The sequence below is a fragment of the Myxocyprinus asiaticus genome, chromosome 24, assembly GCF_019703515.2.
Source record: "Myxocyprinus asiaticus isolate MX2 ecotype Aquarium Trade chromosome 24, UBuf_Myxa_2, whole genome shotgun sequence".
Taxonomy (NCBI): domain Eukaryota; kingdom Metazoa; phylum Chordata; class Actinopteri; order Cypriniformes; family Catostomidae; genus Myxocyprinus; species Myxocyprinus asiaticus.
In genome coordinates, this window is record NC_059367.1 from 85,098 (window position 1) to 194,477 (window position 109,380).

The 109,380-nt window shown below is 40.2% G+C and overlaps 5 protein-coding genes across 19 annotated transcripts in view; 2 read left to right on the forward strand and 3 right to left on the reverse strand.

Moving 5' to 3' along the window:
* LOC127415162 (transmembrane protein 198-like) overlaps positions 1–6,008 on the forward strand; it is a 14,600-nt gene extending 8,592 nt beyond the window's left edge. The window contains exons 4-5 of one of the 2 annotated variants that reach the window (XM_051653777.1): positions 2,716–2,849; positions 3,402–6,008. In XM_051653777.1, coding sequence (XP_051509737.1) covers positions 2,716–2,849; positions 3,402–3,554 — 287 coding nt within the window. In that variant the 3' untranslated portion in view covers positions 3,555–6,008. Of the gene's footprint in view, positions 1–2,715 lie in introns of both variants that reach the window. The other variant, XM_051653776.1, reaches the window with a different exon arrangement.
* A 6,508-nt stretch (positions 6,009–12,516) lies between these two features.
* Positions 12,517–14,205, reverse strand: LOC127415163 (partner of Y14 and mago B-like). Of its 2 annotated transcripts, none has more exons than XM_051653778.1 (3): positions 14,140–14,205; positions 13,565–13,658; positions 12,517–13,414 (listed from the first exon to the last, which is right to left on the reverse strand). In XM_051653778.1, exons 1-3 carry the CDS (start codon positions 14,168–14,170, stop codon positions 12,910–12,912), a joined length of 630 nt encoding a protein of 209 aa, XP_051509738.1. In that variant the 5' UTR covers positions 14,171–14,205; the 3' UTR covers positions 12,517–12,909. The 2 variants fall into 2 exon arrangements, with proteins under 2 accessions (XP_051509738.1, XP_051509739.1); XM_051653779.1 differs by having other exon boundaries at positions 13,573–13,658; positions 14,140–14,189.
* A 6,098-nt stretch (positions 14,206–20,303) lies between these two features.
* Positions 20,304–44,022, forward strand: LOC127414798 (spermatogenesis-associated serine-rich protein 2-like). 10 transcript variants are annotated; one of them, XM_051653110.1, is made up of 20 exons: positions 20,304–20,454; positions 21,185–21,254; positions 21,297–21,478; positions 21,565–21,738; positions 21,781–22,646; positions 22,690–23,287; positions 23,331–23,416; positions 23,460–24,457; positions 25,105–25,153; positions 27,633–27,712; positions 27,852–27,960; positions 28,077–28,126; positions 28,291–28,525; positions 28,612–28,794; positions 30,234–30,369; positions 31,380–31,438; positions 31,636–31,745; positions 31,991–32,093; positions 32,181–32,335; positions 42,605–44,022. In XM_051653110.1, exons 9-20 carry the CDS (start codon positions 25,129–25,131, stop codon positions 42,878–42,880), a joined length of 1,521 nt encoding a protein of 506 aa, XP_051509070.1. In that variant the 5' UTR covers positions 20,304–20,454; positions 21,185–21,254; positions 21,297–21,478; positions 21,565–21,738; positions 21,781–22,646; positions 22,690–23,287; positions 23,331–23,416; positions 23,460–24,457; positions 25,105–25,128; the 3' UTR covers positions 42,881–44,022. The 10 variants fall into 10 exon arrangements, with proteins under 10 accessions (XP_051509070.1, XP_051509071.1, XP_051509073.1 ...); XM_051653111.1 differs by lacking the exon at positions 23,331–23,416 and adding an exon at positions 23,288–23,330 and having other exon boundaries at positions 22,690–23,244; XM_051653113.1 differs by lacking the exon at positions 23,331–23,416 and adding an exon at positions 23,288–23,330 and having other exon boundaries at positions 22,690–23,201.
* A 10,146-nt stretch (positions 44,023–54,168) lies between these two features.
* On the reverse strand, positions 54,169–79,141 carry LOC127414553 (E3 ubiquitin-protein ligase TRIM36-like). Of its 4 annotated transcripts, none has more exons than XM_051652659.1 (11): positions 79,003–79,141; positions 77,474–77,714; positions 73,626–73,688; positions 69,313–69,656; positions 68,870–69,016; positions 68,415–68,510; positions 66,913–67,166; positions 66,403–66,524; positions 58,652–58,951; positions 56,668–56,965; positions 54,169–56,018 (listed from the first exon to the last, which is right to left on the reverse strand). In XM_051652659.1, exons 1-11 carry the CDS (start codon positions 79,063–79,065, stop codon positions 55,667–55,669), a joined length of 2,280 nt encoding a protein of 759 aa, XP_051508619.1. In that variant the 5' UTR covers positions 79,066–79,141; the 3' UTR covers positions 54,169–55,666. The 4 variants fall into 4 exon arrangements, with proteins under 4 accessions (XP_051508619.1, XP_051508620.1, XP_051508621.1 ...); XM_051652660.1 differs by lacking the exon at positions 79,003–79,141 and adding an exon at positions 78,333–78,432; XM_051652661.1 differs by lacking the exon at positions 73,626–73,688.
* A 1,093-nt stretch (positions 79,142–80,234) lies between these two features.
* LOC127414573 (geranylgeranyl transferase type-1 subunit beta-like) lies at positions 80,235–98,361 on the reverse strand. The gene is made up of 9 exons (XM_051652702.1): positions 98,205–98,361; positions 88,543–88,661; positions 86,642–86,709; positions 86,296–86,447; positions 85,950–86,082; positions 83,609–83,654; positions 82,059–82,243; positions 81,618–81,726; positions 80,235–81,048 (listed from the first exon to the last, which is right to left on the reverse strand). The coding sequence occupies exons 1-9, from the start codon at positions 98,321–98,323 to the stop codon at positions 80,900–80,902; spliced, it is 1,080 nt and encodes a 359-aa protein (XP_051508662.1). The 5' UTR covers positions 98,324–98,361; the 3' UTR covers positions 80,235–80,899.
* Between the last annotated feature and the right edge of the window lie 11,019 nt (positions 98,362–109,380).

Sequence of the window (109,380 nt, forward strand, 5' to 3'; positions counted from 1 at the left end):
CATTAATCACACACCCAAACACTGCTCAAAGTCCTCACTATGATACATGTGGTGAATAAATATTAAACTCAAGCCTGTGAAATCCTTTTCAGATTGAGCATAAAGCAGCCTGTGAAGGCCTTCTACAAGTAAAATCAGATACATCACATTTAGAAAATAAATGAACCAGAAACATACAATGAACACAAGAAAATAAAATAATGCTTACTTTAGATTGAGCATTAAATACAAGGTTTCCCAATCAGGACAGCAGTTCAGCGTTTGGAGCAATAAGCCATGCTTACATTCTCAATTACAAACTGAGTTCTTCTACTACCCACACCTGTCTTATACCTGAGAGTACTGCTCTCTAGCACCCTCTCAGGGTGAGTAGTAGAATTAAAATAGCAAAAAAACATGTAATCAGGTGTGTGACTGTTACAACATTTACCCCCCAAATTCTCAATACCGTAATGCATCCGAACATTTTACAAGAAATAATTGCAATGCACTTTTTTATTTAAGGGTGCTTTCACACTAGCACTTTTGGTGCACACCCGGGTCCGAATGACGTCAAAGTTCAGTTCGTTTGGATGATGTGAATGCTGTTTTCCGAACTCTGGTGTGCACCCAAGTGTACTTGAAAAGGTGGTCTGGGTTATGGTTCATGTGAACTCCAGTATGGTTCACTGCTGAAATGAACGCAGTCGTACTAACTCGTGAATGTGAACTGCTTGTGATGATGTATAATTTCCGTCTTTGCAGGCTGCCAGTCGTAATGGTATAATGCATTTCTCATACCCGCTTGTCTCCAAATAAATCCCCTTTAGAGAGCAGCTCACATTCTTCACATCTCTTGCAATGCATCTGCGGGCTCAAGGAAGACAAACACTAATATTCTTCACATCATTGCACATTAGATGCATCCGCGGCAGACAAACACAAGTGTCTTTCTGTTTATGTAAAGTTTTGGTGGTAAATCCAAAGAGACTAATACTTTAATAACACAGTGAAGTTGACATCTTCTCAAGATGTTACCTAGTTACAGTGATAAACAGCTGCCGCTTGTACTGACGTTGATGACGCGATCGGACCGCAGTATGGACCCAAATAATATGATATGAACAGAGATCAGCGGGGGAGGGGGGGATGAAATGAACTCTGATTCAGTCTAAACAATCGAACCAAGTGTGAAAGCACCCTGAATCAGCATTGATAAAGGCAGTACCAAAAATACTACTATGATGTATTGTACATGTATTTACAATTTAAATGCATCATTATTTGTTTGCATTGTGGTAATGACAATTTATGGGGACATTTTGTTAAACTGTAATGAAACTAATAGTGTAACAAAATCTTCATGCTCCTGAAAATAGGCTTTATTTCCTTAAAGCTGCTCTACGTAACTTTGTGCTCTCTAGCGACATCTGTGGTTGAAAATTAAAATTGCAAGCAATTTGCAGAAGAACACTTTACGTCAGTCGTGTTTCGGCACTGCTCTTCTGGCGAATGAATCTCATGATTTGAGCTTTCCTGGACATCACCTGTGTGTGATCATGACTGGAGATATTCAGAGCCGGAGTCATAACGTGCTATTTTCATGTTGATATTATGTTTTACAATCAAACATTTAAAACTGAAGTATTACTTGCTTTGATGAAGATAAAAACACTCTTATTTACATATTTTGAAAGAATGAATTTTACACTTTTCTGACACTACACTCAAAGTGCTTTTACACAGAGAACAGGAGACTATCACCTCAATCAATATCAGTATAATTTAATATGATTATTCAAGTGTTGTATCTACTATTAATGTTTGAATTGTACTACAATTTGAAGAGGTTAAACTCATGATATGGCTGATACTAGTTCAATAGAAGACTTTATTATTGTTATATTATATTGTACAGCCTCAGTTGATAATGCAAGTGAACAGTAATACTACAATAGTACGTTTATGCAATGCACACAATTACACGTAAACTAAAAACATAAAACGAGGATTCAATAATGATGGGGATAAAATATACTTTATTAAACGTAAAAATAACGTGCTTAAATATGCAATATAACAATTACAAGAAGTCAATTTCAGAAGTCATAAATATTAGATTTCACCCCAAATCTGACCCGGCAGCTCAAAATACAAATCATTTTTATAGGTTTACCATAGTGAATAAGGTAAAAACATTGTTTTAAACACTGATTGTTTAAGTACTCAATCAATAATGGCAATTTGTTCGTTTTTAACCAAAAAAAAAATAATAATAAAAAAAAATCTTAAACAGTGCAGCTTTAAAGCAAAATATAATGTATTTGTTTTTCCTTTTGATTTTGAGTTGAAATATGACGTGGGCATATTCTTGACAAGTTTCATGAGAACTCTGGTTTAGCTAAATGAAAAACATCCCTATTACCTGTTAGCTATTACTGAAATAGAAGCCATGAAATATCACACCTGTCTCTGTAATGGCACTAGAATCGGTAAATAGCGGTGAAAAAGATGACCGGGTCCTCTCCTCCATCTGCTCCTTCTCTGATTACAACACACTTCTTTGGAGGGCAGTGTTTTGAAAGAGGGGGCATGGCTAATTCAATGGATAAGTCTGGTGGAAGTTTCACAATATCTAAAATAGCTTACAGCACCTTTGTAATAAATTGTATTTTCTTGTTTTGTGTGTGCATGCGTGCGCGCGTGTGTGTGTGCGTGTGCGTGTGTGTGTTTTAGTGGCTGTGTGTGGAAAACGGAAGCAGCTCAACTTAATGAGAATCAGACAGACAGATGAGCGGAGACAGACAGATGGAACGTATCGCCGCAGACCGCCACCCCTCAAACGCTACGCAGGAGATGTGCTGGCCCCCGTACGCTTCAATATTACCATTACAAACAACACTTCAAGTTATTTATTGTCATGTACACTCAATGTTTATATAAAGTCATTGTGCTGGATATTTACAGATAAAAAAAGATACAAATGTACACAAGAAATATATATTAGAATATCTGTGTATGTATGTATGTGTGTGTGTGTATATATATATATATTCAAATACAGATTAAGAGGTAGTGTACGATATGCAAAAATGTGCCGCGTGCAACGATATGCATAGTTCTTATAGTGCAACAATCATTTATTCTGGATTGAAAGGAAAAGTAACATTAACTGTGTTCAGAAGCTGTGACTGCATCATTTCTAACCTTAATCCTGACTGTGCATTTTCTATTTGGCCTCATTCTTTAAATGAGGCTTTACTTTTAATTATCTTAAATGTAGCACAATAACTGCCAGTTGAGACAAAAATGAGGTTGTCCAGATAAACTTTTTTAAACATCCTATTTCATCAAATGGCCTCAATTCTCATTTTATATATTTTTGTATTTTCTCTATCTCAATGTTTTTTTATTTTGTTTAGAGTTATCTGGCGAGTTTGCGAGAGCGGCAGATGAACACGGGCTCGTCATTGAGCAGTTTGAGTTCTGTTCATCACACCGTGATCGACTTTGATTATGAAACTGGATCATTGGTGCCTCTTACGGCTTCGGCGTCTGCAGTTCTGCGTTTGTGAGTGCTTGAGGGACGTCTGCACAACAGTCCCACACCACTAAAGCACTGAGAGACCATGAACTCATGGATCACACGTGTCTGAATCATTAATCTGAATTTAGAAGGATCTGATCAGCTTTCGATTGTCATTCAGTATAAAGATATTTCTGTGTCTGAAGTGGTTGACATTTAAACTGAACATTCTCTCTTCATTTGCTGTGAAGTGCCATTAAATGTTTACCTTCAGTCGATAAAGTTTTGAAAATAATTAAAAATCCATTTCAATGTGTGGACATGAAATGAATGACAGAAATGAAAACTTGCTGTCATTTGGGTTATTATCTCCAATACTAGAGCTACTGGACTGCTGTTTGTTTGGCTTTGTTGTTCATTTAAAGGTGCAGTGTGTAAATTCTGGAACCAAATGGAACTGCAAAAATAATGACTGTTTTCAAACTGTTTTCCACAACACTTTTACCACCCTTTTCACCCTGCTTCCCATCTGTCAGACAAACAGAGAAAGTCCTGCTTCAAACTTACACCATTGTTTGAGTCAGAAGTTGATAAGTCTGGCCGCTCAAACAAACAGATCAATGTTTACAAGTCATCACAATGTTTCCACTCTTCAGGTCATTGACGGACTGATTGTCAGAAACTGCGTTGAGTTTAATCCAGTGCATTTCTTTCTTTTTTCTCCCCTTTTCTTCCCAATTTGGAATGTCCAATTCCCAATGCGCTCCAAGTCCTCGTGGTGGCGTAGTGACTCGCCTCAATCCAGGTGGTGGAGGACGAATCTCAGTTGCCTCCGCGTCTGAGACGTCAATCCGCGCATCTTATCACGTGGCTTGTTGAGCGAGTTACCGCAGAGACCTAGCGCGTGTGGAGGCTTCACGCTATTCTCTACGGCATCCACACACAACTCACCACACGCCCCACCGAGAGCGAGAACCACATTATAGTGACCATGAGGAGGTTACCCCATGTGACTCTATCCACCCTAGCAACCGGGCCAATTTGGTTGTTAAGAGACCTGGCTGGAGTCACTCAGCACACCCTGGATTCAAACTCATAACTCCAGGTGTGATAGTCAGCGTCTTTACTCGTCTTTAATCCAGTGCATTTCTGAGAAAAAGCACGAGAGTAAACGTTCAGATTTCTGGTTTTCATATTGTGGACTGGGACTGCTGAGCTCAGAAAATGGCAAATAAGCACCAGAAAAGTTCCATACGACCTGTGCCCTACATTTTAAGTGTTTTGAAGCTTTGCTAAGGAAAAGACCAAAATCTAAATTGTTGTTTGCTGAAAACATTCCTCTCTGGCACAGCTCTCAAGTCTCATTGCATGACGAGATGAATTATGCAGGTTTGAGTTCACATTAAAACCAATGCCGATAGACATTATAATATCATGTTAAGTTGTTTTGTTTATCATTAGCACAGCTTACTCTGAGTGTATGGGGTATTAAAATGCTAAAGATGAGAATCAGATTGCAGCACATCGACAATGTAGACAACTGTGTGAAACAAGACTGTAAACACAAAGCTAGTAATATAAAAGTAATACAAATCTTCTGTATGTAAAAAGAAAGTAAAGAGTTTAAAGTAAAATCTCTATGTAAAACTAGAAGAGTAATGGGAAAGAAGCGCTGAGGTAGAAGTTGCTGTACCTTCATTACACGTCTAAAGCGATGTGCTATGATTGAATTGAATGTGAGCATAAATAGGATTAGAGAACTGCAGTAAACTTTTATGGTCTCCATTTATTTTCATTGAAAAATAAAAAGAATTCTGCACATTTGGCAATATTGCTCCTGTGAGCGCTTTGATCAATATATTGATAAATGTTTTATTACTTTGCGATCATTCCATGCATTGACCTTTTCATGACATTCTCTGTGTGTGTTTGCCTGAGACAAGTGAGGTGTGGAAACTTGTGTTTCTGCAAGAAGTGCTGATGTGTGACAAATCACCGAACTTTGAGTGTGTATGTGTACATGCAAACAAACATATCTCATGACTTGTGTGGTCACACCCGTGACCCCTTTAGAGGGTATAAAAAACAAGTACAGCTGTTGTTTTGCAGATCTCTCTTCATATGTATATCAACCGGTGCTTGTTTGAGCTCTAATAAAAGCCATTCTTTGGAGCCCTTCATCCTCGGTGTCCTGTGTCTCTTTCTGGCTTAAGAGAGAAACATCACTGCTCCAGCAGCTCCTTTGGTGTTCCACAGAAGAAATTCAAACAGGTCTGGTCTGATGTGATGTGTAATGAGTAAATGATGACAGAATTTCCCCAAAATGAAACATTTACTAGCCAATCATTTTAGTGTTTAAACACTGTGGCTTAAAGCAAATAATGGCTTCAGTTTCAAACTATTTTATTAACAAATACTTAATGAGGGTTCTCAGGTAATCACTGCTGGATAAACATATGTTTATAATTTATGTGGATACAAATGAGAGAGAGATTACTACTAAACTGTAGAGATCATAATTATATGACATGTCTCAACAATAGGATGCTGCACTACTGGCGACTCGGACTCGTGCAACAGTAGCTGGTTTTTGTTGTTTGTTTGTTTGTTTGTTGCAATGTCTACTGTATCGCATTAAGGGTTAGTAACTTCAGTAAAATGATGACGATTTTGGCACAGTTATTGCTGCTGGTGCTGATAGGCAGAGAGATTTTTGCCCTGGATCTTGTGATTCTAGCACACGTGGGCGGAGTGTTACCCCTTTCATATAGCAGAGAAGAGCTACTATTGTTGAAATCCGCAGATGCCATGGGTCAGGTTAACCCTAACCCTAACCCTTTTGTGATCGAATCACAAAAACACATACGGAAGTAGTCAAAAACACATTTGAAACGCTGTAAACACCATCTGGGATGCAGCGAAGCGCCACTCCTTATCTGTCAATCAACCACTGTGCTAAACTAAGAGTTTCAACTGTTCATGACTCTGATGACACATGGCTTTAAAAGGAAATAACTGTCCAATCGGAAAAATAGCTTACATGTACAAGATCTTTACGGATCTTCTTCAGTGTCTTTGTGTGCACTTACAGTATTTTAAATTTCAGCGGTACCCTGGTACACCATTTTTCCAAGCTTCTTTGTCTTTTGTGACATTTTTCTGGTTTATTAATTTATGATGTAGTGATGCTATATGTCACAAGTGCTCACAGGAGATGCATTTGTGCGCCCAACAGCGATGTGTCTCATCTGACGTGATCAGATCTCCTGAGATACATCTTAATACTGTGATGATGTGCATTAATACAATACCTGTTGTTCTTCAAGAATGCAGTAGATGACACTGTGTTACAGCAAATGTTACAAATGGTTTGAGAAACAGACGAACAAGACCAACATGTAATGTGCGATCAGTCAATAAACAGAGACATGTTGAGATGTGAGTCATTTTATTTTGAATCATTGAACAGAACAAATACCAGCTATAAACAAGGTCTTAGTGAGTATTGTGTTATGTTCTGCTCAAGTCGTTTCAGCTAAACACGTTACGATGTCCTTGCAGAGCTCAGGGATAACATGTGCAGTTCGCGGCTCTACATACATCCTGAGGGCACTTTAAATCGTCCTCCCAAACATCTATTAAACATGGAACGGCTATCCGTATACTGTCCTTATTAAGCTCCATCAGGCTGTGCTCACACATCTAGAAGTATGAATGAATGATCAACACCACAATTAAAAAATTAATTAATGTATGATGCAACTACAACTGTGTTTACTTCTTAACGGAAGTACCTCCCACATTTCGTGCAAAGCATCACGGGGTGTAGGAATAAGGTGTATATCGTACCGCTTGTATAGATAATCATAAAACCCTGCAGATACAGTGCAGACATTAGAAAATGTTCAGTTTAGACAAGTTTTTCCCCCATTTAGATCGGGAAATGAACTTGAGTTACGGATGTAATAAAGACTGCTCTCTATAAAAACTCTGTTATTAATGCACAATGCAGAAATAATACTAACCTCACGATGAAGAGGGGTCGGCACTCATAAGAACATGTAATATTACATTTTTATTCATTGTCATTTTCATATTAATGTGTAAAAACCAGCGTGATGGATGGGAAAACCCATCCAAAACTCTATAAAACTGCAAACGTTGACCTCTGAGACAATGGTATGATATCCATTAATGCAGCATTATGGAATTAATTAAGGTTGAAATCGCGATGTATCGGCATTATAAACAGCCTGCGTTGACATCTTCATTTAGTACTGTACGACCTAATGATGCCATCTAGCCGCCGAGTGCGGGAAACACTGAGACAGCATCATTATGAGACGATCCAACGTTAATCATATTACAATCCAAAGCAGGAAGCCTGTCTAAATGATCTCTTCTCAGATGTTGGCTGTAGATTTCCTAACTGCGTACTGTTTGGGTGATTTTGTGCTGAACAGCTAATTCAATTCATTAACATTAGTTATCGTGAACTAACAATTAATGATTTCTTTTTTTTTTACAGCATGTAATAATCTTTGTTAATGTTGGTTAATAAAAATATATATTTCAGTGTTAGTTCACATTAGTTCCTAGTACATTAACTAATGTTAACATACAGGTGCATCTCAATAAATTAGAATGTCGTGGAAAAGTTCATTTATTTCAGTAATTCAACTCAAATTGTGAAACTCGTATATTAAATAAATTCAGTGCACACAGACTGAAGTAGTTTAAGTCTTTGGTTCTTTTAATTGTGATGATTTTGGCTCACATTTAACAAAAACCCACCAATTCACTATCTCAACAAATTAGAATACATCATAAGACCAATAAAAAAAACATTTGTAGTGAATTGTTGGCCTTCTGGAAAGTATGTTCATTTACTGTATATGTACTCAATACTTGGTAGGGGCTCCTTTTGCTTTAATTACTGCCTCAATTCGGCGTGGCATGGAGGTGATCAGTTTGTGGCACTGCTGAGGTGGTATGGAAGCCCAGGTTTCTTTGACAGTGGCCTTCAGCTCATCTGCATTTTTTGGTCTCTTGTTTCTCATTTTCCTCTTGACAATACCCCATAGATTCTCTATGGGGTTCAGGTCTGGTGAGTTTGCTGGCCAGTCAAGCACACCAACACCATGGTCATTTAACCAACTTTTGGTGCTTTTGGCAGTGTGGGCAGGTGCCAAATCCTGCTGGAAAATGAAATCAGCATCTTTAAAAAGCTGGTCAGCAGAAGGAAGCATGAAGTGCTCCAAAATGTCTTGGTAAACGGGTGCAGTGACTTTGGTTTTCAAAAAACACAATGGACCAACACCAGCAGATGACATTGCACCCCAAATCATCACAGACTGTGGAAACTTAACACTGGACTTCAAGCAACTTGGGCTATGAGCTTCTCCACCCTTCCTCCAGACTCTAGGACCTTGGTTTCCAAATGAAATACAAAACTTGCTCTCATCTGAAAAGAGGACTTTGGACCACTGGGCAACAGTCCAGTTCTTCTTCTCCTTAGCCCAGGTAAGACGCCTCTGATGTTGTCTGTGGTTCAGGAGTGGCTTAACAAGAGGAATACGACAACTGTAGCCAAATTCCTTGACACGTCTGTGTGTGGTGGCTCTTGATGCCTTGACCCCAGCCTCAGTCCATTCCTTGTAAAGTTCACCCAAATTCTTGAATCGATTTTGCTTGACAATCCTCATAAGGCTGCGGTTCTCTCGGTTGGTTGTGCATCTTTTTCTTCCACACTTTTTCCTTCCACTCAACTTTCTGTTAACATGCTTGGATACAGCACTCTGTGAACAGCCAGCTTCTTTGGCAATGAATGTTTGTGGCTTACCCTCCTTGTGAAGGGTGTCAATGATTGTCTTCTGGACAACTGTCAGATCAGCAGTCTTCCCCATGATTGTGTAGCCTAGTGAACCAAACTGAGAGACCATTTTGAAGGCTCAGGAAACCTTTACAGGTGTTTTGAGCTGATTAGCTGATTGGCATGTCACCATATTCTAATTTTTTGAGATAGTGAATTGGTGGGTTTTTGTTAAATGTGAGCCAAAATCATCACAATTAAAAGAACCAAAGACTTAAACTACTTCAGTCTGTGTGCACTGAATTTATTTAATATACGAGTTTCACAATTTGAGTTGAATTACTGAAATAAATGAACTTTTCCACGACATTCTAATTTATTGAGATGCACCTGTATACAACATTTGATTTAAAAGTTTTATATATATGGGGGGTGGGGGGATGTTCGCTGTCCTCCTCTTTGCTCTGTACATTTTCCTGCTTTTTGTGCTTAGCCGATCACATGCCTGCATTATTTATTATGCATGATGTGTACTGAACACAATATTTTTTCTCAACTGACAGACATTTCACTGAATTAAGTTCAATACTGTCAAGTGAGTCACATATTTTAACATTGCTGCACAGCACCATATTGTTGTTAGTCAACTTTAAATGATCTGGCTCCATTTTTGAAGACTTTGGGGTAAATTAGAGGGCAGTGAAGATGACGATGATCTTCCACCATGATCCAAAAAAAAAAATGTATTAAATGTAATGGAATAGCCCTTATATGAATGGTGACCTTTCAAACATTCTTCATATCATCTGATGTTTTCAGAAATACTCTAAATGATTACATGCTTATGTAATTTTATATTAAATGTATTTTTGTAAACTACACTTTCAACAGTTTCATGAATTTAATCACATTTCAATTCAAATTGCATACATCCTGATCGCTACCTCAATTTAAATTCAAACTGGAATTTTAAAAAACGTGTCAATGAAATTCTGAATGGCACACAAACCTGTTATAACCTTTAATGTTCTTTCAGTTTTCACAGTCTTACCCGGTCCATCGTAAGGAACCGCACAGTCCTGGTCTTTCCTGTGGAAGGAGATCTGAAAGTCTGCGTGACATCTGCTGATCTCGTGGAAGTGAAGAGGTGTGTGAAGGCGGCTTGAATCGCCACGTGTATTTTAGTGAAACCTTCTTACGCCAGTGACCTGATGAAGTTTGTGACACGATGAGTCAATGGTGATTAATTGTCATGTAGTGTCTGAACAACTAATTATATATTTAGTGACAAACTATCTTCAGTAAACTGCTACATATCATGCCAGTGTAAGAATTGTATTTTATTCTTATTGATGAATAATTTATTGATGTTTATGTGGCTCACCCAGTTTAGATATTTCAGGATCCTGTTGAAGACGTCTGTCAGACTGCAGCGGGGGGTTTTCATCATAGTCAGTGCGAGGTTGTCCAGGTAACGTGGTGACCTTCTGGAACATTCTGAAAGCGACAGTGACACGTTTGTGTCTATTGATTCATGTGTGATCAAGTCTTAATACGAACCTCAGAAAAAACAGAAATGATATCACCAACAGGTATTAATAATGTGTGTGTGATACCGAAGTGCCTCATTAATTATTATTTTATTTTTTGTAGATCAGCGCTGAGAGGATAAATAACCGTATCGCTTTAGATAAATCTGAGACACACATTCATAATAATCACATGAAATCTGCTTGAAATCTTTTCAGTTAAAAGCCTTTTTAAATGTTATTATACGTATATAAATGAGTGATAACTGATAAAAGAGAGATTTTATTCTTCATGATGATCTCATTCTATTACTCTGTGTCTTTGTAACCCTTGTTACAGTGTAATTTTTGTCATGTCACTAAAACACATTTGAATTGAATTGAGATTGTTCTTACTGTGGCCTCTTGAAGTGCAGCTGTATCCAGAGTTTCACACATGGATGTAAACATCATCATCATCATCATCATCAGCGGTAAACTCATCATGTCCTCTTCTCTACTCACTTGATTCTGTTATTTAGAGCTAAAGTTGAAATTCTTAATCAGAGCAAATATGAACACATTCACACACGAAGAGCAAGATTAAAACAATCAGTCAGCGACTCAAACGACTGTCAGTGTGTTTATTTATTCATATTTTAACTGGGTCTAAATCTGACTCCGATGTTTGTCACTCCTCTTCTCTGGGTGTGTGTTTGTCTGGAGTTTCATTTGGTGGTTCTGCATGGAACAAACAAGTTTCTGCCCACACACACACACATTCTCGAGCAGAATCACTCTCAATATTCTGAATGAAGGGTGTCATTGCAGTGTATTTAAACAGGAGGAAATGACATCACATAGAACGAAAAGGTGAACTTGTGCTTTAACATCTGTGAAAGCAGCTAGTTAGTGTTCACACATGAAGACTCGATTATAACTGTAAATGAACAGACAGTTTAAAATGAAATCTGATCAGAACTATAAATGAAAGTTATTTGACATCAGCAGATTTTTGTGTGCTATATGAATGTGGGAACATTATTCTGGAAAACTGAAGAAAAAAATCACTTTAATGAAAGCAATTAACTGGGAGAAAATGTTTTCATTACTGTCATCTGTCATAAAACAGATCAAATAAAGTCAAATAAATATCTGTTTGGACTGTTCAGAGTTTCCGTCAACACACTGATCTGAATTTGAGCTTTTGTGAGGCGTTTGTTGTCTATCATTTCTATAAACTGCATAAACAAGTTGGTTCTCATGAGAGGGTTAGGATTGACAAACAGGAAGTTAACTGTCTTAAATTACCACTAAACAACAAGCAGATGTGAATGAGCAGAAGAATTGATGTTTGTGTTTTTCAGTTGGTTTTAAAAGCTTTTACTGCAAAGTCCTGCAGATAATGAGCCTCGTTTCTTCTTATTTCTCAAAAATCTTCCATCGTTTCATTGCAGCCAGCTACTTTGATAGATTTTTAACCACAGGGATGTACAGTGAAATCCCTGAAAGATTCATTCACCCCAGTGTGACATTAGAACATGCAGCAGCTCTTTAATAATAAATGGACTAAACAGAATTTGACCCTGTGACCCTTGTGTTCCTGGAGGTTTGAACACCTTCACTGACTGCACTCACTGTTACTAAACACAAACGTTAGCTGTGTAACAGACAGGAATATGAAACAGGAAGATTTTTATGCTATGTTTAATAACACAATTCTACAGATTCATGTTTCATACCATTATTCACTACGGTGGTAAAAAAATGACAATAGGGAGTTTTAGTCCATACGTCTCTACAGCACAGATTCATTCATAACTAACATTCACTCTTAACTACTGTTTGGATGAAAGAGTGGAAACTATCTGCACTCAAACAGGTTCTGCAAATGACCTGCATCAAGAGTCCGGAGTGCAAGATGTCGCCACGTCTTCATTACATATAAAACACAAGTATGAAGCGGTTACAGCTGCTAACAGCTTTATTGTACATATAAATGCACCTTGATGTGATGATGATGGAAACAGACACTGCTGTTGAAATCCAAAACACGCCCCCACTGACTCGATTGACAGTTCACCTCACAAATGCCCTTCCAGCTGCTGAAGCTCCGCCCGTAACGCCTCGCCCCGCCCCAGTTTGTCCAGCTGTTCTTTGCTGGGGCTTTTCAGCTCTCCACAATCCACCTTCTGCTGGAGGTCCTCCACCTGACGCAGCTTCTTCCGCAGGTTCTTGATCTTCTTGGCTTTCTCTACGGCAGCTGCGGCCAGATCTGTGTCGTCAGGGTCAGGTTTAGGGTCAGGATTAACCCTCGCCTCTTCTGCAGCAATTTTCATGCCATCCATGTCTTGACTCAAGCTCTCCACTTCCACACTGGGTTCTTGCTGAAGCTGGTTTTGCTGTTTGCGTTTCTCTTTGCGCTTCATGTTGCGTTTGGCTGTTTTGGAGAGTCCAGCACTGTCGCTCTGTTTATCTGTTCCACCTGAAACCTGCTGCTGCTGTCGGGCCAAAGCGGCATCATCAGGGTTCATGCCCGGCGGCAGGTCTGGTTTACTCTTAAAGAACTTCACATACTTGTTCTCATAGCTGTTGACAAAGAGACAAAATACTTTGGTTTTAAAAGATCACACAAAAACGGTTTTACTCCAGAATGACAAGAGAATTCTCCTGGAGTGAGCGTTTTTTTCCTTTCACGTTAAAGCCACATAGAGAATAAGTCACTGGAGGAGCGCTTACACCGGTACCTCCTCCTGCGGGACGTATCCATCCTTCACCCGCCGCGGTTTCCTCCACGTCCCGTCCGGTCGCTGGGTGGCGGCGATATATTTCCCTACAAACACACATACAGACACACTTTCCTCAAAGACATTTCAAACATGGTCTGTGTGCTGAGAAAGCAAAACACTTCTATTATTATCACACCGCACGCTAACCAGGAACATTTTGAGAATATTCTTCTGACACACAGAACACTTTGACTTTATTTTGCTGCTTCTTGAGAGTCTTCTTACTCAAAGTAAATAACATCATTAATATAATTTATTTTGCTGTTGTTAAGCTGTGAATAACACCACTCCGTCTTCTGTATCTCAGCGGAATTAAAAGAGTTCGAGTGAATGAAACACAAATAAAAAGAAATAAACAATGAAGATGTAAACAATCAGATGCGGATCATTCACGTGAGAATGTGTCGCGATCAGCACGAATACAGTTTAATCTGTCACACACCTGCCGCCTGTCATTATCATTAATACACTCAGTGTAAATGTTTAAATACATCTTTATATTTGTAAATGTATGAAATATTTTACCAGATTCATCTGTCACATAGGGGGTCGCCATCTTCAGCAATCACCAACTTCCGTTTCCGTTTCTTTTCGCTCTCGCGAGACTTCGTGAGTTTACAAACGTGTTCATGATAATCGGAAGATGTGCAATAATCTCCGATAATGCGCGAGACTGCGTGAGTTTACAAATGTGTTCATGATAATCGGAAGATGTGCAATAATCTCCGATAATGCGCGAGACTGCGTGAGTTTACAAATGTGTTCATGATAATCGGAAGATGTGCAATAATCTCCGATAATGCGCGAGACTGCGTGAGTTTACAAATGTGTTCATGATAATCGGAAAATGTGCAATAATCTCCGGTAATGCGCGAGACTGCGTGAGTTTACAAATGTGTTAATGATAATCGGAAGATGTGCCATAATCTCCGGTAATGCGCGAGACTGCGTGAGTTTACAAATGTGTTCATGATAATCGGAAGATGTGCCATAATCTCCGGTAATGCGCGAGACTGCGTGAGTTTACAAATGTGTTAATGATAATCGGAAGATGTGCCATAATCTCCGGTAATGCGCGAGACTGCGTGAGTTTACAAATGTGTTCATGATAATCGGAAGATGTGCCATAATCTCCTGTAATGCGCGAGACTGCGTGAGTTTACAAATGTGTTCATGATAATCGGAAGATGTGCAATAATCTCCGATAATGCGCGAGACTGCGTGAGTTTACAAATGTGTTCATGATAATCGGAAAATGTGCAATAATCTCCGGTAATGCGCGAGACTGCGTGAGTTTACAAATGTGTTAATGATAATCGGAAGATGTGCCATAATCTCCGGTAATGCGCGAGACTGCGTGAGTTTACAAATGTGTTCATGATAATCGGAAGATGTGCCATAATCTCCGGTAATGCGCGAGACTGCGTGAGTTTACAAATGTGTTAATGATAATCGGAAGATGTGCCATAATCTCCGGTAATGCGCGAGACTGCGTGAGTTTACAAATGTGTTCATGATAATCGGAAGATGTGCCATAATCTCCTGTAATGCGCGAGACTGCGTGAGTTTACAAATGTGTTCATGATAAACGGAACGTGCCATAACCTCCGGTAATGCGCGAGACTGCGTGAGTTTACAAATGTGTTCATGATAATCGGAAGATGTGCAATAATCTCCGAAAATGCGCGAGACTGCGTGAGTTTACAAATGTGTTCATGATAATCGGAAGATGTGCAATAATCTCCGATAATGCGCGAGACTGCGTGAGTTTACAAATGTGTTCATGATAATCGGAAGATGTGCCATAATCTCCGGTAATGCGCGAGACTGCGTGAGTTTACAAATGTGTTCATGATAATCGGAAGATGGGCCATAATCTCCGGTAATGCGTGAGACTGCGTGAGTTTACAAATGTGTTAATGATAATCGGAAGATGTGCCATAATCTCCGGTAATGCGCGAGACTGCGTGAGTTTACAAATGTGTTCATGATAATCGGAAGATGTGCAATAATCTCCGGTAATGCGCGAGACTGCGTGAGTTTACAAATGTGTTCATGATAATCGGAAGATGTGCCATAATCTCCGGTAATGCGCGAGACTGCGTGAGTTTACAAATGTGTTCATGATAATCGGAAGATGTGCCATAATCTCCGGTAATGCGCGAGACTGCGTGAGTTTACAAATGTGTTAATGATAATCGGAAGATGTGCCATAATCTCCGGTAATGCGCGAGACTGCGTGAGTTTACAAATGTGTTCATGATAATCGGAAGATGTGCCATAATCTCCTGTAATGCGCGAGACTGCGTGAGTTTACAAATGTGTTCATGATAAACGGAACGTGCCATAACCTCCGGTAATGCGCGAGACTGCGTGAGTTTACAAATGTGTTCATGATAATCGGAAGATGTGCAATAATCTCCGAAAATGCGCGAGACTGCGTGAGTTTACAAATGTGTTCATGATAATCGGAAGATGTGCAATAATCTCCGGTAATGCGCGAGACTGCGTGAGTTTACAAATGTGTTCATGATAATCGGAAGATGTGCCATAATCTCCGGTAATGCGCGAGACTGCGTGAGTTTACAAATGTGTTCATGATAATCGGAAGATGTGCCATAATCTCCGGTAATGCGCGAGACTGCGTGAGTTTACAAATGTGTTCATGATAATCGGAAGATGTGCCATAATCTCCGGTAATGCGCGAGACTGCGTGAGTTTACAAATGTGTTAATGATAATCGGAAGATGTGCCATAATCTCCGGTAATGCGCGAGACTGCGTGAGTTTACAAATGTGTTCATGATAATCGGAAGATGTGCCATAATCTCCTGTAATGCGCGAGACTGCGTGAGTTTACAAATGTGTTCATGATAAACGGAACGTGCCATAACCTCCGGTAATGCGCGAGACTGCGTGAGTTTACAAATGTGTTCATGATAATCGGAAGATGTGCAATAATCTCCGAAAATGCGCGAGACTGCGTGAGTTTACAAATGTGTTCATGATAATCGGAAGATGTGCAATAATCTCCGATAATGCGCGAGACTGCGTGAGTTTACAAATGTGTTCATGATAATCGGAAGATGTGCCATAATCTCCGGTAATGCGCGAGACTGCGTGAGTTTACAAATGTGTTCATGATAATCGGAAGATGTGCCATAATCTCCGGTAATGCGCGAGACTGCGTGAGTTTACAAATGTGTTCATGATAATCGGAAGATGTGCAATAATCTCCGATAATGCGCGAGACTGCGTGAGTTTACAAATGTGTTCATGATAATCGGAAGATGTGCCATAATCTCCGGTAATGCGCGAGACTGCGTGAGTTTACAAATGTGTTCATGATAATCGGAAGATGTGCCATAATCTCCGGTAATGCGCGAGACTGCGTGAGTTTACAAATGTGTTCATGATAATCGGAAGATGTGCCATAATCTCCGGTAATGCGCGAGACTGCGTGAGTTTACAAATGTGTTCATGATAATCGGAAGATGTGCAATAATCTCCGGTAATGCGCGAGACTGCGTGAGTTTACAAATGTGTTCATGATAATCGGAAGATGTGCCATAATCTCCGGTAATGCGCGAGACTGCGTGAGTTTACAAATGTGTTCATGATAATCGGAAGATGTGCCATAATCTCCGGTAATGCGCGAGACTGCGTGAGTTTACAAATGTGTTCATGATAATCGGAAGATGTGCCATAATCTCCGGTAATGCGCGAGACTGCGTGAGTTTACAAATGTGTTAATGATAATCGGAAGATGTGCCATAATCTCCGGTAATGCGCGAGACTGCGTGAGTTTACAAATGTGTTCATGATAATCGGAAGATGTGCCATAATCTCCTGTAATGCGCGAGACTGCGTGAGTTTACAAATGTGTTAATGATAATCGGAAGATGTGCCATAATCTCCGGTAATGCGCGAGACTGCGTGAGTTTACAAATGTGTTCATGATAATCGGAAGATGTGCCATAATCTCCGGTAATGCGCGAGACTGCGTGAGTTTACAAATGTGTTTATTATAAATCGGAAGATGCGCCATAATCTCCGGTAATGCGCGAGACTGCGTGAGTTTACAAATGTGTTCATGATAAACGGAACGTGCCATAACCTCCGGTAATGCGCGAGACTTCGTGAGTTTACAAATGTGTTCATGATAATCGGAAGATGTGCAATAATCTCCGGTAATGCGCGAGACTGCGTGAGTTTACAAATGTGTTCATGATAATCGGAAGATGTGCAATAATCTCCAGTAATGCGCGAGACTGCGTGAGTTTACAAATGTGTTCATGGTAATCGGAAGTTGTGCAATAATCTCCGGAAATGCGCGAGACTGCGTGAGTTTACAAATGTGTTCATGATAATCGGAAGATGTGCAATAATCTCCGAAAATGCGCGAGACTGCGTGAGTTTACAAATGTGTTCATGATAATCGGAAGATGTGCAATAATCTCCGGTAATGCGCGAGACTGCGTGAGTTTACAAATGTGTTCATGGTAATCGGAAGTTGTGCAATAATCTCCGGAAATGCGCGAGACTGCGTGAGTTTACAAATGTGTTCATGATAATCGGAAGATGTGCAATAATCTCCGAAAATGCGCGAGACTGCGTGAGTTTACAAAGTGTTCATGATAATCGGAAGATGTGCAATAATCTCCGGTAATGCGTGAGACTGCGTGAGTTTACAAATGTGTTCATGATAATCGGAAAATGTGCAATAATCTCCGGTAATACGCGAGACTGCGTGAGTTTACAAATGTGTTCATGATAATCGGAAAATGTGCAATAATCTCCTGTAATGCGCGAGACTGCGTGAGTTTACAAATGTGTTCATGATAATCGGAAAATGTGCAATAATCTCCGGTAATACGCGAGACTGCGTGAGTTTACAAATGTGTTCATGATAATCTTTAAATATCTTTGGATAAAAAGAGATTTGATGAACAAATGAAAAAACATAAAAAATTTATATGAAATGAAATATTTTGTATTACATCACAATCACATGGATGGGGATTATTGTTGTTTGTTATTTCTATTTTATAAATAACAGCTCTCTAAAGTGTGACATCATATAATGTTGCTTAAATTCGTCACTGGGTCTGAAATAAATGTGGCTGCTCCGTAAAACGAGCTTTTCAAACTTTATGAGGCCAAGGACCCCCAAATATGAAAATGCCTTTGTGATGGACCCCCTTCCTGAAATATAAAGACAGCTATATATTTACATATACACTGTATAAATACCCATTAATACTGTGTGAGAAAAACATTAAGCATTATATTATAAAGACGACGTGTTATTTCCAATATTTAATAATTGCTGTTTATATAATCATTGTACTAAAGCCAAAGCAAATTAATTAAATATTATCTGGAAAATATTAACTTTGTATCACGTTAACAGTGTATCTTTTTTTCTACTCGCTATTGGAATACTGACGTAGAAACCCTAAAATTGAATGTTTTATTTTATTTGTGTAGCGTTTTTCACAATTAATATTCTTCCAAAGCAGTTTGTCAATAATTTCAAATTCGGTAATGTGTTAAAAATATGTTGTTAAACACTTAATTAATAATTCACATAATAACTTTGACAACCCTAAACATTACTTTCTCTCTCTCTCTCTCTCTGTCTATCACTTAAATTTTTCCTGGACCCCCTAAAACCCCTTTTCGGACCCCGGTTTGAAAAGCTCTGCCCCTGACTCTCTATAATGGTCCAGTTCTTAATATTCACTTCCTGCTGTTTTACATGCATTTTAATTATCCACATGCTCTGCATCTAACAAGAAAGTGATGAAAACATCTTTTATTGAAAAGATTGATGGTAGTAACTTGAGTGTGTTATCTGCAGGTATTGTTTTTTTATGTACACTAGGTGACTGGGAGATTATTTGTAAATTGAAGATAAACTGCAGCCCCTGTGGCACTATAATGGTGTGGTGAATAACAACAGTGTGAATGTGCTTCTTTTTGTGCGGATTCGCTTTGTTCTAATCCACCTTTTGTCCCACTTTTTCCCATCCTGTCTCCACTTTTAATATTTCCTAAATGAATATGAAGGTTGATTTCCCCCAGTCATTTGGTCATGTTGAAGGTCGGGGAGTTGAGAGAAAGGTTTGATCCAGGTAGAATTAACCATGTTTTTACTATAGTAACCATGTTTAATTTTGTGGTTACTATACTATACTGACTTAACTACAAAATACTATGTTGATACTTGGTAAAAAAAACAATTCTTTTAGGGGTTGGTTAGGGTGTGTGTGGGACTCTTGATAAACACACTGTAGTGAAGCCCCTGCTGTATGTTAGTGTTTCATTAGGGGTGCAAATAACATATAACACTAGGGCAAAGAAGATGCTTTTTGTTGCTATTCACTGCTATTTAGGCAAATAGCCTCTGCCTTTTTTATTCATGTGTTTGTTATTTGTGTTTATATCTGTTTTAATATTGTAAATTAAAAAGTATTAATTTAACTTGTTGTATTAGACTTATCCTCTGTACTGTCAAAATAAAAAATGCATTTTAATTATCAACAGAAACCATTTGTAACGCAGGTTTTTCATAAATTAATACTGAACTCTTAAATTAATTTGGATTGCGCTTTCTGATTGGCTCAGATTACACTCCGCCCACTCCAGCCGCGCGCGCGGATAAAACAGGGCGGCGGATGTTGTGCACGCGCGTGTAACGGAAGTGACGCGTGAGCCGGTTGAAAGAAAAGGGAGAATAAGCGAATATAACGACATAAACGATCGAACTGAAGACAAATAAACGGACATACACATATATGTGCATGTACATGTGGCGCAGATTTGCGAGGTTATTAAGGTAAGACATATTTGGCATCAGTCTCTTATTAGCTGTAAATGCGGCGCGTCATGCGAGTGCGAACAAAAAAACAACGTCGTTTTCACGCCTTCAAAATGAAATAACAGCAAAACTCATATTTTAAAACTTTTATTTTGGATTTTCTTCTATTAGTTTAATGTTCGTGTCATTTATGTGTTTCTTTCAGCTAGCATACATTAGCTCGTTGCTAAGAGACATAATCATCCAGAATATTAATAATAAACGACAACTCATTTTAGTCATATTATAAACACTTTACATATTTACATGGATAATTCTATACAAATGAGTCCACAGTGTAGAAATAATGACTGAATAAATATGAAGAAACTACAGGATCATTTCATGCATTAAAACACAAAACTGAACAATATTCTACAGATATTAGTATCAATAGTTTTAATGTTAGAATACACCTAGTCATATATTTACATTTGAAGAGTTATCTGAATGTCAAGTGAATTAGTGTTCGTGTTTATTAATTTAACACATTTAAAACCTCATTTTACTCTTATGTATTTCTGTATAAATGGTTTTAATATAGTCATGGTGTTTGTTGCAATCTTCAGGTATGATTTGTGTCGATTCATGGTGTTCGTTGCAATCGTGTCGATTCATGGTGTTTGTTGCAATCGTGTCGATTCATAGTGTTTGTTGTGATCTTCAGGTATGATTTGTGTCGATTCATGGTGTTTGTTGCAATCTTCAGGTATGATTTGTGTCGATTCATGGTGTTTGTTGCAATCGTGTCGATTCATGGTGTTTGTTGCGATCTTCAGGTATGATTTGTGTCGATTCATGGTGTTTGTTGTGATCTTCAGGTATGATTTGTGTCGATTCATGGTGTTTGTTGCGATCTTCAGGTATGATTTGTGTCGATTCATGGTGTTTGTTGCGATCGTGTTGATTCATAGTGTTTGTTGTGATCTTCAGGTATGATTTGTGTCGATTCATGGTGTTTGTTGTGATCGTGTCGATTCATGGTGTTTGTTGCGATCTTCAGGTATGATTTGTGTCGGATTCATGGTGTTTGTTGCGATCTTCAGGTATGATTTGTGTCGGATTCATGGTGTTTGTTGCGATCTTCAGGTATGATTTGTGTCGGATTCATGGTGTTTATTGTGATCTACAGGTATGATTTGTCAATTCATGGTGTTTGTTGTGATCTACAGATATGATTTGTCAATTTGTGGTGTTTGTTGCGATCGATTCATGGTGTTTGTTGCAATCGTGTCGATTCATGATGTTTGTTGCGATCTTCAGGTATGATTTGTGTCGATTCATGGCGTTTGTTGCGATCTTCAGGTATGATTTGTGTCAATTCATGGTGTTTGTTGCGATCTTCAGGTATGATTTGTGTCAATTCATGGTGTTTGTTGCGATCTACAGGTATGATTTGTCGATTCGTGGTGTTTGTTGCGATCGATTCATGGTGTTTGTTGCAATCGTGTCGATTCATGGCGTTTGTTGCGATCTTCAGGTATGATTTGTGTCAATTCATGGTGTTTGTTGCGATCTTCAGGTATGATTTGTGTCAATTCATGGTGTTTGTTGCGATCTACAGGTATGATTTGTCGATTCGTGGTGTTTGTTGCAATTGTGTCGATTCATGATGTTTGTTGCGATCTTCAGGTATGATTTGTGTCGGATTCATGGTGTTTGTTGCGATCTTCAGGTATGATTTGTGTCAATTCATGGTGTTTGTTGTGATCTTCAGGTATGATTTGTGTCAATTCATGGTGTTTGTTGCGATCTACAGGTATGATTTGTCGATTCGTGGTGTTTGTTGCGATCGATTCATGGTGTTTGTTGCAATTGTGTCGATTCATGATGTTTGTTGCGATCTTCAGGTATGATTTGTGTCGGATTCATGGTGTTTGTTGCGATCTTCAGGTATGATTTGTCGATTCATGATGTTTGTTGCGATCTTCAGGTGTGATTTGTGTCAATTCATGGTGTTTGTTGTGATCTTCAGGTATGATTTGTGTCAATTCATGGTGTTTGTTGCGATCTTCAGGTATGATTTGTGTCAATTCATGGTGTTTGTTGCAATCGTGTTGATTCATGGTGTTTGTTGCGATCTTTAGGTATGATTTGTGTCAATTCGTGGTGTTTGTTGCAATCTTCAGGTATGATTTGTGTCAATTCGTGGTGTTTGTTGCAATCTTCAGGTATGATTTGTGTCGAATTCGTGGTGTTTGTTGCAATCTTCAGGTATGATTTGTGTCGAATTCGTGGTGTTTGTTGCAATCGTGTTGATTCATGGTGTTTGTGATCTTCAGGTATGATTTGTGTCAATTCATGGTGTTTGTTGCGATCTTTAGGTATGATTTGTGTCAATTCGTGGTGTTTGTTGCAATCTTCAGGTATGATTTGTGTCAATTCGTGGTGTTTGTTGCAATCTTCAGGTATGATTTGTGTCGAATTCATGGTGTTTGTTGCAATCTTCAGGTATGATTTGTGTCGGGTTCATGGTGTTTGTTGCAATCGTGTTGATTCATGGTGTTTGTTGTGATCTTCAGGTATGATTTGTGTCAATTCATGGTGTTGCGATCTTCAGGTATGATTTGTGTCAATTCATGGTGTTGCGATCTACAGGTATGATTTGTGTCGGATTCATGGTGTTTGTTGCGATCTTTAGGTATGATTTGTGTCAATTCGTGGTGTTTGTTGTGATCTTCAGGTATGATTTGTGTCGGGTTCATGGTGTTTGTTGCGATCTTCAGGTATGATTTGTGTCGGGTTCATGGTGTTTGTTGCGATCTTCAGGTATGATTTGTGTCGGATTCATGGTGTTTGTTGCAATCTTCAGGTATGATTTGTGTCGGATTCATGGTGTTTGTTGCGATCTTCAGGTATGATTTGTGTCGGGTTCATGGTGTTTGTTGCGATCTTCAGGTATGATTTGTGTCGGATTCATGGTGTTTGTTGCGATCTTCAGGTATGATTTGTGTCGGGTTCATGGTGTTTGTTGCGATCTTCAGGTATGATTTGTGTCGGATTCATGGTGTTTGTTGCGATCTTCAGGTATGATTTGTGTCGGATTCATGGTGTTTGTTGCGATCTTCAGGTATGATTTGTGTCGGATTCATGGTGTTTATTGTGATCTACAGGTATGATTTGTCAATTCATGGTGTTTGTTGTGATCTACAGGTATGATTTGTCGATTCGTGGTGTTTGTTGCGATCGATTCATGGTGTTTGTTGCAATCGTGTCGATTCATGGTGTTTGTTGCGATCTTCAGGTCTGATTTGTCGATTCATGGTGTTTGTTGCGATCTTCAGGTATGATTTGTCGATTCATGGTCTTTGTGATCTTCAGGTATGATTTGTGTCGGATTCATGGTGTTTGTTGCGATCTTCAGGTATGATTTGTGTCGGGTTCATGGTGTTTGTTGCAATCTTCAGGTATGATTTGTGTCGATTCATGGTGTTTGTTGCGATCTTCAGGTGTGATTTGTGCCACATCACAGTGGGTGTGTCTTCCTAACCCACAGTGTTGCTTTTGTGTGTGTTTATAATTCACTCATTTATTTTATTCTCAATCTCATTTCTCTGCTGTTTAATCAATGGTACAGGCTGAGCAGGATCTCGGAGCTCAAATAGATCCTGTTATTATGTGAAATAGTGATTCTCTCTGTCAATGCGAGAATATTCTGATTAAATAACTGATCTAACAGCTGTTCGCCTCTTTAGTAAATAGCTGTTTAATTTTCTTGTGGGTGTAAATATAACCAGTGAATGTGGCTTCACCTGTTTGACTGCACACAGTTGTGTGTTTGAGTGACGTGCTTCTGATTGTGTGACGTCCTGTCAGGAATAAACGGGTGTGAACGTACATGTTTGCATAGATTTAGGTTTCAGTTTCCTGAGACAGTGGAAGGTTATTGGAGTTATAAAAGTGTCTCTGGCTACAGCTGGTTTACTCTGTGTGTTTTGTGTGTGTGAACTACAGTCACAGATCACGGCAGAACTACTCTGAGGTACAGCTTTAATTCACTGTCAATCAATGAATTACTTATTACTACAAAATGGGCTTTTAAGATTTCATGTGTAGCCTCATTCAGCACAGAGAGAGTGAGACAGTGAGAGAGACAGACAGCTCTCAGCTGCTACAGATTCTTCACATATGACAGAAAGAGTTATTCATCCAGATGTGTTTTCCATTATGGCTTTTAGAAGGCCAGGAAATGGACTTTAAAATGCCAATGGGATACAGTTGGCTAGTGCTGTATTCTAAAGCCCTTTTTCTTTCTTTTATAATTGCCAATTCATTTAAATTTGCTTATACCAGTTCATCTTTTGTGATGGGACATTCTTTGAAGTAATTGGGATCTACACTGAGTTGTCTTCAGTAGAGATAGTTGTGTAGATGTGTGAGACGGAGAGTTGTGCGGTTTGAGAAGGATTGAGTCCAAGTGTGGATGTGGAACTTGTCCTTGTTTGACCCTGTGCAGCTCTCTCTCCTTCACTAATACTCCAAGATGCAGAAAAAAAGTGAATTAAAAAAACAAATCTCTTTCTCAGTCATACAGATGGTGGTATCAGTGTAATGGATCTTGACTGTTAAAGCACGATTTAAATGTTTGTTCCCAAATTGTACATTTACCAGGTTTTTCTCTTCCTGTAGAGTTGAAACTGACTGAGGAAGAAGATGGCGAGGAAGAGCAGTTATAAAGGTGAGTGATTTCTCTAAAATCTGATAATATTCTGCCTTCATATAGGTAGGATTGGGGTTGGTTATGGTTAGGTGAAGGTTTGCAGGGTTTAAGGCTGACATGTATTGAGTGCTAATGCGTCCAGTTGTAGTCCAAATCAGATGACATGAATTAATGCAGCTCATTTCAATTGAATATTAGCGAGTTAGCTGTGAATGACCCATTTTTTTCTAGCGTCAGTAAACTTGGAAATGAACTTTTGCATTAGTGAGGTCTTGTGTGCAGTGACCCTCAATAGATCCGGTGTGCATATCTTCATTTCACTTAATTTGCCTGTTCAGTTTGAACACATTCACTCCAGACTCTGTGTGCTGCCGTTGCTATTTCCTGAACTTTGATTCTTTTGAGCAAATGCAGGTACATGAGGAGAAATGTGTCATGAGATCTGCTGATTCATTCTCATTACTGTTGTTCAGTCAAACACTCTTGATGATTTAATGTCTTTCAGAAAGTCATCTGGATTCTTGCACAGAAATTACTACATCAAGGCTTTATGAAACATTTGATGAACGCTGTGCACTTTTTCCAGAGTTGTAGTGGCTCTGTCGCCGGTCACTCGTTTTGTTTGGCAAATTAAAATGTTTGCGTTTGTGGCTTTGCAAATTCCTGAACTCTGATCTGGTGGGGTGGTGGGGGTATGTGTTGTAACTCCTGAATGGTGAAAAACATACTGTAAACGGCCAGTATCTTTAAACACCCTTTGGCCAGATGAAACCACACGTCACTCAGTACAGCTGGTTTATGACTGAATTTTGTAGCCAAGTTTGTTTTATCAGTTTTACAGGTGAAAATCTTCAGAAACATTCCTTAAAGGAATTCCACATGCACTTACACACTGCTAGGATGTCACATCTGTTTTCATGACTAGTGTGTGATAAAGTGACTGAACTTTAATGGCTGTATACATTTATGAAACACTTTTTTTTAAATGTGACTCTAAGGGTTAGTACCAGGACTACAATATTATACTACAATACCAGTCTTTTTGCAGTACCGGTTCTGTAGTGCTCAGTTGTGCAGCACTTTATTTGACAAAGTCAAAGTCTGGCTTTTTTATGGTGGTTTTGGAGCAGTGGCTTCTTCCTTACTGAGCAGCCTTATGTCGATATAGGACTTGTTTTACTGTGGATATAGATACTTGTCTACCTGTTTCCTCCAACATCTTCACAAGGTCCTTTGCTGTTGTTCTGGGATTGATTTGCACTTTTCGCACCAAACTACGTTCATCTCTAGGAGACAGAATGAGTCTCATTCCTTGAGCGGTATGATGGCTGTGTGGTCTCATGGTGTTTATACTTGCGTACTATTGTTTGTACAGATAAACGTGGTACCTTCAGGTGTTTGGAAATTGCTCCCAAGGATGAACCAGACTTGTGGAGGTCCACAATTATTTATTTATTTATTTATTTTTTCTGAGGGTGTGCAGCTCAAAAATGAATTTAGCTGCAACTGATGCATGATTGTCCTCCCCCAGTAACACCTGCATTTGATCTGTTTCTGCTGAACTGGAGAACTGTGGCATGAGAGTTCAGTTTCTCCCAGTGAAGGAGAAAGTGTGTCTCTGTCACAGTGAGCACAGACTCGTTCATGTTTGTTTTCTATGGCCAGACTGTGATCAGTGAGTGTATTTGGTGAAGATCCGTCTCTGTTTTGGATCTCTTACAGTGTGGAGATATTCTGCTAGATTATACGTTCTGTTTAGGGTCCGATAACATTCCAGTTTGCTTTGGTTTTTACTTTCATTTTCCCAATGGTCCAAATTTGTGCTTTCTTTTATGATTTGGTTTATTGTGATTTGGTTTTGTTCAGCAGTGCTGGTCTGAAACTGGTGTTTGTTAGTTGTTAGTGTGTTTGTGAGTTTCAGAGTCAGCTGATAAAGGGGACTGGTTTTAGGCTTCAACTCTTGGGTTTTAAGGGCTTCATGTTGCAGTGTGTTAGGGGAACTTGAATTTAGGTGTGTCCAGAATTTAAGGGATCGTTTTTCAATATGTATAATTAGGGGGTATCTGCCTAGTTCGGCCCGGCATGCATTAGTAGGTGTTCTTCTCTGAACTCTTCGAATGTTTCTACAGAATTCTGCATGCAGGGGTTCTATGGGGTGTTTGTCCCATCTAGAGTAATCTGTCAGACAGAGTGGACCCCAAACCTCACATCCGTACAGAGCAATAGTCATAATAATACTATCAAAGATTTTACTCCAAATTGTTACAGGAATGTCTATTTGGGTAAATTTGCCCTTAATAGCATAGAATGATCTTCTAGCTTTCTCTTTTAGTGCATTCACTGCCAGACCAAACCCCACTGAAGCTTCTCTCTCTCTGGCTTTTCTCTTGACCTACATACCTCTGGTTTAAAGTCTGACAGCGTTTTTAGAAGCTCTTACAGTTTGAAGTCCTGCCTTTTTAATTTGAGCTTTCCCTTTTTTCCCTCTTATTGCCAGATGTGTCTGGAGTCGTGTTCGACACGCACTCTAAAATGGTGATGTCTCAAGGAGGTAGTTTTGAGAGAATGAAGGAAAAGGTATGAATCGCTTCTTTTGTTTGTATAATGTCTGAATGCAGCTTTTCCTCTCCAAATTGAAAGTGGCTTTTGTGTTGTGCACTTAATTATTTCAATATGTGTTCCCACAGTTTGAGTTTGTCTCTCTGTCTGTCGTCAGATTAATGCCGTGCGAGCCGTTGTGCCCAATAAGAGTAATAATGAGATCGCACTGGTGCTGCAACACTTTGAGAACTGTGTGGATCGAGCGGTGCAGGCGTTTGTAGAAGGTACAAACACACAATCAGTGTTACTGCAATTAACAGTCACTTTTAGCTCTTCAAGAGTTTGTTTCCCTGCTCGAGATCTGGCAGTAATGTTTTGTTGTGCTGGTTTGTTATTTCAGGTAGTGCTGTGGAGATCCTGAAGGAATGGAATGTAACTGGGAAAAAAAAGGTGAGCGAGGCATCACTCTGAATGTGCTGAACGTCAAAAACGTCAAGTCATACATGTATTTAATGGAAAGTAGAATGAAGAAATCATTAAATGTCATAAAAGCACAAATGTGAGCTGCTGTTTATCTTGTGCTGCAATATGTGGTGATTATGTTTGATTGACAGCCGAAGAAGAAAAAGAAGCCTAAGCCACAAACTGATGCACCTGTAGACGCCACACCTACTGAATCGAACACAAACATTGAATGTCCGGATGCTGTTAATGGTTTCCATGCCAACGGTACAGCAGGCGCAGATGGCGATTCACTGGATTCTCTGAGCGAGCAGCTGGACTCCGCCTCCCTGGACGCGGCAGAATTTGACTCCGAAAGTGCCGCCCCTGATCTCTTGGACGCTGCAGGTAATGACTGGTTTGGGCTTCTGTCTGAGGCTCAGATGTTTGTAGCTCGTGATTGTGCTCATCTCAGTGTTTCTCTTCTGCGGAAGGTGGAGACGTGGCATCAACGCCGAGCCCCGCCCCTCAGCTTGGCACCAGTGATGGAGCGCGACAGAACCATCACGGCTCCCGTGGTAACAAGTTTCGACCCAAGCCTGTTTCCAGCTCCCAGAATTCCTCTGTGCTCTCTCTTTCTGACGACCCACAGCAAGGTTCTGCTGCCAAGAAGATCGGTAAGACTCGTCTTTGGTTCTCTCTGGAGATAACAAGGTTTGGTTTAACTGTGTAGGACATGATACAGTTGCTGATGTGAGTCCTGCTGTATCTGAAGACTTCATGAATCCACAGAAGTACTGGAGATATCTGCTGAACAGCTTGTGTGCTTGTGTGACAGCAAATTACTTTTACAGGTCCACATTCACTTGTTTTGGGATGGTAATGCACCAGATATACAGTCTGTGTGACATTCATTTGTGTTTTGAAACAGTGCTGTTACAGGGACACAGACAGGGTGAATTCAGGTAAATTGTGACTTTTTGTCACTGAGGTGATTTTGGATGGAGTAAAATTGAAGCATTTGGCAGCTGTGTTTCTTTGAAGATGTGGAAACTTAACACTACTGCAACAGAATGAGCAGGTGTGTGTAATCGATGATAGAATTTTGTTGCATCATGAGACCATCCCATCAATTATTTGCTCAATGATTCAGATTTTGTACACCCAATGCTAAATGTAATTTTCAATGTTGACTGTACAACTTGTAATTGATAAATACCCAAAAGCTTCTATGATTTCCTAATTTATTTATTTTTCTCCCAATTTGGAATGCCCAATTCCCACTACTTAGTAGGTCCTCGTGGTGGCGCGGTTACTCACCTCAATCCGGGTGGTGGAGGACAAGTCTCAGTTTCCTTCCGCTTCTGAGACCGTCAATCCGTGCATCTTATCACGTGACTCGTTGTGCATGACACCGCGGAGACTCACAGCATGTGGAGGCTCATGCTACTCTCCACGATCCACACACAACTTACCACACGCCCCATTGAGAGCGAGAACCACTAATCATGACCATGAGGAGGTTACCCCATGTGACTCTACCCTCCCTAGCAACCGGGCCAATTTGGTTGCTTAGGAGACCTGGCTGGAGTCACTCAGCACACCCTGGATTCGAACTTGCGACTCCAGGTGTGATAGTCAGCGTCAATACTCGCTGAGTTACCCAGACCCCCAATTTATTAACTTGTTAATTTTTCCACTGTAATTACCACATTGTGGTGGCTTTTGACGCATAAACAAATTCATTATAACTTTTTGGCAGTAGATATTCAGTGCTCATCCACTAACATTAATGCCGTTTTTTTTTAGTTGCCACAGTCTCTTTTGCCTTGTTCACTGGGAGCTTAAAGATACTACAGATATTAAGGCTGCTTTGAAACAATGTGTCCTGTGAGAAGTGCCATACAGATAAAATTGACTTGAGTGCACTATGGTACTGACCATCCTAAATATTAATACATGAGTTTAGACCACTGACCAGATTCACATTCTGAGTGTCATGATTGATTACAGGTGATTAATCACGAGATTGAGGTCTGGACTCTAGACCTCAATGTCACTCATGTTGTGTCCTGTGGTGCTCTGACTGTGTTGGTTTGTATTTGTTGTTTGTCAGGGTCTAATGTGGATCGCTCTGTAAAAGACCTGCAGCGCTGTGCGGCATCACTCTCTCGCTACAGAGTTGTGGTGCGAGACGAGATGGATTCATCGATCAAGAACATAAAGCAGACGTTTTCTGAGCTGCAGAGCTGGTATCACACACACAAACCATGATCAGAACACTGTTGAATATCAAAATAAACAGCCACATTGAAAAAAAAATTAGGGATGCACTGAAATTTCAACACGTACGGCAAAAATTCTAATGCAATTGTACATTTAGTTCCCATTTGTGTTTCCTAGTTGATAATTAAAGTCCTCATCCCTAGAAGTGCAGTGATTTGCTTTCTTGAATATTAGCACATTAATAAAGAGCATTTTCTCGTGCTTGTACAGAGTCTGGGCATTATGAGACACAACTAAACACCGCGGTCAAATATCCTCATCTACTGTTCAAGTTGTGCACTACATCAGTGGTATCAAACACACAGTAAAGTCCAAACAGACTCTCTCGGCGTCTGGTACTTGTGGTCTCACGCACACACACACAATTTGAGCTTTCGTGTGAATCTGTGAGTGACACTGTCACAGAGAAGCCCAGTTCATTTTCTTCACTCACGGCAAGAATGGCAACAGGGATGATGGACAGATACAAAAAAAAAAACTTGGAATGGAAAATGTAATTGTCTTTTTGTCCTGTATGACTTTGTATATTAAGCACTTTTATTAACTTTGTGGGGTAAAGATGTGCTTTATACATGTAAAAAAATGACATCTGGCTTATATAAAGTTGTGCAATATTTAAAAAATATCCACTTTTTAAAAAAGATGTTCCAAGCCCAAATGCTATGGTAGTAATTTGTTTTTTCCTTGTGTAATCATTTAGAAACATTATATACTGTATATTATATAAGTATTCCAAACAAAGTCTTATTTAAAATAATGTGTTTTGGTCCAGTGTTTCCAGAATTTTTGGTTTCTTCCCTAGAATTTTCATTTTGGTGCATCACTAATAACAATCAAATGTGTACATCGTTATTTAGAAAGTGAAAATGAGCTGATAGACCAAATAATGCAAACCAATGGATTCAAAGCACACGTTCCAGTCTTAATTCAGCATGCATGCGTGTGTGTGTAACTTGTGTTCTTGTTGTATTTTCAGTCTCATGGATCGAGAGGTGACACTGCTCACGGAGATGGACAAAGTCAAAGCAGAAGCCAGTGAGTAGAGAGACAACACTAATATACCCGTGTGTGTGTGTGTGTGTGTGTGTGTGTGTGTGTGTGTGTGTGTGTGCACGCGCGCAGCTGAAGTCTTCACTCACACAGTGATGTCATGTTCCACTTGGATGCACTGAAAATCACTTTAGGGGTGTCTGGTGTTCAGTGACACTGATCAGGTGTGTGTTTGTGTTCAGTGGCGATTCTGGACGGCCGTCAGAAGAGAGCAGAAGAGCTGAAGAGACTCACTGATAAATCAGCTACACTGTCAGAGGAACAACTCACTGAACTACGAGCTGACATCAAGGTACACAGTTATTACTATCATAATGTGGACTTTCTATTGACTTGATTAACCTAACAGTGTTTTCTAACCCTCGTACAAACCTGTTTGCATTTTTAGATTCCAATGAGATCATTATTTGTTTAATGAGCCGTTTGAATTTGGTGATTTCAAAAAATTTTTCTATAGAGGAAAAAGATTTGAGATTTTAGTGGGGATGGAAACACCTCACTATCTGTTCCAGCATTATAATCTGTGTGTGTCTTCAGCACTTTGTCAGTGAGCGCAAGTATGATGAAGATCTTGGTAAAGCTGTGAAGTTCTCGTATGATCTGGAGCCGCTCAAGTGCAGCATCATGTCTTTTGGATCAGGTGAGACGGGTCAATATCAATGTGTTTTTGTTTGTTTGTTTGTTTGTTGTATATGAATTAATGCATGACTGTCTGTGTTTTGTGTAGTGTATCATCCTCAGACGAGCTACTCAAGTCGTTCTCGCTGTAGTTCCACCTCTTCCTCTGTCACAGGCTCCGCCCCTGCTCAAGCTCCGCCCCCCTCTGAGCTGCAGCATCAGGCCTCTGTGTACACAAGCCGCCCCAACGTGCCCCACAAGCAGGTGAAGATGTTCAGAATAACATCACTAATTACACACATCACATCTGAACTGAGACGCAGCTGTGATAAACACGCATGTATGAACTGGTGTCGTTAACAGTAGGGATGTCCCGATAATTTTTTATTTTTTTTTATTTTATAGGAGTACAGTTACTTTTTAGTTAACGATACCGGTTTTATTTTTTCTGAATTCCATATCAACAGTATTTCAATGTTATCAAAATGGTGTTTAAATAAATGAATTCTTTAAAACTTTAATCAAGAGAAAATATAACAATTAATTTTCAACATGATATTGTATTATTTTTATCAAATGAAGTGATTTTATACAGAATCTTACAGCACAATCCAAAATACAACATTGAAGTTATTTTTGTCAAATAAAGTGTTCGTAACGGCGCATTACAGATGTGAGAGATTGCTTAAATATTATAATAATAAATCAATATTCATTGTATGTGTAGTATAGTATTACAGTGAATATTATATAAATATATAGTTGTGATATTCCTATTTTTTTTTTCATTACACGTTTCTGTGTGTGTTTGATGGTACGTGTCCATCGCTACGTGTCTCAAAGTGATTATTAAACCACAAACGGCTGCTGTTTAATTAAATAATTTAATTAAAAAGTGAATTAGCTCTCTGCTCACTGTTATCTGCTACAAACAGAGCGTGCAGTGCTCATGATGGTGTTTTCTGTGTATGAATCAAGGATCTCTAAAAGGCACGGGCACTTTGTGTCTTTATGTCAACACAACACCGACTCTACACATTCATAAGCGCTCACATTTAAAGCGCAGCACATACAAAATATATATTTATCTTAAATCACAGCCTTTGTGGTTTAATAATCTCACTAGGACATGATGTGATTTTTGCACTGGATGCTTACAGAACGACATTCATACATCAGATGGTATTGGCATAAGTACACGGTACCAGTATCATATCGGGACATCTCTAGGTGTGTGTGTATGTTAGGGTTAGGTGTGTGGGGGTGTGTGTGTTAGGGTTAGGTGTGTGGGGGTGTATGTTAGGGTTAGGTGTGTGGTGGTGTATGTTAGGGTTAGGTGTATGTTAGGGTTAGGTGTGTGTTAGGGTTAGGTGTGTGGGGGTGTATGTTAGGTGTGTGTGTATGTTAGGGTTAGGTGTGTGGCGGTGTATGTTAGGGTTAGGTGTGTGGCGGTGTATGTTAGGGTTAGGTGTGTGTGTGTGTGGGTGTGTATGTTAGGGTTTGGTGTGTGGGGGTGTATGTTAGGGTTAGGTGTGTGGTGGTGTATGTTAGGGTTAGGTGTGTGGGGGTGTATGTTAGGGTTAGGTGTGTGGTGGTGTATGTTAGGGTTAGGTGTGTGTTAGGGTTAGGTGTGTGGGGGTGTATGTTAGGTGTGTGTGTATGTTAGGGTTAGGTGTGTGGCGGTGTATGTTAGGGTTAGGTGTGTGGCGGTGTATGTTAGGGTTAGGTGTGTGGCGGTGTATGTTAGGGTTAGGTGTGTGTGTGTGGGGGTGTATGTTAGGGTTTGGTGTGTGGGGGTGTATGTTAGGGTTTGGTGTGTGGGGGTGTATGTTAGGGTTAGGTGTGTGGTGGTGTATGTTAGGGTTAGGTGTGTGTTAGGGTTAGGTGTGTGGGGGTGTATGTTAGGTGTGTGTGTATGTTAGGGTTAGGTGTGTGGCGGTGTATGTTAGGGTTAGGTGTGTGGCGGTGTATGTTAGGGTTAGGTGTGTGGCGGTGTATGTTAGGGTTAGGTGTGTGTGTGTGGGGGTGTATGTTAGGGTTAGGTGTGTGTGTGTGTGTATGTTAGGGTTAGGTGTGTGTTAGGGTTAGGTGTGTGGGTGTGTGTGTTAGGGTTAGGTGTGTGTTAGGGTTAGGTGTGTGGGTGTGTGTGTTAGGGTTAGGTGTGTGGGGGTGTATGTTAGGTGTGTGGGGGTGTGTGTATTAGGGTTAGGTGTGTGTGTTACGGTTAGGTGTGTGGGGGTGTGTGTTAGGTGTGTGGGGGTGTATGTTAGGTGTGTGTGTTAGGGTTAGGTGTGTGGGGGTGTGTGGGTTAGGTGTGTGGGGGTGTGTGTTAGGTGTATGTTAGGTGTGTGTGTTAGGGTTAGGTGTGTGGGGGTGTGTGTGTTAGGGTTAGGTGTGTGGGGGTGTGTGTGTTAGGTGTGTGGGGGTGTGTGTGTTAGGTGTGTGGGGGTGTGTGTGTTAGGGTTAGGTGTGTGGGGGTGTATGTTAGGTGTGTGTTTTAGGGTTAGGTGTGTGGGGGTGTATGTTAGGTGTGTGGGGGTGTGCGTTAGGGTTAGGTGTGTGGGGGTGGGTGTGTGTTAGGGTTAGGTGTGGGGGGGTGTGTGTTTGTTAGGTGTGGGGGGGTGTGTGTGTTAGGGTTAGGTGTGTGGGGGTGTGTGTTAGGTGTGTGGGGGTGTATGTTAGGTGTGTGTGTTAGGGTTAGGTGTGTGGGGGTGTGTGGGTTAGGTGTGTGGGGGTGTGTGTTAGGTGTATGTTAGGGTGTGTGTGTTAGGGTTAGGTGTGTGGGGGTGTGTGTGTGTTAGGTGTGTGGGGGTGTGTGTGTTAGGGTTAGGTGTGTGTGTTATGGTTAGGTGTGTGGGGGTGTATGTTAGGGTGTGTGTGTGTAGGGTTAGGTGTGTGGGGGTGTATGTTAGGTGTGTGTGTTAGGGTTAGGTGTGTGGGGGTGTGTGTTAGGGTTAGGTGTGTGGGGGTGGGTGTGTGTTAGGGTTAGGTGTGTGGGGGTGTGTGTTAGGGTTAGGTGTGTGGGGGTGGGTGTGTGTTAGGGTTAGGTGTGCGGGGGTGTGTGTATGTTAGGTGTGGGGGGGTGTGTGTTTGTTAGGTGTGGGGGGGTGTGTGTTTGTTAGGTGTGGGGGGGTGTATGTTAGGTGTGTGTTTTAGGGTTAGGTGTGTGGGGGTGTATGTTAGGTGTTTGGGGGTGTGTGTGTTAGGGTTAGGTGTGTGGGGGTGTGTGTTAGGTGTGTGGGGGTGTGTGTGTTAGGGTTAGGTGTGTGTGTTACGGTTAGGTGTGTGGGGGTGTATGTTAGGTGTGTGTGTTAGGGTTAGGTGTGTGGGGGTGTGTGGGTTAGGTGTGTGGGGGTGTGTGGGTTAGGTGTGTGGGTTAGGGTTAGGTGTGTGGGGGTGTATGTTAGGTGTGTGGGGGTGTGTGGGTTAGGTGTGTGGGTTAGGGTTAGGTGTGTGGGGGTGTATGTTATGTGTGTGGGGGTGTGTGTGTTAGGGTTAGGTGTGTGGGGGTGTGTGTTAGGGTTAGGTGTGTGGGGGTGTGTGTGTTAGGGTTAGGTGTGTTGGGGTGTATGTTAGGTGTGTGTGTTAGGGTTAGGTGTGTATGTTAGGGTTAGGTGTGTGTGTGTGTGTGTGTGTGTGTGTGTTAGGGTTACGTGTGTGGGGGTGTATGTTAGGTGTGTGTGTTAGGGTTAGGTGTGTGGGGGTGTATGTTAGGGTTAGGTGTGTGGTGGTGTATGTTAGGTGTGTGTGTGTTTAGGGTTAGGTGTGTGGGGGTGTATGTTAGGGTTAGGTGTGTGGGGGTGTATGTTAGGGTTAGGTGTGTGTAGGGTGTGTATGTTAGGGTTAGGGTGTGTGTGTTAGTGGTTAGGTGTGTGGGGGTGTATGTTAGGTGTGTGTGTGTTAGGGTTAGGTGTGTGGGGGTGTATGTTAGGTGTGTGTGTTAGGGTTAGGTGTGTGGGGGTGTGTGTTAGGGTTAGGGTGTGTGGGGGTGGTGTGTGTGTTAGGGTTAGGTGTGCGGGGGTGTGTGTATGTTAGGTGTGTGGGGGTGTGTGTTTGTTAGGTGTGTGGGGGTGTGTGTTAGGGTTAGGTGTGTGGGGGTGTATGTTAGGTGTGTGTGTTAGGGTTAGGTGTGTGGGGGTGTATGTTAGGTGTTTGGGGGTGTGTGTGTTAGGGTTAGGTGTGTGGGGGGTGTGTGTTAGGTGTGTGGGGGTGTGTGTGTTAGGGTTAGGTGTGTGTGTTACGGTTAGGTGTGTGGGGGTGTGTATGTTAGTGTGTGTGTGTTAGGGTTAGGTGTGTGGGGGTGTGTGGGTTAGGTGTGTGGGTTAGGGTTAGGTGTGTGGGGGTGTGTGTGGTTAGGGTTAGGTGTGTGTGTTACGGTTAGGTGTGTGGGGGTGTGTATGTTAGGTGTGTGTGTTAGGGTTAGGTGTGTGGGGGTGTGTGTGGTTAGGTGTGTGTGGGTTAGGGTTAGGTGTGTGTGGGGGTGTATGGGTTAGGTGTGTGGGGGTGTATGTTAGGTGTGTGGGGGTGTGTGGGTTAGGTGTGTGGGGGTGTGTGGGTTAGGTGTGTGGGTTAGGGTTAGGTGTGTGTGTTACGGTTAGGTGTGTGGGGGTGTATGTTAGGTGTGTGGGGGTGTGTGGGTTAGGTGTGTGGGGGTGTGTGGGTTAGGTGTGTGGGTTAGGGTTAGGTGTGTGGGGGTGTATGTTAGGTGTGTGGGGGTGTGTGTGTTAGGGTTAGGTGTGTGGGGGTGTGTGTGTTAGGGTTAGGTGTGTGGGGGTGTGTGTTAGGGTTAGGTGTGTGGGGGTGTGTGTGTTAGGTGTGTGTGGGGTGTATGTTAGGTGTGTGTGTTAGGGTTAGGTGTGTATGTTAGGGTTAGGTGTGTGTGTGTGTGAGTGTGTGTTAGGGTTACGTGTGTGGGGGTGTATGTTAGGTGTGTGTGTTAGGGTTAGGTGTGTGGGGGTGTATGTTAGGGTTAGGTGTGTGGGGGTGTGTGTTAGGTGTGTGGGGGTGTATGTTAGGTGTGTGTGTTAGGGTTAGGTGTGTGTGTTACGGTTAGGTGTGTGGGGGTGTATGTTAGGTGTGTGTGTTAGGGTTAGGTGTGTGGGGGTGTGTGGGTTAGGTGTGTGGGTTAGGGTTAGGTGTGTGGGGGTGTGTGGGTTAGGGTTAGGTGTGTGTGTTACGGTTAGGTGTGTGGGGGTGTATGTTAGGTGTGTGTGTTAGGGTTAGGTGTGTGGGGGTGTGTGGGTTAGGTTTGTGGGTTAGGGTTAGGTGTGTGGGGGTGTATGTTAGGTGTGTGGGGGTGTATGTTAGGTGTGTGGGTTAGGTGTGTGGGGGTGTGTGGGTTAGGTGTGGGGGTGTGTGGGTTAGGTGTGTGGGTTAGGGTTAGGTGTGTGGGGGTGTATGTTAGGTGTGTGGGGGTGTGTGGGTTAGGTGTGTGGGGGTGTGTGGGTTAGGTGTGTGGGTTAGGGTTAGGTGTGTGGGGGTGTATGTTAGGTGTGTGGGGGTGTGTGTGTTAGGGTTAGGTGTGTGGGGGTGTGTGTGTTAGGGTTAGGTGTGTGGGGGTGTGTGTTAGGGTTAGGTGTGTGGGGGTGTGTGTGTTAGGTGTGTTGGGGTGTATGTTAGGTGTGTGTGTTAGGGTTAGGTGTGTATGTTAGGGTTAGGTGTGTGTGTGTGAGTGTGTGTTAGGGTTACGTGTGTGGGGGTGTATGTTAGGTGTGTGTGTTAGGGTTAGGTGTGTGGGGGTGTATGTTAGGGTTAGGTGTGTGGGGGTGTGTGTTAGGTGTGTGGGGGTGTATGTTAGGTGTGTGTGTTAGGGTTAGGTGTGTGGGGGTGTATGTTAGGGTTAGGTGTGTGTTAGGGTTAGGTGTGTGGGGGTGTATGTTAGGTGTGTGTGTTTAGGGTTAGGTGTGTGGGGGTGTATGTTAGGGTTAGGTGTGTGGGGGTGTATGTTAGGTGTGTGTGTGTTTAGGGTTAGGTGTGTGGGGGTATATGTTAGGGTTAGGTGTGTGGGGGTGTATGTTAGGGTTAGTGTTGTGTGTGTGTGTGTGTGTGGGGGTGTATGTTAGGGTTAGGGATGTGTGTGTGTGTGTGGGGGTGTATGTTAGGGTTAGGTCTGTGTTAGGGTATGTGGTGTGGGGGTGTATGTTAGGTGTGTGGGGGTGTGTGTATTAGGGTTAGGTGTGTGTGTTACGGTTAGGTGTGTGGGGGTGTGTGTTAGGTGTGTGGGGGTGTATGTTAGGTGTGTGTGTGTTAGGGTTAGGTGTGTGGGGGTGTGTGGGTTAGGTGTGTGGGGGTGTGTGTTAGGTGTATGTTAGGTGTGTGTGTTAGGGTTAGGTGTGTGGGGGTGTGTGTGTGTTAGGTGTGTGGGGGTGTGTGTGTTAGGTGTGTGGGGGTGTGTGTGTTAGGGTTAGGTGTGTGTGTTGTGGTTAGGTGTGTGGGGGTGTATGTTAGGTGTGTGTGTTAGGGTTAGGTGTGTGGGGGTGTATGTTAGGTGTGTGTGTTAGGGTTAGGTGTGTGGGGGTGTGTGTTAGGGTTAGGTGTGTGGGGGTGGGTGTGTGTTAGGGTTAGGTGTGCGGGGGTGTGTGTATGTTAGGTGTGGGGGGGTGTGTGTTTGTTAGGTGTGGGGGGTGTGTGTTTGTTAGGTGTGGGGGGTGTGTGTTTGTTAGGTGTGTAGGGGTGTATGTTAGGTGTGTGTGTTAGGGTTAGGTGTGTGGGGGTGTATGTTAGGTGTTTGGGGGTGTGTGTGTTAGGGTTAGGTGTGTGGGGGTGTGTGTTAGGTGTGTGGGGGTGTGTGTGTTAGGGTTAGGTGTGTGTGTTACGGTTAGGTGTGTGGGGGTGTATGTTAGGTGTGTGTGTTAGGGTTAGGTGTGTGGGGGTGTGTGGGTTAGGTGTGTGGGTTAGGGTTAGGTGTGTGGGGGTGTGTGGGTTAGGTGTGTGGGTTAGGGTTAGGTGTGTGGGGGTGTATGTTAGGTGTGTGGGGGTGTGTGTGTTAGGGTTAGGTGTGTGGGGGTGTGTGTTAGGGTTAGGTGTGTGGGGGTGTGTGTGTTAGGGTTAGGTGTGTTGGGGTGTATGTTAGGTGTGTGTGTTAGGGTTAGGTGTGTGGGGGTGTGTGGGTTAGGGTTAGGTGTGTGGGGGTGTATGTTAGGTGTGTGGGGGTGTGTGTGTTAGGGTTAGGTGTGTGTGTTACGGTTAGGTGTGTGGGGGTGTATGTTAGGTGTGTGTGTTAGGGTTAGGTGTGTGGGGGTGTGTGGGTTAGGTGTGTGGGGGTGTGTGGGTTAGGTGTGTGGGTTAGGGTTAGGTGTGTGGGGGTGTATGTTAGGTGTGTGGGGGTGTGTGTGTTAGGGTTAGGTGTGTGGGGGTGTGTGTTAGGGTTAGGTGTGTGGGGGTGTGTGTGTTAGGGTTAGGTGTGTTGGGGTGTATGTTAGGTGTGTGTGTTAGGGTTAGGTGTGTATGTTAGGGTTAGGTGTGTGTGTGTGTGTGTGTGTGTGTGTGTGTTAGGGTTACGTGTGTGGGGGTGTATGTTAGGTGTGTGTGTTAGGGTTAGGTGTGTGGGGGTGTATGTTAGGGTTAGGTGTTTGTTGGTGTATGTTAGGTGTGTGTGTGTTTAGGGTTAGGTGTGTGGGGGTGTATGTTAGGGTTAGGTGTGTAGGGGTGTATGTTAGGGTTAGTGTTGTGTGTGTGTGTGTGTGTGGGGGGGTATATGTTAGGGTTAGGTGTGTGGGGGTGTATGTTAGGGTTAGGGATGTGTGTGTGTGTGTGTGTGTGGGGGTGTATGTTAGGGTTAGGGATGTGTGTGTGTGTGTGTGTGGGGGTGTATGTTAGGGTTAGGTCTGTGTTAGGGTATGTGGTGTGGGGGTGTATGTTAGGTGTGTGGGGGTGTGTGTATTAGGGTTAGGTGTGTGTGTTACGGTTAGGTGTGTGGGGGTGTGTGTTAGGTGTGTGGGGGTGTATGTTTGGTGTGTGTGTTAGGGTTAGGTGTGTGGGGGTGTGTGGGTTAGGTGTGTGGGGGTGTGTGTTAGGTGTATGTTAGGTGTGTGTGTTAGGGTTAGGTGTGTGGGGGTGTGTGTGTGTTAGGTGTGTGGGGGTGTGTGTGTTAGGTGTGTGGGGGTGTGTGTGTTAGGTGTGTGGGGGTGTGTGTGTTAGGGTTAGGTGTGTGGGGGTGTGTGTGTTAGGGTTAGGTGTGTGTGTTATGGTTAGGTGTGTGGGGGTGTATGTTAGGTGTGTGTGTTAGGGTTAGGTGTGTGGGGGTGTATGTTAGGTGTGTGGGGTGTGTGTTAGGTGTGTGTTAGGTTAGGTGTGGGGGTGTGTGTTTGTTAGGTGTGTGGGGGTGTGTGTGTTAGGGTTAGGTGTGTGGGGGTGTGTGTTAGGTGTGTGGGGGTGTATGTTAGGTGTGTGTGTTAGGGTTAGGTGTGTGGGGGTGTATGTTAGGTGTGTGGGGGTGTGTGTGTTAGGGTTAGGTGTGTGGGGGTGTGTGTTAGGTGTGTGGGGGTGTATGTTAGGTGTGTGTGTTAGGGTTAGGTGTGTGGGGGTGTATGTTAGGTGTTTGGGGGTGTGTGTGTTAGGGTTAGGTGTGTGGGGGTGTATGTTAGGTGTGTGGGGGTGTGTGTGTTAGGGTTAGGTGTGTGGGGGTGTATGTTAGGTGTGTGGGGGTGTGTGTGTTACGGTTAGGTGTGTGGGGGTGTATGTTAGGTGTGTGTGTTAGGGTTAGGTGTGTGGGGGTGTGTGGGTTAGGTGTGTGGGGGTGTGTGTGTTAGGGTTAGGTGTGTGGGGGTGTGTGTTAGGGTTAGGTGTGTTGGGGTGTATGTTAGGTGTGTGTGTTAGGGTTAGGTGTGTATGTTAGGGTTAGGTGTGTGTGTGTGTGTGTGTGTGTGTTAGGGTTACGTGTGTGGGGGTGTATGTTAGGTGTGTATGTTAGGGTTAGGTGTGTGTTAGGGTTAGGTGTGTGGGGGTGTATGTTAGGTGTGTGTGTTTAGGGTTAGGTGTGTGGGGGTGTATGTTAGGGTTAGGTGTGTGGGGGTGTATGTTAGGGTTAGGTGTGTGGGGGTGTATGTTAGGGTTAGTGTTGTGTGTGTGTGTGGGGGTATATGTTAGGGTTAGGTGTGTGGGGGTGTATGTTAGGGTTAGGGATGTGTGTGTGTGTGTGTGTTAGGGTTAGGGATGTGTGTGTGTGTGTGTGTGGGGGGTGTATGTTAGGGTTAGGGATGTGTGTGTGTGTGTGTGGGGGTGTATGTTAGGGTTAGGTCTGTGTTAGGGTATGTGGTGTGGGGGTGTATGTTAGGTGTGTGTATGTTAGGGTTAGGTGTGTGGGGGTGTATGTTAGGGTTAGGGGTGTGTGTGTGTGGGGGTGTATGTTAGGGTTAGGGGTGTGTGTGTGGGGGTGTGTTGGGTGGGGGGGGGTGTATGTTAGGGTTAGGGGTGTGTGTGTGTGTGTGTGTGTGGGGGTGTATGTTAGGGTTAGGGGTGTGTGTGTGTGTGGGGGTGTATGTTAGGGTTAGGGGTGTGTGTGTGTGTGTGGGGGTGTATGTTAGGGTTAGGGTGTGTGTGTGTGTGTGTGTGGGGGTGTATGTTAGGGTTAGTTCTGTGTTAGGGTTAGAGGTGTGGGTTTGGTTGGAACTATTTGTGATATCTGAAAAAAAAAAATCAAATAACTGTCCATAGGTGTGAAACTGCTCATGTTTTCATTATTCTTATTACTTTATAGACACATGCAAAACAGTTTGTTTCCATAAAAATGTAGCTAAAAGTACTGTTCTTAAAAGTGTTAAATGATCGATCAGAGATGTGCTGGGACTAAAAAACAACACTGAACAGGGCAATGGTGACAAATGGAAATATTAGCTAATAATTCTGCTCGCTGAAAATACAGAATTATGTTAAATAGGTATTTTCTCCTTACACACTGTCACTGATTATATTCATTATTTTTCTAAAATAAATGTATCTCTGGTTTTATCTAAATATTCTTAAAAATACACATTTAATGGACATGCATGCTTATCCAGTTAAATGATAATTTACTGATGAAATCAAATCAGTCATGACATTTGACAACAGGATTATATTCCCCATAGCATTATTATACATAATACACAGCATTATATATAGTAGATTATTATGGCATTATCGTTAACCCTTTGTAAATGTTCATTTTCTCTTGCGCTGTCTCACTCCTTGTACAACACCTGTGGCTGCTAGTGTGCAATCATAGTTTAGAGCTCCTTGTGTCCAATGAAGTGATTTCATGTGTATGCCTGTGTTACGTAGGCATATAGCGTTGTGCGTATTGGATAGAATAGACGCTACAATTTAAATAAAAAAATGTAAAAACGCTCCATCTCCACGATGCGTATAGTCATTTTTTAACCATGACGCATCGTGCCATGATAAACCGTTACACCCCTAACCGACCATATTGTGTTTAAAATGTAAGATACTTGATATTAACTTTGTTTGTAGAACTGTTATATAATATCAATATTACACACAGATGATGTGAGCTGCTGTCACTGAGTTAACGTGTTTCTCTCTGCCGTTCAGATTTTCCAGGGCAACAGGCGCATCATTCACGGTTACCAGGGAAATCAACGGTATAACGGAAACGCCCATTATGACCGCAACCCCGGTCGGACCAACTACCGCTACCAGGGAGATCGTAACCACGGAGACCAGAGTCACCAGAGTGACCACAGTGATGGTCTGAATTCTCAGCTGACCAATAGCGCAAGAGGCCCCTCCTATTCCTCAGCCGATCGCCCAGATCGCTCCGCCCACAACGGCCTTCCACAGAGACAACCACGGACACACTGCCCATAACACACACACACACACAGAGTCCTTTTGCCCATCTAGTCTGATCTCATACACTTCACATTAAAAGAAAAATGAAGTTTACACCTGAGCTGTCGAGCTGTGGCCCGTCTCTTTATCCTGTCTCACTCTCTCTTTTACACTGTCTGTCTGTCTGTCTTTCTCATGATGGGTCTGTGTTTGAGTGTGATGTGTGTTTTTGTCTTCCTGTAGCTTTAAATTGTGAAAGGAAAGTAAGATCTGCAGCATCTGTGTTTTGTGTCTCTGATTCACATGATCAACACTAAAGATGAAGGACAGAGTTTATAGTGTGTGTGTGTGTGTGTGTTCTCCATGTTTTCACATAAACACTCCATTTTCCTTCAGTTGTGATGTCACTGAAGCTCCAGTGTTTCTCTGCAGCAGCTCGGTAAGTCTCGTGTTCTCAATCGGTGCTGAAGCACAACCGCTCGTCTCATGACTGAACAAACTCATCATGATATACCTCATACTCGCGTTCATAAATCTGTTCCTCACATCTTCATGTCTCAAGCTGATCTCATCTCGTTCTCACTCTGGTGCTTTGTCGCTTTCAGAGCTCTTCAGTTGCTCTTCCTGAAAGACTCATCATGAGGAAAAACGTTCTTTCAATACTGTTTAAAGAAACGTGTGCTTGTGTTTTGCATGAATTTAAGCGATTCAGCAGGTCTTGACTGAGTTTAATTTTGACACTCGCTCGTCCCAGCTGGTGGGTTTCATTGTTCATTGGATGGTTCATGTCATGTGATCAGCACTTTCACAGTTTATTACTCTGTCCAGCTCAATCTGTATATATGTAACTAAATGTATAATGTTTTGTAGCCAGCAGCCGTGTATGTAGAGACACATTAGGCTGATTGATCTCCCAGTTAAACAAGTTAAGTTCTTCCTCATGTATAGTGTGTCTTTCTTTTGTTTGTTTTCAAATGATCTGAGATCGCTGTAAAATCAAGTGCCTTCAGTCATGTGATCTGTTCTTTTTCTCCATGTTTTTTCTCTGGACCAAAGACTTTGAACCCCTCCAGATCCGCCCTCACTAAACAACACCTGCTCCTGTTGTGCTAACCATAGTCCTCTTGCTGATTGACCTACTTCCTTTATCATGAATAAAGAAGGATTGGTAGAAAATGCTCCGTACTGTTTGTGTTTCTAAATCTACATCATGATTTTGCAGTTTGTTTGTTTTTTACAGTGATTTCCAAACTTTCCATTTAATTTGGGTGACATCAGTTCTCCAGGCAATAGTAACAGTCTTGATGAAATAATGTCTGTTATTAAAGATTAAAAACACTGTAAAATCCTCACCACAAATGACCTTATAAAATTCAGTGTCTGCTTGGGTACCATAATACTGAATTATTTTCATCAGTAACTGCAGCAGATAAAATCCCTCGTTCTTCTCAGTCATGCGTACAGATGATGGCGTTTGATCTCTTGAGTTATGATTGGATGGACAGCACACACGTACATCAGCTGATCCTGAGTTTCTTCACATAATTCATGAAGGAAAGCTTCCATCCAATCAGAGCACTGCTTCATGCATGAGCGGAGAATTTAAAATCACACGTGTCGTGACAGTGGTTCTAGGCTGGCATGTGTGTGTGAAACAGCACACACTGAACTTTTCCACTAAACACTGTGATGAGATCTAAATCGCTCATCAGAACGGACCGCAGTGGATAATTGGTGCAAGTGTTTTGTTGCTGCAGAATTGAAGCAGCTGATTATGAGGGGAGGCTGTTGTTTCGGACACTGACTCCATCACGTCTTCTCCATGTGTTATTTAAAGGATATCATGACAGGCTTGTTTAACAACAGAAGACAATGACGAAAACTCATTTATATCATTTTCTTTTTTTTTTTTTTTTTTTTTTTACATTATGCATTGTGCGACAGTTTTCAAGATTAAAGGTCCGGGTATAATTTTGTTTTTCTGCATTTCTGGTTGGATAGCGCCCGGTCAACAGCGTTGCCTTTCAAAGTATACTCCTTTGACCGTGAGCGAATACGAACGTATTCAACGCATGCGCACTACGACTGCTTTGTGATTCTCTTTTAGTACAGTCAACGGCTGGCACATGCGCCGAAGATTGGCACAGATGAGGAATGTGCATATGTCAAGAAAGTCTGCGCACAGCCCAGATTGTGCTGATGACTAAATCACACATACTGTGCAAGATCGATCAGCAATGCAGACAACCGAAAGTATATACAGTGCATTTAGAAAGTATTCAGACCCCTTCAGTTTTTTCACATTATATTTTAAAGTCTTATGCAAAAATGCTTTAAATATTTTCTTTTCACATCAGTCTACACTCCATACCTCATGATAAAGCAAAAACCAGATTTTTCTTAATGTATTAAAAATAAAAACTGGAATATCACATTGACAGTATTCAGACTCTTAACTCAGTACTTAGTTGAAGCACCTTTGGCAGCGATTACAGCCTCAAGTCTTTTTGGGTATGATGCGACAAACTTTGCACACCTGGATTTGGGGATTTTCTGCCATTCTTCTCTGCAGATCCTCTCAAGCTCTGTCAGGTTGGATGGGGACCATCGGTGGACAGTCATTTTCAGGTCTCTCCAGAGATGTTCGATTGGGTTCAAGTCCGGGCTCTGGCTGGGCCACTCAAGGACATTCACAGAGTTGTTCCTAAACCACTCTTGTGTTGTCTTGTCTGTGTGCTTAGGGTCATTGTCCTGTTGGAAGGTGAACCTTCGGCCGAGTCTGAGGTCCTGAGTGTTCTGGACCAGGTTTTGATTAATGATATCTCTGTATTTTGCTGCGTTCAGCTTTCCTTCAACCCTGACCAGTCCCCCAGTCCCTTCCGCTGAAAAACACCCCCACAGCATGATGCTACCACCACCATGCTTCACTGTTGGGATGGTATACTGAAGGTGATGAGCGGTGCCTGGTTTACTACAGACATGACGCTTGGAATTGAGGCCAAACAGTTCAATCTTCATTTCATCAGACCAGAGAATCTTGTTTCTCACCGTCTGAGAGTCCTTTAGGTGCTTTTTTATGTGTCTTGCACTGAGGAGAGGCTTCCGTCTGGCCCCTCTGCCATAAAGCCCAGATTGGTGGAGTGTTGCAGTGATGGTCGTCCTTCTGCAAGTTTCTCCCATCTCCACACATGATCTCTGGAGCTCAACCAGAGTGATCATCAGGTTCTTGGTCACCTCTCTTACCAAGGCTCTTCTCCCCCGATTGCTCAGTTTGGCCAGGTGCTCCCAGCTCTAGGAAGAGTCCTGGTTGTCCAAACTTCTTCCATTTAAGAATTATGGAGGCCACTGTGCTCATTGGGACCTTCAATGCTGCAGAAATGTTTTGTAGCCTTCCCCAGATCTGTGCCTCGACACAATCCTGTCTCTGAACTCTGCAGGCAGTTCCTTTGACCTCATGGCTTGGTTTTTGCTCTGATATGCATTTTCAGCTGTAAGACCTTATATAGACAGGTGTGTGCCTTTCCAAATCATGTCCGATCAATTGAATTTGCCACAGGTGGACTCCAATCAAAGTGTAGAAACATCTCAAAGATGATCCAGAGAAATGGGATGCACCTGAGCTCAATTTCAAAGGGTCTGAATACTTATGTCAATGTGATATTTCATTTTTAATACATCTCCAAATTTATCCAAAAAATCTGGTTTTATAGATAATTTAACCTTTTTTAGCATAAGGCTGCAACATAACAGAATGTGTAAACTGAAGGGGTCTGAATACTTCCTGAATGCGCTGTATAGGCTTTATGCGTACATGGTTATTGTCATGATGATGTAATGCCAATAGAGTTGAAATACTGGATAACTTTACACAAAGTTAGTAAATGATTTTATCACACTAGAGTCATGTTAACACGTATTATGCTTAAATATTGTGGCTACACTTTTGAAACAGTGTGTATTTAATGTTTTGTGTATTTGGGCCGGTTTCCTTTTGTATGTGTCTTACTGCACACAATTATTTTTTCTTTTCTTTAGAAAAAGGGATTCATCTAAATTATTTTCTGTGGTAATCAGTATTATGCCTCAAATGCTGACAATAGCATTTGTATTAAACCTAAATTACTCGTAATATCTATAAACTATTGTAAAGTGTTAAAGCAGTGCTGGTTTTGATGGTAATGTCTGCTCAAAGTGCTGTTCTCACTTCATTCTCTAAAGTTTTAACCAAATATTTTTGTAGATTTGCAGTGTTCTATCATTTTCACTTTACACTTTTGTCCCATGATATATATACAGCCCCAAAAGGGTTTTTTTTTTGTTGGTTTTTTTCCCATCTCCACTCAATGTGATATTCATCCCTCTCGTCCCACCCACATTTTTACATATTTTCCCGCCCATTTACAGTCTTGAGGTGTACTAGGGGGTTTCATGACACTTTAAAGACAAATGGCAGTCTTTATGTTCTTTACCTTTAGTAAAGAATTATACTCGAGGTTTATATTATAAATATAAAGTGCTTATTAAAAGCATTCACCTCATAAGTTAGTATGTTTTATTGTTTTACACCATTGAATTGTGTGTGTGTGAAAACAGAATCAGATAAAACAACAACGATCAGAAATATTCCCTCGACGTGTCTGTTTGTTCTGAAGCTGTAGAGCCTGTCAGGCACAACTCGAGGCACCTCTCAGCAGTGTTATTAAAGTTCAAAATGAAAACTTGCTAAAACAATTATTAACTAACTCAAATTAACAAAAAAAAAAATCTCATTCGTTCTATTTTTTGATGTACTAGGATGAATATGGGCAAACTAGGACACTTTTGGAAATTGTACATTTCTTGGCACTTTGAATTATGATCCAAACGCCACATAACCTAACATTATACCTTTATATAAAGCTTACGATGTCTTCTACCTTAGACAAAAACACAAATGAAGAAATTCTTAATACTGAGGAGTGGAACCTTTGAAGACCCTCTTTTGATCAAATCCCAGAGGAAAAATGATTCTCTAGAAAATATCTACATAGTATTTAGAATAATTTTGTAACACTTTTACATCATAAATCATTACTGACAAACATTACACCTTAAATTCTTCTGTTATTTTCTTTAGCATTGCTTTTCCCACCGGTGGTCATGAAATGAGCTCTGCCACACATCCCGATGTAAAAATCATCCATTTAAAACCTCAAAAAGGTAAAAAATGTAAATAATAATAATAAAAAAAGAAAATTCTCTCATCATTTACTCACCCTCATGCCATCCCAGATGTGTATGACTTTCTTTCTTCTGCAGAACACAAATGAAGATTTTTAGAAGAATATTTCAGCTCTGTAGGTTCATACAATGCAAGTGAATGGTGACCAGAACTTTGAAGCTCCAAAAAGCACATAAACGCAGCATAAAAGTAACCCATGAGACTCCAGTGGTTTAATCCATGTCTTCAGAAGTGATATGATAGGTGTGGGTGAGAGACAGATCAATATTTAAGTCAGTAAATCTTGAATTCAGGAGTCTCTTTGGTAATCATGATTTCAATGGGGTAAAGTTTTGGAGGGTTTAAAGAAAAGAAAGGACAAGTCGAAATACATTTTTGTGATAATCAACATTATGCCACAAATACTGTCGATTGAGCTTCACTTGTACTGAACCTGGAATATTCCTTTAAAACATGATTTGTAGTTATAAGTGACTATTATTGAAATGTCTTTGTGGTGTTTATCAGAGATGTTGTTTTTCTCTGTTTGTCTCTGTTGGGTTCATCTTTGGTCTCCAGCGTCACTAAAGAGTCTCTGATGTTTTTCACACAAACAAACTGATGTGATCATCATCAAATACTGTAATGTACTTCACATACAATATTTAACGTGTTTCAAATGGTCTGAATACAGAAGGATGGGGTACATTTTATTTGTTTCTTCAATCTCTCTTTATTTTATAAAGATCTTAATGTTGTTTGTGTAAAATGAGCGAATCCCTGAGGAACAAATGAAGCACTTTTACACTGAAGTGGCTTGTTTCTTGGTGACGCTTCAGTGTAAATCCTCTCGAGATGTTCCCGGATGTGAGCCGAGTACAGTTTAAACACTTTCTGATGCGAGTGAAACTTTGTATTGCAGCACTTTTCATACTATTGTCTCCTAAAGATTAATCACTTATGATGTATTATTCCTCTTCTGTAAGTCACTGGGCATCTGCCAAATGAATAAATGTAAACGCTTTTTGCTGTACTGCACAAATAGAGCAGAATAAACATGCCATTTTTCACATGAGATACCTTTATCTGTCTACTAACAAAATAAATGCCAAAAACCTGCATACATTGTTCCTGTTTTCTACAATTAGTGTTTGAAGACAAGGAGCGCTTGTTACAACTGTCCTCATATCAGGTAAAGTTGTCATGTGCTAAAAAGGCATTAGGCTCAACTTAAGTGAAATATACTGACACATAATTGTTAAAAGTTATTTCCATGTATTCTTGTGTAGTTTAAATTTGTATATGGAATCAATAAAAAATTAACAAAAAAGGGAAAAAGAAGAAGTTGTGTCTCCATCTTCTGATTGGCATTACCAGCAGGTGGGTGTGTCTTTAAGAGCAAGCCTGAACAATCTAGAGGGGGTCCAATAGAATCGATGTATAATCTTGAATTGCATAAGGCACACTTTATTTTTTTTGTGAAGAAAATAAAACTTATGTTTTTTTATCTGTGAAATTTTAGATTTTTGACATCTTTTTTGATGATGTCTTCGCTGCAAAAAATAAATTCTTAATTAGTATTTTTGTCTTATTCTCCAGTAAAAATATATAAAAAAATTTTTTTGTGATTAACATTTTTATTGATTCCCACAGAAGACACAAAAAACAAAATATATATACATGGAATCAACACTTAACATATAATCCCCACCACTACCCCTCCCAATCCCCGACCCCCAACAAACACTCCCGTGGTCACATGAGCATATTCACCAAATAAATAAATAATAAATAAATAAATATCAAATAAACACACACATCTACATCTAAACCTCTCCGCTACCTTTCCCCGAGAGGCCTCCAAGAACACAAACCACTTGCCCCATTTCCTAAAAAACAAATCCAAATGACCCAGTCTACTAAATACCATTTCTTCATACCCCGCCACCCTCCCAATCTCCGTGCTCCACTCCTGAACTGGGGGCGCTCCAGCCGAATTCCATCCCCTCTAAACAATCTGTCTGGCAACCATCACACTGGTCAGGACCCAATTCTTTATGTTTTTATTCCCCACATCGATGACCTCCCTATCACTCAAAACACATAGTCTGGGGCAAAATGAAATCCGAGTGCCCAACACGTCACACACAAAACTCTGAACCTTCATTCAAAACCCCTGGATCTCAACACACCACCAAAAAACATGGGTCATGTCTCCATCCTCCGATTGGCATCGCCAGCAGATGGGTGTGCCTTTAAGACCTGGATCAGGGAAATTGGATGATAACTCTTGCACTCACTTGGATCTTTGTCCTTTTTAAGAATCAGACTGATCAAAATCGTGACAAAATAGTATTATATCTATATTTCAATCGGGTCAATTCTCTGAGGCCATCAGATGACATTCAGCGCTTCAGCTCTGCCTCAGCACTTTTAATATTCCCTTCCAACTCCACAAGTTCTCGTGCTTTGGACTTTTTGGTGAATGATCATACTGTATGATCCGACCCCTAAGAACCTCCTTAAGTGCCTCCCAAGCCACGCCCACAGAGGATACTGAGGACCAGTTGGTCTCCATATAAACACTGCTTTCAGTCTTTAACATTTGTTGGAAATCAGGATTTTGCAGAAGGGATACATTAAAGCGCCAACTATATGATTTGTTTTTCTCCATATGTGGCAACACCTCTAAACTCACCAGGGTGTGATCTGAGACTAAGATGTTTCCAATTGAGCAATCAACAACAGATGAAATGAGGGATTTGGATTATATATAAAATCTATTCTAGAATAAATCTTATGGACTGATGAAAGAAATGTATAGTCCCTACCAGATGGATTCAAAAGTCTCCAGATATCTGTAAGACCAAGATTTTTACACATCCTGTGAAGCATCAGTGTTGCTCTAGGGGGCTTACACACTTTTGCTTCACTATGATCAAGGACTGAATCCATCAATTGATTAAAGTCTCCTCCCAATATTATATCATAAGGGGTGCCAGCGGCTTGCAGCATCCCTTCAAGATCTATAAAAAAGCCCCGATCATCAGCGTTAGGTGCGTAAATCAACCTTTGCCCCTGAATTTCTGCTAAAACAATAATGACTCTTCCTAATTTATCTTTAATCTGTTTGAGACATTTGAATTGTAGATGTTTACTTAATCAGTGTAATGACTCCCCTGCTCTTACTTGAGCCAACACTAAAGAAAACATGTCCACCCCATATCTTCCCACATTTTTCAGCTTCCTGCAGGGAAAGATGTGTTTCTTGAAGAAACACTATATCATATTTCTTACACTTAAGAAAATAAATAACCTTCCTTCTTTTTATGGAGTGCCCCAAACCATTCACATTCCACGTGGAGAGAGATAGAACACTCATATTAACATTTTGACATATTAGAAAAATAGATTGTGTCAAAAACTAAATTATAAAGACCACATTCCAACATTAAATGCAACAATCAAGCAAACAGAAAAATGTACGCATTAACCCCGCCCACAACGGCGCCAACTGGCGTCCATCCCTCTAAACTCACAGTCCATGTATGAGAGCCCCCACGACAACTTTGCCATCGGATTGCTCAAGTCTGGTGATTCTATACAAATTTTGTAAGACAGAATTACACAACAGAAGATAATCTATAAAACAAACTCCAGCCAATAAGAGACATAAGCACCAAGAGCGTGTAGATTCATCGACATAACTGTCTCGAAGGCGTGTTCCTCCACAAAACAAACTCCAGATGCTAGCGGAACCAGCACACACACAAAAAATAAAAATAATAAATAAATAAATAAATAATAAATAATTAATATATATATATTAAATAATAAAAAAAAATATATATATATATATATATATATATATATATATATATATATATATATATATATATAAATATAAAAAGGCGCTCCGTTTCCTCGGACAGTCAAACAAATGTTCAGTGAGCCGGCCCATTCCACGGTTACCTGAGTGCAACAAATGACCCAATCACTTCAATGACTTGGAAGAAATACTCCACAAAACAAACTCCAACCAATAGGAGGCATAAGCACAGAGAACAAGCAGATTCATCCACAAAAAAAAAAAAAAAAAAAAAAACTCCAGCCACTAGACGGAAGCAGTACAAGAAGAAACAAGGTGCCCAGTTTCCTCGGACGGTCAAGTGAATGTTCAGTGAGTCGGGTCCACTCAGCTGCAACATGAGAACCACAAAATAACTTACTCAGTCATTGACTTTATGAAGGACAATACTTGCTGTGGGCATGTAAATATTTTGCAGCCATCCTTAGCATCTATTCTCAATTTGGCCGGGAACATCAGTGCAAAAGTGACCTTCCGTTGATGTAAGAGTTTCTTGCATTCCTTGAATCGATCACGCTTCTCTCGTCGAATTCGCAAAGTCTGGGAACAAGAAAATGTTGTGGTTCTTCCAAGAAAGCCTTCCTTTACTCCTCATCTCATGTAACACGAGATCTTTATTGGATGATCGCAGAAATTTGGCCGGAATTGATCGGGGCCTGTCTCCCTCCACGGATCTCCACGCTGGAACTCTGTGAACTTGTTCGATTTCCAGCTTATGGCCTGTTATGTCGAGCAGACTTGGAAGGAGCCTGTCTAGGAATTTCACCATATCTCTGTCTTCCTCATGCTCAGGAATTCCAACAATTCAGATGTTGTTTCACTGGTTATGATCCTCCAAGTCTTCCAACTTTTCCCAGAGATGCTCCAAATCTACCTTGGTCACTAGCGGGTTAGCAGCTAACTCCCTCTCCATTGACTCCAGAAATCTGTTTCTCGACATCGCCACTCTTGTAACCACCTCAGTGAATTTCCTGTCCATGGCAGTGATCGATCAACATATTACAGCAAGATCCTCCAAGTCAGCAACGAACTTCGTCAGCACTGTCGACACGTTCATCAATTGATGCCGAATTTCCTTCACTTCCAAATTGACTCCTGGGCTTGCGGCCTGCTGCTGAGGGGCGTCACTTGAGCACGTAAGTGTCTTTTAATATCTCCAGAGCCCGAGGATTCTGAATTCTTTGACATATTGCCTTCCTAGAACAGTTAAAAATCAGGGTGTATCAAAATTATGACAAATAGTTTTAAAACTAGCAATGCGCATAGAGCTCGCCGTTCACATGTCCAAACCTCGCATGGCGCCCAAGGACTTCAACCAGAATCTTTTACTCATTAAAAGTTTCACATAAAAAAGTACTTTAGGCAAATCTGATTTTAATGCTGTTGAATCTCTTTAATTGCTCACTGTTACATCATCAGACTGCTGGATTGAACGCTTCTTAGGAAGAACTTTAAACACGATATATGCTTCAGTAAATGCCACAAGTGTGATTTCACCTTTATGTTTTAAAATCATGTTTAGTGCTGAATTTCCAGTGAAGAACTACACTACCCACAATCCTAAAGCAAGAGCCACCAGACAGAGAAGTTGCTGTTACCAAGGAAACGGGAATACCAGGATGAAACGAGGCTGGAACAAAATAACTGAGATTGGTCTGTCTGATGACCCCTTAAAAGCGAATTGGTTGTTTGAAAAAGCTGCAAAGACATTAAAGGAACAGTTCACCCAAAATAGAAATCCGGTCATTGAGCATTTTATTTCTCTTTTTCTGTGAAACACAAAAATAGTTTAGTGAAATATCTGATAATAAGAGAAGATGATCACCAAAAAAGAATCATTTATTACTATTGTCCAGATGATGAAATATATAAATTAATCTGACAGCTTTGTGTGAGAAACAGACCTCAATTTAAGTCACTATTTGCTGCAAATAACTGAAATCTGAAGTACTACAACAGTGAATGATATCATTCTTGAAGATTTTACAGCCGCTGATCAATACTATTTATAGAAAAGAGCAGCTGATTACAGAATGTTCAGTTTTAGATCATCGATTATAAAAATTAAACTAATAATAAAGTGCTGCTCTATCATGAGACATGAAGACTTTTTGCTTCACAAATCAACTCATTCAGAAGTGTATTTTCTTTGCAGAAATGATGTCAATGATATTTTTTGTAATAAGTCACTCACAGGTTTTGCTTATTGTGTCATTCAAAACTTTGTTTTGGAGGAAAGGAAACTTCCATGTTAGATTCAGCTAAAATTACATTCCTTTATTTTATACAGAAGGCCAAACAGTACATTAAAACTCAAAGCAGATAGATACAGGTGACAGACAGCTGATTATTTCCATTAAAGCATCACACTCACAGCGACACCTGTCTTCTACATCATATTGCACCTGCTGACATGCTTTAAAGTGCTTGACAACTCAAGTGGTTTATTTATCAGTACGTGATCAAGAACTTTTAGTTCAGTAATATACATTACAACCCGCAAAAATCCACTGAAGAACCGCTTTAACATTTACAAGAAACAAGACATTTAGTGACATGAAACACTCATAACACACTTACCCTTACAACATCAAAAACGTCCTCTAATAATGACCATGTGACAATAAAAGTGAAAATAAACCTGTAATCAGACAAAATAATGGAGAAATGGTGACACTTCTAATGCTCATTTACACACACACTTTCTGTTGTATATTTAGAGACATCACTAATACGATACATGAACACATAAAATGATCACAAACATGTCAAACCTAATCGACTAAAACATCATGAGAAACTAAAATAAAAATTCTACAAGAAACAGTGTGACCATTTTCCTTTTCCTCTTATGCGGTTACATCTCTTAATATTTTATTAGTCAAAATTATTTGTATCGGCTTTTGAAGAAATAAACAACAAAATAACACTAATATCCCTAAAATGCTAAAATCAAACATCTGAAACTTGCCGAATCAGAAGATCCCAATCGATGCCACCTCCTCTAACGCAGAGAAATCAACACGACTAACGCAGCACAATTACAAATGAAAGTTTCAGAGACTGAAATAAGAGGTAGGAAACTTCAAACCCACCGAATCACCAAAAAACCCTTTTAATCTAGTCTTCAATCAAGCAACAAGCCTGCGATTATTCAATAAGGCCATATGAATTATTCCAGTTACTTCAGTAACACATTTGCCGTGTTAATAATGGTGCATATGTATATTTAAGGTGTTACGGTGCGCCTCGTAGAAATCATATTTTGGTTGCGATTGAGCAGCACTTCACAGGCTACATTTCAACTAACAAGAAATGTTTTTAATGTGGAGGAAATGAATAATGTGCAGTTCTTATTACGAAACTCTAGAGCACACAATCATTTACAGAAATGTCCCGGGACAGACGGTCTTCGTATTTGATTGTTTTCTTTTTAAACATCTCTTTGTACTGCAGGTGCTAAAGCTATTAAATATTACATATTAGTGCACAAATGATTGTGTTCAGTAGTGAATTCTTGTATACAGTGTTTACATCATTTAATATGTGTAAATTATGACAGAATATCATCAACAGTATTAGTGCACATTGACATTACGGTGTAACCCTGATGTTCAGCTGATGTCATTAAAGGCACTAAAGATCGAACACTTGCCTCTTTAACCAGATTCAGACAGAACGTCACGGGCCGATCCGACTAATAATCTGCCGTTATTCAGGGACAAGAGAGAAACAAACAGAACAACAATCTCTCTCACATGTATGACAGTCGTTTGGCCGTGATGAATTCTTCCAGGTGAACCGCCCCGCCGCCCAACAGTGCAAATGCCGGGAACATGGTACCGGAACACTCCACCTGCCTCTCGTACAGGCAGCGCATGGTGTCGCCATCATAGAAAAACACTCGACCGGCGTCATAGTCCAGACACACTCCGATTCTCTGCGGCATGGGCAGGATACGGTTGCCGTGGTCACCTGAGGCTGCAGTGATGGAAGCTTTCGGGATGAAGAGTCGACCCATACCGACAGTGACGAGTGTGAAGGGCTGTGACGTCTCAAAACAAGCGTCTTCACTCCCGCTGTCATGACCGCTGTCATGATCATACCTGCAGAAAAAAAATAAAATACATGACACTGTAGTGACGGACAGAATTAATGTGAAATTAAAATCATGTAATACTTACACTGTTTCTCAAGAGCAACTCTTGTGTGTGTCACGAGTGCATGTTATGTGTGTGTTGTGAGTGTATGTTGTGTGTGCGTGTGTGTTGTGAGTATGTGTGTTGTTAGTGTATGTTGTGTGTGTGTGTGTTGTGAGTATCACAAGTGCATGTTATGTGTGTGTTGTTAGTGTATGTTGTGAGTGCATGTGTGTTGCGAGTGTGTGTGTCATAAGTGCATGTTATGTGTGTGTTGTTAGTGTATGTTGTGTGTTGTTAGTGTATGTTGTGTGTGTGTGTTGTGAGTATCACGAGTGCATGTTATGTGTGTGTTGTTAGTGTATGTTGTGTGTTGTTAGTGTATGTTGTGTGTGTGTGTTGTGAGTATCACAAGTGCATGTTATGTGTGTGTTGTTAGTGTATGTTGTGAGTGCATGTGTGTTGCGAGTGTGTGTGTCATAAGTGCATGTTATGTGTGTGTTGTTAGTGTATGTTGTGTGTTGTTAGTGTATGTTGTGTGTGTGTGTTGTGTTTGTGAGTATCACGAGTGCATGTTATGTGTGTGTGTTGTTCGTGTATGTTGTGTGTGTGTTACCTGGGGCTGCTTGTATCTCGTGGATTATGAAACCACTCAGTCAGTTTGGAGTCCGAGGCCACGCCCACTTTAACCATATATGAACTTGGCTCCACACGGAATGCCCAGTAATGGCGGCCATACGAGATGCCCGTGTCACCGATGATGTAATCAAGACAAATGTAACTCCCCGTCTGGACGCGTTCAGCAGACAACAGGAAACTCATTCCCGCGACGCTCTCCACAGAATCCCGCCGTTTGCTGAGCTGCAGTCGCTCGGCGCTGAATCCACACTTCTCATTAAACAGGAAGTTGAACACTGACGAACAGACAAATGATTCCATCACAATCAGCTGCTTCTGAATTCATTCAGTGTTTCATATAAGAGATATCAACTATTTCAACAGATTTGTAACAGTTTCCTTGTTCTTTTAAGTTGACAGACCCGTATTCATTTTCAGATCAAACGCAAGCGTCAGTTTAAGAGATTAACCCTACATTACCCACAATTCCACCTCATTCATATTCACTTCATCTTGCACAGTTAATCTAGTCAACGAAATTACTGATGAAAATGTGTTTGTTAATGAAGGGTTTTATGATTTCGTCAACGATACCGAAGACGAGACAAAAAATGCATCATGATGATGATAAAGCGGTTTTAATTAAGAACTGTTGAAAAAACTGCAAGATATTAACAACAATTAACTGTTTTTAATCGATTTTAAAGAATGAAAATGTGAGAGTTAATACTTCACTATATTCATATATGCTATATTATTTCAGATTACTCATGTTGTGTAATCTTACATATTAAACTTTCATCTTTAATATGTTTGATTCATTTGAATGTTTTTATTATTTGGTCGTGTTTGGTATTTTACAGTTTCATACATGTTTTTGTCATTTTGCAAATGATCTTCACCTAAAACATTTATATTGAAAAAATATTTTTTGGTCAAAAAAAATTATATGCGAGAAAAACGTATTAAAATGAACGAACATGACATGATAAAATATGGAATTAAAGAGGACATTTGTCAAAAGATAACTTGTGAATAAAATATAAAAAAATGAAATTAAATACTGTACATGATTCACAGAAAAGTTTTCTGTAAAAAGTGGCGAAACTCAAATGTACAGTGGCCGTACATTACTCATTACTATTATAGTTTAGCTAACTATATTAACAATTAACAATAATTTACTCTAGGTGAGATTTACCCAGGATGTGGAATTATACAGATTCCATTTTCATAAATAATAATAATAATAATAATAATAAAACAATGTTGGTCATTCACACCACTGGCAGCCTGCTACAACCTTTGTAATGTAAAAAGCTTTATAAAATAATTGAATACTGTATCCATATAATTGAATATACTTGGAAAATCTGTCCACTGGCAGCAACAGGAACCTTTATTTATTTATTTATTTATTAAACAAACAGTGTTTAAGTTAGAACATGCAAATTCAACGAACGCTTGGACGTCACCAACATTTTAGCACAGTTTGTGGACTTTTAGACGGTCCCTTACGCACTAGATGAACCATGAGACCAAAGATGAACATCAGTCCTAAAACTAACTCACTGTTTTACTGAGAGACAAAACACTCCAAATAATTTAGTTTTTCAGTCAGTGACATTTTGGCATGAATTTTGATATAATCAGTGAACCAATCCTGAAGAAACATCTCATTCACACAGCCGATCAGATGAGAAGATGTGGTACCTGCCCTTTCCATTTCCACTGAATTGCTGTTGTGTTTTCTGATTTGCTCTCTTTTTTTTGGGATTTGCCGTTGTGCTTTATGATTTGTTGTTTTGTTTTGCACTTCACGGCCACCGTACATTTGAGGAAGAATGAATATACTACAAGACACTGTATGAACTCACCACCTACTGATGGACAAACCAACAATAAATCAATGATGACTCTGGTGATCATGTGACCTCACCGAGTGCTGATAATCGAACATATGGCGGTCGGCGAGCGTTTACCTGCTGCTGGAGGGGTGTTGAGGGTCACCTCAGGACTGCAGGGACTGAACATGTTGTTTCGGCAGCTTTTCACTCTGAACGCGTAACACGAGTCGCTGTCGAGATCAGACACCACCGTACTGCAGCCGTACACACGCTCCGTCGACTGCCAGTGTGACTCCTCGTCATCCTCCCCACCAAACTTCCTGAACTCCACCATATGATGATCAGTGGGCAGAGAGTCTTCAGACAGACACCAGTGGATCAAACCTTCGTTATAAATGCGACAGCGTGACAGGTCGATCACAGGAGGGTCGGGAACTGATGAAAAAAAAAAAAGAAAAATTTATTTTATTTCTATGAAGATAATAAAATGTTCACTAACATCTAGACTGATTTTCCAATACTCAAAACACATTTGTCAGTAGTGTTTAGGGTTAAAGGTTAAATTGTGACGCTGCTATAGATTTATTCAGACTGATTTGAATCAACTGGTATATTATTATTCTGCAGCTCTCAATCTGTCTGATCACATAAAATCCACACACACACAGAACTCCAAAGATGAAATACAAATGTTTTTCAGAAGCGCTGCAGATTCAGATCTGTTGCAGCATCGCAGGAAAAACTGCAGCAGATTATTTTCATTTGTTTCAGTTATCAAACGTGGACTCACTTTAGAAGTTCTTCTAGAATCACCAGATGAAACATCTGCTGTGAATCATTTGAAATCGTTCATTGTCTAAACGTCCCATAAATCTGCTGTTCGTTCACAGAGTCTCTTTTATTGTTTCTCTTAGAATGACTTTTAAACCTGTCAAACACAGTGAGAAACACATGACCTCATGGATGAGGATGAAGCCGGGCTCATCACCGTGGCAACAGGGCCCGTCACGGCCAGCTAGTCTGCCAGGATCCCGGGCACAGCGCCTGGAACACGGCACTGTGAATAACAAGCTATTGATCTGAACGAGGACACGGAGCAACAGAAAATATGGCAGAAGAAAAAGAATCTGTTGTACTGAAACATTTAAAGTTCAGCAGAATTAAAGCCGATTATGATAATAATGATGGAAATGGAGGAAATGGAGTTTCTCTTCAATTCAGCCAAATCCATTAGAGATGAAGATTCAGTTATCAGAAGCATTAGTATCGATCAATAACCTTCCCAGCAGTATTCATCCATTCTGTTTACAGTGCAGTTTTGTTCATCATGAAAACTTAGAGACATTAAACATCTACATGTACATCAAGAGGAAAGTCTGAATCTCTAAGTTAAAAGTATCCAGGTGGATCGTTCTCATCAGATATGTGCAACACTGATCTGTTCAAGATAATACCACACTGACTAACTGCACACACACACACACACACACACACACACACACACACACACACACACACACACACACACACACACACACACACACACACACACACACACACACACACACACACACACACACACACACACACACACACACACACACACACACACACACACACACACACACACACACACACACACACACACACACACACACACACACAGATTAGGGATGCTCCGATTGATCGGCCACCGATAGGGATCGGCCCATATTCACATCCTATGACTCGATCAGTAATTTAGCCGATCGCATAAACCCATCGCTCATGTTGCAAAAGATGCACAGCTCCTTTAACGGTGGTTTCACATATCCTCCATGAGCAGCATGTTTTTGTTTCGCCACCCATGTTAACAGATTACACCCTTCACGTTGCAAGCGTGAGTCACGAGGTGACGTGTCCCAAATGCGGCAGTGAGCGGATAGTTTCGGCGTTCAGCCTATTTTTGCCACACGGTTCACGCTGAGCTCAGCAGCTCTGGGTTCAGTACAACACTAAAATAATCAGGAGATTATAGAAGACACAAAAGCAAATAATCAATATTTAAACCAAACCTACTATACTACAATGTACAATGCAGTATATGTCTGCATAAAAATAAACTAGCAAAATAACTCAAATGGAATTAATAAATAACACTGGACTTTTGACCGTGTTGTGTATATATACAGAGACAGTTTAGAAGAGACAGACCACTGGTTTTAAAATGAATGGAAGAAATTAGAAAGCCCGTCTTACAGGTAAAAGAGCCAATCAACTTTTAGATAAAGACCTCGCCTGTCAAACAACTCAAGAACACACATGTGCATTAGCTGATCCAGCCTGAAAAAAAGCATTTTTTGGCATAATCTGAGATATAGTACAATTTATGATACTATTGTTGTCAGATTTTACTGCCGATTTGAAATAGGTTCTTTGATCGTAATCTTGACCGACCATTTTGGAAATGTCAGTGTTTCCACATTCAAGTAGATAAGAGCTGCACTTTAATGCCACTTGTTTACAAAGATAAAAGCTGCCCAGCCTGCCCAAGAGCGTTCCAAAGATGACCGCAGTGTGGACTAACTTGCCTTGAAAAGGAGTTTGATATATTAACCAATCACGACCAAGTACGCTGATAAACAAGTGAACATGACTGCCTGCCATTGCCGTAGGAACCTAGAAAAGACAAAACCTGTGTGAAAGGCCAAATGCAATGTGTTGCTCATGCCTCGCTCATGGAGTATGTATGAATCCTTTTTGATTCATTACTAGTATTACCTAATAAACAAGCAAAAAAATAAAATTTCTAGAGCAAATCTTTTTCCTAAAACTTAATGTCCACATATGTGGACTGCGAGATGTGCTTCACGGAAACCCGGCTGAGCGAATCCATTCCGGACAGTGCGTTACATCTGCCGGGCTTCCAGCTGTTCAGAGCGGATCGCACCACGGAGATAACGGGGAAAACGAGAGGCAGTGGAACATGCTTTTACGTCAACGAATGTTGGTGTGCAGATTTAACAAAATGTTAAAAAGGATGTGCTGTCCTAATTTAGAGGCACTCTTCATAAACTATAAGCCTTTCTGCTTGCCGTGGGAGTTTTCCTCATGTATTCATGTCTATATTCCTCCACACAAGTGTGTGAGTGCAGCGCTGCAACAGCTGGCTGATCAGATCACAGACACAGAGCAAAAACACCTGGACTCAGTTATTATTATTCTTGGAGATTTTAACAAAGCAAATCTCACACGTGAACTGCCCAAATACAAACAGCACATTACATGCCCCACCAGAGACAGAAATATACTGGATCATTGTTACACAACATTAAAGGATGCATATCGCTCTGTTCCTAGAGCAGCTTTGGGACTCTCTGATCACTGTCTGGTTCATCTTCTTCCAACCTACAGACAGAAATTAAAATAAACCAAGCCAGTAGTAAGGACTGTAAAGAGATGGACCAATGAAGCAGAACTGGAACTACAAGCCTGCTTTGATTGCACTGATTGGAGTGTTTTTGAGGCTGCAGACACCAATCTGGATGAGCTCACAGATACTGTTACATCATATATCAGTTTCTGTGAGGATATGTGCATTCTTACTAGGACTTAAAGTTCAACAACAACAAACCGTGGTTTACAGGAAAACTCAGACAGCTTCATCAGGTCAAAGAGAATGCTTACAGAAGTGGGGATAAAATCTTGTACAATCAGGCCAAATACAGACTGACAAAGGAGATTAAAGCAGCTAAAAGAATCTATTCTGAAAAGCTGAAAAAAATGTTTTCAGCTAATGATCCTGCATCAGTGTGGAGCGGCCTGAAAGACCTTACCAACTACAAGACACCATCCCCCAACACTGTAGGGAATCAACAACTGGCTAATGACCTAAATATGTTTCACTGTGGATTTAAAAAGACCTGTCTCACACCCCACACCCACTCTGACCTTCACTTCACACAAACACCAACACCTCCTGCAACCCCCCTCCTGCTACTCAACCTGCACTTAAGATCTGTGAAGATGACGTGAGCCGTGGCTTTCAAAAACAAAGGATAAGGAAAGCACAGGGCCCAGATGGCGTTTCACCTGCATGTCTTAGATCCTGTGCTAACCAGCTGGCCCCCATCTTCACACAGATCTTCAATAGATCACTGGAGCAGTGTGAAGTCCCATGCTGCTTCAAACACTCAATCATTATTCCTGTCCCAAAGAAACCAAAAATCACAGGACTTAATGACTACAGACCTGTCGCCCTGACATCTGTGGTCATGAAATCATTTGAGAGACTGATGTTGATCCACCTGAAGAACATCACTGGACCCTTTCTAGATCCCCTTCAATTTGCATATTGAGCAAACATGTCTGTGGATGATGCAGTCAACATGGGATTGCATCATATCCTGCAACATCTAGACAGACCAGGGACATATGCAAGGATCCTTTTTGTGGAATTCAGTTCGGCTTTCAACACCATCATCCCAGCTATACTCCAGAATAAATTACACCAACTCTCTGTTCCCATGTCTATCTGTCAGTGGATTACCAGCTTTCTGATGGACAGGCAGCAGCTTGTGAGACAAGGGAAACTCACTTCCAGCACCTGTACAATCAGCACTGGTGCCCCCCAGGGATGTGTGCTCTCCCCACTACTCTTCTCCTCTACACCAATGACTGCATCACCAAGAACCCCTCTGTCAAGCTCCTGAAGTTTGCAGATGACACCACTGTCATCGGCCTCATCCGAGATGAAGATGAGTCTGCATACAGAAGGGAGGTTGAACAGCTGGCTGTCTGGTGTAGTCAAAACTACCTTGAGCTGAACACGCTCAAAACGGTGGAGATGATTGTGGACTTTAGGAGGAACATCCTAACACTGACCCCCCTCACCATTCTAAACAGCACTGTGGCAGCAGTGGAGTCATTCATGTTCCTGGGCACTACCATCTCACAGGACCTGAAGTGGGAGACACACATTGACTCCATTGTGTAAAAGGCCCAGCAGAGGTTGTACTTCCTTCGCCAGCTGAGGAAGTTCAACCTGCCACAGGCGCTGCTGATACAGTTCTACTCAGCAGTCATTGAGTCTGTCCTCTGCACTTCAATAACTGTCTGGTTTGGTTCAGCTACAAAATCAGATATCAGAAGACTACAAAGAACAGTTCGGACTGCTGAGAGGATTATTGGTTGCCCCCTGCCCCCCCCTTCAAGAACTATACACTTCCAGAGTGAGGAAAAAGGCTGGAAAAATCACTCTGGACCCCACTCACCCTGCCCACTACCTTTTTGAACTGTTGCCTTCTGGCCGACGCTTCAGAGCTCTGAGCACCAGTTTTTTCCCTCAGACTATCCATCTCATGAACAGTTAAAACTGCCCAGAAATACTTTCCTTTGGTCAATACAACCATGTGTAATATTCAGTCCATCCATTCCTACTTATATCCATATTTCATTTATATTATTTAACACAATCTCCCTCTTCTTCAAGACATCACCTGCACATAACTGTATATAAAATATTCTAACAACATTATTGCACTATTGTATATTTCTCTTTTTATCAGTTATATCTTTATTTTTGTCACTATATGTATATATGTTTAAATGTATATGTTGTCTGTATGTATATACATTGCATTCTCTTGCACTGGAAGCTTCTGTCACAATGACAAATTCCTTGTGTGTGTGTGTGTAAGCATACTTGGCAATAAAGCTCATTCTGATTCTGAGACTACGTTGTGAAATTTTAAATAACACCAAGCTATAGAAATCAGATTTTTTTCCATCGAATAGTTTATGATGTTTCCAGGAGTGTTGATTATTCATGTTTTTGAGATGTTACAGACATTACATCATAAATTAGCATAATTAATTCTGATTCAAAGTAATGACCAGCATCATCCAATCACTGTCAATCATGTTAAAATAAAATGATACATTATAAATTCTGAATCTATGTACTGATTATCATTGTCACATGTCTGTCAAACATGTTGAGTGATCCAAACATCATCTGCAGCCTGAAACTGAACTTTTGATCAGATTTTAGGAGTGAATGCACTTAACTGCATAGAGAGCTATAGGATGCTCCCTTGCTCCCTATTTAGTGAATGACTTAACCTCCAGTGTGCTGTCTGTCTGCACTGGTCTCAGAACAGTTTGAAATGCACCTTATTTTCATCCTAACTCCATATAAAGCCTCTGAAAGACACATTTATCAGTTTTTGATGAACTCATTTATTCTCAATGTGATAATACACAGTAAATATATGAATGTATTTATTAATGTTAATGAATAGAATCATATTGTACAGTGATAACAACATAAAATAACATTTTATATTAAAATGAAGTGAAATGACCCACAGATGTGCTCATGTTGAGAGTTATTCAAAATAAAATGTTTTTTAAACTTTTGTGTGAATAATGTCCCAAAATCCACGTATGTGGACATCATGTTTATCAGGACGCTGATGAGCGAAAAATTAACAGATTTTTTAAAGCAGCATATCAAATGAAACTAGAGACTCTACTCTTTACAACCAAACAGACTTAAATAAAAAAAAAAAAACTTAATTTCTTAACAGAGGCACTTTTGTTGGCGCTTCAAGGAAATCAACGTCATGTTGTTGTGTCACGTGACTCGGTGCGGCAGAAGTTTAACCCTTAAATGACAGTCTAGAGTCTTGTGAACAGTATTCAGTCGGTTTTTATTCATTTAAATTATGTGATGCTGTGAAGGATCTCAGTTCGTCTGGGACAGCAGGAAGCGGGAGCCAGATCCACATTCAACAAACTTTAATTACATCACAACATCAAACTGAAAACACAGCAACATAAAACATTGACGCACACGCACTCGGCTTCATGTGCGTGTCTCTCTCTCTCTCTCTCTCTCTCTCTCTCTCTCACTGATTAGGCAACTCAGTGCCGGCATCCACACGGCCCAGCCACGCCCTCCTCCACGTCACAGTTGCATATAGTGAAACCAAAATACAACGTCCACGCATGTGAACACGGTGTCACACGAGTTTAAAGTTCAAGCAGCAACAAGTGAAAAATGAACTAATACAATCGTCCAACTAAATGGAAAGGCAGGGAAGGGATTTATAAATATAATTATACAATATTAAGATACATTATTTTATGGTATTAAATATAATGCAAAAATAAAATAGAAATAAAATAAGGAATAATAATTATATGAAACGATGAATCAGTAACCAATAATGTCACATTAAGTCTAATTGCACCTATGGGTAATCAGTTTGTCTTCAGTTTGACACTAAGCTTTATTTTTTATAGGGCTATCCATCTTAATATAGAGAATATTTTGTTAGCTTATAATTGTTTTAATGTCTTTAAAGTTTTTTTAATAAGCCTATTAAACTGGGCAAAGTGATATTACTGGAGGAACATTATGACAAAATGATGTCTCTAAACACACTGCAGTGATCCGATATGAATGATCAATATTCAGTAGACAGAAATGTTTAAAGGCAGTCCAGGAATGACAGAGATCTTGATAAAAGGTGAAATGATCCGAATCGGAGCATCCCTAGTGTTGATCAGCATTATAATTCAAAGACATCACAATTTTTATGCAGTTCTAGTTGTTAGTGTAAATTTTGCACCATTAAATTGAATTTCAAAAATAGTTGATTGATTTGGCATATTTCCATTTATCTCCATTATACAGTTTGAACAAATTCTCATTTTTCAAAATCCTGAATATGTTTTAATGTCTGTTTTAAAAACTGGTTTTACACACTGACATTTGAAGGAGTTACACAACAGCAGGACACTCCGTATGAGATGGAGTCTGTAAGTGGATTATTCTAGTAAAGATCTTGTAATCGCTGCAGCGGCTCACGAGAACAGAGAGTGAAAGTGTTCATTCTTACCGCCATTGAAGCTCAGCTCCTTCAGTAAAAACTCTTCCTTCGACGTGTCCAACACAAAGTCATCAAACGACGTGTTTGCCGCCAGCTGAAACGTCTTCAATGACTCAGTGGCTTTCTGAATCCTGCGAACAATGAATCACACCGAGTTCATCTGAAGCCCATCAATCAAGATAAACATACTCAGTGATTTCTGTATAATACATGATATTATAGCAGGTAATGGAGGGTTTCTGTGGGAAAGTGAACGTCAAAAGCTGCTTTGAGGACTAATAGAGATCAATTATCAGGATTAGACTGGCACGCCACATGAACGTACAGTGAACTTTGTGGTTTAAATCAAGAAACTCAATCCAGTGCACAAAAGCTTGTTGATTACAGACACGTGGCCGAACCGTTTCCACTGACCGTCACTAATCAGCTTCAGCAAGAACAGGAAAAGCAGTTTTATCAGATCAACAAAACAAACACAGCAAGAGTCCTGATAGTGAAAGATGACTGAAGGACTCAAACCTGACGTGCAGCAGTTTGGCCGTCTGAACGAAGCAGGACTGATCGGTTTCCTTCAGGACTTCCTGTGCGTATCCCACTAAACCGCTGTTCTCCAGCATGCCCTGATACTCCTCCACCTGTGCTCGCAGTCGCTCCACTCGCAGATTCCTCGACTGCTCGATGGATCTCAACATCTCGCTCCTTCTCTCTTGAAGAGTCTCAAAGAGTCGTTCAAAGTGTTCGTTTACGTGTTTCTCGGCGAGCTGCCCATTGTCCTGCATTCAGAAGAGCTCATGTAATACTTGCATGATATAATAAAAATATATTTACACACACACACACACACACACACACACCTGTGGTTAGTTGAGTAAAGCCAAAAGCAACATCCCACACCAAATATTAATGAATATTTGCCTTAACTCCTCCTAGAGCTCATGAATGTGGCTGAACACTAGGGCTGTGTCGATAATCAAATATCGTATATCGCGACACTTTCATGATACTTGATCCGTGTATCGATATTTATTTAAACTATTTCTGTATTCATATCACGTAAACAAAGTTGGCACACTGTTACTTCCAAATCAATTTAATGAGCTCACCAAGAGACAAAAACATGATGTTTCGAGCAACATGCTCTTCATCAACATCAGTTTATAACTGAAATATACTCAAATGAATTGGAATCGATTCTTAATTGAAATAAATGTTGATATTGTGACGTATTGCAAAAAATAGAATCGTGACATGTATGAAGCAATAGGTATCGTGAGGTGCCAGGCGATACACAGCACTACTGAGTGCTCATAAACATAAATCACACCTCTTAATTAATGCTATAATGAATCACATTAGATCAGATAAACATGCTACAGCAGGACAGTAAAAGAACTTTCCAATCAGTGTTCAACAGAGCAGGTTTTTTGGAAATTTGGTAGATTGTCCTTAACCAAACATAAACTGTGCCACCTGTGCCACCATTGGCAGGGTTAGGGGTAAACAGTGGCACATGAGCAACAGCGAGAGAGAGCAGTATATATTTCATATATATGAAGTCCCTCACATCTTCATGCCAATCTACATCTTGATGAAACCCTTCTTCATAATCATATAGTGTGTTTTATTTAGTTATGAGCCGAATAGGAAGCTAAACACTATAAAATGAAACTGTGCTAGTCAACAAACAGGTTCAGTGAGTGCAAACCACTCACACATCAAGCCGCTGATACAGCTGCAGAGATTAATTCAGGCAGCTCTTCACTTCTGGTGAAATCACACAAATGAACGTGCTTTGCATTAGTTGACAGCCTACATGTTCTTGTTTTTTATGCTTTCCGAAACACTTGATGTAAACAAGAAGATACCACTATTAATGTTTATGTTTGAGATTTTTGACCCAGCATACACACTCCAACTACAATGATGGGGACTCATCAGAACAATGATTAAATTCATGTGAAAAAGCTGCTGGCTCCTGATCTAGAAGGAAAATGTCTGCAGTAGATTCACAAGCTTTGTACCTCCATTTGATGGATCAACACGTCCAGTTCTGAAATCTGAGTCCGCACTCGGTCCTCTTTGCTGATTAAGTAATGGATACTCTTCGACAGCTTCTCCTGTTGACAGCACAAGCGAGTCCATTAGTATACAGTGGTGAAATCGACCTCCTGTATGATTTCCGGGCAGTCTGAGACACTCAATACAGCTTCTGTAAGTGGCTATAGAGCTTATACATCATAAGAGAAATGAATGCAACTAGACGAGTCACAGCTCATTATTGCGCTCATGTAATATTTGTGACTTAGCGGAAGAGAATCATCCGTTCTCTATTGACCTCTGAAAGATTTACGCTTCATGTGTCAAATCTATTCATGAGAAACATGATAGCACTTGTTTTCAGGTCAGGTAGATGCATGAATACTTTACAAGCTTTAACACACACAAACAGAAACTCTGGTGTTTTATTCTCATGTACCTTCAGGATCTTGTAGGCGCTGCTCATCGATGTGACTTTGTGATTAGCGTGAGAACCACCGAGCTTGCACAGATGACACACGGGCCGTCGACACACCTCACAGTACATGTTGACTTTCTCCATCTCGTGTTCAGGACACATTAACACCTGCACATCAAGAGTCACATGACAGAGCGTGTTAAGTTTAATTTTGCGATTGTCCTGCAGGTTTCTGCATAAGTTTGTCTCATTATGAATTTCTGAGAGCTCTACAATTACTCCAAAGCACTCTTAAATCTACGACCATTTTAAATTTCTATTTAAGTTACGATGGCTTTGGGAAACAGGCAACAAAACTAAGATGAATCGTAAGAGATTCTACGAGCTGATAAGGCTTACAATGCTTTTGTTAAACGAGGCTCAGGTCTTTTCCAGTAGGATGGGTTGTGTCGATATGTTCGTACCTTTGGTCTGAAGTTGGTTGTGGGTCCCACATACTCGTGCTGGGCTTTAGGCGTTCCCCACGGGTGGTGCATCTTATAGCACTCGTTGCAGTAACTGGCCTTACAGTCCATGCAGCTCTTGGTGGCCTCCTGAACAGGCGGTTTGCACATGTTGCACATGATAGCGACGGCCGCACGCGCCGCCTGACGATAGCGTTCCACGATACTCTCCAACGTGAAGTTGCGGAAGAGCATGCTGATCCCTCGCTCGCCGAGATCGATGTCGTGCTGGCAGCCCGGACAAGGGAATGTGGTGACGCGAGGTGTGACAGAAGAACGCCTCCATCCCGGAGAAGAAATGGACCCTGATTCAGCAATGCAGCAGATGTGAAAGCAGTCACACACAAAGGTGGATGGATGAACACACACACACACACACACACACACACACACACACGAAGCACTAGTGATAAAAACAGGTGACACATGAGTGGAATTTCACAGAAATAAAGTTAAAACAGCACAACAGCGACAGTGATCTGGACAAGAGAAACTTCAAACAAAACACCAGAAAAGATGAGAATTAAAAGCTGAAGTGTGTAATTTCTGTGCCACTAGCGCTACCAAACAGAATTTTTATCTGAATACACCCCCCGTCTTCTGTTGATCAAACAAACAATTACCGCCCCCAACACACACCACTGATTCACCACATTCATAAAATAAAGTGTCTATCTGTCTGAAAAACCTCCTCACCTGCTAGAGGCAAGAAGTGCAGAAGAGGTGGATGTTATATTGTTTTTTTTTTCTCCCCAATTTGGAATGCCCAATTCCCAATGTGCTCTAAGTCCTCGTGGTGGCGTAGTGACTCAATCCGGGTGGCGGAGGATGAATCTCAGTTGCCTCCACGTCTGAGACAGTCAATCCGTGCATCTTATCACGTGGCTTGTTGAGCGCGTTACCGTGGAGACGTAGCGCGTGTGGAGGCTTCACACTATTCTCTGCGGCATCCACGCACAACTCACCACACGCCCTACCGAAAGCGAGAACCACATTATAGCGACCACGAGGAGGTTACCCCATGTGACTCTACCCTCCCTAGCAACCAGGCCAATTTGGTTGCTTAGGAGACCTGACTGGAGTCACTCAGCACACCCTGGATTCAAACTCATGTCTTTCCTTGCTGAGCTACCCAGGCCCCTGGGTGTTATATATTTAGTAATTTTATCAGGTCTGAGAAATCACAAAATATAAAAATGTAGTCAAATGCTTAAATTAACTTAATACAACCAGTTAATTATTATTATTATTATTATTATTATTATTATATCTGGATTTGTTAAATAACCCTAAAGTTCAATAGAACTATTAATAATACAATAATACTTATACAGAACATTATAAAATGGATAGTTCTGGTCCTGAATGCTGATGGGTTAAAATAGTGTTTTATTCATGATAAAATCACATGGTGGGTCCCAAACCGCACACTTCTGCACTATTCTACACCATTTTGTAGTGCAAGTAGAGCGAGTAGTACGTTTACACTGAAAACGCAGCAAAAAGTGTAGTTTAAGTACCCGGATGATGCACTTTTTCAGCCGTCAAAATGGAGTGTGAAATGTTGCACACTTCATGCATTCAGCGCACGCAGTATGTAGCGGAAGGGGCGGAGTTACCTGGCTGCGCTGCTGGTCTGACAAAACAGTTGTAAATAATGAAGAATTAGCAGCATGACCAGGGCAGCCCTTATAAATGTGAGTTGAAAGCTTTTCCATCACCCCAAGCTGTGTGAATATGTACATTGTTTAAGATACAAGTGTTGAACTGTGGTTGGCTAACACGCTAAAGCTAACGGCAACACATCACGTGTTTGAAACGTCACTTCCGTCAGCTGTTAAACTATGAATGATTGTGTGTAGTAAAAATCAGTTTAGTGTTCCATTCAGGACAATAATACACTTTGAAAATTCATACACTACATGACTGAGTGATGTTTGGGACACAGCTACAGTTCTGACCTCTTCATTTGTATCACTCCGCAGCACCCACTGAACACAGTTATTCTTGTTGCCTAGCAACATTCCATTTACTGTAAGGGACTATATTTTCTGGTGGAAGGATCAAATTTAATGATTTTACTTACAAAATATAACATTTTAACAAATATTTGTGTCCTTAATTTGTATTGTGTGGTGACTCCGCTTTGCGTCGTGCCTAACAACGCCCTTTAGCCGTGATTATATTCAAAATATAGCACAGCCTCTCATGCCTTATTGATTAATTAACCATTTTTACTGAATGCATCATATCTCTGGCTAATGTTAATTGTGGAATCTTTATTTTTGACTTTTTTATTCAAATGGCATGAAAGGAGTTGCTAATTTTTTTTATAAACTCGTCATTTCAAGTCTGGAGAAATGCTGTCATGTACTCCTCTGTCGTAGCATTATATTAGTTTTACAGGCTATGTAAATTTAAATGTGCTGTAAGCGATTTCTTCATGGAAATGTGTGTAAAAATGTTCCTACTCCCTGAAAGATATTACTGAAATAAGTGTTGAGATATCTCACTGGTCTCTGTGACAGCTCTAGACTCGGTAAACAGCGAACAAAAATGTGTCCATGGTCTCTAACACTTTCTGCCTGTCAATCATTTTGCACGTTTCAGTGAATTATTGAGGCTTAATGACATTTTCATGGCATGTTGTTCATAACAGTTGCCAGTTGAGGGCGCTATTTTACTACTGTTGTTTTTGGCTCCTGTCAGTCTCAATAAAGCTCATTTGGTATCTTTGGAGTACCGGGTTTTGGGAAAAGAGGGCGTGGCTAATCCAACAGCTCAGCTTGTGGGAATTCTAGAATGGCTAAAATCATGTACAGCACCTTTAATAGCTAAAATATTTGAAAATATTTAAATAAGTAAAAAAGGGAATGTGTTTGAGTCACAATGCACATAATGCAGCGTAGAGATCAGGCAATATGTGATTACTGAAACTAACCCTAACCCATTATTCAAATTGAATTAATTAATTAAATTGAAGTATTTGATATAAAAGGTTGACACAAAGTCAGTGTATAAAGTTAGAACAAAATTGCCCTCAGAATGGAGAAAAAATGCCCCATGGAAATCAAATATTTCCCTGTAATGAAATGTAATCTGACCCCACTCCCCTGCATAAACCTAAAGAATGTACTCTATTAACAGTACATACTCTAAACAGTAAATCAACCTATGAGTGGCGTACTTATAGTAGTCTCTGCATATTAAACTGGGACAGGAGAACGTATTTTAACACTGAAAGTTACACACTTCAACTTTAAATTACTAATTTGACAGGTGTTTTTCCAAACTTCAGATTACATGTTATTTATAATCCAAAGATGAATGAGACTCTAAAATGTAGAAAGCTAAAAAATAAAATAAATAAATAAATAAACACCGGCACAACTACAGCAGTATGAAGTTTGTCCAGGTCAGTGTTGCGACCTCTTGCTACTTCGCAAGCAGGAAACTGACATCACTGCTCATATACAAGAAAACAGATAAAGACAAGAACACACAGTACGATGCAGCAGCGGCACACACATGCAGCACAGATGGAGCGGACGCCGTGTCACATGCAGTCGAGTTACAGCAGATGGAGGTGAACATCTCGCAGGTGAGATCTGAGCAAGCACTCGGCTTCAGATCAGGTAATGAGCGTATGATTAAAATAAAGCGTGTACTTAGACTGTGAGAGAGCGGCGCTGCTCAGGGAGGGGAGGGGCTGCTGGCGCTCGCAGCATGGCATGCTGGGACCTGCAGCCAATCAGCATTCAGGCAGAGACCCCCCGTCCCCGACAAACCCACATCAACTGTCAGGACTCCAGACTCGGTTTGTTATTTGATTAGTGTTGAGAGAAGCGTTTGACACAGAAGGGTAGAGCGGGTTTATTCAATCATCACTTGATCTGTCAATGACTACGGAGCATATTCAACTAACCCTACTACTTCTTTCAGTCCTGTTTATCTACTTCCTGTTGTCTAGCTCACTTTCCCTTTAAAGACAAATATCTGCATCATCAACATGTCTCAATATTTTCTCAGGAGAAAGAAACGACCTTCTCTCAGCGAGCGCTCCCGGATTCCGGTGTCTCCTCCATGGAAACATCTGCTGTTATTTAAACGTTTAATCTCAGTGTTCACGACGGTCTCTAAACGCACTGCAGTGATACGATACGAATGATCGATACGCTCATTAGAGGCATAGAAATGTTTAAAGACAGTCCAGGAAACTATTTTTGAGAGAAGAGATTGTGTAATTACAGGGATTCTATAGAAACAGTACTCACTAGAACTAATTAAATGATTTAACCCACATCTACCTCTCCCTCCAAACGACCTTCTCAGTGAAGCTGCAAGCAACAAAGACAAAAGTGAAACAACACTAACAAGGATTCAAAGTGAACAGAAGTGGAGTGAAACCTGATTCACAACCAATGACTACACAAACATTACACAAACATGACACAGCATCACATGCACTGGTGGCCAAAAGTGTAGAATAATGTACAGATTTTGAAGGAAATTGGTACTTTAATTCACCAAAGTGTCATTCAACTGATCACAAAGTATAGTCAGGACATTACTGATGTAAAAAACAGCATCATCACTGTTTGAAAAAAGTCATTTTTGATCAAATCTAGACAGCAGTCATCACTCCAACACCTTATCCTTGAGTAATCATGCTAAATTGATCATTTGGTACTAGAAAATCACTTGCCATTATATCAAACACAGTTGAAAGATATTTGGTTCATTAAATGAAGCTTAACGTTGTCTTTGTGTTTGTTTTTGAGTTGCCACAGTATGCAATAGACTGGCATGACTTAAGGTCAATATTAGGTCAAAAATGGCCAAAAAGAAACAGCTTTCTCTAGAAACTCGTCAGTCAATCATTGTTTTGAGGAATGAAGGCTATACAATGCTTGAAATTGCCAAAAAACTGAAGATTTCATACAAAGGTGTACACTACAGTCTTCAAAGACAAAGCACAACTGGCTCTAACAAGGACAGAAAGAGATGTGGAAGACCAGATGTACAACTAAACAAGAGGATAAGTACATCAGAGTCTCTAGTTTGAGAAATAGACGCCTCACATGTTCTCAGCTGACAGCTTCATTGAATTCTACCCGCTCAACACCAGTTTCATGTACAACAGTAAAGAGAAGACTCAGGGGTGCAGATCTTATGGGAAGAATTGCAAAGAAAAAGCCACTTTTGAAACAGAAAAACAAAAAGAAAAGGTTAGAGTGGGCAAAGAAACACAGACATTGGACAACAGATAATTGGAAAAGAGTGTTATGGATCTTAACCCCATTGAGCTTTTGTGGGATCAGCTAGACTGTAAGGTGCGTGAGAAGTGCCCGACAAGACAGACACATCTATGGCAAGTGCTACAGGAAGTGTGGGGTGAAATGTCACCTGAGTATCTGGACAAACTGACAGCTAGAATAACAAGGATCTGCAAAGCTGTCATTGCTACACGTGGAGGATTTTTTGATGACAACTCTCTTTTCAAATTGTAATAGTAATTTTTCACATTATTAATATCCTGACTATACATTGTGATCAGTTGAATGCCACTTTGGTGAATTAAAGTACCAATTTCCTTCCATAAGAGCAAAATCTGAACAATATTCCAAACTTTTGGCCGCCAGTGTAGATAAAAATAAAAGTGCAATTTGGAAAAACAGTAAAAAAACTCCATAATCTGTGTTGCTTTTAAATGCAAAATAATGTTAAAATAATATCAACTAATTTGCATAAATAAAAGCTAGTGCTGCAAAAACAGCTGTTACAAGAGTCGCAAAACCTTTCTGAGATAATTTGGTTAAATGTGTTATTTTACAAGCACAGAGTACTACATATAGTGTTTTTCTCCGCACTGCAAAGAAAATGACTTACTACTACAAAGCATGAAATAGTTTTTTTTTTAATTGGGTGTGGATGTCAAACATTTCAGGAAGTAACTCGTCTGAACTGACCTATATATATTTATTGTGACAAGGGCATTCAGACTTACTGAAAACACATTATGCAGCGAACACAATCCAAAATCTAAAGATTGTAATAATATGAAGTCATGACAGGTATTCAAAACACAAAGGTTAGGAATAAAACACTGTCAGCTGGTTAAATTACTTTTATTGGCCATTATAAATCCTTGTAGTTAATAAACAAACAGAACATACTGCACGTCTATGATAAAGTAATAAATCGTTAAAATCCAGATCCAGGAAGGTGCATGATTACAAACACTGACATGAACAGGGCCGGCCCGTCATATAGGCGGCCCCCAGGGGCCCCACAAACACGTGCATAGTAAATGTACAAGTCATAAGATTAAGAAATATTGATGACTTTTATTTTGAAATTCTCTGCAGTCCAATGGTTTCTATAGCGCACACACGTGTGGACCTGATCTTTAAACATACAAATCACAATGACAGAAAACTAAAAACATATTAACAAACATTAAACATAAAATGAGCTCTGAATAAAATCCCAAAAAAGACAAATAACTGAAATTTACATCAAATAAAATAACAGCAGTGCATCTAAAAATCAGCAAGAAGTAAAGATAAGCAGTACACACTAATCTGCATAATTTATTCATAACACAAAGCATTACTGGGAGCTGAAGCGCGTCTTCTTATAACAGTATTATTAGATCGCACATATTGCTGAATAATGTGCACGCCTGATAGAAACACAGGAAATAAGTCAAGAAAAATATTGCTTTGTAGCTATTTGAGTCTTATTTTGTGTAAAGAATCGCAGAAACAGCGCTTGACAAATCATCAGGATGTTTTCTCAAGAATAATCTGCTGGGGAAGGAATTAAAACACTGCCGATATAAAGACGCAAAAAACTATTACAAGTCGATCGATGGTGGATTTTGCCGATACCGATAACTAAGGTGGTGGAAAAGGCCGATAACTGATTAATCGCCGATAGTTAATTAATGTATTTATGATAAAGAATAATAATAATTTCTTTCTTTTTTGTTCAACCGAAATCCTAATAATAAGAAAAGATTTAGTGCATAACGCGGGACTTTCAAGTACTAATAAGCCTGAAACACGTCGTGGACTTTGATTTTAAAATGATGAAATGATTAAAAAAAAACTATCGGCAACTTTCGACACAGATTTGTGTCGATAACGGACAGATCCATAATGCAACTATCGGCACTGATTAATCGGTAAAACTGATAAAACACTACATCTAGAAAATATGAGCAATTAATCTGGAAAAACAGTAAAAACATCCAATCTGCAAACATCTGTGCTCTCTAAGAGCGATGTGTTTATTCTTTATATTTGTTTACTAATATATATTTCGAGGTGTTGCGTTTATAGGCCCTATTTAAAAGATGTAATTTTATTTATATTTAATTTCCCCCAATATTGCTGTAGTTACATGATTTTCACTGATGTTTGAACTTTTATTCAGTGTGCACACATTCTGGCCAACTTTGTTTTCACTGATTTTGTTGCTCTAAATAAATATTTACACATATGCGAGTATATTAAACGCCGTTTCAAGCATTGTCAGCCGTATCCTATACCATTAAAACTATTTGTGTTACTTTAATGGGTAAAACTTACTGTATTTGTTTACATTAGTTATGAACTAACAATGAACAATACTAAATAATCTTAATGTTAATCCATTTTAAATATTAGTTAATACAATATGAATTAACATGAACAATAAACAGTATCTGTATAAATGAACATTAGGCAAGATTAATAAATGCTGGGAAATTATAATTGAGACATTGGTTTATTTGTACTTCTAGAAAAAGGTTGATAGGTGATCAAATGAGGACTCATCACAGCACATAAAACACATATTAATCATGTACATGTTTATCGAACATCATGTTGGGGAAAAAGCCATTGGACACGTTATTCGTCATCTACGGAGCGATACGGTATAGTGAATCTTTTTAGTGGTTTATCATCACTGGATTTATGGATGTTTTAAAGTTCTGAGCTTTTTCACACAAGGGCCCATTTTCATGATTTCATCTATAGGGCCCCACAAACCCACGGGCCGGCGCTGGACATGCATGTTGTCATCTGTTATTTACACAACAGAAGCTGAACGTCATGAGGATGTTTGTGTTTACCTGATCGCATCAGTCGGTCCAGCTTCTCCAGACTGGGAGAGGGAACTCTGGAGCGAGGACTGCCCGGGTTCGAGCTCTCCGATCCGGCGTCTGTGCTGAACGAGTCCTCGTGATTGGGCAGGAGAACATCTTTCACACACTTGTGACAGACGCTGTGTTGACAGGGCAAGATGAGCGGATGAGTGAAGAGCTCTTTACAGATGGGACAGATCAACTCTCGCTCGATGTTCTTCATCGGCACCTGAACAACAACAACAACAACAACAACAACAACAACAACAACAACAGGGTTAGTTCAATTGTCTCTGGGTCTTTCATTTATCTGGTCATTACCACATTTAAATAATTAAGATAGTTCAAATAATAATAATAATAATAATAATAATAATTAATTGTCTCTGTGAATTGCATTTATCATAATCATTTCAGTTTTTAGATAAATAGAGATCATTAAGATTAAAAACAGGGTTTGGTCTAATTATGGAAATACTTATTCAAATATTTCAGTCTTACAACACCAATTCAACAAGAATTGTCCTCGAATTCATGAAGTGTAATGAGTCAAGCACAAATAAAGATGAACTTATAAACAGATTATTTGTATTGATTTATAAAGTGCAGTTTGATTTGGGATCCGACTTCCATTGTTCACATAACTCTATTTCAAGCTTAAATTATTTCACATGTTAACTAATTACTGTTACAAGGATGAACGCTGCGAGGTTTATATTCCTCGCATTTATAAAAACAAATCAAAACTGAAAAACAATCGGTTCAATTTCACAGACTCAACAAACAACAACAAGAGCATTAATTATTCATGAGATCAAAACAATATCGGATCAATTCATGAACTTACTAGTAATGAAGTTCGTCTGGACATCATGAAGAGAATTAACGTCAAACAAATGATCGTAATTCAAAGAAATCAGAGATTCACTGAGTTAAAAATGAATCGAACAACGCGACGCGACTTTAATAATGCGCGAGATGAGCAACACGCCAAATGTGGGCGGAGTCACTGTCCGTCACTATAGTAACACTGCGGCGATACAGCGTATTTAAATAAGAGGGCGTGGTCACTGAAAGAACGTTACATTGTTGCTATTACGTTGCTACATTTCGTAAAAAAATCAATATTTATATCGATGCCAAATCGGCCGCTGCGCGTCGACACTAAATTCATTACAGCTCTCCAGAGAATCGACTCTTTAATTCAATGACACGCGTGTGAATCATATTTAATAAACGGTTCACTGATTAAATGTGATAAATGAGGGAATCAACGTGACGTGAGGAATAAGGTCATTTTTTATCGAGATGTCCAGAACAGGATGAAAGAATATTTCCCTGTGACGCCCCGGGCGCGACACCGACAATACGGAGTGAATCATCATCATTATTAATAATACAGCCGGTTATTCTACACAACATGATTCAGCTTGTCTTTGATCTACATAACCGATCGTCTGAACGGCATCTGTTTAATATCCCCGTCACATATCAATGAAATCTCATTATAATCTCACCTCGCCTCTCTCAATGCGCTCCACGAGACTCGCGAACTCGGACATTTCCTCTGAGTCCGACATCCTTATTCTGATAATTAAAGTGATCTATCGGTATCATCCGCTCGCAGACATTCAGTCCAGAGTTCATGAGTCATTGATCTCTACATGAAACTCGAGGATGATGTGAATCTCCGCCCACTCTGTATCTGTGGGTGTGGCCTCACGCGAGGATGATGTGAATCTCCGCCCAATCTGTATCTGTGGGTGTGGCGTCACGCGAGGATGATGTAAATCTCCGCCCACTCTGTATCTGTGGGTGTGGCCTCACTCGAGGATGATGTAAATCTCCGCCCACTCTGTTGGTGTGGGCGTGTCCTCACTCGAGGACGATGTGAATCTCCGTCCACTCTGTCTATGGGCGTTGCCTCGCGCGAGGGTGATGTGAATCTCCGACCACTCTGTGTCTGTGGGCGTGGCCTCAGTGGAGCGGCAGTTCTTTGTGTGTCATAAAACACAACTTTCATCATGTTACATGTAAACAATAAACTGTAATCGGGTAATTGGCTTAAAACTACAAATATATTTTAACATACACGCATGTAAAATTCCTTTATTCATTAATGAATGCTTTGTGTTTGCAGTAGTCTTCTAACTGGATATAATAAAAATATATACTGTACCACAATGCAAGAGTATTTCAATATTCAAGGCTGAATCTCACAGCAGGGAAATCTTTTTATTTTGAACATGTTTTAGTGCTTCTGCATCATTGAACATCTCACATAATATTACATATGTGCTTTAGTTTGCTTATGTTAATTATAACAATTATAACATTTTGTTTAAACTATTTTCAATCTGTTTTAAGCACTGATATTGACTCAGAATTTCAATTAGACTGAAGCTATTAAAACTAAAAAAAATATCTTATTCATTTGAACTGTACAGTGTTAATATAACAGCAATAATAGTGTCAATAACTTCATAAGTCACATTCATCCTTCTGAATACAGAGAATACAAAGTTAATTTAACATTTGTTGTCCTTAAACAAGTTATAAAGAGTGTAATTCATGGAGTTATTCCAGGATGTTTACTGTGAGGATTATTATCATGTATGAGCAAGAGTTTCATCTTCATGTTGCTCAAAACATTTCAGTCTCGTCACACACAGTAAACCTGATCATGAAATGTTGAAGTAAAACTGAAGACTAACAGAAGAATTTAAGAAAGCTTGAATCAATCACAAACTGACTGTTCAAAATCATCATTTTATTTCATTGCTATTAAATATGTGCCGTCTCAGCAGCACCGTCATAAATGTGTATTTCATGGACATGATAAAAGCATTTAATATAATGACACTCGCATCTGCAATATACAGTGATAGCACTTTACAAAATAAAATATGAGCGGCATCCTTCTCATCTCTACACTTCATATAGAAAAAATAATTTCATTATTTGATCTTTGAAGCAAACATTCCAGTGTCTTCTTAAGAGATGAAAATCCGCAGGAACACTGACGTAAAAAACAAAAGTTATCAGAGGCACATTACAGAGAAATATAAGAAACAATAAGATGACATTTTAACTGGTGAAAATATATAAAGCATAAAAGAGAGATATACAGTGCATATTGATCAAACTTCCAGTTCAAATGAGTTTCATCACTGAGTCTGTTTATAAGGCAAAAACCAAGACCACTGAAAAACTCTTGAAGAGAAACACTGACGGTGGTAAAAACATGCTGGAGATGAAACGATCTTGTGTCTGACAAATGAAGAGTGACTGAATAATTGATTACGCTGAACCGATCATTTATTCATCAGCTCCACATCTGAAACTGAACGCTCACGTTGGGCTCTATCGCTGAGGTATCAGAGGTCAGACAGACGGATCGGTGCAGATCCGTCATCATGTGCTGTCGTCTCTCCACACCGCGTGCAGCTGCTGCAGGAAGTCAAAGGCGCGGTCGCTGATGTTCAGGGCGGGATGCATCTTACGCAAGTCGGGTTCTCCAATCAGAGACAAGCCGCAGATGCCGAAGTACGTGTGAAGAGGGTCTGACGCGCAGACGCCAGTGACAGGAGAGAGAGGAGAAAGTAGGTCAGTCACTCTCGCCCGACACCTGCTACTGATAGACGCCAACACACACACACACACACACACTGACACATGCTCACACACACGCTCACACACGCACACACATTAATGCAGTCAGAATAATTCACCTCATTCTTGTGGATCAACATGTAAGTTGAGAGCAGTTACTGTGTCTTTAAAACAGCATGAATAATTAATGTTGACCCCTTTTAAGACCTCGTGATGTCATCAGTGACTCTCTGCACAACATATGTGCCCCCTCCCCCCTTACTGTTCTGTCCCAAATAAAGACAAAAGTCCATTAATAATAATAATAAAGGTCAGAGTGATTATTGCTGATAAAGTCACAATGGAAACTTCATCCGTAGCTCTTCAGCTCTTCCAGTAACATGAAGTGATTTCCTCCATCATCGCAGTCACTGTGATAAACATCTGATGAATTACACATTGAGCACTCATGTATAACGTTACACTCTGGTTTCGACTGACGACAACAAACAAAAGAGCTTCAACACAACTGTAATCTTACCCGGGTGACTGTCGGGCCACTTGCCGAAACCGCCCACCAAACGGTCCTGTGTGGACAGAATGTAATTCCGGTTCTTTTCAAAGTTTGAGTACTGGAATACATCTAACAGCTGCGGAACACAACAGTGAGAGTTAATGTTAACTACATCAACATCATAAACATTCGTCTATTAACAATGAATAATGAAGACAAACAGATGAATGTTTACTTCTGTATAATCATCAGTGTTCACAGAGTGATTTTAATTGAATAATAGATATTTAATGATAGATTTTTACACATTCTGAAGTAAATATGATTGGTGTTTGTCCGTGCATCTTAAATAAACACCGTTAACACATTCTGATGATGTGTTGTGTGACACTGAATATATGTGCTCACTAGTGAGTGTACTCAAAGTTTCAGGGAGAATGAAAGCGAGGTAGATAAGGGCACTGATACCTCCAGCGTGGCACCGACCCAAAACGAGTAACACGTGTCGACGGGTTTGTTTGGTCGGCCATGGAAACCACTCTGCTGTCTGAAGATACACCAGCGGCGGATACGCTTCAGCTCTCGCTCGCTCAAAACATCCTGCAACTTTCCCATCATGCACAGAGACGCAACAGCACAAAACGTGGAACCACCTGAGAGAAAATAACAGACGAGAGAGTTTCAATGAACACTGTGTGAGTGTGAGAGAGTAATTGTGTGTCTGTGAGAGTGTGTGTGTGTGTGTGTGTGTGTGTGTGTGTGTGTCTGTGAGAGTGTGTGTGTGTGTGTGTCTGTGAGAGTGTGTGTGTGTGTGTGTCTGTGAGAGTGTGTGTGTGTGTGTGTCTGTGAGAGTGTGTGTGAGAATGTGTTTGTGTGTGGGTGTGAGAGTGTGTGTGTGTGTGTGTGTTAGTGTGTGAGTGTGTGTGTTTGAGTCTGTGAGAGTTTGTGTGTGTGAGAGTGTGTGAGAGAGTGTGTGTGTGTGTGTGTGTGTGAGAGTGTGTGTGTGTGTGAGAGAGTATGTGTGTGTGTCTGTGAGAGTGTGTGTGTTTGTGTCTGTGAGAGTGTGTGTGTGTGAGCGAGTGTGTGTGTGTGTGAGTGAGTGAGAGTGTGTTTGTGAGAGTGTGTGTGTGTGTGTGTGTGAGTGTGTGAGAGAGTGTGTGTGTGAGTGAGTCTGTGAGAGTTTGTGTGAGAGAGTGTGTGTGTGTGTGTGTGTGTGTGTGAGTCTGTGAGAGTTTGTGTGAGAGAGTGTGTGTGTGTGTTTGTGTGTGAGAGAGTGTGTGTGTGTGTGTGTGGGTCTGTGAGAGTTTGTGTGTGAGAGAGCGAGTGTGTGTGTATGAGAGTGTGTGTGTGTGTGTGTGTGTGTGAGTGTCTGTGTGTAGGAGTGTGTGTGTGTGCGTGCATGTGCGCGTGTTTGTGCGTGTGAGAGAGTGTGTGTGTGTGTCTGAGTGTGTGTGTGTGTGTGTGTGTGCGAGACTGTGTGTGTGCGAGTGTGTGCATGTGCGCGTTTGTGCGTGTGAGAGAGAGTGTGTGTGTGTTTGTGTGTGAGTGTGTGTTTGTGTGTGTGCGAGTGTGTGTGAGTGTTTGTGCGTGTGTGCGTGTTTGTGCGTATGCGTGTGAGTGTGTGTGATTAAGTGGGAGCAATGTGAGCAGCAGTTTAATGACTGAAGAGGAAAAAGCTTCAAAACATTAGTAATGTTTACATGTTCCATATTGACCTGCACTTGTCAAATAATGATTGTTTACAAATTGTGACGTGTCACAACGGCAGCAAACACATGATCTAACACACACATTACAACTCTTCTGTTATTCAGCAGTATATGAACAATGGCAACAAACTTTATTCAAGAAACACCAGCAGAATTCATTTCTGTAATCACACAAAACCATTCATTAAATAATTCAATTATATTCAATATATTCTGCTTGTGTTTCATGAATGAGACTCTGTGTGTGTAAAAACTGTTTTGCTGTAAATATAAAAATCATCACAGGAAGTTCAGAGTATCTCAACTCACCATGTGACTCCAGTCCGGCTCCTTGACCGATTCCACTGTCATACGACTGAAGAAACAATAATAGATCAAACTCCTCACACTCATATAAAGCTTACATTAAAGAGTGCTGAATGATATTAACAGATTCTTTTCAGGAGTTTAGAAGAAATCATTCAGAAGAACTTTATATGATCATTAATTATGACAGTGATGTGAGTTATAAACTATTATTGTGGTTTAGACTCTTCACACACTGACTAACAGCAGATCACATGCCCACAATAGATGAAATACAACTAAACGTGTCCTAAATAACTTGACAAGAACAGTGTTGTTGAAACATCATCACAGTATCACAACAGTATCTGATTCTTCAGTGAACGAGCGACTGAAGCGGATTATTGTCATTGTGTGTTTACAGCATCATCTGTGATAAACAGTAATCCACTGGATTACATCATCACATCACAGGTGTCTGATCTCCCGTACATGACATTTTACCCCAGCTGGGGTAACGGGATCAACAGAAGGGTGAGAGGGGTTTAATCTGTGTTTTGTGCTGGAATAATGTGATCTAGATAACGTTATCTTAGAGATGAAATCCAGCAAACGTCCGGCTCCCAGCACAACACCGACTCCTACACTCATTAGTGTAACGTAACTTGGTTATACAGAAAATATATACATTCTATTATTATAAAACAATAGTGCATCGATATATCAACATGACAGTTGTGATGGAATCACATCAATACTGAATTGTGTCAACATATTTATAATGTACAGTCTATTTTATAAACAGTTACTGTCATCATCCACCAAATTTAGCTAACAGCTATTGATAAAGCTGACTAGCTAGCTAACGCCGACATACGCTATCGTATAAACGCAGTCAATGTATCATGCAAAGAAAAGGGATTACTTCAAACTACAGTCTCTCATAGTCAGACCTATATCCACACTTTATATGAGCCCTGTTCCAGCACTGGAGAGTCAAATATAATATACAGTCTCAAAGTTTGTAGTAAAACAGTCATAACTGTGTCATTTTAATTATGCTATCTCATCTGTCAGCATGATGCCGGTGAATCACGTTCAGTCTCTTTGTACGTTACGTCGTTGTTTTGGTCGATGATCGCTCAAGTCCCTATGGAGTGTGTGCACGAGCACGAGCAACAGGCTGCAGTTCACTGAACGGCCACAGGTGTCGCTAATAACAAGTGTTTCTGAATCTTACACACTGCACCTTTAAAGTCCATGTGTCAATATTTAATAATGTCATTCATTATTTTGTAGAGGGGTCAAAATGACAATTTTTGTCTGATTTTGGAGCAAAACTACAGGTAAAAAAAAATACCATTAGAAAGGTGTCAGCATCATAATTGAATTTTTACACAGAGATAGGTACAGTAGATCTATTACTAAAATCAGCTGACTTCAGCTCCTCGTTGCTTTTTATCCCGATGGTGAGAGTTGTTTTTCCAATGTTGGAGTGCCTGTAACTCCAGAAGTATTAAAGATATCTTAATATCCTTTTAATTTCTGGTTCAGAACAAACTTTCCTTTTTGTATCTTAATTGTTAAGGCCCTATATGGTTAAATCACAGAGATACAGGGCTTTCAGTGTGGCTCCATCTGTAAATAGTTACATTATACTCATTTTCAATGGTCAAAAAATCTAATGTGTGTCACATGGTATGAAGACAGTTTTTCTTGTCTAATGTACAAATAATGTTGAAACTAGAAATGTATCTTTATTTATTCACATTAAAACAATGTCAAAATCTTGATTTTCGATACTGAAAATACACTATAATTCAGAATAAGTGACACATGTGGCTCTTCAGTTAGTACAATAACTATATCTAGTGTTTATTTCTGAAACGTACATCAAAGCTCTGGGTCCAAATAAAAAAAGATGCTGAAACTGTATTTCACTGAATTGTTTTTTATATAATTATCTTTTTATTATAGTACATTTTTCTTTTTTAACTGGTTTTAGTAATAGACCTACTTATCTCTTTGTACAAATAAAATAATGACCCCTCTATAAATAATGGATCACACTAAATCAATGTTGATCCATAGCATTTAATATTTTGGCTTTCATCTTCATTTATGTTTTGTTTGTTTTTTAGCAGTAAAAAAATTATATATCAAAAACAAAATTGTTGACACAGAATGACCCAGAAACAATCGCAGTAAACGCAGAATTAAACTGATTGTGTAACGTGAAACAGGATTTTTAATGAGAATTAAATGTAGGGCGGAACTTGATTGGATGATGAAAAGTGTCTCTATATGACAGCTGGTTGTGTGTTTGTGTGTATTTGACTGGTGTTTGTGTGTTTGTGTTACTCACAGTACTTCTTCTGATGTAGTCGATGGCTTTCTGGCGGTCCATTCCAGACCAGTCGTCCAGCATATAACAGATACAGGCAGCACAGTACACAAACCTCATGTCATTCTCACTGCCTTCTGGAACAGCATAAAAACTGCAGTGCAAACAAAACAAGACATTTGAAGACTGCAAACATTCATATAAAACACATCTATTCCAATTAATCTGTGCAATGTTAATGCGATAAAAGCAAAATCTGCTAATCAAAAATACCAGTTTGATTGTGCTGCTGTACCACTCTGAATATTTGACATACTACTGTAAACAACAATATCATACATGTGAAACACATGTGAGAATAACTCACCTGCCGTCCTCCAGCTGTAGCGCCTTTAAACCAATCAGACAAGCGTCTTTATTGACACGACTCAGATCGTCACCCAGGATAATGAGACAAGCAAGTCCAGTGTACGTCATCGCCACGTGACCGCTGTCATATGAATGAAGAACACCTGGACCCTGTGAAGAGATTTACACACGGACACGCATTCATATGTATTACTGCTGTATTAGTGAACTCTATCTAAAGTTCAGTTTGTATAAACTGTAAGACTGAAAACTGAAAAACTGTAAGCTACTGTGATTTTTAAATGCCCTGTCCTGCCCACTGCTGTTTCTTCAAGTTTATGCCACAAGCAGAATATTATCCGTACCTTAGAAGTGTTATATGGAACTCCAATGTGTGATGAACCGCGGAAGCCACAGCGTGAGAGATTCGACTCTGATCATACAGAAAGAACCATCATCTAATGACACTGCCAAGCTTTACAGCAGCAATACTGCCCTCTAGTGCTTTTACCCTTCCCCAAATATACACAATAAACTCAAAGCAACTTCTTTTACTTTACTGTAGTATTAAAAAAAACATACAGTTGAAGTCAGAAGTTTACATACACTTAAGTTGAACTCATTAAAACAAATTTTTTAATCACTCCACAGATTTCATATTAGCAAACTATAGTTTTGGCAAGTCGTTTAGGACATCTACTTTGTGCTTGACGTGAGTAATTTTTCCAACAATTGTTTTATTGTTTGTTGGGTCAGAAGTTTACATACACTAAGTTAACTGTGCCTTTAAGCAGCTTGGAAAATTCCAGAAAATGATGTCAAGCCTTTAGACAATTAGCCAATTAGCTTCTGATAGGAGGTGTACTGAATTGGAGGTGTACCTGTGGATGTATTTTAAGGCCTACCTTCAAACTTAGTGTCTCTTGCTTGACATCATGGGAAAATCTAAATAAATCAGCTAAGACCTCAGAAAAACAATTGTGGACCTCCACAAGTCTGATTCATCCTTGGGAGTAATTTCCATATGCCTGAAAGTACCACGTTCATCTGTACAAACAATAGTACACAAGTATAAACACCATGGGACCACACAGCCATTATACCGCTCAGGAAGGAGACTCATTCTGTCTCCTAGAGATGAACGTAGTTTGGTGTGAAAAGTGCAAATCAATCCCAGAACAACAGCAAAGGACCTTGTGAAGATGCTGGAGGAAACAGGTAGACAAGTATCTATATCCACAGTAAAACGAGTCCTATATTGACATAACCTGAAACACTGCTCAGCAAGGAAGAAGCCACTGCTCCAAAACCACCATAAAAAAGCCAGACTACAGTTTGCAAGTGCACATGTGGACAAAGATCTTACTTTTTGGAGAAATGTCCTCTGGACTGATGAAACAAAAATTGAAATGTTCGGCCGTAATGATCATCGTTATGTTTGGAGGAAAAAGGGTGAGGCTTGCAAGCCGAAGAACACCATCCCAACCGTGAAGCATGGGGGTGGCAGCATCATGTTGTGGGGGTGCTTTGCTGCAGGAGGGACTGGTGCACTTCACAAAATAGATGACATCATGAGGAAGGAAAATTATGTGGATATATTGAAGCAACATCTCAAGACATCAGACAGGAAGTTAAAGCTCGGTCGCAAATGGGTCTTCCAAATGGACAATGACCCCAAGCATTCCTCCAAAGTTGTGGCAAAATGACTTAAGGACAACAAAGTCAAGGTATTGGAGTGGCCATCACAAAGCCCTGACCTCAATCTGATAGAACATTTGTGGGCAGAACTGAAAAAGCGTGTGCGAGCAAGGAGGCCTACAAACCTGACTCAGTTACACCAGTTCTGTCTGGAGGAATGGGCCAAAATTCCAGCAACTTATTGTGAGAAGCTTGTGGAAGGATACCCAAAACATCTGACCCAAGTTAAACAATTTAAAGGCAATGCTCCCAAATACTAACAAAGTGTATGTAAACTTCTGACCCACTGGGAATGTGATGAAAGAAATAAAAGCTGAAATAAATCATTCTCTCGACTATTATTCTGACATTTCACATTCTTAAAATAAAGTAGTGATCCTAACTGACCTAAGACAGGGAATGTTTTCTATGATTAAATGTCAGTAATTGTGAAAAACTGAGTTTAAATGTATTTGGCTTAAGTGTATGTAAACTTCTGACTTCAACTGTAAATAAGATGAGCCATTCATATATAACAGAAAGTATGAGAGAAGTGGAAGCCCATCATCTGATGAGAGAAAAGACTTACTATCATCTGTGGGCAGAACTTGCAGTGAATAAATCCACTCGATTAAACTGGGTTTGTCTACAACATCCAAAGCATCAAGAACATCCAGCCCCGACAGAGCAAAAAATACAATAGTCAACCTACACATGAAAAAACACATGAAGAACAAATGTTACAGCACTAAACACTACAAATAATATACATCACAATAAACAGTGAACATTATACATGACTATATACACTAAATATGACTATAAACACTATTCACTACACTTTACATCACTATAAATACTTTACACTCCATATATCACTCTAAATAATATAAAATAATATACACGCAAATTAGTGCTCAACCGACATATCGGTATCGGCATACACTATATTGCCAAAAGTATTCGCTCACCCATCCAAATAATTAAATTCAGGTGTTCCAATCACTTCCATGGCCACAGGTGTATAAAATGAAGCACCTAGGCATGCAGACTGCTTCTACAAACATTGTGAAAGAATGGGCCGCTCTCAGGAGCTCAGTGAATTACAGCGTGGTACTGTGATAGGATGCCACATGTGCAACAAGTCCAGTCGTGAAATTTCCTCGCTACTAAATATTCCACAGTCAACTGTCAGTGGTATTATAACAAAGTGGAAGCAATTGGGAATGACAGCAACTCAGCCACGAAGTGGTAGGCCACGTAAAATGACAGAGCGGGGTCAGCAGATGCTGAGGCGCATAGTGCGCAGATGTCGCCAACTTTCTGCAGAGTCAATCGCTACAGACCTCCAAAGTTCATGTGGCCTTCAGATTAGCTCAAGAACAGTGCGTAGAGAGCTTCATGGAATGGGTTTCCATGACCGAGCAGCTGCATCCAAGCCATACATCACCAAGTGCAATGCAAAGCGTCGGATGCAGTGGTGTAAAGCACGCCGCCACTGGACTCTAGAGCAGTGGAGACGCGTTCTCTGGAGTGACGAATCACGCTTCTCCATCTGGCAATCTGATGGACGAGTCTGGGTTTGGTGGTTGCCAGGAGAACGGTACTTGTCTGACTGCATTGTGCCAAATGTGAAGTTTGGTGGAGGAGGGATTATGGTGTGGGGTTGTTTTTCAGGAGCTGGGCTTGGCCCCTTAGTTCCAGTGAAAGGAACTCTGAATGCTTCAGCATACCAAGAGATTTTGGACAATTCCATGCTCCCAACTTTGTGGGAACAGTTTGGGGATGGCCCCTTCCTGTTCCAACATGACTGCGCACCAGTGCACAAAGCAAGGTCCATAAAGACATGGATGAGCGAGTTTGGTGTGGAAGAACTTGACTGGCCTGCACAGAGTCCTGACCTCAACCTGATAGAGCACCTTTGGGAAGAATTAGAGCGAAGACTGTGAGCCAGGCCTTCTCGTCCAACATCAGTGTCTGACCTCACAAATGCGCTTCTGGAAGAATGGTCAAAAATTCCCATAAACACACTCCTAAACCTTGTGGAAAGCCTTCCCAGAAGAGTTGAAGCTGTTATAGCTGCAAAGGGAGGGCCGATGTCATATTAAACCCTATGGATTAAGAATGGGATGTCACTTAAGTTCATATGCGTCTAAAGGCAGATGAGCGAATACTTTTGGCAATATAGTGTATATTTTACCGATATGCGCCGGTATGAAAACTTTTTTTCAGAACATATAATGCAGAAAACAATGCTTTAGAATTGGTGTCATAGTGTAGTTTGTCCAGCAGAGCGCGCTCCGACTCCATTGTTTACAGAGCTGACTCTGAGCTGACGGTGGTTCTGCAGACAGGGCGGAGTTCAGCTGTGTCTTGGTAAGTTAACTAGTTTGTGAAATACATAATGGAAACTTAATAAACAATGACCCCATCATTTTCCCTTTTTGATATGACCCTGTCCCTGACGTCTGTTTGCTGTTAGTCAGCTATAGTTTGTCAGTGCACTCAGTAATGTAGCAGATTGAAAGATAAACATCAGAGCATCTTTTTGCAGCTCAGCAGACAATGATGCGGTGGTGGATTGTATCTGATGAGTGTTGATTTCACGCTATGTTGTTACGTAGTTGGTAAGACACAATGCTGGAAAGTAAATAAAGTCCATCTTTTACTCTCCATGACAACAAGCTTTTAGCTAACTAGCTAATCACGTAGCTACTTTCAATAACTACGTTTCCATCCAAGGATTTTTTGCGAAAAAGTTTTAGCACATCAAAATATAGCTGATGGAAAAGCAAATTATTGCTAAAATTTCACAAGTGTTGACATAATATTTTTCCGTTTAACTCTAGCGCATAAACTCTACATCGATACTTCAAATGTCACAAAAAACTAGTTTGAAAACACTTTTTGTTGAGAAAATTGGCATTAATGCAAAAATGTAGTGTCACATGACAGAATTTACCCCAATTGTTAGCCTGTTAATCATGACGACAGTATACACCCTTGAAAGCCAATATATTGTACGTGATTATGGATTGATCTGAATGGCATAAAGATCCGATCACTGCAAACATGACACTTCCAGGAGTGCCAACACAAATATCTCATATCATGCACCAGTCATCGACAAGTGCAAGGAGAACAAATTAATGGCCACTGTTTGCAATTAATTTAATCATTGTAGCCATCCGTTTATTTATTAAAGTTGCTTTTCCAAACCATTCAAAATAATAGAAGGCAGTCAGTGAATTAGCCCACAATACAAAAAACATCATTTCTGTGCACAAAGATGTTTTATATTAAAAATGAATACACAATACTAGGAGAAAAGCATTAGTGTTTTTTTCGAACACGAACATATAGCCCAATTTCATTAAATTATTGTTTATACTTCTGAAAAAATGCTGGCAAAATTCCCTGTATTAAATTAAATAAATTACCAAACGAAAAATGCATTAAATTAAAATAATAAAAATAACCAAATGAAAAAATTTATATTTTTAGACCTATATATGCCTTTTCTTTACACAAACTTAAATTAGCCGTACCCTGTTCTGTAGATGAAAAAAGAATCTACAGAATGTTCTAGACTTTTTTTAAGACTATAAACTATCAGAACTATTTGTCCAATGCTGAGTACACTTTCAGAAAACCAGCTTTTGAACATTTTAAAACTTTTAAATATTTTAAATCTAACCCTCTTTACCTCAGATCACATTTGCTGAGCTTCTTCAGAAAATGTAAATTGCATTATGACGCTAAAATTAATTTTAGATGATAATCAAGTTCAGTTGACTACACACTCCATACATCACTATAAACACTATTCACTACACTATCTACATCCCCATAAACACTGTAGGCCTATACACTCTATACATCACTATACACTACACTATCCACAACCCCATAAACACAGTAGGCCTATACATGACTATACACTCTATACACTACACTATATACAGCCCCATAAACATTGTAGGCCTATACGTGACTATACATTACTACAAATACTACACACTACACTATATACAGCCCCATAAACACAGTAGGCTTATTCATGACTATACACTCCACTATCTACATCCCCATAAACACTGTAGGCCTATACGTGACAATACATCACTACAAATACTACACACTACACTATATACAGCCCCATAAACACAGTAGGCCTATACGTGACTATACACTACACTATCTACAACCCCATAAACACTGTAGGCCTATACGTGACTATACACTCTATACACTACACTATCTACATCCCCATAAACACAGTAGGCCTATACGTGACTATACACTCTATACATCACTATAAACACTATACAATACACTATATACAACCCCATAAACACTGTAGGCCTATATGTGACAATACATCACTACAAATACTACACACTACACTATATACAGCCCCATAAACACAGTAGGCCTATACGTGACTATACACTCTATACACTACACTATCTACAACCCCATAAACACTGTAGGCCTATACATGACTATACACTCTATACACTACACTATATACAGCCCCATAAACACAGTAGGCCTATACGTGACTATGCACTCTATACACTACACTATATACAGCCCCATAAAAACTGTAGGCCTATACGTGACTATACACTCTATACACTACACTATATACAGCCCCATAAAAACTGTAGGCCTATACGTGACTATACACTCTATACACTACACACAGCCCCATAAAAACTGTAGGCCTATACGTGACTATACATCACTACAAATACTACACACTACACTATCTACAGCCCCATAAACACAGTAGGCCTATACGTGACTATACACTCTATACACTACACTATCTACATCCCCATAAACACTGTAGGCCTATACGTGACTATACACTACACTATCTACATCCCCATAAACACAGTAGGCCTATACGTGACTATACACTACACTATCTACATCCCCATAAACACTGTAGGCCTATACGTGACTATACACTCTATACACTACACTATATACAGCCCCATAAAAACTGTAGGCCTATACGTGACTATACACTCTATACACTACACACAGCCCCATAAAAACTGTAGGCCTATACGTGACTATACATCACTACAAATACTACACACTACACTATCTACAGCCCCATAAACACAGTAGGCCTATACGTGACTATACACTCTATAAACTACACTATCTACAGCCCCATAAACACTGTAGGCCTATACGTGACTATACACTCTATACACTACACTATCTACATCCCCATAAACACTGTAGGCCTATACGTGACTATACACTCTATACACTACCCTATCTACAACCCCATAAACACTGTAGGCCTATACGTGACTATACACTCTATACACTACACTATCTACATCCCCATAAACACTGTAGGCCTATACGTGACTATACACTCTATACACTACACTATCTACAACCCCATAAACACTGTAGGCCTATACGTGACTATACACTCTATACATCACTATAAACACTATACAATACACTATATACAGCCCCATAAACACAGTAGGCCTATACGTGACTATACACTCTATACACTACACTATCTACATCCCCATAAACACTGTAGGCCTATACATGACTATACACTCTATACACTACACTATCTACATCCCCATAAAAACTGTAGGCCTATACGTGACTATACACTCTATACACTACACTATCTACATCCCCATAAACACTGTAGGCCTATACGTGACTATACACTCTATACACTACACTATCTACAGCCCCATAAACACTGTAGGCCTATATGTGACTATACACTCTATACACTACACTATATACAGCCCCATAAAACTCTATACACTACACTATATACAGCCCCATAAACACAGTAGGCCTATACATGACTATACACTCTATACATCACTACAAATACTACACACTACACTATCTACATCCCCATAAACACTGTAGGCCTATACATGACTATACACTCTATACACTACACTATATACAGCCCCATAAACACAGTAGGCCTATACGTGACTATACACTCTATACACTACACTATCTACATCCCCATAAACACAGTAAGCCTATACATGACTATACACTCTATACATCACTACAAATACTACACACTACACTATATACATCCCCATAAACACAGTAGGCCTATACGTGACTATGCACTCTATACACTACACTATATACAGCCCCATAAAAACTGTAGGCCTATACGTGACTATACACTCTATACACTACACTATATACAGCCCCATAAAAACTGTAGGCCTATATGTGACTATACACTCTATACACTACACACAGCCCCATAAAAACTGTAGGCCTATACGTGACTATACACTCTATACACTACACTATCTACAGCCCCATAAACACAGTAGGCCTATACGTGACTATACATCACTACAAATACTACACACTACACTATATACAGCCCCATAAACACAGTAGGCCTATACGTGACTATACACTACACTATCTACATCCCCATAAACACTGTAGGCCTATACGTGACTATACACTCTATACACTACACTATCTACAGCCCCATAAACACTGTAGGCCTATACGTGACTATACACTCTATACACTACACTATATACAGCCCCATAAAAACTGTAGGCCTATACATGACTATACACTCTATACACTACACTATACACAGCCCCATAAACACTGTAGGCCTATACATGACTATACACTCTATACACTACACTATCTACATCCCCATAAAAACTGTAGGCCTATACGTGACTAAACACTCTATACACTACACTATCTACATCCCCATAAACACTGTAGGCCTATACGTGACTATACACTCTATACACTACACTATCTACAACCCCATAAACACTGTAGGCCTATACATGACTATACACTCTATACACTACACTATCTACATCCCCATAAAAACTGTAGGCCTATATGTGACTATACACTCTATACACTACACTATCTACATCCCCATAAACACTGTAGGCCTATACGTGACTATACACTCTATACACTACACTATCTACAACCCCATAAACACTGTAGGCCTATACGTGACTATACACTCTATACATCACTATAAACACTATATACAGCCCCATAAACACTGTAGGCCTATACGTGACTATACACTCTATACACTACACTATATACAGCCCCATAAAAACTGTAGGCCTATACGTGACTATACACTACACTATATACAGCCCCATAAAACTCTATACACTACACTATCTACAACCCCATAAACACTGTAGGCCTATACATGACTATACACTCTATACACTACACTATCTACATCCCCATAAAAACTGTAGGCCTATATGTGACTATACACTCTATACATTACACTATCTACATCCCCATAAACACTGTAGGCCTATACGTGACTATACACTCTATACACTACACTATCTACAACCCCATAAACACTGTAGGCCTATACATGACTATACACTCTATACACTACACTATCTACATCCCCATAAAAACTGTAGGCCTATACGTGACTATACACTACACTATCTACATCCCCATAAACACTGTAGGCCTATACGTGACTATACACTCTATACACTACACTATCTACAACCCCATAAACACTGTAGGCCTATACATGACTATACACTCTATACACTACACTATCTACAACCCCATAAACACTGTAGGCCTATACGTGACTATACACTCTATACATTACACTATCTACAACCCCATAAACACTGTAGGCCTATACGTGACTATACACTCTATACACTACACTATCTACAACCCCATAAACACTGTAGGCCTATACATGACTATACACTCTATACATCACTATAAACACTATACAATACACTATATACAGCCCCATAAACACAGTAGGCCTATACGTGACTATACACTCTATACACTACACTATATACAGCCCCATAAAAACTGTAGGCCTATACATGACTATACACTCTACTATATACAGCCCCATAAACACAGTAGGCCTATACATGACTATACACTCTATACATCACTATAAACACTATACAATACACTATATACATCCCCATAAACACTGTAGGCCTATACATGACTATAAACACTATACAATACACTATATACAGCCCCATAAACACTGTAGGCCTATACGTGACTATACACTCTATACACTACACTATATACAGCCCCATAAAAACTGTAGGCCTATACGTGACTATACACTCTATACACTACACTATATACAGCCCCATAAAAACTGTAGGCCTATACGTGACTATACACTCTATACACTACACACAGCCCCATAAAAACTGTAGGCCTATACGTGACTATACACTCTATACACTACACTATCTACAGCCCCATAAACACAGTAGGCCTATACGTGACTATACATCACTACAAATACTACACACTACACTATATACAGCCCCATAAACACAGTAGGCCTATACGTGACTATACACTACACTATCTACATCCCCATAAACACTGTAGGCCTATACGTGACTATACACTCTATACACTACACTATCTACAGCCCCATAAACACTGTAGGCCTATACGTGACTATACACTCTATACACTACACTATATACAGCCCCATAAAAACTGTAGGCCTATACATGACTATACACTCTATACACTACACTATACACAGCCCCATAAACACTGTAGGCCTATACATGACTATACACTCTATACACTACACTATCTACATCCCCATAAACACTGTAGGCCTATACGTGACTATACACTCTATACACTACACTATCTACAACCCCATAAACACTGTAGGCCTATACATGACTATACACTCTATACACTACACTATCTACATCCCCATAAAAACTGTAGGCCTATATGTGACTATACACTCTATACACTACACTATCTACATCCCCATAAACACTGTAGGCCTATACGTGACTATACACTCTATACACTACACTATCTACAACCCCATAAACACTGTAGGCCTATACGTGACTATACACTCTATACATCACTATAAACACTATACAATACACTATATACAGCCCCATAAACACTGTAGGCCTATACGTGACTATACACTCTATACACTACACTATATACAGCCCCATAAAAACTGTAGGCCTATACGTGACTATACACTACACTATATACAGCCCCATAAAACTCTATACACTACACTATATACAGCCCCATAAACACAGTAGGCCTATACGTGACTATACACTCTATACACTACACTATCTACATCCCCATAAAAACTGTAGGCCTATACATGACTATACACTCTATACACTATACTATCTACAGCCCCATAAACACAGTAGGCCTATACGTGACTATACACTCTATACATTACACTATCTACATCCCCATAAACACTGTAGGCCTATACGTGACTATACACTCTATACACTACACTATCTACAACCCCATAAACACTGTAGGCCTATACATGACTATACACTCTATACACTACACTATCTACATCCCCATAAAAACTGTAGGCCTATACGTGACTATACACTACACTATCTACATCCCCATAAACACTGTAGGCCTATACGTGACTATACACTCTATACACTACACTATCTACAACCCCATAAACACTGTAGGCCTATACGTGACTATACACTACACTATCTACAACCCCATAAACACTGTAGGCCTATACGTGACTATACACTCTATACACTACACTATCTACAACCCCATAAACACTGTAGGCCTATACATGACTATACACTCTATACATCACTATAAACACTATACAATACACTATATACAGCCCCATAAACACAGTAGGCCTATACGTGACTATACACTCTATACACTACACTATATACAGCCCCATAAAAACTGTAGGCCTATACATGACTATACACTCTATACACTACACTATATACAGCCCCATAAACCAGTAGGCCTATACATGACTATACACTCTATACATCACTATAAACACTATTCAAAACACTATATACAGCCCCATAAACACAGTAGGCCTATACATGACTATACACTCTATACATCACTATAAAGGTCTATCCATCATTCATCTATTCATCAAAGTCTGTTTAGGAAGAATTAACAACACTTTACGAACACGTGAGTCAGACGAATTACACACAAACTGCCCGCGAGAGTCTGTGATTATTTAATGACGGATAATAATGTAATAACTTGATAACATTGTAAACATGAACTCTGTTGTTGTACTGAAGTATCACTTCCGTCCTGCGGGGGTCAGTCTGTTGTGATATATGACAACTGTTTAAATGATCGTTTCACCTGCTGGTCTCGTACGGCGCGTATCTCTCGGGCAGCACGTGCAGGCAGCGCAGGAAGAATCGCACGTGCCGCTCGCGCATAAAATCATCACGATCAAAATCACTGAACACCTCCGCCATCTTCACACCGCCCGCCGCTTCCGGTACACACACCGGAAAACATGAGGCAAAATAAAAGTCCTATCCTGCTAAACATACGTATAAACAATACATTAAGTGCTGTACATTATATCTTGTTTAACTTTGAAAATCCATAACTTTCAGTGAATGCCAGGTATTCAAAATGTATTAATTATCCATGTTTTACATCCACAACATGGGAAAAACAGAAGTCTTTGTGTTCTGACTTCGTCTTTTTCCTCAAACTTTCAGAAATAGAAACACTGAAACATAAACTTGTAAGAACTATAATAAAATCTTTAAGTGTATGTAAATGCACATTTGTTTAATTTTCAGTTTTACTGTTGATCTTTTATCATTATTAATATCTCTATAATTGCTCCCTGTTTCTGTTTGATACATTCTAGTTTTTTATGGAAATACAAAAAAAAAAAAAAAAAGGTTTGGTTAAAAAAATAAAATGTCAGCCATTAAACGTTGCAAATGCTTTTAATTCTTTCCTTGAAAATGAATGCAATTTAATTTGTATGAATGTGGTCTTTTTAAATGGTAAAAAACTTTTTTTAATGATTTCCAGATGCATTGTGATATATATATATATAAAAAGTTTAATTCAATGAAGATTTCATGAAGATGTCAGAACTTAAATATTGATATCTTTAAGAACAATAATTGTATTTAACATCTCAGAGGTTTGCTGGTTGAGTTGTTGTGCATCAGGATATCACAAGTCTTGTCTCCATGTGGGAACGGCCCAGTGGAGAACATGTAAACATTCAATCTCTAAACATGAGCAGCCATTATCACACTTCAGACGATTCAAAACTGCTAAACAAACCGATCAAGAGGAGCATCTGTCCTGGGAACATTACTGACATGTTACATGTTTCCTGAAGGATTCAGAGTCAACATTACATTTAAAGAAACATTCTCATCACCTCACTTAATAACAATCTCAGAATATAATAATATTATGTCAGCTGAAACAACATGAGACAATACAACACCTGCTGAAGAAAACCATGAATCAACATGATTCGACAATATACAGCATAAAGCCAAACAAACGTGACAAATTTCTCAAATTGATATAAATTGTGTATTTTTGATGACTGAATATTCCTGTACAGCCGTCAGTGAAGTTTATGTAAATATCTTTTAATCTGTGGATATGGATGAAGCTCTGATGAGTATCATGACACTTCCATGAATATTCCAGAATATGATATGATGAGGACTCAAAGTGAACAAATCAAATGTGTACAATTCGTCTCATTACCTGATCATGAGCACTGATGAATGTAGGACACATTTATTCAAGGTTATTTAAAGACGCCACAAAAGTAGGCCACGTGTCACATGTCGACTCCCGAAAGAAAAACACAGAAAGGAAAAAGTGAGAAAACGTGTAAGTATAATGAAAGTGTATACTAGTTCCTCAAAAACTACATATTCTGTACATTAATGTTATATTAGATGTGAATAAGTGATTACAGATCTGTATAAAACATTTGAGTTTCATTGTAAAAGTTTTCAAAATTATAAAACATTAATAAATAAGGCAGATCCCTTTATAAAGACTGTGTACATTAACGACCATTTCCTCCCAGAAATAGAAGACTTAATACGTGTTTCTTTCTATGACAACAGCACTATAATAAATGGTAATTATAAATATCTGCACATACATATATATAATATCAGGCTGTAAATGTAAACACATTGACATCAGAGGATCACTGAAAGAACTTTAAAAAATAAAACGTGCAAAAATAAATTAAAAACCTTTTAGTTGTAATGAAAGTAATTAAGCAGCTATGGTGCAAGTTGAACATCAATAACATCAAACGTCATTAGTTCTCGTAACTACATGACATCAAACCTGTGCCATATGAACCAGATTTGATTTGAGCTGCAGATAATTATATTTCAATCGGTTCATTACACAAAACTATCACATGACTTCAGAAGATTTGGAAGTCAATAGACCTCATTCACGGTAATAACATTTTAATTTCTGACGTGAATGAAAACGAGGCTGTGACGGACAGACGTACAAACTCTTTAATTACATGTACTGTATAAAGCTGCTAGATCACATCTCATTTTACACATCTCATGTTATCTGGACTTTTTTGTCAACTGAAATTTCTTGTCTGGATGTAAACAGTACAGCCCATTTAAGACACTTTAAAAGGACAGTTCACCCAAAAATGAAAATTCTCTCATCATTTACTCACCCTCATGTCATCCCGGATGTGTTTGACTTTCTTTCTTCTGCAGAACACAAATGAAGATTTTTAGAAGAATATTTCAGCTCTGTAGGTCCATACAATGCACGAAGAATGTGAATCACCAAACACAAAAGAAGATTTATAGTAAAAAAGGATTTATATATTGATCTGTTTCTCACCCACACCTATCATATCACTTCTGAAGTCATGGATTAAACCACTGGAGTTGTATGGATTACTTTTATGCTGTCTTTATGTGCTTTTTGGAGCTTCAAAGTTCTGGTCACCATTCACTTGCATTATATGGACCTACAGAGCTGAAATATTCTTCTAAAAATCTTCATTTGTGTTCTGCAGAAGAAAGAAAGTCAAACACATCTGGGATGGCATGAGGGTGAGGAAATTAGATATTTTTCACTTTTGGGTGAACTGTCCTTTTATCTGGGGTGGCTTTAGACTGGTTTGTTTCCTACTTGACAAATAGGAAATTTGTAGTGTCTGTTGGAGACGAGATGTCCTCCTCTTCAACTATATATTGTGGTGTTCCGCAAGGATCTGTGTTAGGGCCAATATTGTTTTCACCAGGGACATCGCTACACCTATTATAGGGGTGCTTTAGCCCCCCTAAATAAATCAAAATATCAGTCAATATATTTTCTCTTTTCTTTCTTTTTTTTCGTCAACCATTCCCTCGCATCTTAAACTTCATACCGGGCGGGTACTAGGACCTGTGGGAGGCTGCTGCATGTGCTAGTGACTGAACACCACACACTGAACCAGGACAGAAGCAGTGCGTATTTTTTTCGGCATCTATGTTAACAAATTAATGTATTTACATCGGAAGCAGAAGCAGCGTGTGAGCTGCACTGCAGCAGGAGTTTCGGCGTCGACTAATTTTGCAGCGCAGCTCACACTGAATTAAAGTGACACTGCACTGTTGATAGACATCATGAAGAGGAGTTGATACGAAAAAGCAGATATTGCACAGAATAAGCATATATTTGTTGTTTAGTGTGTTTTTATTTTAATTATAGCTCACAGGAATACAAATAATAATAAAATATATAAACTCAGCAAAAAAGAAACATCACTTTTTCAGGACACTGTATTTTAAAGATAATTTTGTAAAAATCCAAATAACTTTACAGATATTTATTGTGAAGGGTTTAAACAATGTTTTCCATGTTTGTTCAATGAACCATAAACAATTAATGAACATGCACCTGTGGAACGGTCGTTAAGACACTAACAGCTTACAGACGGTAGGCAATTAAGGTCACAGTTATAAAAACTTAGGACACTAAAGAGACCTTTCTACTGACTCTGAAAAACACCAAAAGAAAGATGCCCAGAGTCCCTGCTCATCTGCATGAATGTGCTTTAGGCATGCTGCATGGAGGCATGAGGACTGCAGATGTGGCCAGGGCAATAAATTGCGATGTCTGTACTGTGAGACGCCTAAGACAGTGCTACAGGGAGACAGGAAGGACAGCTGATCATCCTCGCAGTGGCAGACCACGTGTAACAACACCAGGAGAAGCAATTTATCAACAGGAGTCTGCAGTTGCGTGAAAGTGTATTTATTTCATTGTTTTACTTTATTGTAGAATAGTATTCATTGCTAGACTTGTGCTGTTTTTTTTACTGGCTTGAACTCGCATCGCTTAAACGTGTGTTGGTGTGTGTGCTATATTGTTTTGACTTGTCCCAGGGTATTCACTACTAGATTTACTAGATTGTTTTTAGTGGCTATAAACAGTGCTTCACTTGTTTTAGTATTATTTATTGCTAAAGTATAGCATAATTTAATTTATTTGCGGTGTACTGAAGTCGCATTTGTTCTCGCGCTGTTTACCTCGTGTGACCCGTAGTTTCAGTTGCCCGCGTGACTAGCTTTGTGCTAAGTAGCATTAAGGCGTGTCCTGCTTTTTTCACTGTTCGGCTCGTTAGCATCGTGTATATAATTGACGTGAATGCTGACGCGGAAGCGGTAGCCCTCGTGTGAAGACCAGCAAGTCTACCTGTACGAGTCCACCGAGCAAGAACACCGACAAGGCACCACTCACCATTGCACTTGCGCATCTTTTAATTTTATCTCTTTTCTTATCTTCATTGTACATACTAACATGTCAACTTCACGAATAACACATGCCTTCAAGCCTTCAAGCACATCCCTGTTATCTGTTACAGACCGTTTACACGATATCGATGCAAGACCAAATGCAACCCACACAACCTACGGCCACTTTGCACATCAGCACCTGCTCCGCTCTCTTTCTCAGTGGCACTCTGGAACTGCCAGTCAGCTGTGAACAAAGCTGACTTCATTCCAGCCTTTGCCACGCAGTCCACCCTCAGCATCCTGGCACTGACAGAAACATGGATACGTCCAGAGGATACAGAAACACCTGCTGCTCTCTCCAACAACTTCTTCTCTCACTCCCCTCGACACACGGGTAGGGGTGGGGGAACAGGTTTGGTCATTCATAACAACTGGACTTTTTCACCACACTCTTCACTATGTAACAATACTAGTTTTGAATTCCATGCTATTACTATAATGCAACCCACAAAAATACATGTTGTCATCTATCGCTGCCCAGGTCAGCTGGCAAACATTCTTGAGGAGTTTGATGTCCTGTTGTCCTCTTTCCCGGAGGATGGTAAGCCACTGTTGGTTCTTGGTGATTTCAACATACACCAAGACAAGCCCCAGGCCACTGACCTGAATGCTCTTCTGGCCTCATTTGACCTGGAAAGACTACACACCACAGCAACTCACAGATCGGGCAACCAGCTGGACCTCATTTTTACATGTAACTGTACAAACTCAAATATTCTTGTTACTCCTTTACATGTCTCTGATCACTACTTTGTTCAATTCAACATGACTCTCCCATCTACATCAAAACAGACTCTGCCTTTGGTTTCCTTTCGCTATAACCTCCGATTATTGTAATGCAATGTTTTCAACTGTAAATCAATGCACTTTAGCACAACTACAATCAGTGCAAAATGCTGCAGCAACGTCTGTGGAGAGCGAGGCCGAGAGAGCGCATGCGGTAAGGTTTGGCACCTGTGGGAAATCACCTCTAACAGCTGTTTTGTATTTGCAGTGAGAGCGGCGAGTGATTTAAAAGGCAATCCAGACCGCCGGAGGGAGAGAGAGAGACGCATGCAACAGTGATCGTGTGTGCCATTATTTATGTTGTACTGAAAAGCAAATATTGGTGTGTGATGAGGAGGAGGCATGCACGGCCGAATCAGCTGATCAGCAGTGAGAGCGAGATAAAGGAGCCGGAGGCGCCAGTTCGAGAGAGAGACGCACACGGCTGCGCTGCAAGTGTGTCTGTGTTCGTTTATGTTGTTTTGAATTAATTTATATCATTAAACCTTTATGCTGACTCTTCAGCCGATTCCCGCCCCCTCCTTGCCCATCCTTTACCTGTTACAGTGGTGCCGAAACCCGGGGGATGGAGGGATGTGCTGTCATGGAGTCCTTGCCACTGCCATCCGCCAGGGGAGCAGCCGGCGTCCATCTGCCTGGGGAACGAGGGGTTGCTGCTGGTCGCCGAGAGCTGGTGGAACTGCTGCCATCTGCCAAAGAAGGTGAGGAGTGGTTCCATCCACAAGGGGCTGGAGGACTCGCTGCCATCTGCCGGGGAGGAGCAAGCTGGCATCCAGCAAGAGGACGGAGGAGCGGTTGAGGACCAAGCGACAGCACGTCCGGGAGCAAGCGAGCAAGTTCTTCTCTCTCTGTGTGTGTGTGTGTGTGTGATTGCTCACTCTTTCCCTCTCTCCACACCTCCCCCTCGTCTCTCACCCAGGTTCACAGGAGGGGGGTGGACCACCAGCTGACAGAATGGCCGGAAGGGCAGCGTCTCCCCTCCAGAGGTGGTGGGGGGAGTAGGTCAGTCTGGTGGCGCCCTGGCCTGAATCAGGCGGGGGAGGAGTGTGACAAGGAGGAGGACGTGGCCAGGCCATGATGGTGCACGGCCGGCGCTGAATCAGCTGATCAGCAGGAGGGTGAGATAAAGGGGAGCCGGAGGCGCCAGTTCGAGAGAGAGAGAGAGAGAGAGAGATGCACGCAGCCACACTGCAGCGTGTCCGTGTTCGTTTCTGTAGTTAATTTATATCATTAAACCTTTGTTGACTGTTCAGCCGGTTCCCGCCTCCTCCTTGCACATCCTTGAACTGTTACATGAGGTTACACTGAAAAGTGGAAAATCAAGACTCCCACTGGATCGTTTATCCAGCTCCCGCGTCCTTCTTTAAAGAAAGTAGCAAGAGATCTGTCACAGTGCTTAGTCGCTAAAAGGTGTTATATAATTATTATAATTAAGTATATACCTAACAGTCTCATTTTCATTCACGTGAAAAATGAAATATGACGCTGATGTAAATAAGGCTAAAAGAATACTTTAATGGTATTTTAATGGTGCCTTTTTGCCTTTTGGAGCTTTTGGAGTTATTCTTTAAAGTATCACAAATTGTTCTTAATTGGTCAAATCTTGAATTCATCAGCAATTCATCACACAAATCTTGAATTCATCAGTTATTGGATTGATTCAGTGTAACGGTGCATTCACTCGCTGAATCGGTCAAAGCGGTTACTGAATCTTTTCAGGATCATAAACAATGCAAGTGTTTGTATAAATAGAGTGTTAAGCTAAAGATAAGCAGAGAAGGCCCACTTCTATTAAAATTAATGGGAGAAATTGGTACGCTCAACGACAGCCAACGTTCAACGGATGTAGAAAGGAAGTCCCGCCTTACAGGTAAAAGAGCCAATCACCTTTTAGATACAGACATCACTTGTCAATCAACTCTAGAACACACATGCACATTAGCTATACAAGCTGGGAAAATTGTGTTTTAATGTTGTCAGATTTTACTGCTGATTTGAAAAATGTTCTTTGATCATAATCTTGACCGACTGTTTAGGAGATTTTGGTCTTTCCCCATTAAAGTAGATTGGAGCTGCACTGGCATGACTGGAAATAACCTCCCGAGAGTGTTCCAGAGATGACTGACAGTGGACTGACAAACAACACATCAATAATGAAAACAAAAGGGTTGAGATAATGAAAGAAGGAAATTAACAAACATGAACATGTTACAGGTCTGCGCACAGTCAAAATTTGAGCTGCAAGAAATATCACAGCTGTAACTAATCAATTCTGGCAAGTGACCATTCACGTCGGGCGTTTCTTCGCCTCCACATCATGCATTTAAAATTGTTTAATGCACACCTAGCCGTGGATTATCACGCTTATACCATGGTCACTTGCCAGAATTGATTAGTTACAGCTGTAATATATTTCTTGCAGCGCAAATTTTGACTGGAAGAATAAAAAAATAATGGTCCGCCTGTTCTAAATCGGACGCAGAGAAAAAGTAGTGCGACCACACACTTGGTCAAAACTGTGAATTTAAATGCACAATCCAGAAATACTAATATCCACAGAATGTAGAGGGATGGGTACTCCAGAGGAAATGTATTAATAATATTAATAATAATTTTCACATAAATGTGGAAAAACTGACATTACAAACGTGACAGTGACAGTGTAAGTAGCACTTACTGTATAATAAGGGGAAACCCATTCAAAACACACACTGCAGATTTGGACCTCTGAGACATCGGTATGGTATCCATCAATGCTGCACGATTGACTGAATTAATGAAATCACAATTCGTCCATGAACGGTAGCGCTTCACTGCAAAATGCTGCCTGCATTTTGTAAACAAACAGCACTTCATCAGTGTTTGAGTCAGAGATGTGTGAGCGGGATGGGGGCTCTAGTGGCTATAGGCGCACTTCAGCACATAACATACACAACACATTACTATTTGCATCGCCTTGTCGGACTTGAAAGATGCATTTAATAGGTCCTGGTTCCTTCTCTCACCCTTCGTGCAAAACAAGCTGAACTTCAGTAGATTAGCTATGCTGTTGAAAGTAGTTAGGAAATGTTTTCAGTTGCTATAGTTCACTCTGCTTGCTCTGTAATGTTATGTTGCTATAGTTACAAACAGCACATTAATATCGAATGGTGATTAAAACTGACCAGAACTACCTGTGCATTCAACGCATTCCAGCCAATCAGAATCGAGTATTCGAACAGACCATGGTATAAAGAGTTGCCAAAAGCTATCATGAGTATTTTAAAGTGTTCAGGGGATGTCATAACAACGGAAGCAGAGAGGGGAGATTTTAAAACAAGAGTATTTCATTCATAGTAAATACACAAGATCTTACCTTTATGCTGTGGATGTACTGATATGCCTCTGTGCTCATGAAACTACAAGAGACAACACAAAGTCATTTAAAATATTTCTGTAGGACACTTCTGGCCATCTTCTCATGTCATTCACCCATCGCGATGTAGTTAAAGGTGCTGTACGCGATTTTAGCCATTCTAGAATTCCCACAAGCTGAGCTGTTGGATTAGCCACGCCCCCTTTTCCCAAAACCCGGTACTCCAAAGATACCAAATGAGCTTTATTGAGACTGACAGGAGCCAAAAACAACAGTAGTAAAATAGCGCCCTCAACTGGCAACTGTTATGAACAACATGCCAAGAAAATGTCATTAAGCCTCAATAATTCACTGAAACTACAACACTATGAGAACGCGCAAAATGATTGACAGGCAGAAAGTGTCAGAGACCGTGGACACATTTTTGTTCGCTGTTTACCGAGTCTAGAGCTGTCACAGAGACCGGTGAGACATCTCACAACACTTATTTCATTAATATCTTTCAGGGAGTAGGAACATTTTTACACACATTTCCATGAAGAAATCGCTTACAGCACCTTTAAGGTAAGCAGATTTTTGGAGTGTTTAACTGGGATGGGGGAAGAGGTGCAACTATATTTATACACACACACATAAACATGTGAAAGTGTATGTTTTATTTTATATTTCGTTTAAAACATTTTTAATCACACTTAAGCCTTTTAATTTAAAAATTAATTTTAAAATGTACAAATGTAACTTCCTTTAATGTTATGAACTTGCATGTGTAATAATACGAGCTGTCAATGTTGGAAGTTTCATGTCAACTACATGTTTTAATACAAATTATTATTAACATTTAGAGTGACAGTGACAGAATAAATGTGATTTGATTTGATTTTGACAGCAAAAACACCTTACGAGCATTTTCACGTTGTAAAGGGGAGCTGTAGACTCACACCACCAACTCTTGGGGAAAAATACTTTGTGCTCCCACACGTAATTCATTTTGATCGACTCTTCTCAGTAGCTTCAATACAAACAGGAAGTTAGATGACAAAATTCGGAAGAGCGGAGAAGGGGCGGGGCTGAATTACTGAAGACGTCAGTTTGTTACATAGGGTATGTCCAAAACTTAGCGAGCTACCTCACTGCCTACATAGGTAACTGTCTTCTATGATGCCTCATAAGAGTGATTTGAAACGCTCTACATAGGCAGCAGCTCTGCGTGTCATTCAAATAGCGCTCGTCACGCGCAGCGCACGCAAGACTCGACTCGCAACTGATTTCAATAGAGGTGACGCGAGAGGAACCCCTAACGATACTCTAATGAGCATAAATACGCATAGTAAACACACATTATGGGTAAAATGGTTAGTTTTCAATTATATATAAAAAATGATCAATACTTTCCTGTATTGAATGTATCAGAAGTACACTATCTTGGATTTATTTTTCCACCGAGCTCGTCACGGTGCATTCTGGGATTGCCTAACCGGGGAAGTATCCACAGTTTTCCTGAGCAACCACTTGGTGGCGCCATGATGATTCTAATTGCCTGTTTTGTGTTTCTGGTCTGGAGACACAATGTAAAAACTACCGAAACGACCGATGCAGACAGAGAACAACCATTTCAGTGTTATTTGAGTAAAAATTAATTAACTTGTGCAGTTGTTGGCTGTCATAACTCAAAGTAGTTAATGATATCAACTAACCTCAGACCATCGCTTCATGACATCTACACACTAAGGTGAGGCACTGTAAAACAAATCTCAAAGTATTAGCACTTTAAAGCCACATGTTTTTGAAAATGTTTGCAGATGTAATACTTTAAACATCACATTACCCTCTAGGAATATACGCCAATGCAGGTGAAAACACTGGAGACCGGAAATTGAAAATAGGCAAATCATGGAACACTTCCGCGATCAGGAAAAAGGTGGATACATGCAAAACTACAGCGAGTAGTACGTTTACACTGAAAATGCAGCAAAAAGAAGTGTACTTTAAGTACCCGGATGATGCACTTTTTCAGCCGTCAAAACGGAGTGTGAAATGTTGCACACTTCATGCACTCAGCGCACGCAGTATGTAGCGGAAGGGGCGGAGTTACCTGGCTGCGCTGCTGGTCTGACAAAACAGTTGTAAATAATGAAGAATACAGCACCTTATAAATGTGAGTTGAAAGCTTTTCCATCACCCCAAGCTGTGTGAATATGTACATTGTTTAAGATACAAGTGTTGAACTGTGGTTGGCTAACACGCTAAAGCTAACGGCAACACATCACGTGTGCTTGAAACGTCACTTCCGTCAGCTGTTAAACTACGAATGATTATGTGTAGTAAAAATCAGTTTAGTGTTCCATTCAGGACAATAATACACTTTGAAAATTCATACACTACATGACTGAGTGACAGTATATTTTATAAGTGTATAGTGTGTCGTTTGGGACACGGCTTACCTTATAATTTGTCTAAAATTAGATATCTTATGAGGCAGCATTGCGTCAGGAGTGCGGCACCTATGATGTCTTAAATGCTGCCTCCAGTGGAAGCTCACTAGCTTTTAGAAGAGACCCAT

What these genes read in the sequence shown, in the direction of transcription:
- LOC127414573 (XM_051652702.1), bottom strand. Translation starts at nt 98,323, where the DNA reads ATGGCGGAGGTGTTCAGTGATTTTGATCGTGATGATTTTATGCGCGAG. An exon ending in AGTTCTGCCCACAGATGATA is followed by an intron (nt 86,710 to 88,542) that starts GTAAGTCTTTTC and finishes CTGTATGATCAG; the next exon opens with AGTCGAATCTCTCACGCTGT. An exon ending in ACTACATCAGAAGAAGTACT is followed by an intron (nt 83,655 to 85,949) that starts GTGAGTAACACA and finishes TTGTTTCTTCAG; the next exon opens with TCGTATGACAGTGGAATCGG.
- LOC127415163 (XM_051653778.1), bottom strand. Translation starts at nt 14,170, where the DNA reads ATGGCGACCCCCTATGTGACAGATGAATCTG. An exon ending in CTATGTGACAGATGAATCTG is followed by an intron (nt 13,659 to 14,139) that starts GTAAAATATTTC and finishes GTGTGTTTGTAG; the next exon opens with GGAAATATATCGCCGCCACC. An exon ending in CCGCAGGAGGAGGTACCGGT is followed by an intron (nt 13,415 to 13,564) that starts GTAAGCGCTCCT and finishes CTTTGTCAACAG; the next exon opens with CTATGAGAACAAGTATGTGA.
- LOC127414798 (XM_051653109.1), top strand. Translation starts at nt 25,129, where the DNA reads ATGGCGAGGAAGAGCAGTTATAAAG. An exon ending in GGTGCAGGCGTTTGTAGAAG is followed by an intron (nt 27,961 to 28,076) that starts GTACAAACACAC and finishes TTGTTATTTCAG; the next exon opens with GTAGTGCTGTGGAGATCCTG. An exon ending in TGATCTCTTGGACGCTGCAG is followed by an intron (nt 28,526 to 28,611) that starts GTAATGACTGGT and finishes CTTCTGCGGAAG; the next exon opens with GTGGAGACGTGGCATCAACG.
- LOC127414553 (XM_051652659.1), bottom strand. Translation starts at nt 79,065, where the DNA reads ATGTCGGACTCAGAGGAAATGTCCGAGTTCGCGAGTCTCGTGGAGCGC. An exon ending in CAACCAACTTCAGACCAAAG is followed by an intron (nt 69,017 to 69,312) that starts GTACGAACATAT and finishes CTTGATGTGCAG; the next exon opens with GTGTTAATGTGTCCTGAACA. An exon ending in CAACACCCCTCCAGCAGCAG is followed by an intron (nt 56,966 to 58,651) that starts GTAAACGCTCGC and finishes TCTGTTCGTCAG; the next exon opens with TGTTCAACTTCCTGTTTAAT.